Source organism: Fringilla coelebs, assembly GCF_963513975.1.
Source record: "Fringilla coelebs genome assembly, chromosome: 28".
Lineage (NCBI taxonomy): Eukaryota > Metazoa > Chordata > Aves > Passeriformes > Fringillidae > Fringilla > Fringilla coelebs.
Genome location: NC_140054.1, coordinates 2266499 through 2408417, shown reverse-complemented (window position 1 = coordinate 2408417; position 141919 = coordinate 2266499). Strand labels below are relative to the sequence as shown.

The window sequence follows — 141919 nt, the reverse complement described above, 5'->3', positions numbered from 1 at the left end:
ATGAAGCAGAGGAGCATCAGACCCCACAAAGTCTGACCTGAACAGTGGCTGTGTGGAGCTTGGGTTTAGGATGGAAACCTGGAGAGGCTCCAGCAGGTAACCAAGCAATAACCAGTCAGGATGATCCCAGTGTGTGCCATGTGCTCTGGGAGGTAGGACCACATGACCCTCTGTGGTCCCTTCCAACCTGAACCAGTCTGGGATTCTTTATGCTGTCACCTACTGCTGGTTTCTGGGCATGAGGATGGAGGATTTCAGACCCCAGGTATATTTTTGGATGTACTTTTTTTTTTTGGTGGTTTTTAGAGAAGGCAGTGGAAGGTGTGAGTGGACCAAGGACATGTGTACAGGTAACCTTCAAGCCTTGCACCCATATTGGCCATCTCCAGGTGAAAGCCCATCCCTAATCTTAGTGGATTGTTTTTTATTCCAGTACTGGAGGAGAAAAGAAGAAGGTCAGGAATTACATCTGCAGTCCTGCCAAGTCTTCAGAGCTGGATTTCAGCTACAGGCACATATTTAGACCCAAGATATTAAAAGTTTTCCCCTGCAATCAGATAATGCCCAGGTGAATCACAGATGGAGGCAGAGATGATGTGATGTGCAGCGATGATGAGATTAGGTTGTGCAAGTGTAATGTAGAAGCCAAAGGGGCAAATGAAGCTTGAACAACTTTTCAGTCAGCATCTCTACACTTTGCCTGCTTGACTCTGCAGCCTTGTTGTTCTCAGCACAAACTTAATTTCTTAATTTGGACTCCCCAGTGTAGACATAAGGTGCGTAGGTCCCAAGGAAAGATTCAGCATGTGAAGGTGAGAATTTGTAAAGGTGCTCACAAGAACAATCCTGCCATGGGAGGTGTTCCAGTTACTGCATCCCCAGATTTCTCTTGGTGAGTGCTTCTTGGAAATGCTACCATTGAAGTGACTCCTGACTTGCAAGGTGACTTATTAAAGGCATCAGTAAACTCCTTAGAGAGCCTTGGGGGAAATCACAAGCAGCAGTTCACTTTCTCACACCTGGAAATACCTCCAGAGCTCAGCAAACCTGCAGTTCAGCAGGACTGGATTTGATGTTGGTTTTGGGAGCGGCAGCCCGGGGGCACCTCTGCACGATGGAAGCTTGTAGCTCTCTCTTTAATTGGAGGTGAATTTAATTTCGGTAATGAGCCTGGCACATTCCAGTTCCTGATTAGATTTGCACAGTGATTAACCCAGCAGATATTCACTTGGCAAACTGCCCAGTCCATTCCAGTTGCAGTGGACTGAAACCACTTCTGCTGCTCCTCTCACACTGGGAAGGAAGGTCATCTGAAGGTCATTGTGGCAAAAGAGATATGGCAGGGCTCAGACCTATGGTTTTCTAACATTCTCCTTGGGAAGGGCCTGTCCAGCTCCTCCTGTTGGATCCCACTTGGGCTGTGATCTACAGTGGGCAATTTCTGGTACTCCATGGGATGGGAGTAGCTCCTTGGAGAAGGTTCCCAAAGAGATAGTTGAGTTTGCCTGAGCTCCTGGGGATGCTGAGCACCTCTCAGAAAGTGCTGCCAGGTGCTCTTCCAGCTCGGTGTCCTTAGGGTGTGCAAGAAGATTCCTCTTGTTTTCTGTCCTCACCAAAGAAGAGATGGAGCTGTGGATACCTCCGAGGACATTCACACCCCTGTGCTGACCGGGCTCCCGGCCCTGGAGCAGAGCTGGATGGAGAAAAGGGATGAGTTGTCCAACATGTTTTGCATGCAAAGAATCACACCCCCAGGACTTCCAGGAAAATGTTCTTTACCTTCACTAATTGACTCTCAGAAGGAGAATAAACCAGAAGCTACTTTAAGATGTAAAAGTCACCTGTTAGTTGATCAGATCTTCCAAGGAATTTTCACATTCTCCTGAAGAGCTCCCACCACTGCCCTGGGACCAGGTGATGGTCAGTGCCCTCTCTGTGGTCACTGCCCTGTCCCTCTTGGACAGCAGGTCCAGCTCTGGGCAGGTGGGACCATGTCATAGAGCAAACTGAGAAGCACACACAAAACATCAAAGGCTTTCCTCTGTTTGGTTTAATTTACTGGTTATCGGGTGTCTTCACTATGACTATTACCAGAGCAGAGAGTGAAAATGGCCAAACCTACTAAATTTATTGCAAAAATCCATAGTTGGCTAGGAGAAACACTGGGTGATGGCTCCACCCTCCCTCACACGTGGTTTATAATTTTATTTTGCTGACAAAAGACATTTTTTTCCTTCTTCCATGGACTGCCTGAAAGGGAAATAAGCCAGAATCAAGAGATTAGCATGTATGGTTCATGTTTATAATTTGGCACTGATAGGATATTATAATATAGTCCAGATGCCTGGGAAGATGTTTAATGTAAGCCAGAATGATTGACATCTCTCCATACAGGATCTGAAGGCTGTCAGATCTGAGGTTATTGAGTGCCCCACTTACTGACAAATATATACATCAGCTAAGTAGGGCACAGAGCACCAGTTCACCCTGCTGAGCTCAGGCCCTTCTCCTGGAGCTGCTCTCCGAGGAGCTGTGAGGTGCTGATGGCATTAGCACAGGATTTTGGCAATTCCTAAAAGCATTAACAGCCCCAAACTTACAACTTCCTGTTGTGCAAAGGAGGTTTGCTTTGGAAAGGGCATCCAGTCAGGTAAATTCAGTAACTCCCATTAATCCCTGATCTTGGGCTGCAGGAGATATTTTTGCCCCTGACGAAGGGGAGAGAATGATGAGGACTCCATCTTATCAGAAGGCTAATTAATTACTTAATTATACTATATTATTCTATACTATATTACACAATATTACCTTAAATCTAAACTGAATCTGCCAAACACTCAATTCTGCATGCACTGCACAGAATCTCGTGATTTCTTATGATGTCAGCCAGAAATCCCAACACACACAAACACACTTGGCCCTGACAGCCCAAGGAAACAGAATCACAGAATAATGAGGTTGGAAGAGACCTCTAAGATCATTAAGTCCAACCTATGCCCTAAAACCTCAACTAGACTATAGCACCAATGCCATGTCCAGTCTTTTTTGAAACACATCCAGAGATGGTGATTCCACCACCTCCCTGGGAAGAGCATTCCAGTACAAAACACCATCACTGTGGGTAAACAATCTCCATACTGCATTCTGGTTTTGCACAAACACAGGCACAGCAAGTGAGATAAGAACAGTTTTTCCTTTTTCTGAGGTTCAGAGTATGTGAAACCCAGAAATATTCTTGGGGAAGTTGTGCCTTGCTTTTCTCTGTGAAGAGAAATGTGGCTGCACACAAGGACTTTGCCTCTCTGGCAGAGGTCTTGGCACAGCAGCCAAGCTCCTTGGGAAGGGGCAGCAGGGGTGACAGCAGGCACAGGTCATGCCAGGCTGCTTCCATCTCCCCTGGCCTGCAGGCAGGTTATGTTGGCCAGGTTCTGCTCACATTGTGGGAGGCCCCTGGAGTGCAGTGCCTGTGATTTCTGCCGTGGGGAGCTGCTCAGGTGGCTCAGGAGAGCAGTGGAGCTGGCACACAGGGAGGGGAGCTGCAGCAGCCACTGACCCTTGAATGGTGGGGAGGACCAGGAGGGGACAAGAGCTTTTCAAGTGCACCAAGACTGTGATGCTTTGGGAATATTTCTGCACCAGGAGAATGTGCTGCACCTGGGCATCAAAACATCTCTGTTAGCGATGTCTTATGAAGCTATATAGAACAGAGGCTAGACAGTGTTAAAGGAATAATTTATTAAAAGGCATACAAAGAATACACCTTGGGCAGTACGAGAGCCCAGCCATGGCTACACCTGAGATGCAGCACAGGTCATGAGTTTTCACACTTTTATAAGTGTTGGTCCATTTACATATTGGGGTTAATTGTCCAATTACAGCTTCAGGTTATGATCTCCCATTTTCCCAGTTTGCTCTCCTCAATTTGCTGTTGTTTCCACTTTTTGGGCCTGAAGCTGTGGTGGTGTCCTTGGCTGGAAAAGGATTGTTTTGTCTGACTAAACTGTGAGGAGAACTTGCTAACAACACTTTATATGAAGTTCAGAGTTACACACTAATGCAGTACAGAATCTGGAAAATACGAAAGCTAAAACTTAAGGAATCATTAGCATTCACTCACTTTTCCTTGCACAATAAGGGCCAAACTCTGGGAGTTGCATTGCCATAGGGATGCTTTTGCCTGCATCAGCAAAGCTTTTCCAGGCCCATCTGAGCAGCTGCATAGCAGGAGCAGTGAAGGGCCAGGTTGGGCCTTTGAATCCAACCAGATATTTGGGCAAGAGACACCAAAACAGATTCGAGAGCCATGTCCTGAGGTCAAGCTCAGGCTTGATGAACTGACCAGGACTTGGTGGCTTTAACAATTATTTCCAGGTTGACTTTGCCTTGCTGCAGCTTGCACTTAGTGGGTTTGCCTTGAGCAGCATCCTTGCTGTCAGACTGCTGGGTTTGCAAGACACACAACAGCACCCTGTCCTTTGGATCCAACTTAATGGGCTCAGGCAGCATTAACTGGGAATGGCATCCTGGGGATAATGAACAGGTGTCAGCCCAGACTCAGGGTCTCGTGTTGAGGGAGGATTATTTTATTATAATTAATATTCTTATTTCTTATATTGTTAATTACTGGCAGAAGCTCAGTGCTTTGGGGAACCTGCAGTAATGCCTCCATCCGTGCTCCAGATGATCCTGCAGGCTTGGAGAGGCCTTGTCAGAGCTCATCAGGTTTTGCAGATGACTGGCTACTACATAGCAACCAGAGGTGAGTGGAAATATTACAGACACACAGGGAAATCTTCTTTCAGACTAATCCCCATGAATCATTTTGTTTGCATTCATGACCTCTTTTATATATGAGTATTTGGTAGGAAAACACTTCCTTCTAAAAAAGGACTCTTGAAAAACAAACATGTCCTAATTACTCGTGCAAATATTCTCATTTGAGTATTTATGCAAATATACTTGCCCATGTGAGCTGGTATATCAAACTACTATGAATATTTATTTTCTTGAGAAAACACATAAGCTGAAAAAACCTTTTTGTCCAACTTCCCTAAAATTCACTTCTTCAATATGACAGCACTTTTGTGGTGAGCATTCAACAATGACTGAATTTGGTATTGATAAAACACAGGGTAAATTATAATTATGTGAGTTTATATCTGTTTAAATGATTGTGCAGCTGCAAAGGGTTAACAGGAACATGACAGGGAAAGATTACAGTGCACTTTAGCCAGAATTTGGTCCAGATTGTGCAGCTAGAAACCTCTGCTGAAGAAAGAATTCTTTTTCTTGTGCAGGCCTGTTGGCATAGCTGAAATGCACTGTACCATGCTGATCCCAGCCCAATGACCCTGTCTGCCCTGGAAATGAGATTTTGCCCTGGGTTGGCTTAAAGAGTTTCCTGACCCACTTCACATGAAACCTCTCCAGACCCAGTGGGCTTTATTGAATCATTCAGGTTGGAAAAGACTGTTAAGATCACCAAGTTCAACCCTGAACTTAAGACTGCCAAGTCCCACAAAACCACATCCCTGGGTTACACATCTACACATCTTCTCAACCCCTCCAGGAATGGTGGCTCCACCTGTGGCAGCCTGTGCCAGGGCTTGACCACCTTTTCCATGGATAAATTTTCTTTAATATACAATCTAAACATCCCCTGGTACAACTTTGGCTCATTTCTTCTTATTTTATTCTTTTTCATCTGTGAGACCAACCCCCACCTGGGTGGAACCTCTTTTCAGGGAATTGTAGGGAGAGAGAAGGTTCCTCCTTCCATCTCCCTCTGTAGATGGGTGCCACATTTGAAAATCTAAAGTCAGCTGGGACCTCCTTAATGAGTCAGGAGAATAATAATATAATAGCCATTTTTCAACTTCAGGATGAATTTTCCTACTGGAACACAGTAGAAAACTGGCAACTAATTGTTGTTTCAGTAATTTAAAGTGTTAATGAATGTCTGTTTGATCTGAGGAACAGTGGTGGATACTCACCTCCCGCAGATACAAATTCTATGGAGGAATTTCACATGTTTTGGACTTCGACTTCTCTGTGTAGTGGGATCCATGTTAGCCAGATGTGTTTTGCTTTTGAAGAGCTGAGTTTTGGGTCTGAGTCAATGCAGCTGAGACATCACCAGCAACTCTCTCTCCCCTCTTTTCCCCTCCCCTTTGAGGCACAAGGCTGGCCCATGGACAGTGTGTAGCCCTGCCTTGTCTGCCTGCAGGAGTCTGACCAAGGGGAATTTGGAGCTGAGGGATGATGTTAATCAGCCTTGGAGGGCCAGGTTATCCTGCACAGAACATCCCTGCCATGGATGCAGCTGAGGCACACCAAGCCCCTGAGGTGCTGTGGGAGCCCACAGGGCCAGCACAGCCCGCTCTGCAGCCCCCCACCATGGGACACTTTGTCTCCTGCTGCACTTGGCACTGACCATGGGCCACACCTGGCACTGACCTGTGCAAGGGGGAGAGTCTGGTACAGGCTCAGACATCAGCCTTGCTAAGCCAAGCTCCTCTCCCCCAGTTGCTCCCTCCCCCACGAGTCTCTGAGAGCTCTCCCTCCTCTCCTCTCTCGGAGTGCGTTCCTGCAGATTGCTTTGTGGTAATTAGCACATCGGTGGGGCTGGGAAGTGGAACAGGAGGAGAAGCTAACGAGGTCAGAAGACAGCATGTGGCATCCCCGTGAGGAGAGGGAAGAGGATTCAAAACCTGCTGCAATCAAAGATGCACCTGCCTGGGATGAATCCCCGGGGCCAGGAGAGCAAAAGGAGAGGGAGAGGATTTCATTCTGCAACATAAGGCAGCAAGTCTTTCTCTCCCGTTTGTTTCAGAGACTAATTAGGTCAATGTTGCCCTTGTAGATTCAGCCTGGAAACCTGAGGTCTGCCTGCTCTGCAGATTGCAGGTCCTGGCAGGCAGGAAGGGATGGGCTGGACCACAGGATGGGGACAGCTGGTTCTGGGTGTGGATGGGATTCTTGGCCCCTTTGTACTTGGTTGGTTTCAGATGCTTTCCACCCCCAGTAACATCCTCAGCCTCACACAGGGAGATTTACTGAGAGGTAAAGCAGATCTGGCTTCAAACCCACATTGCCATTCACAGGGGTACCTAAGGCTGCTGTTCCCACCTTGCTGCCAGCCCTGAGGGAGCTCACAGCCAGCTTTAGCCACAGCCTCGTTCACCTATTCCATGTTTCTTTCATACCACAGACATTCTGGGAAAGTTCTTAGGGATCATCTCCAGAAACCTGAATTTTGGGAGCATTTTGCTTCTGGGTTTGCTCTTAGTGGTGGAATGCTGAGCTGCACGGCACAACAGTGGGTCAAGGAATGCAGCAAAACCAGGACAAGCCAGAAAGGATCAGCATGGAAGAGAGAGCAAAAAGATCCATCACCTCTCACCTCACTAGGATTTCTGAAGAAAGAAAAAGATAAAATCAAGATGTTCCATGTCCTGAACATGTTTCATAATTTTATCTGACAGCAATATACAAATATAAACCCTAAATCTCTGGGTATGAAGGTATGAAGCAGCTTCAGAGGAAAGAAAAGAGGAAATTCCTTCTTACAGGGGTTATTATTGCCCAGAGAAGTTGCTGATGCCCCATCCCTGGAAGTGTGTCCAAGGCCAGTTGGATGGGGCTTGGAGCAACTTGGTCCAGTGGAAGATGTCCCTACCCATGGCAGGGGAGTGGAAGAGAACTCGTCCACAACTGTTGCCCTCTGCCAGGGCAGCTGAGGTGGGATTTCCAGGGATAGTTTGTATCTCCAGGTGAACAGACACACATGGCAGGGGCAAACCACAGCAGCTGTTGAAATGAAGCTCTCACCAAGCTCCCTGGAGCACTGCCTGGCACAGTGAGCCTGAGGGAGGGGGAGACTCTTTCCCATCCCTGGTGGGTTCAAGCTCATGTGCTCGTATGGGGCCCATCTCATGTACACCCTCCTGCCCAGTCCAGGACTCAGGCTGAGCTCCAAGCCTCCCAACCAACCACCTCTCCATTTCACAAGCCCTGAAACCCCTCCAGGGCACAGACTCAGGACTCCAATACAGTTGTTTCAAATCTCATCCACTCAGCCATGCAGCTTTTCTTCTGGTGATGGTTTGTTTAGCCTGTCCCTAGCAAGTGACCCATGAGGAGCCTGGCAGTGTTTATGCTACTGCTGATTAGCAAACAGCCCTGGGACCCGCTGGGAAAATCCCAGCCAAGTCCTTGTCTGGCTGCTGACCCATGTAAACACCAAGAATTACTCCTGTGGCTGCAGTGCTGCAGGTCTGGGGTCAGGGGATTAAGCTACAGGGAGCGAGTGCTGCTTTGCTGCTCAGTGACAGCATCTGCACAGAGGTTTGGTGCCTCACACTGACAGGCACCACCTTCCCTGCTCTGCCTAACTCAGCTCTCCCAACGCTTGGGAGACAAGCCCAGAGCACCCATCTGTTTGATCTGCTCTCCTCATGGGTCTGGGAAAGCAGCAAGGGGTGCAAAGAAAACAAAAAGAGGTCAGAGAAGAAGCAGAGAGAGAGAAAAATGCACACAAAGCAGTGAGGGTCTCTAGATGCCAGGTGTGGGACATCACTGCTTTGGGCATTTCCCACCCTCAGTGGCTGTGCTGCAGCCGCTCTAGTCACTAGGGCAGGGTGAGCATGGTGGGGTCACTGGGGCAGAGAGACAGTGCAAAAGCAGCACGAGCTGGTGTGATGGACTCTGTGTGACAATCTGCCATCCCTGCATAGCTGAGGTCACAAATGCTGACTCCACTCAGGGTTTCTGCTCAGGTCTCTTGAACACTTACTTCCTACAAGTTTCCAGCCGTGCCTCTGGCTGTGCCTTCCATCCTTTGCATGCTTGGAAGCAATTATTCCAGCCAAGTGGCATTTGTGGTTATTCACAGAGCCCAGGCAAAAAACAGAGCTGCACATGTGAACTGACAGCTCTCAGAGGGGATGCTGCACCAGGGACAGAAAAAGAAACAGTCTCTGCTCCTCCTGTGCCTGCCCCAGTTATTCCACATGAGAGGCACAGGAGGAAGGAGAGCAGCTCCTCTGATGTTTGCCACCCAGAAGGGTGAATGGGCACGTGAAGGGCCAGGGTGACCCAAACTCTGTGAATACAGACCAGGAGGAAAGGGACACCAGGTAAAGCCCTGGGCCATGTCTGGTGGTAGGGGTACCCTCTCTAGGATCCATTGGATCTTTGTTGGATCCAGTGAGGCTGTGGTGTCCTTGCTGGGCTCCATCCCTTTGTCCTGAGGGTGATGGTGTTTGTGCCTCGCCCAGAGACAATTTGGTAACGCTGAACTTTAACCTACCCAGGAGAGGTGACAGCGTGGTTTATGCTCATCTGGATTTCTGTGGTTACATCAAATGGGAGAAAGAAACACAAACCATGGGCTTATCAGCTGAAATTCATGTTTGCTGGAGAAATTTCCGCACTCCCACATGATGGTACCAGGGGGAACCAGCTGCTGTGACACAGCTGCTCCTGGCATGGTGCCTCAGACAAAGAGGATGGATTACTGGGACCTGGGGGACATTAATTAAAGATAGTTGTCCTGAAAGAGTTTTGTCTATCTCCAGGCTCCATACAAAGAGAATTCTCCCTTCCCAGGCAGTGTGTAACCACATGTGCCTGTAACAGGGCTGGGAACAGCACACACAGTCCTGTGCACCAGCCCCAGGCCCTGCTTGTGGTGGCTCTGTTCTGCCCTGGGTCCTTTTCCTTCTCACTTTAACTTCTAACCCCTCCCCATATCCAGGGGATAATTAATAAGACATGTTTTCCTTCATCTTCACTGTAAACTGATAATCCACCAGTGTCTCTTACAGTGGAAACCCATCCTTCATCTGCCCCAAGGGCTTATCTGATACCTGCTGCTCACCTTGGCTCAGCACAGGACCTGCCAGCAGGACTATTCAAGGACATGGTTTCCTGGTTTTTGCTGATCTGGGTCACTCATAAATTTGAGTTAAAGGCTGTCAGCTGCTTTGCCTGATAAATACATGCACATGGGATTTGCTTCAGTTCAAGAAAAAGTAGCAATTTCTTTGACTAAAAGTTGCTTGGAAAAACTGTGGCTTACAGAAATTAGTCTTGCAACCCTCCCAGCTCGGAGACCTGCTTTCTGCCCCGGTATCGCATCGCTTTGTTATTCACCTCAGCACTCCGGAGTTAATTGCAGAGCTCACACTTTCTCTTGGCTCGTTCGCTTCCTGCTGTTTCATGATTCATTACTTGTAAATGAGTCCCTGCGGTTCCCACAAAGCTGATTCCCAGCCTCACAAAACCCTCAGATCTGTCCTTTGGCTGAGCTTTCTCTGCTCACGCCTGTGCCTGCTACTGGGGAAACTGTCGCTGAGTTACAGGTACTAGCTGCCATTTGAAGAATAGTTTCATCTTCTTGAAAAAAAGACTTTTTTTTTTTTGGAGGTCCCAAAGTTTCTGTTGACTTCAGGGCTGTGAAGTGAGCTCCCCACTGGGCAACAGCTCCAGGGCAGAGCCTCGAGTCAGCTCCAGACAGGGAGATGGGAATAAGAAATAAAGAGTGCAATTGCACTTCACCACGATCCCCGTATCATTCCACTGGTGTCCACGGTGGATCCTGGTCCACAACTGTTCCCCCTAACCAAAACAGCACCAGTGCCCAGACACAACCCAATCCTGTCTCTGGGAAGAGGAATTTAAGCATCACCTCTGAACTAGATTGTTGTCACCTGAGATGGACAGACAATAACCAACCCAGACCAGAAAAATGGGTTTTGTTGCAGATTGCAACAAAACCCATTTTTTCTCTGTTTCTCCTGGAACAGATGAAGCACCTGCTCCAGTGCATATGGTGAGTTCCTGTCACCCAGGGCAGCAGAACAGGCTGGGATGGGCAGGACATTAAGAACTGGCTTTTTCTGGCCAATCACTGTGCTCTGAGTGGGAAAAGCATCACCAGGATTTGTGTGACTTATCCACAGCAGGACAGGCACAGCCTCCTCCATGTGCCCCAAAGTGAACTCCTGTCTTGGAGACCCCTGTGGGTGTGGGCAGGTCTCTGAACACTGCAGCTCCTGGTCTGTAGGGCTCAATCCATCCCTTGATCCAGCCCAGGACAGCAGTGCAGGGCAGGAGTGACCTCAGTTTCCCAGCTGAGGGGTTAGGACTGCTCCTGACTAATCACCAGCAAAGGGTGAAGGTTAAGGATCAGTCAGAAGCTTGCAATGCAACCTGGCAGTCATTTGGGGCATCTTCCCTCTTCCTGGGGGGATATTTTAAAACAACCTGCCTAGCAGAGGGGTATGCACAGCTTGGATCACTGAATCCCTTCTCCTGGGCTGATGGTGGGTGATGCAGCCCTTTGCACTCACAGCCATGTCCTGTTCATGGACAACTGCTTCCCCCTCTGGAATGAGTCCCCAGCAGCAGGCTGGCATGACAGGAATCTTCATCTCTGGACCCCTTCTCCTTTGTAGTCAGACAATGACAATGATTTCATTTTTGTTTCACTTTTTTCCTTGTCACCAACATTTCTTTTGTCCCTTTCTTTCTTTACAAATGTTAATTTCCATCTTTGTCTCCGCTGTAGCTGTTTCAGGGCATTGTCTTCTGCCAACTGAAATGAAATCCTCCTCGATAGACAGATCTGAGAAAATTAACATCATGCTGCAATTTGGAACAAGCACAGCTGCAGCAGCTGCTCAGCTGAAGTGAAAGAGGCACAAGAACAACAGGAGTGAAAAGCACCTCCAGCCCAGAAGAGCTTTGTGGCCATACTCTGCCTGTGTTCATCAGAGTGGCATTCCTTTATGATTTGAAATCAGTAAAAATGCCTAGGGACAATGTCAGGCAGGGTTTTACATTCCTGCTGAATTTGCATCAGCTGGGGCAAGAAGAGGACTGGGAACTCTGGGCCAGTCACCTGTCTATGCAAAGGTAGGTCATGGAACACATCCTCTTGGAGTCTGTATCCAAATGTGTGCAGGATGGGGAAGTGACCACAAAGAGCTGGACCAGGTTTACTGAGGGCAAATTGGGGCTTACAGAAAGGCTGGAGAGAGACAAGGGCCTGGAGGGACAGGACAAGGGGAAGTGGCTTCCCACTGCCAGAGGGCAGGGTTAGATGGGATATTGGGAAGGAATTGTTCCCTGTGATGGTTATGAGGCCCTGGCACAGGCTGCCCAGAGAAGCTGTGGCTGCCCCATGCCTGGGAGTGTCCAAGACCAGGCTGGACAGGGCTTGGAGCAACCTGGGACAGTGGAAGGTGTCCATGGAATGAGATAAGCTATAAGATCCCTTTCAACCCAAGCTGTTCTATGATTCTGTTATTCTATGAAAATGCAGAGCTTCCTCCTTGTCCCATGACATTCCCATTAGCTTATTCCCATTCACACCAATTTGAATAAGACCAGAATGAGCCCTAAAGGGTTAGAGATGACCATGTCAAGTTTTTGGTTTAAAATGTTATAGTTCAGGAACTCAAATTTAACAGAAGTGCTGTTATCCCCTTCCAGATGCATTACATTTTCCATCTCCAATGTGCACAAATGCACTGAACAGAGGTGAAAGTCTCTCTGGGTATGATTTTGAGAACAAAAGCTGAACATCTTCCTAGACCACCAAGACAAATGCCAGAATCAGAGCTAATGAACAGCACAACCAGCTGCAGCTGCAGAACCAGGACATGAAGGAAAAAAGACTTTTCAGCACTTCTGCTTCCAAAGTGAACTTTCTTCTTTGAGCTGAGCAAAACAGCACTCAAAGAAAGGCTGGCAAAAAGGACACTGATCCCTCAAGTTTCCAGCAGCCACCACTCCAGGGATTTTGGAGGAGGTTAATGCTATTTAGTTATTTACAGGACTGAGTCCAAATGAACTGGAAAGCTCCAACTCTGGGAAGCTGACTGATAATGTTGTGGTAACCAGCAGAATGCCTCAATTAATTCCTCAATTAAATCCTCAATTAACTTATCAGATGCAGGACAGGCTGAGCTGGACAAGGCAGTTGATGCCTCAGCAGAATCCTTTGCCAGGATGGAAGGAATGTGGAAATCATTCAGGATTAAAATTCCTCTGGCCCATCCAGTTGCCTCCGTGCAAGCACAGCAGGACCGCAGCCCCAGGGTGATGGCAGGGACAAAAGCTTCCTTGATCTGCCCTCATGGCACATCCCCTCCTCACTGCTGGACTCTTGAGGACATGCTCAGCCTTATGCTAGAGAGATCAAGAGGGAGAGAACAAATAAAAATGGCAAGTGCTTCCCCGTGGGTGGGTATTGCTGATTTTACACTCCCAGGGCCGTTCATGCTCCCTCTCTCAAACACAGGCAATGGATGGCACTTGTTACACCTGCAAACAACCCAGGTGTGCTTGTGCAGAGCTTCACTCTCTTCCTGACCCAGCTCCTCCCACTCCTGACTGAAGGAAATAAATCCTGTTGTGCCCCACACTCAGCTCTGTCAGGGTTCTGTAATTTGCACTGCCTCTGCCTGGTGTGGGAGCCCAGCACGCAGGGACTGCCTCCCTCTTCACACCTTCAGCCCCTTTGAGCTCTTCATGCTTTTGTGCCTTTCACAATGTTGGCCTCTTCTCGGCAAGGATTTGGGTTTACAACCTGCTCACACCTCACAAGGTCCCGTCTGCGTGTGCAGGAATGTTCAACAAAAGGAGCTGGAAGCTTTAGTTTGGCTGCAGCACAGCAGGAGAGAGCACTCAACCCCTTTGACTTGAGGGTTTCATGTACTTGAGGGTTTCTTCTGTAATGACTCTCTTTGTGCAAGGAAATGTTATAAATTGAGGCAGGAATTTGTAGCACAAGTGTGTGAGTATTTCTTTATTGTCAGTTAAGCAAATCCAGTATAAAAATTAGCTGTGAAGTGGTCTCTAAGTGAAAACCTCATCACATCTCCATCAGCCCAGCAGAAGTAGAGTGCAAATGGGTTTGTGTCAAGAATACAAATGGTTTTATTTCAGGAGTTTTGATTGAATTAAATAGAAGTTGAAATTATCCTGCAATTGAATTAACTGAATGTCACTGTATTTCTCACACATTTCATAAAGATTTTAAAGAGCACTTAGAGCAGGGTTTTGTGTCCTTAGGGCTGCATGAACAATGAGTGATTTGTCCTTTTCCATGAAGTGCCTTTTGAGACATCTCACACCGGTGGTGTGACACTCTCACTACCAACTGACTAAGCATGTATGCATTCAAAAAAGGGTTGAAATCCCTCAAGTTTTTGCCCCTTCAAAATTAGAAACTAAATGACACAGTTGGAGGAAGAGGCCATCTGCAGAATCAGGTTCAAAGTGCAGGAGTCCAAGAAAATCAGGGAGTAAAAGACCTTTAGGACTGTTGTGAATCCCAGTGCACGTCCCTGCACCGTGGAGCTGCTGTGTCCCTTTGGGTGGATACAGGGATGTCACTGGTGGTGACAGGCTGTTCTCAGGGGCTGTGCTGCTCAGTCATACCATGTGTTGTGCTACACCTGCAGTACACACACCCAAATGTTTTACTCAGGGTTTTATGTGTTTGATCTGGTGGCTCAAAGCCCATCCAGCTCCTGAAACAACCACCCCAGTTCTGCTGGTACCCTGTTCCTGTCACCTGCTGTTAGAGGCAAAGCTTTTTGTTGGATTCCTTTGACTGTGGACACTGACAAAAACCCCCCACTGGATGCCCATGGAACTGCCATCTCACCTGTGGCACAGCAGACCTGCACGTGGTTGGGGCAGAGCATGAGCTCAGCTGCCCTGTGAGGTTTCCTTCCTTTTATTCACCTCTGTAGGAGTCCATCCAGGAACCCCCCAGGGCATTCCTCCTCTCTCAGGGCTTTGTGTCAACCTGCATTTCCTTCATCCTCTCTCTGGAGCCTTTGTGTCTTTCCTCCTCTCACCCAGCTTGCCAGGCAGAGACTCACAGCAGTGACACTGTGGGACCTCATCTTTCTCAGCCAGCAATGCTGGCCTGGAAACTCTTCTGCCTGCATATTCTCCATACTTCTCCAACTCTCTGCTCATGCTGCTTTCCTCACCCCAGATCCTCTGTTTGCTCAGCACATTGTCAGTGGAGCTCCTTCTGCCTGTGCTGAGCTGTACTTTGCTGCTCTCAGGCCAAGGCCAGGTCCCACAGCTCCCACACATCACTGTGCTGGTGGCACACTCTCTCCTGCTGCTGATCACATATGCTCTGCTCCTAAAATGGAAGGATTCCACCTTTTTTACAGAAAAAAAAAGCCCCAAAATTGAGGGAAAGGGACATTGGGTGTGAGTCTGTGTCAGCTGTTCTGTGCATGAGAGTGATCTTGTCAGATTTGTGTTGCAGAGTGAAACATGGAGATCTGTTCTTACCCCTTAATTCTGTCAGAAATCCTATGGGACCTCCAGCAAAACACTGAGTGCCTTCATTCCTAGATGACAGAATTACAGAGCCATGGAATAGGTTGGATAGAAAGGGACCTGAAAGTCATCCTGCTCCACCCCCTGCCATGGGCAGGGACACCTTCTACTGTCCCAGGGTGCTCCAAGCTCCATCCAACCTGGTCTTGGACACTTCTAGAGATGGAGCAGCCACAGCTTTTCTTGGTACCATGTGCTGGGGTCTCACCACCCTCACAGGGAAGAGTTTATTCCTGATATCTCATCTAACCTTTCCCTCTGTCAATTTAAAACCATCTCCCCTTTTCCTGTCACTACCTGCCAGAATAAAAAATCCTTGTCCCTCTTTTTTCAGAGGCATCTACAAACTTTTGGTAGGACCTGAAATTTTCTGAGAGCTTCCTGGCTGATCCTAGTCCCTAAAATCTACTCCTTGCACCCTGGTACCTGTTTGCAGCTCCAAACCTTCCTGTGTAGCCTTTGGAAAAAGCAGTTCCCTTATGCCTTGAATAGAGCTGAGTCCCACACTGAGGTGAGGCTACTCCCAGAAGAATGGGAAGACTCAGATGTTCTCTGGTTATGCAGAATTCACCTTTGCTACCAAGCAAATGTTGAGGTGAAAGCAGAGTTCAATCATTACAATGCAAATATTGTTGGTACAGATTTAAAGACAGAAAAATGAAGCATTTGAGCAGAGCTTTAAATGAACTGCAGCTGGGCTGTTTTGTGTGGTCAGTGAGCTGGTGGGACACTCACAGTAGTGGCAGAAAAACAGTGTTTTAAAAAATTCCAGTCTTTGACGCATCCACAAAAGCATCCTGGATTAGGGACAGGTATAATTTCACATCCCCAAAGCTCCTCTGGGATTCTGGTGCTCCCTCACAGTGGTTTGCTGTGACACACAGGTCTCCTATGGATGGTCCCACCTGATTTTCTAGCCGTGGTGGCCTCTGTGTGTGATAACCTGGACCTGACCACAGTCAGTCCCTGTGTGGGGAGAGGGCTCAGCTCTGTCCTGGACTTTGTCCTATGGTACCAGAAAATGTCCCTCATGGATTAAGATGTGCTGATAGCCAAAAAGGTGCTGGGGGAACAATGGCCCTGGTGTGTGGCTGCATTGCTCTTCACAGAGAAAAGCAAGGTACAACTTCCCAAGGATTTTCTGGTATTCACATTCTCTGAACCTCAGAGAAAGAAAAAACATTTTTTATCTCATTTACTGCTCCTCTGTTTTAGAACAAGTAGAATACATTGTAAAAAATTGTTTACCCAAAAGAAATCAGTAATTAAATTCTACTGTAAGTGTTTTAATTCATTAACCAATTAAATCCATGTATGTGTGTCAGGACTGTCAGCTGACAGTCACAAAATTCTGTACAGTAAAGTACTTAACAAATTCAGTGTAATACAGTGTAATATAGTATAATAAAGTAATTAATTAACCTTCTGATAGCAGTGGAGTCAGATGCATAATTTCTCCCTTCGTCAGGGTAGTCCTGCTTTTATGATACTGGTGTGTATTTTAATTCAAGGAAAAATGCTATAGAGAATCACATTTATTCTTTTCCCTGACTTTTCTGTTGAGGATATGAACTCTGGGAGAGATGAGACCCCTCTCTGTGTGTCTGTGCAGTGCCTCACCTCCTGCCCTGGGCCTGGCACACCTGGCATTAATGTAAACCTTGGCCACACTGTTTATGTATGGTACCTGGCAAATAGTGAGGCCAAAACCTGTTTTGCCTCTTGGCACCTCAGTGCTTTGCTGAGTGCTCCTGCCCTGCAGAGCTCTTCAGGTTTGCTGAACCTGAGACTCCCTGGGTGATTGCATTATTTTTCTAAGCACTGAGACCTTGTTCTGTGCCTGGCAGTGACACTCCTGCCCCCATGCAGGTCCCACCACAGCACTTCTGCCCATTTACCAAATGCCCAGACAGGCAACCTGTCCTGCACTTTATCCCAACAGCAAAACACGTATGACTGACAAGGTCACAAGTATCAGGGATGGCTTGGGTTTGTTTGTGAACCTACAGGCACACCCTGGCATCCCAGGGTGAGGTCATCTCAACAAATCTTCCTGCAGATCTCTCACCCCATCCTTTCAGCTCTCTGGACCAAGCCTTTTCTTAAACACTTGGTTCATTGCCACAACCATGATGAAGAGCAGCTCTGTGAGATAATTTTATGATGGCTCCTTGTTGCTGCTAGAAAGACAGGAAACAATTAGTCTCCTTGGCCAATAAGAACAGAAGGTGTTACTTGACAGCAGATAAAATTTAAGACTTGAAAATACAAACTTAAGACTTGAAAATACTTGAAAATACAAACACAAGACTTGAAAATACTTGAAAATACAAACACAACAGTCAGTGAATGAAGATTCGGGCACCAGCAAAAACCCACAGACAGTCAAGCTCACAGCATCAAAGAGGCAGATGAAAATGGACCTATGGAAATATGACAGACTAAAAACATTAAAGGCAGATGATTGAATGGAAAAGCCAACTAGCATGCTTCCTGTGGGTAGCAGGTCTCTTTTCTCTACACCATTCTTTTTAATGGATGACTCACTACAGAGTCCTTGTCCCAGCTTTCCCTGGTCGCTACTAGAGGCACCCTACAGGCTGCAGGGCTCACAGACCTGTCACAGCACTGTAAACTGTTAGAAACCTAAATCTCATGGTTCATGTACAAGGGCCAGGCAGCTCTCCTGAGAGCAGAGGTAATTAAATTTTGCTCAGTCATGCAGGTAGAGAGAAGCAGCTCTTGATAATCCTGCCTCTTGTCCTTGCATGCCTTTGTAACACACTCTGTGGCAGCTGGCTTGGCCTCTCCAGAATGCACGAGCTGGAAATGCACTCCTGCAAAGCGCTGGGGGAGCTGAGGACACTCCTCAGGCTTCAGATGGTCTGTGTGGTTTCTGTCCTCAGAAAAAAGGTGTCACACAATCACAGAATCACAGGATGGTTTGGGTAGGAAGGAACTTTAAAGGACATCTCGTTCCAAGCCTTCTGGGCAGGGACGCTTCCCCCTGGACCAGGTTATCTCCTGGCAAAATCACCACCAGCACAGTCCCCCGAGGGAAGGAAACTTCATTTGTTAAAGGAAAACATCTCATTCTATTTCTACAGCTTCTCCATTCATCAAATCTGCATGAGTCTTTCTGCAGACATGAGGGCCTGCAGCCTGCACCAGGCTGGCCAAACAGTGACAGCAGCTCAAGCAGCACCCATCACCCCTTCAGCAGCAGCTGGCTCTGGCAGATCTCCCTTTGCTGTGTGCAGGACATGCAGCTCCAGCTGAAATGAGGGAACCAGGCTCAGTGCAGGCTCAGCCCCCTGCTGTGGACAGTGCCATGAGTGGAGCTAAAGCCTCACCTCCCTGTGACTCCAGCTACAGAGGGCACAATCCCACCAGTAACCAGCAGAGTCAGTAATGAAAACAGAGAGCTCTGATGCCCAGGTCATTGTAGATAACAAAAGACTGTCCCCAAAAGGCCAGAATCCTTGACTCCACCTTACACAGGAGAAACTGAGGCACAGAACTATGACATGACCTATCAGGGCTGAGGGCTGAGAGCTGGTTTCAGTTCAGCACTCTGTCCAAGGCCAGCACTGGCTCCATCACATGCACTTGAGAGCTTTAATCCCCATCATATACACCCTCTGCACCTGCAGAACTTTTCCTCCCCAACCCCCCATCTTTGGTGGCATGCTGTCTCATTCTCATTCCCAGTCCTACAGCCAAAACATTCCCTTCCTAGCTTGGATGAGCTCTGCAGGACATCAGAGGGTTCACTCTTTGCCCCCTAGGAAAAAGGCAACTCTTCTCCATGGAGAAGAAGAACGTGAAAGCCCCCTGCCTGAAAGAATCAAGACCTGTGGAAGGATCACAGTTCTTCAGTCCCAGCGGGTTTGGGATGGCACCGCAGAGACTGATGGAGAGGGGGGCTGCCAAATGCCCCCAACATGCAGGGCATGTGTGGTGCTCCAGGATCTGGTCCTGAGAGCAGCTCTGAGATCCCCACGGGTGTCACCACAGCCTGATCGTGTCCCTTTGTTACTGCACAAATTCTTTTACTGGTACATTCCACCATCTAGTGGAGATCTCGGAGAGGACAGAGTGCACCAGGGCAAGAGCTGCCGCAAGACACAAAACCATAGGACAACTAAAAATGGAAACGACCTCCAAGACCAAAAGGTGGAACCTCTGCCTGAATCCCACCCTGTTCACAAACCATATAATGAAGTGGCACAGTTACTCATTTTTTGAACACTTCCAGGGGATGGTGTCTCCACTACTGCCCTGGGCACCCTGCGCCAATGCCTGACCACTCTTTCAGTAAGAAATTTTCCCTAATATTCAACCTGAACTTCCTCTGGCATAACTTGAGGCCATTTCCCCTTGTTCTGTCACCCATCTTTTCAGCTGCTCCTCATCAGATTTGTGCTTCAGAGCAGTGTACATGTAGTAACAGCTCTTGTTCCTACATAATTTTATCTTATTCAAGATCTGCCGAGATCCTTTGGTTGCTCAGGGTAACAGATGTGTTTACTTTGCACTTAGATGAAAACTTGATCAAGTTCAGAGCACAAGTGTAGACTAGTAAAAGGATTTGAACATTTTATACAAACCCTGATTAATCCTGCAAATGGAGACCTCAAGGAGCCATATAGAAGGCTCACAGCGAGCATCCTGCTGTGTGGAAGAGGGACTGGACAGTGTTTGACACTTGTCAGCGACTCCATACCACCCCTGTGAAGTTTATATTAATCATGAGATGAAACCCAGTGATCAGCACAGTGGAAGCCAAACACAGAACAGCTTCTCCAGTGTGTTCAAGCACTGGATTCTGGCTTTGAACTATGTGCTAACGGGAAATGGGGATTTTTACAGTCACCTCTATAGAAGGAAGTCTAGCATCCTACCTCAGATAGTACACACCTGCATTGCTAAGAAAGAACTTCCACCCTAAACCACTAAAGAAGCCTTTCAGAAGACATTTGGGTCATAGCAGGAACTATTTCATCACCACTTCAGCAATCACAGATATGACAATCACCCTCATGCCTTGATTTTCAGCTGTCTGCAATATTCTGTACTTAAAAATCAGCCAAGATTTTGCAGCTTTTCACAGGTACTCAGATTCAGAAATGCACAGGGCAGTTCAGCAGCACATGAGATGCTCTACCTGGAGGTGTTCAAGACCAGATGGGACAGAGCTTGGATCAACATGGGATAGTGGAAGATGTCCCTGCCCATGGCAGGGGGTGGAACAAGAGGACCTTTGAGGCTTCTTCCCACCCAAACCATCCTGGGATTCTGTAATTCCAAGTGTCCTCTCTGTCCTTGGTGATACCAGATTTCTCCAGCAAATCCCTCTACTGCTAACAAGGGATGGGGTCAGCATGGATGGGGATGGTGACAGGGATGTCCTCACCCACACTGCTGCCACCTGGGGCATGTGCAGGGCATTTGGGGTAGGCATCAGTCAGAAGAGCATGAGCTGACACCCACCCAACATGATATGTCGGTGCTAAATGGACATATCAGACACCTGTGGTGATAAGCAGCACTGGTAACAATAAAGACAAAGTGTTTTCTCTGCAGCCAGCTCACACTGCAGATCTCACAGGGGTCTGCAGGCTCCTGGATATTCTGTCAGGAACACCCCAGTGCAGGAGGGCCACTTCTTTCACAGGTCACAGAGAAAAGAGTCACTGTCTGAAAATGGTATCTCAGACTCAAAATCTTGTTGCAACAGGTCATCCTGTCACCTTCATGTAAGAGGAGGCTGTGACTGTCCTGGCTGGAATAACTGCATGTATATATCATACATATGACATGTACTATTATCACTGTCATTAATACTATATGCATATAACATCACAATCAGCCTTTCCCTGTACAAATAGGCCCCTAAACTGCAAGGAAGTTCAAGTGAGTGTTTGAGGATTCCAGTCTATTCATTCCTTGCATAATCCCAGTAACACATTAACATTCCCCAGAGCTGTACTAGTCCTCCCAGCAATGTTTTCCAGTTAAACTGTTTTGTTGCGAATCAAATCCGGTTAAATAAACAGAGCAGATCCATTTCATCTCATTTCACATTTCTGAAAGGGAAATATTCAGTCTGTATTTTGCTGAGAGCTGAGAACAAGGCACTGCGAGGGCAAAACTTACTGAGGGCAAAATTAAGGGTGAAACACACATATCCACATACGCTTTCACCCACTTCTGCAAAAAGCAGATGTAATTTTGCACAACTTGAGATATTTGTGATCTGACTTTTCTGGGTCACTGTTATTCCACACCATTTAATGTTCACAATAGCTCCCACTGAGTGCAGTTCTCCCCTGAGCACCACGGGATGTCCAACCCCTGAGGCCTTTAATGAGGCACTGAGAAAAGGATTTGTGTGTGCCGAAGTTAATGCTCACATCGAGGTTACACATATCTCCACAAGAATGGACTTCCCTTCAGCTACAAGACACGTGTCTTGTGCCCCACTCATGAGATGGGAAAAGCTGGGATGTCTAAAGGGAGAGCTCAGCCTCCCTGTGCCTTATCAGGATGTGCCACCAGGCAGTGACAGTGACAGCCCGAGCACACACAGCCCTTGCCTGCTCTCACCCATCTCACTGCCACCAGACCCATTGCCACCATTCTGCAGAAAAGGTGCTGGAAATAGTGGTTTTTTAATTTTCCACTTAGGAGCTACTCATAGGACAGCAGAAAACAGGAAGAGTCATTTGTAGAGGAGCAAATCAGCATGGCCAGGTAATTCTGAAAGCAAATGCTTCCTCCAAGGGGGCAGCAGGCACTGCACTCCTGTGTGGGGCCACTAAGTGCCAGCAGCGAGGGGACAGCCCCAGAAAGCAGAGAGACATCTCTGCCCACAGAGCTATGAATACCTAGGGGACGTCCATGGTAAATGTGCTGGCAGGACACACAGACAGTGGAAAACGAGACCAACAGTGACAGAATCCACCTCAGGCACAGCTGAGGGAGCTGGGCAGGGGCTCAGCCTGGAGCAAAGGAGGCTCAGGGGGCCCTTGTGGCTCTGCACAGCTCCTGGCAGGAGGGGACAGCCGGGGGGTCGGGCTGTGCTCCAGGGAACAGGGACAGGAGCAGAGGGAACGGCCTCAGGCTGGGCCAGGGCAGGCTCAGGGTGTATATTGGGAATTTCTTCACTGAAAGATTGTCCTGGCCTACACTGCTCAGGGCAGCGGTGGAGCCCCCATCCCTGGAAGCGTTCAAGAAAGATGTGGATGTGGCACTTGGGGACATGATGAGGAGGTGTTAACTCATAGGTTGGCCTAGAAGATAGTAAAGGTTTTTTCCACCCCAGTTCATCCCGCCATCCATAGCCGCTCCCGCCCTCTACGAGGCGCTGAGGGGACTGGGGCGGGGTAGAGGGCGGGGCTATCCCGGCTCCGGCCACACCCCCGCCCTCAGGCTCTGGGCCCGCCCCCTGCCCGCCCCGCCCCGCGCAGGCGCAGAGGCGCAGCTGGGCCTCATGCGGTTCCCAGCCGAGCCGGCCGGGAGCGGCGCCGCGCGCGCTCCGCACCTCCCGCCCTCTCCCCCCGCGCGCGCGCTGTCCGCGCGCCCGGCGGCCCCAGGTGAGAGCGGCGGGCGAGACCATCCGGGCAGCGCTGGGGGGGGGGGGGGGGGGGAGGAGGGGGCGGGCGGCAGAGCGGGACCACGCGGACCCCGCGGGCCTGGCGGGGCCACGCGGGCGGCGCGCGGCGGAGGCGGGAATTTGTGGCGGGAGGAGCGGGCAGGGCACCGGCCCTCAGCGGCGGGCGGGACACGGCCCGGGGGTCGTTGTCAGGAATGTCAGCGGGCAGGGCACCGGCCCTCAGCGGCGGGCGGGACACGGCCCGGGGGTCGCTGTCAGGAATGTCAGCGGGCAGGGCACCGGCCCTCAGCGGCGGGCGAGCCCGGGGGTCGCTGTCAGGAATGTCAGCGGGCAGGGCACCGGCCCTCAGCGGCGGGCGGGACGCGGCCCGGGGGTCGCTGTCAGGAATGTCATTGCCTGGAGCGCGCTCCCCTGGCAGAGCCCGCGCTGAGGCGGTGCCGGTGTCTGTCGCGTCCAGGCGCGGGGCAGATGAAGTACATCCTGGTCACGGGCGGCGTGATCTCGGGCATCGGCAAGGGCATCATCGCCAGCAGCATCGGCACCATCCTCAAGTCCTGCGGGCTGCATGTCACCTCCATCAAGATCGACCCCTACATCAACATCGACGCCGGCACCTTCTCCCCGTACGAGCACGGTGGGTGCCCCGCGGGCTCGGTGTCGGGGTCTGCCGGCTGGCGCCGGGGCTGCCTTGGCTTGCCGTGAATCGTCTCCTTTGTGCGAGCCTTTGTGCCTGCTCCTGAGCCTGCCAGCACTGCGGGCCGGCTGCTGTGCCCACAGCACAGATGTGCTCTGCCTGTTCTTGCTGCTGCCTGAAGGGGTCCGGTCCCCGGTGCGCTGCTCCTCTCGGTTTTAAAGGCTTTTAGTTCTGTTCGCCACTCCTGAACTTGCTGTGGCAATCAGGGAAGGAGTTTCTTTATGTTGAATTGTTCCATATGCCTGACACGTGTGCCCGTGCCTGTTTCTGTGCCTGCAGGAGAGGTGTTTGTGCTGGATGATGGAGGGGAAGTGGACCTGGACCTCGGGAACTACGAGCGCTTCCTCGATATCCGACTCACCAAAGACAACAACCTGACCACGGGGAAGATCTACCAGTATGTTATTAACAAGGAGAGGAAGGGAGATTATCTTGGCAAAACGGTCCAAGGTGATGCAAAACTTCTTTCCTGGATATTGGGAATTTCTTCACTGAGAGATTGTCCCGGCCTAGGCTGCTAGAAGTGCATTCTGTATTTCAGTCCTGGCTGGATACTTTTGCCTTTCATTTTTGCTTGAGGCTCTGCACCATCCTGCTTGTGTTTGGACTGTGCTGGACTTGGTTCCAGCTGTCTAATGTACCCAGTGATAAATGTGAACAGACTTCAGACCAATACACTTTGGGGTTGTTTGTTAGCTGGTTAAAATGGTAAACGCTTTTGTTAACTCATGTCATTAGAAAACCCAAAGGATTTGTGAGTATCAGATAAGTCTCTTCCCTTTTTAACCACTCTCCACAGCTGGTTGACATTAGGACTTTCACAGCCAGTTAAAAACTGAATAACTTTCTCTATTTAGAGCAAAGAACAGTTTGTGCTTGAATCTTTCAGCTTAAAGGAAATGTTGCTTACATGTGTTTAAATTAAGGCAGGGTTCAATTTCCTGCCAAGGCACTTGAAAATCACAGCCAAGAATAATCACTTCAAAAATGCATAGTTCTTTAAAGACAAAATATCCTGCTCAAGCCCTATGGGGAGCACTGGCTAGTGATTGTCAGTAATTTGCTCTCTGATGAGTTAAGAGGGAGAAACATGTCTGGGGGCTTTAACCCTTGCCTGGGTTTCTTTTCCAGTTGTTCCCCACATCACAGATGCCATACAGGAATGGGTAATGAGGCAGGCACGGATTCCTGTGGATGAAGATGGTATTGAACCCCAAGTTTGTGTGATTGAGGTTTGTAACTTTTTAAAAGTAGGTCTTTTTTTTTTTCTTGCATGCAGTAAACTGATCTATATGCATATTTTGCATTTTTCTTTACAGAATCGTTCAACTTTGTGTGTTATGGAACGGGTTAAAAATTCCCCTTGTTAGTTTCACTTACTCCATAATCTTTTGAACTGCAGCTTGCAGCTGCCTCATGAAGGGCAGCCCCACAGGACCCCAGGGAACAGCTGGAGCTGTGTCAGGGGAGATTTAGGCTGGAGATCAGGGAAGGGTTCTTCCCCCAGAGGGTGCTGGGCACTGCCCAGGCTCCCCAGGGAATGGGCACTGCCACAGCTCCAGGAGAGTTGCCCAGGGTGGGGTTGTTGGGGGATCTATGCAGGGTTTGGGGCTGGACTCAGTGGGTCCCTTCCAGCTCAGGATATTCTATGAATTAACCTACAGAATGAATTTTTTTTGCTCTTTTAACTCAATATGCCAGTCTGAGTTAATTGTACTGTGCCTCTTGTCCCTTGGTGGATGGAGGCAGGGGAGGTAAATCCCCCTCTGGATACAGTTGTCTTTCCTCCTCCAAGTGACCAGTTCAAGCACAGACATGCAGCAGGAAATGGCACAAGTTAGTGGTGGCACTTCTCAGGGTGTTTATGGAACATTCTGCTGCCAGAAGGAGACAGAGAAGGGTGAAGGCTCTGACACTGCTGAGCTGGCTGCTGGGATGTGCTAACACAGGAGAGGGAGCTTGTCACAGAGCCCAGGTCAGGGTGACTTGGACTCTGCCTGCAGCTTGGGTGCCAATTTCTGTGCCAGGGTCACAAGCCCAGATCTAAAGTACCAAGGAGGCACTGTCTGACAACCTGGGAGGCTCCAACTATAGTCTTGTCCACTCTATATAGTTCCTAAAACTTAACAGAAATTTTGCTTCTCAGTGCCACCTAATGTTCATAAATCATAATTTTCACATTGAAGTTTTTCTCTGACTAGAAAATAGGGGTCAAGCTGATGTCTCTGAGGTGCTGCCCATAGGGGAAGCTGTTTTTCTTGTGGCTTTTTGATTTGTGGGGAAATGATGACAGTAGAATGGCACCTGGAGTAGATTGTTCTGTGTATTTTCATGTCTTTAGTGTACACCTTCAGCAGGTTTTGGCAGTAACTAACTCCCAGTGTGTGTGTGTGTTGCCAGCTCGGGGGCACGGTGGGTGACATCGAGAGCATGCCTTTCATCGAGGCCTTCCGCCAGTTCCAGTTCAAGGCCAAAAGAGAGAATTTCTGTAACATTCATGTCAGCCTGGTTCCCCAGGTAAGGACCCAAAACTTTTTGATGGGCAGAGGCTTCCTCAGTCCAAAATTTCCTAAATAGGTGTTTCTGAAATGCTGTATCTCTAAGTGCTGTAACTTTTGTATTTCTGTGTATATATAAACTTCTGGCAGAAATGCAGAGATTATATGCTTATGTATTTAAAAAGTCTCACAGGAATTGAAAAAGAACTTTTCAAAGGGTGTAAATGTGTAATAAAAGCTTGGGAATCGTAGAAATGCAGCATGAGCATTCCTTGTGTCAGACTGAACTGGATTGGACAGAGCAAATTGATAATTATGGAGTGCAGATCAATGTTGGTTCTCTTCTCCCTTTTTCCCATTCTGTCCAGGCCAGGTGATTTACAGAGAAAAATCAGAAATATGAAATATGAGGTATTTGGAGGAAGTAGTGGATAAACCTTAGGTTCTCTGTCCCTCTCCTTCCTGCACTCCAGTGGGCAGATTGGAACTTGGGTTCCTGCTGCTGCTCTCAGTCCTGGGGATTTAAATGGGCTACAGAAGGTTCATGTGAATTGTCCAAGAACTGAGTGAAAGTTTTTGTGAGATGTCTCAGAGTGCTGATTAACCTGCTGAATCATTGCTGCTTATCACAACCTGATGCACCCACTGCTCTTCTCTGACCAGCCAAGCTCGACAGGGGAGCAGAAGACCAAACCCACCCAGAACAGTGTTCGTGAGCTCAGAGGTCTCGGGCTCTCTCCAGATCTGGTAAGGTTTGTGTAGCCTGTCTTTGAATGTAAAAATCTGGCATGTTGCAGCAGCAGTCATGCTGAATTTGAGAACTCTTGTATAGTGGTGATAAATAAGGAAAAGAAACTGAATTGTGTTTTTTTTTTCTCAAATCAGAGACTGCACAAAGACAGCTCTTTTTAGAGGTTTGTTTTATGAATGCCTGAGTGTTTCTGTTTGCGTCACAGCCCTGATGTTGCTGCTCTGTTAGATTGTTTGCAGGTGCTCCACTCCACTGGATACCTCAGTAAAAGAAAAGATTTCCATGTTCTGTCATGTTGAACCAGAACAGGTGAGGATTGCTGTCTGTGCTTCCTTGCAGTAAATACTGGAGCTGTTTGTCAGATGCTGAGGGGAGTTCTGTCTAGTGCAGCAGTTCTAGCTCTGTGTTTTGGTAGCTGCATAATTCATTTGCTGCTTTGTCTTACCTCCCTTCGTGACACATGGACCTGTTGCTAAACCAATTCTTTTTGTGCCAGCACCCAGATTTTATTGTGAGGTGATTGGTGTAAGCTTAGAGAATTCTGTGGTATCCAAGGTGATTTCTGAATCACTGTTTTGACCTTAATTACAGTTCCACATTCCTCCTGTGAACATAAAATCAGATTTTCCAGTATTTAGAGGTGAAAAGATTGCCCAAAATTAGTTTTAAAGGATATATTACTGTATTTCTGCTCTTTTCTTGTTCTGCCCAAGAATTCTTGAGGAGAGATTTCACAGAGAGATTGAAATGATGTTTAGGAGAAGCAGTGCTTCACTTGAAGGTTGTGATATGCACAAATTGCATGTTTGCACAATCCTTTCTATTCTGAGACTTGTAACACATTCTAAGTTTGACCTTGGAAAATAGTCAAAAGTATGTAGGCTGAGTTTTAGCACTTTCCAATCCAGCTGGAGCTCGAGAAATGTTGCCTTTTTGTGAAAGTCTTAGTGTAACTTCACAATCCCAGGTTCTGTCAAGTAATTTTTATTAATCTGCTCTACAGCAAGACCAAACTTGAGTCCTGCAATTTCAAGCACTGTACTGCTGGCAATAATGTTGATGTGTCATCAGTAAAATATCTACCTCTTGTTGGCCAGGAATTCAAAATAAGTTGGCTCTTGTCCCTTTCCAGGAAGTTTAATGCAGTTCTATGTAGTTGTTGCTCTGACTGCTGTTGCACTTGGATTGAGAAGTGAGCAGCATTGAGGGTAGAAGAGGAAAATGTTCAGCCAAGGAGGTTTGGTGCAGAACTGAACTCTGCTTTTATTTGAGTCAGTAGAAATGAGGATTTAAAGAAGTTTTGCCAGTGTGTCTTGGATCCTTAAAGTACAGGTCCATTATTAATGGACAGATGAGAGTTGTCCTGAGCCATCTTTTCCCATTTCAGTGAACTAAAACTGTTGATGTAGATTTTCCTAAGAATTCTTTGCTCATGATTGTGTAATCCCAAATTTGATGAGGGGCACTCTGTAAATTGTATTGCTGTACTGGGGTCACAGATTGCTCTGGGTTTCACTCAGACTGGGAGCCCTGGTTACGAAGGACAGAGGTGGGAAGGGGGAAGCTGTGCCTGTGGCAGTTTGTAGCTTCACTTCAAGAGATTCTGTATCACAGGAGGCTCTCTGGAGTGTTCTTTGAACTTTGCTGAGTGCTGCTCACATGAAGTGCTGGGCAGCTGACTCTCCTGCTGTTGGGTTACTGTGTTCTAGCCCTTCCTAAGGGGCTCCAGGGAGCAGTAATGGCTTGGAAGTGCTGAAGAATGGCTTTTTCAAGCATAAGGAAACCAGTACTAAGCTTCTGACATCTTATGTTATTCAAAATGTGACTGCCTGGAGGTTTAGGTGGTCATATGGTTTTCTGCTAGAGACAGGAACACTCTGAATATCTGAGTAAAAATGGTTGTAGAGGCACTGGATGGCTGTGTTTTAGTGACACCCTTATTTTATGAACAGGTCATTTGTGTCCATGATGTCTCCTCCATCTACCGGGTTCCTCTGCTGCTGGAGGAGCAGGGAGTTGTGGATTACTTCAGGCACAGGCTGGACCTTCCCATCGAGAGGCAGCCCAGGAGGATGCTCATGAAGTGGAAGGAGATGGCTGACAGGTGAGCTGCACTGCTGGGCACACTGCAGCACACTTCAGCATTGGTTTCTGTTCTTGGTTGTTGATTAATGTTTGAGATAATTAGTGTTACTTCCTGTTCCTCAAGTGTGTTCTTACATGCTCACATTGTTTTTTTTCTTTTGCTCAGAGCCCCATCCAAACTTTGAATGTTTCCAGGGTGGGGAGTCCACAGCTGCTGTAGGAGGTTCTTCCCAAAGCATTCATGTTGAACTAACAAATTTTTATTAATGCTTTCAAATGGAGATGAAAGTTGTGTTATCTCAGTGATGTCAGGCTTGATGAAACCAAAAATCCTACAGCTACAACTTCTGTTCCTCCTGCTTTGTTTAGCTGAGCCTTAATGCAGTGATGATCCTGCAGTCCCCTTGGAGGTGAAGACAGAAACCCTGACTGGATTAGCATCTGGAACATATTCCAACTGGGTTTCTTTTGCTTGCAAGAGCTGCTCTGAACTTCATTCATCAACGTGCTGCTAAAACAACGGAATGGCTTTCAGACATCCTGTGCCAGTGCTTCACCACTCTCATTGTACAACACTTCATCCTTATATCTAGCCTAAATCCCACTCCTTTTGGATCAAAACCATCACCATTTGTCCAGGCACAACAGACCCTACTGTTGTCTGTCCCCATGTTTCTCATAAATCCTCTTACTGGAAGGCTGCCATGAAGTCTCCCTGGAGCTTTTTCTTCTCATGCTGAACCACCCCAGTTCCCTCAGCCTTTCTCCATAAAATCCTGTGAGATAAACTTAGTGAGATCCTTATCTTATGTTGGAAGTGTACTGCCTGAGTCAAACCCAGCTTGAAGTTATTAAAAGCTGGACACTCTACCCTCTCTTTTTATAAAAATTTCCCTCTCAGTAACATTACAAAGTGTTGAAATCCTTTTGTATAGCTGTATGGAGATGTCAGGAGTGTCAAAGAGTACCTTTGAGAGTGCTTTCAGGCAAGTGAGACAAGTGTTTGGTACCTGTTCTGAGACTCCTTGGACACTGGGGTTTTTCTTGTGAGGAATATACTCAGTGTTCTTGGGGGAATAGTGAATAGAGACTTTTCAGAAAGGGTTTGAATGTCAGCTGGAGCCTTAAATATGCTTGTTCTTATAAGAAATTAATTTTCAAGATCTAGGTGCTTTCCTTGATTTCTGTGCCTGACATAAGCCAGCCCTGTCAATAACATTTCCTTTTGATGGGGAAGGCCCTTGTCACCAGCTGGGCTGGAGGTGTTTAGCAATTCTGAGAGAAACTTTAAACAAACTCTGGGCTGTGGCCAGGAATGCTGTGTGAATCCTGTGCTGCCAGGTGCTGGGGATTGAAAGTGGAGGCAGCACAGCCTTAGGACTGCAGAAATGCTTTCTGTGTTTGTAGCTGCTGATATGAGCTCAGCAGCAGCGTGGGAAGATGCTGTGCAGTACAAACATACACCAAGCTCTGCTTTGATCCTCTCCTAGGAGTTCACTGCAGCCTTTGAATCTAATACAGCTTCCTGAAAAGGCAGTTTGGATCTGCTCAGAGTGGTTTTTCATCACTAGCAGAGATGAGTTAATTTATATGTGGCTTTCTGCAACTGTTTTTCTCATTGTTCTGGTTTTGATCTCGCTTTGATGTTTCTAAATCATAATTATTGTAAAAGGTCACTCTTGCAAGGATGTCAGCTCTGTTGGACACACTTAGGAGAACAGGAAAAGTTTGTTTGTTCCTTGGAAAGCTGAACAGAGTGGAAGATTCCATCCCTCTCCCGTTACTGCTGGAATAAGCTGTGTGCTCTGGTGTTCTGTAGGTACGACCGTCTGCTTGAAACATGTTCCATTGCACTGGTGGGCAAATACACCAAATTTTCTGACTCCTATGCATCTGTCATCAAAGCCCTGGAGCACTCTGCCCTGGCCATCAACCACAAACTTGACATTAAGGTAGGGGTGGGTCTGTGTGTGGGGGAAAAAACTCCACCCATCCTGCTTCCACCTACAGTGCTGCCCATCCTAATTCAGATTTTCACAAACCCATAGACAGAAAGGGAGAAGTGATTCAGCCAATGAACATCCAAATTATCCTTGCATCAAAACAGCTGTTTTGATTTTAACAGCATTAAACCAGCTGTTATCAGGCCTAAACCAGCTTCAGAGCAACCCAGCCTCTCCTCCTGAGAGCTGGAGTGGGTGGAAACTCCTCAGTGCTCAGTGTTGTGTGCTGAGCTGTGACAGTGGTGGATGGATTGGAGGGGGCCCTCTCTGCTTTCATTGCTCTGACACTTGTTGCAAGTGGTTCTTTTTGTTGTTTTATCTTTTTTGTTGCTGTTAACCTTGTACTCAAGTTTTATGACGCTTCTGCCTCAGGTGTTATTAAGGTTTTCATGCTGGTTTGGATGCACAGATGCTTTCAGGGGTCTTGGTCATAGCTGGATGCTCTGAAGAGGTGAAATATGTACCTGGTGCTAGAAATTTAATTTTCATTTCAATAGATTTCTAAATGCCCAGCAGTTCCATGATGTCAGTGAGTCATGGAAATAGGTGATTGCTTTTTAGCAGTACTGATCTAGGTCAGGGTTTCTTTTCAACTTCCAAAGTCAGCAGAGGTGAAAATAAGAAAAACAAGACTGGTAAAGTGCAAACCCTTCATGAGCATCTGTGGGTGTTTCCTGGCACAGCTGTGTCTGAGTGGCTCAGGAGTGAAGTGAGCTCTGTGCAGGGAGATCTTGTGCTGAAGAACTGAGTAGCTGTAGTTAGTTAAAGAACTGATTGGTAGTTTTGCAGCTTCCAAAAAACAAACAAAAAAAAGAAGGACAAAATGCTTCTTTTAAAGGGTTAGCAGCCTGCCAGAACATCCAGGAGTTCAGAGGTAATGGAATGCTGGAGATGAGAAAATGGAAAAAATTGCAGGGTTTTTTTTCCGTTGTCATAACACCCTTTAATTACAGCAGCCTGTGTTTCACCATAGCCTATTTCTTCTGCAATGCCTCTTGAAAGAGATGTTTATTTGATGAGAGAGGGATAGGCTTTTTCCTCTCTGTGTGGTGGTTTGTGTCTGCACAGCCCCATGTTCCCACCTTGCTGTGCTGCATTCACACCTCACATTGAACATTCCAGGCTGGGGCTCAGGGACTTGGTGTAAGTCACAGCAGGGCTGCAGAGAGGGGAGGACACAGAAATCATGGGTTCTGTTTGTGCACCAAGAGCAGGGGGGTGAGGAAAGGAGTTTTATTGGCTAACAGATGGGAAATCAGCCCAGAAAAAACTAAAGGATCCATTAGGAAACAAATCCAGAGCTGTCCAGGAGGAATTATGCTGTCTTAATTTAATGAGAATTCAGGAAGTCCTGTACACTCTGGTGGCAATATCTCATCATCCTTTTTTTGGATTTCTTCCCAGTACATTGACTCTGCTGACTTGGAGCCAGACACTCTGCAGGAGGAGCCTGTCAGGTACCACGAGGCATGGCAGAAGCTCTGTGGTGCTGAGTAAGTTCTGCTGTGGCCCTTTCCTTGGAGAATGTCTGATAAACCTGTTTTCAGCACACTGACAAGGCCCCAGACACCTCTCAGGGGCGTTTAGGAGAAGGTGTTAAATGGAGAATTGTTAGATAAGTGAGGGAGGTGGGGGAAATTATTCTGCTGGTGAGGATATGCACACCTGCATGATCAGGTAGAAACAGAGGAAATCAGGAGAAAGGAAAGGAACTGGTGAAGGCAGAGTGAAAATGGAAGGTGTAAACAGGGTACCAAGTTCTTCAGAAATAAAGTGTGAGAGGGGGAAAAGCATTAGTATGCAGAGGAGTGCCAAGAATTAGCACAAAAACAAGAACAAGTGGGGTCTTTTACCCTTCAGGGCAGCAGGATTTGAGTGAGAGCAGAAGAAAGAACCTCCTGCAGAGTTTGGTGTTGGGACAACCTGACACTGTAGCCAGGGGTTTCCTCAGCGTGGGCCTGGCTGGGTGATGTGTTTGCAAACATGTTTGGGGCAGGCTGTGTGAGTCCCACAGCAGGAACCACTTCAGCATGGTAACCTGTGAGATATTTGGGATCTCTCTTTGGGAAGGTAAAATTGGCATTTATAAAATATTTCCCCCTCTTTATGTGACAGCTCATGTGAAGTCAGATGGAAACTGACTGCAGCCAGGCCTTGCCACGTGGCTACCTCAGAGCCCTTTTCAGGGGAGGGGTCTTGCAAGGCTAAGATTTTATGGGAGGGGGGTGATTTGTGGGTGTGTGGTTTGGGGCAGCCATGCTGAATGGAATCTTTTCATCCTCCTGCAGTGGAGTTCTGGTTCCGGGTGGATTTGGTGTTCGAGGGACAGAAGGCAAAATTCAAGCTATTTCCTGGGCAAGGAAACAGAAAAAACCCTTTTTAGGTGAGAATCATATTTCATCCATAAGAAGAAATAAAGAAAGGTGAAGGAGAGTCTTACTGGTCTGCAGCAGGAGCTGCTCTGATCTTCACTGGTGTCTGGGATGAGCAGTGTCTGTGGAAGGCAGTGATCTGTGCTCAGCTGAGCAGGGAGTGCAGCCTCACCCCTGGTTAGCTCTGAAGTGGTCACAGTTGGCTGGGATGTGCTGACAGGGAGTCTGTAATGAGGGGATTGCAGTCTGGGGATGTTTCAGATCAGGCTGTGGTGATCTTGGCACCAAGAAATACAAGACTGCATTTCAGTGAAGTGTCTGTGGTGAGACTCAACTGGAGTATGAGCAGAGGGGGTGGGAAAGGGAGGGAAGCAGAGCTTGCCAGGACTCCAGAGCCCTAAATTCCAGTCAAAGATCTGCCTCTGACTCAGGATCCTCTGTGAGGGTGTGTGTGCTTTGCAGCATGGGCTCAGAGGTCCTTGTCCTGACCTGATCCATGTCCTGCCTGTCCTTCCACAGGAGTCTGTCTGGGAATGCAGTTGGCAGTGGTGGAGTTTGCTCGCAGTGTCCTTGGTTGGCAAGGTAATGGCACAAAACCCTTCCTGCCTTTGGTCATTTCTTGTGTTCCTTGAGCAATAGCTGTGATTTTTTTAGATACCTGTGGTTTTAAGTTTTTCATAGGTCAGTTTAATTTTTTACCTAGACCTGTAAAGATCCCTATCTCTTTTGCTAATTCAAAGTAAAAAGAGCAATTTCCTTTCCTTATTTAAATAAAAATCAAAATCAATAGAGTAAGTGATGCTTATCATGACAGAAAGCTTCCTGTTGTTCAGCATGAGGTTCTTAGCTCCTGAATGAAACACCTTGGTGGCCTTCATGTGCCATATTCCCACTGCAGCCAGTGGGAATTGCCCAAAAAGCAATTCAGCCAGCCAACAGTTGCAGCTCCTTCAGTGAGTGGAGTTACCTTCTGAGCCCTCTGCTTGGATTGAGCAGGTCCCTGTTAACAGAACTCCCTTCAGAGCCTGCTAAATTGAGTTCTCAGCCTGGCTCTGATTCTCTCCAGTCATGAGGGTGAGGAAAGAGGAGTTCCTCAGACCATTCTGCTCCTTTCCCCCTCCCTGCCTTTATTTCTATATTTGAAGGTGTGTTTTTCCTGAATGAGGATGGGTTATCCTCTGACTGCAGATTGACACTGAACAGTGCTGGCAGCCCTGTTCCTGCTGCCTGGGGTGTTCTGTGCCTGAGGGGGGGCTCAGCACAGCTGGGATGAGGAGCAGCTGTCCCTGGGGCAGGTCCTGGAGGTGATGCCATGGTGTGAGCCACTCTGTGCTCCTGACTGCTCAATGTTACATTGCAGATGCCAACTCAACAGAGTTCGACCCCAAAACTTCTCATCCAGTGGTGAGTTTATGGTGATGTACTTGTGATATCCTTACCTGACTTTCCTGCACATCCCTGGGCATGATTGCCAGGAGAAGCTGTGGCTGCCCCTGGATCCCTCAGAGTGTCCAAGGCCAGGTTGGACAGGGCTTGGAGCAGCCTGGGACAGTGGGAGGTGTCCCTGCCATGGCAGAGGTGGCACTGGATGAGCTTTAAGGTCCCTTTTATCTCAAACTGTTGTATGATAGCTCCAGACAGACCTGAATTCCTGGGTACAGTTGTGAAAGGCTCTGTGTTTCTCCCAGGGTCTGCCATGATTGGCTTCTGCTGTAATTTAAAATGCTACTCAAAGTGAGGAAGTTACCAAAAAACAGCTTATAATGATTTATCAAATAGTGAGCAGTTCTGATTTGATTCTTTCCCCCATAAATTTGCATGTTTGTTTAACATGCAGTTCAATAAACAGCACAGTATTGGTGTGTGCAATCTGTGTAAACTCTGACTGAGGCCATTTCCTCTGTGAAAGTGCCCTGAATATCCACAAACCTCCCATATGGACTGTGCAGCCTGTACTGAACAGCTCAGCCAGCCAGCCTAGTTCTGCTGGTCTGCCTTGTCAAGACAGTGTTCTGGGCTGGTTTCCTTGGTTTTTTGCATGAATGTTGGTGGGATTTTTTTTTTCCTTTTATGTGTCAGAGTCTGCCTGTTATTGTTATTCCTCCCTGATTCTCACCTCCCTCTGAATTCTTTCCACAGGTCATAGACATGCCAGAACATAATCCTGGGCAAATGGGTGGGACAATGAGGCTTGGCAAGAGGAGGACACTCTTCCAAACCAAGAATTCAATCATGAGTAAGGCCCTTCTTGCCTCTTTTGGAAATGTTTCCTGGGAATGGGTTGGGGAAGTGAGGCCTGGGGATGTTGAAGCATCCCTGAATGGCAGCTGTTCAGACTGTTCTGGTGGGGAATGGGGATCAGGGAATTTAATTCCCTCCAGAAGTGCAGATTCTGAAGGATGCTGATCAAGTGAATGTGTTAAAAGCTGTGATCACTGCTCTAAGGAACATGTTACTTCTGCTGCAGGGAAGCTCTATGGAGATCATGATTTCTTGGAAGAGAGACACAGACACAGATTTGAGGTAAAAAAGCTCATGTAGGTATTGAGCTTTCCTGTGTAATCCAGACACAAGAGATCATGGCTTGTCTTGCTCCTGATTTTCTAGGTCAATCCAGAACTGAAAAAGTGTTTTGAAGAGCAAGGTCTGAAGTTTGTGGGGCAGGATGAGGAGGGAGAGAGGATGGAAGTGGTTGAGCTGGAAGGTGAGTCCTTAAGCAGTTGGTTTGGGGGTGTGGGATGGACAAGGGAAAGTGTTTGGAGGGTAATGGAGCAGCTTTTCATGTGGGACCCATTCAGACTGTCTTGATTCCATCCTTAAAAAGATGGGCTTCAACATAATCAGGATTTGACCTGCAGCTCAGCCACAAGCTTGAGAGATTTGACATGAATGTTTTGTTTGTTCCTCTCAGAGCATCCTTTCTTCGTTGGTGTTCAGTATCACCCCGAGTTCCTCTCCAGGCCCATCAAGCCATCACCTCCATACTTTGGGCTCCTCCTGGCATCTGCAGGGAGACTCACCCACTACCTGCAGAAGGGCTGCAGGCTCTCCCCCAGGTGGGTTCCAGACAGACTCCAGTCAGAGCTGTCACAGGACAGTGCTGCTTCCTGCAGGATAACCCAGAGCATCCTCTTGGCACAGAGCTCCTGGTATTGCAGCCCTTTTCTTTCCACTCTTCTTTTGAAAGCTCGTGTCTGGTGTGTGGAGGCTGATTGACCCTGGCTTCAGGGAGAGATCTGGAGATCTGTAGCCTTGTGCTGTCAGTCAGGCTCTTTGGGGAAACTGAGGTTGGGCCTGCTCTTTTACATGACTGGAGATCTCATGGGCTTTCCCCTGCGTTCTCAGACAAATCCCATGTACAGGCTGCTCCATGAGAAACTTGTTCCTGTTGCTGGTTTAAAGAATAGACCCTGGTGGTTGCAGCCTCTTATTTTTTCCTGCTGACTTCAGCTTTCCTTGTTTCAGTTTGGAAAGCAAGTTGTGTTTTGGGTGGATTTAATGGTGCAGTTACTTGGTGCTGCTGTTCCCCAGTGCCTGCAGTTCCCTTTGGCACTTGGGACTGTGCAACAAATAACAACCATTTGGTACTGACCTGTTCTCCTCCTCACAGAGAACACTGAGGGGTTGCTGACAGGCACTAAACAAAAGCCAGACCAAATGCTGAGGAGATTTAGCAGTGTCTGTATCAAACCCAGGCAAATGCAGTGCCAAAAAGAAAGTGTTGGCTTTGTGGGCTGAGCTGCAGTGCAGCTGCACCACGGGATTCCTGTGTTGGTGTCAACATCACAGTGGTCAGGTGTGATCCAGAGGAGTTTCATGTGTGAGGCACTCTCATTTCAGTGCCTCATTTGAGTTTGAAATGGCTCCTTGCAGCAGAAGAGCTGTGCTGCAGCATGCCACATTAATTATCTGTCCTTAAAGCACTTGTGCTCCCTAACCCCAAATCTTTTACTCCTGCAGGGACACCTACAGTGACCGGAGTGGCAGCAGCTCTCCTGACCTGGAGATAACAGAGCTGAAGTTTCCTTCAGCAAACCATGACTGATTCCTGGTAATGTTTCATGACCTCAACCTCTTCCTTTTGAAAAAGTTTCTTGGCCAATCTTTGCCTCTGGCAACTGAGTCCCACATTATTTGGTAGGAAGCTGGGGCACCATGAGATGTGCTGGTGCTCACACATGTGTCCCAGCTGTGCTGAGGGCTGGGTGCTGCCTCTGTCTGTGTGACAGCTGGGGATGGGTGTCCCCTAGCAAAGACACACAATAAAATACAAATACACACAGAGGAATTTGGGGTTAGATTTGGGTAAAAGCACCAGTGGTGCACACTCTCCTGGAAATGGGGGCAGAGCTGCATAAGGGGTTCCTGAGTTTAGGAAATTCAATATTTTGCAGTCCCTCACCATAGTAAAAGAACATCTTGGAAGTATCCACTGTGTCCATCTCCTGGGACAGCAGATCTTGTCAGACCTAGGGCTCAAGCTCTGCTCTGTAAGGGCTGCAGGTGTTACAGGGGTGTGAAAACTGGATGTAAACAGTCCTGGGAAGGAGAAGACACTAAAACCTGGTACTCAGACTGCACCAGCAAAACAGGCAGAGTTTACATTTGCATTCTCCCTCTGTGCAGTGGGTGATCATGGATGTGAGACCTGCCCCTGCTCTGGCTGGTTTGTGGGGGTTTTGCAGGAGCTGAGCAGCATCTGCACACCCCTGTGGGGTGACAGCAGGGCTCCACTGCTGAGTGCCAGGGCACTGAAGAGGTCCAGCCCCTCCCTCCTCTCCCTTCCAGAGTGACCTGGGGGGGAAGCAGGGTCAGCCCCAGTCTGTCACAGGAGTGCTCCCCATCCCTGGGCACAGCACTGGGACCAGATGTGATTGCTGGGTGTTGGGCTGTTCCACAACACCAACAGCTGAAGAATTCTCCCTGTAAATTTTGATCCTAAAGATACTCTGAACCTTTGTCTCACTGACAGTATTCCCTGTGTTCCCTGGTGTGGCAGCTCTGGTGGCTTGGAGGCTGTCCCCACATGGGGAGGGTGGCAGTGTCCCTGGGACTTGTGTCAGCCCAGCTCTCTTAGGGCTGCAGCACAGTGAAAATGATGCTTTGGTGCTTGCTGTGGGCAGAGGTTCAGTCCTGGCTGAGCTGTGCTCACTCCCTGTGCTCTGTGTGGAAGGAGCCAAGGCCAGGGGAGCAGCTCAGTGCCTTTGGAGGTGCCCCAGTGCCCCTTGGAGCTGAGACACCCCTGAGCTGGGCACAGAGCTCTGGCCAGGGCCCATGTGTGAGACTGCAGTTCCAGTCTGTGGTTCTTCCCTGTCAGTAATTCCTGCTCCTTTTCTCTCTCCAGGTGTGTCCTTGCTGCAGAGAGGAGTCTCCATTAGGTTTTCCAGGTGTTCTTACAGCAGTAGCTTCAACACCCTCAGCTCTGGGCTTTCCTAACTTATGGGCTTATCATTTTTGTTCTGAGATCCTGTCCCTTTTTATTTCAGCTCTTCTGTCCTTGCTTTATTTTCTCTATAGCTCTTGGTTATTTGTGGGGGAGAGTTCACAGAGGCTCCTCCAGACTTCCTTCAGTTCCTTCAGCTGCACCAGCCTGGAGGTCAAAGCCAGCTGGGTGTGGGATTTGCTGTGTTGAGGGGAATCCCATGGCACAGGTCCTTCCCAGAGCAGGCAGTGCTTGGCACCAGGGTGCCTTGCACACTGACAGTGGAGCTGCTTTCCCCAGTCTTTCTGCTCCCTCCTCAGTCTTTACTTACTGGTGAAATTATGGATGGCACAAGATTTTTGGGGGCTGGCTTAGTGTCTGAGCTTGGCTGTGCTGCAGAGAGGGCTGTGGGCAGCTTCATGCAGCCTTTTTGGTTTGTTTTTTCTTTTCTTTTTTTTTTTGGGAAAGGGGGAAGAGGATGATTTTTGGTTTGTTCTTATTTTTTTTCAGTAGCATTTGCAAACCTTTGGCACTGGTGCTCTTGGTGCATTAATTGTCACAATGAATTTGTAACCAGGATGATCTTCCTGGAATAGTGTTACTCTGGAACACGCTCAGCTCTGGCTGAGGTGTCACTGCAGGGATGTGATTAACTGGGATCGGGTTGGGGGGCCAGGAGAACAAAGCTGCCAGGGAAACCCCACCCCAGGGGTCCCTGTGAGCCCTCCCTGTGCTCCTGGAGCTGCTCCTGGTGCTGGGAAACTCCGACCCCTTGCATCAAGGGGAAGGTGAGCACAGAGTGAACCACTGAACCACTTCCACTGCTGCCTTGAACTGTGTCCCTGGCCTGGGACACAGCAGCTCCTGGTGCTTTTTCATGGATTTGAAGTGGAGCCTTTTTGTTGCCTTTTTGTCCCCATTGGAGTCCTGTCCTGGGCTCCTGCACTTCCCAGGGGCTGCTCCTGAGGGAGGGGCTCACCACCCCTGCCTTGGGGGGTGGGTGTTGCTGTCCAGCTGTGTGGGGCTGAGGGGCTGAACTGCCTCGGTTCCCTGCCCTGTGTGGCCCTTGACTGAGGAGAAAGGAAGGAAAGTGTCTCCCTTGTCTGATGTGGCACACTCGGACTGCAGCAGCTCTGTGGAGTTTGGGAGAGCTGCACAGTCAGACCTGGCTGAGCCACAGACCCCAGCCCTGCCCTGTCCCTCCTCAGGGATCTCCTCCCCAGCCCCCCTGCTTTAGTCCTCAGTTGTTTTAAGTATTCCCTGTAAAGCTGCTGTGAGCCTGGAGAGCTTGGAGCATTCCTCGTGTGCCACTTCCAGCTGTTGGGCAGCAATTCTCGAGTGCAGTGCTCAGCTCCTGCCCAGTCCTGCCCTGGCCTGGCTGTCCTGGGGCAGGGTGAGATCCTCCCTCAGCTGCAGCACAACTGTGGTTTTTTCCTCCTGAAATGTTTGTTTTGGCCAAAACCGTGCAACTGACTCGGTCATTAAATGCTCATTTGTAACAAACTGAGTAAGGAGCCCTGAGCCTGCTCTGTTCTGCCTGCTCGGAGGGAGGGAAGGACTGAAGCACAAAACTGCCCAATCTTGAATTAATCCCCTCTAACCTAGCAAGAACTTGTGAGCTGTATTCACACTGGGTTTAGACATGGAGCTCCAAAGTCTGAAGTTACTGAGCTTCCTTCCAGCCCTGGAGAAACCTGGGGACCATGGGCTGAGCCTGCAGGTTTTGCAGGGCAGAAAAAGGTTTCCAGTAGCTCTGAGCTGCCCCAGGAGGGTTTGTCCCACCCCCTCCTCCACAGCTGGGAGTGTTTCTTGCCTGGTGCAGGGCGTGCAGGACTGCCCAGCCCAGAGCTGTGTCCCCAGGCCATGGGGTGACCTGGGGCTGTCACTGCCACCACTCTGCTGTCCCCAGAGCAGCCTCAGCCCTGGCTCTGGGTTCAGGAACAGCTCTTGCCGGGACAAGTGCTGGGAGCACCCTCACCCAAGGGCACCCTGCCGTTCAGGGAGGACACGATGTGCTTCCCTGGCCTCAGGAATCACCCCCAGCGTTCATGGAGGACACGATGTGCTTCCCTGGCCTCAGGAATCACCCCCAGCGTTCAGGGAGGACACGATGTGCTTCTCTGGCCTCAGGAATCACCCCCAGCGGTTCAGGGAGGACACGATGTGCTTCCCTGGCCTCAGGAATCACCCCCAGCCCCACCCTGGCCCTGCTCTCCCTCCCCGCCCGGGGCAGCTGCGGCTCAGTCCCAGGGCTCAGTCCCAGGGCTCAGCCCAGCGCTGCCATCAGTGCACAAAGCGCGGGGAGGAACTTGGTATCCTTTTATTTATAAACAAATCAACGTAAAATAAGTGCAGAGGAAAGCACGGGCTGCCCCGCCGGGCCTGGCCGGGTCACAGCGAGGGCCCCGTGAGCAGCCCCGGGCACAGCGCAGGCTGCGCTGCAGGACAAAAGCCTTTTTGCCTTTTTATTACTTTGGGGGTTGGGGTATTCTTTTTTTTTTTTTTTTTTTTTGTAACTTTGCCCCTTAGGGGTAAACCTGACTCAGTGCAAGAGCCTGGAGGGTCGGTCACCACAGGGGCCCGTCCTGCTGCTGGCCAGGCCCTCGAGGCGGCAGGGGAGGGTGAGAGCTGCGGCTCCGGGCGCAGAGGCTGAGCTGGGGACAGGAGAGGGAAGTGCTTGGAGTGGAGATTCTGTCCCAGCCCTTTGCTCGCTGCAGAGGAAACGTGCTGAGGTGTGTGTGGGCACACACTGGGGACAGCCTGTGCTGGCCCCATCAGCCCTGTCCCTGCTCAGGCCAGGCTGGTGCCAGTGATGCTCCGGGGTCTGGGCAGCCCCGAGCTGGCAGCTGCTGTCCAGGGGACACTGCGGTGGCACAGCTGCTGGCTCCACTCTGATTCCCCTCATGCAGCTGCAGAAACCTGTCTGGGACCGTGGGAAGCACTCAAGTGCCATCAAAAATAAATACATTAAACTGCCTGAGACCAACAGGTGCCTCTGGAAGGGCAATGCCCTCAGAGCCCTCACAAAGCCCTCACAGGAAGAGCGATGCCAGGACAGGTCACCACCCTGGGATGCTCTGGCCAGACCCAAAACCCTCACACACGCTGAGCTGGGACAGACCAAAACTCTAGAGGAGCAGCAGTGCCCCTGGGAAGACAAACCTTAGCAGCTCTGGCTAAAAACCACCAAGAGCTGCGAGTTCAACACAGGTAGAAAAATCATCTCATCGTTTGAAACAGACAACTCCTTATAAAAAAAAAATCCAAATTAAGAAAAAAATTAAAAAAAAAGGCGAGAAGGATCAGCCGAGTCCTGCAGCATCCAGGCAGCCTCCAACACCAGCCCAGGCCCATCTGTGCCAGGGGCACGCCAGGCCCAGCCCTGCTCCTCAGCTCTCCCAGCTCTCTCCATGCTCCCACACGGCCTCCCCAGTCTGGAATAAATATGAAGGCCTGCACCCCCAGCCCAGTGTGGAGCTGGGGGCAGGCAGAGCAGGGCTGGGTGGGCTCCCCCAGTTTGGAGACAGGGCTGGGTGGTCCTGGCTCTGAGCTTGCTGTGGTGCCACAGGGCTGATGGCAGGCTGGGGGCACCGAGCCCCTTGAGGCTGGGCAGGCTCAGTGCCCAGGGGCTGCCCCAGCAGGCCCAGGGAGGAGCTGAAGCAAACAGCCGGTCCCCAGGGGCGGTGCTGGAGCTGCTCCATCCCAGGGAAGCAGGACTGGGAGCTCATGGAGAAGTGCTGGCCGGGCAGCAGGGAAGAGACCCTCCGCTTCCAACGCCCACAGCTCGAGTCTGGTGCAGAGCCCAGCTGTGCCGGGCTCCTCCTGAGCGCTGTCGGGGTGGGAGGGGCCCCGAGGGCCCGGCCGGCGTCGGGAGTGTCCGTCTGTCTGTCTGCTGCGGCGGAGGGGGTGTGTGCATGCGAACCTGCGGCAGGTGAGCGCGGGTGGGGCGGCCGGGAGCGGAGCTTCCAGGATCCGTCCTGCCAGGAGTCCTCTCAGAACTTGCCTTGCTTTAGCTTGTCGATGTGGTAAGTGAGCTTCAGGGCGGGCCCCAGCTTCAGCCCCATGTACTTCATCATCATGTCGCTCCGCAGCAAGAGCAGGGCTTTCCCATCGATCTCCTGCAAGGATCAACCACAGAGCTTGAGACGGTGCCTGGGAGCCCAGCCCTGCCTGAGCCAGGCCAAAAGGCAACAGCAGGGCTGGGTGGGAGAGCCCTGCTCAGCAGCATCCCAGCAGGGACGTCCCAGTATGGACCTGCCAGCAGGGACATCCCAGTAGGGACATACCAGCATGGACGTCCCAGTAAGGACATCCTAGTGAGGACGTCCCAGCAGGGACACTCCAGTATGGACATCCCAGTGAGGATGTCCCAGCATGGACAACCCCAATATGGACATCCCAGTATGGACAGCACAGCCCCACATCCCCCCTGCTGCAGCCCCGGACCCCTGTGTGTGATGGGAATTCTGCTGGGTGATCAACATCCAGGAGCTGTCTCCAGAGGGCCAGCACATCCTGAAGGGAGGGGGAGGAAGGAAAAGGGAGGTCTCCTGACAGGAGAATGACAGAGGCAGTGGCAATGCTGGGAGCAATGGCTCATTCCAGGGCATTGTCATCCCAGCACAGGAGAAATCTGGGAGAGGATGTGTTGATGGTGACAGCCCTGCTGTGACACACACAGCCCTGAGGTCACGGCTGAAGATGGAGGTGAGGGAACAGATCCTGGAGCCCAAAGAGCCTGTGCTCTGTGACTGGACATTAGGAAAACTTTCTTCCCTGAAAGGGTGGTCAGGCACTGGCACGGGCTGAAATCACCATCCCTGAAGTGTTCAAAAAAACATGTGCATGTGGCACTGGGACTCACTGCAGAGGCTCTGTGTGCACCCAGGCTGCCCCCGAGGGCTTCTGAGGAGGATCCAAGCCCGGACAGGGCATGAGCAGGATTTATCAGGATCTTTTTATTTAGCACAAAACTCCATCTGTGTGGAAACCCAGAGCACTGGGAATATTTCCCTGTCTGCTCTGGGGTGCCCTGACCCCCAGGGCAGCTCTGACTCTGACCCTCATTCATGGAGAAAGTTTCCTAAACTCCAGAATAGACTGGAATCCACAAAAGTGTGAAATAGATTATAGAGAGCAGTGCAGGTGTGTCACTGGGTGAGAAATTGAGGGTTTGGGATTTTTAGTGTGTTGTGGATGGCAGCAAGATGGAGGGCACAGGGTGTGGTCCTGGGTTTCTTCTTCATGCTTCTTCTTCCTCCTCCATGGGTTTGGGTGGCATTTTGTAATTGGGCAGAAAAGTCTGCACTGGGGGCTCTGTGGGATCAGTTATTGGGTTAAAAGGGGAAACAATCCAGGTGTCAGTTCTCAATTGGACAGTTTAGCTTTAAAAGCCCTTGTACCAAGAGATTGTTGGCCATTCTGTGCCTTCTAATGAAAACCTGCTGAACTCACAGCAGTGAGACTGTTTTACCGATAAGAAATAATAAACACCTGAGTGTGAACATGAACTGCTGTCTCAAGTGCCTTCAGTCCAGACCCAGAGAAACCCACAGCTGGTGCCACCACATATCTGGTGTGAAGTGCTGCCATGTTCTGCCTCTCATGGATTTTATTTGTGTGATTTGCCCCCTCCCAGATGCAGCACAGCCCCAAACACACACAGAGCTCTGTACATGAACTCCAAGCACACACACAGAGCTCTGTACATGAACCCCAAGCACACACACAGAGCTCTGTACATGAACCCCAAACACACACACAGAGCTCTGTACATGAACCCCAAACACACACACAGAGCTCTGTACATGAACCCCAAGCACACACACAGAGCTCTGTACATGAACCCCAAACACACACACAGAGCTCTGTACATGAACCCCAAACACACACACAGAGCTCTGTACATGAACCCCAAACACACACACAGAGCTCTGTACATGAACCCCAAGCACACACACATCTCTGCACACTCACGTGTTTTCGGAAGAGGTCAGCGTGGGGGCCCAGCTGCGGGTCTGACTCGCGGATGAACTGCATCACCTCCTCCACCGTCCAGGCCGAGGGGTCGCGGCTGCTGAGCCGGGAGCTGTCCCGGGAGCCCAGGTACCTGTCAGAGCCTGGGGAAGCCACAGCTCCGTTACTGGGGCTCCCTGGCACCGCCCCAGCCACTCCCCTTCAGTCCACCACTCAGCTCCTCTCCCACAGCAGGGCAGAGACACGGCAAGGGGCACGTCCCAGGCATACCCCAGATTCCTGTGACGCTGGTCTGGCACCCAGGCCTTATTCCCTCTCCTTAGGTCTGACTTTTCAGGGCAGCCTTCTATACTGAGCCCTTGTCCCCTCTCTCCAGCCCCACTCCCTTTGTTTGGCCCCAGCTCCCACTCCTCCCTGCCCATGGGCAGACACTTCCCACCTCCGCAGAACATCCCCTGCCATTCCCACATCTCTCCCCATGCACGGCTCCTCCTCCCCTCCCAACACCTTTAGCACATTTAACACAGCAAAGCTGGTTTATGTTTTCACTGGCTGCATCTTCTGATGGACTGAAGCCACAGGTGACCTCCTGTTGTCAGCACAGCCTGAGCTGGCACAAGTCCTGCTCCCAGCGTGCACAGCCCCTTGTCTCAGCTCTGCTGAAAAGGGCAGCAGCAGCCTGAGCTTTTCAGAGGCTTTTACTGACACCATGCACCTAAAATGACATTATTTGCAACCCCACATGCTGCAATGAGCAGTTCAGCCCTCCTGCCCCTCTTTCCCCATACAGACAAGTGCCACTCATGCATCTGCCCATCCTCCCAGCCCCACCAGGCAACTTTTGACTCCCCAGACATTCCCAATCCATTCCTGTGGACTCAGACACCCATTTACCACTTGGACACAGCTCAGCTCTTGCCTGTTCCTTTCTCCCCACTGACCTCCAAGTCCACCCAGTCACCAGCCAAAGGAGAAACGTCACCTGTCCACACTGCCACCTGCCAGGTGCCATCACACCTAACAGACTTGGCTGGCTGTGCAGAGCCCAGCCTCTGGCACTTGCTGAGGTCAGAAAGCTGTGACTGGAGTTAGACTAGCCCTTCACTGCCCAAGGTACAGCTGCAGGGCTGTTCTGAGCTCTTACCCCCAGAGCTAAGCCTGCGCAGGGCAGAGCTGCTGCCCTGGCTGAGGCTAGAGGGCTGCTGCAGGTGCCTGTATCCTGGCAGGCGAAAGTCTCTGGAGCTCCTGCTGTGGCTGGATGAATTGACAGAGTTCAAGGCAGAGTCCATGGGGTCCAGGCGAGGCTCTAAGGGCCCTGGGAGGCCATCTCCCAGGACAAAGGTTTCACCTGGAATGCACCAAGCTGCAGTTAGTGCACCCGAACGTCACGGCCACGCTCCGTGCGCTCGCTGGCTCCGACCCCTGGCTGGGCTCACCCCAGCACAGGGACCAAACCAGGCCCTGCCACAGCCCTGGGATTCACCAGCTGCAAATGGTGTCACCATCTGCCAGTGCCAGTCCAACCAGTGTGGTGACAATGGTCCCAGACTGGAGCAGGCCTGACTGCCCTGGGCCCCTCTGGCCAAGGGGCACCGTGGGGTAGGGCAGGGCTGTCCCCTCTGGATGCCAATGGACACAGGACTCACAGGCAGGCCTGAACAGAAGGGGAGGAGATGCTCCCCGAGGGGTCACACTGCACCTCACCAAGGGCACAGCCCTGCTGCTGGGCATTGGGGTGGCAGAGCAGGAGGGAGCTGTGCCATCAGGGCCAGGCAATGCTCCCACACCCTGCTGCTCCTCTGGCCCCAAGGCAACATGCTGGTGGTGAGCTGCTCATCCCTCCTGGGCTCCTGCTGGGCCCTTTTCCAGCCTAACCACATCAGAGGCCAACTCCCTGTACTGGAACATGCACAGGAGGGCCTGGGCCTCTAACACCCTCCCCAGGCAGCGTATCAGAGCAATGGTGGCTTCCTCATCTTTGCCAGAAATGCCCTGAATTTGCAGCATCCCTGTTGGGATGGAGGGGCTGAGGAGGCTGTCCAGAGTGACAAGTTGCATTGCTGAGGCAGCAAGATCTGCCTCTGCTGTTACACTGTGACAGCTCCACTGCAGGGCCACCTTTGCAGGTTTTACTGTGGCAGAGCTGAGTCTCAGCCCAGGTGGCCCTTGTGCCTCATGAGCCACCCTCAAATACCTGAGCTCTTCATGATGGAACACCTGCCAGGGAGGGAAGGAGCTCCACAGCGAGGGGCATTGCCTGAGCACTGCCAGCACACAGGGCTGGGAGCTGCAGCTCCTCCACCCCAATCTGAGGGGTGCTGAGGGCAGCTCACAGCCCTGAGCTGCTGCCACTCCAACACCACAGCAGCTGACAAGGCTGAGGAAGCCTGAGCACTGGCCAGGCTTCTTCCCTGGCACTCCCAGACTTGGGGAGCAGCAGTGAAAGCCAGCACAGGCCTGGGATCATGGTGAGGGTGCAGGATCTGCAGCCTGGGAGACCCAGAAGCTGCTGAGATTTTCCCCAGTTCCCTGCTGAGCTGATGCTGATGCTCCAGTGAAGGGAAGTGCAGCTTGCCAGAGCCTGAAGTGGTTCCCAAGTGCTGCAGGGGTTGGGTACCACTGACTGGGGCAGCCCCTCCTGGCTGGCTACACTTCCTTTGCTCTGCTTTCTGTGAACTGTGGCACTGTTCTGACAGCTGGAATCTTCTGGCCTCATGTCCTGCTGCCTGTGTTTGAGCAGAGATCAGAGGCCAGTTCAGCAGGTCCAGCCCTGACCTGCCAGGGCTTCATTCACACTGTAAGGCCCTGAAGTGGGAACACCCTTGTGTGGCTGCTGGCCAGCCTGGTGTGGAGCCATCACTGGGAAATTGCTGTTCCCACCCCAGGGCTTTGCCACTCTGCACTTGAGGCACTGCTGCCTTTGTTTGCTTTTAGGTCTCTGGGATGTGCCCAGCAACAGCAGCACAGCCTTGAAATCTCCTGTACAAACTGCTGGTGTGGACTGTTACCCTGTGACCTGTCCTGTGCTGGCCCTCTTGTCACTCTCTTCCTGCATGGACATGTGTGTTCTCACCTGCTCTGCATGCAGAAAAAATGGTTTGCTGACTCATGGCTGTTCCTGAATAACTTCAAACCCCTCCTGCACTCCCACCCCTGCCTTTCAGCCCCAGACTGGATGCAAAGCAGAGCTCCTGCCCTGGCCTGGACTGCTGGAGATCCCCTGCCCAGGCAGATTCATTTGTGGGTGTCACTTACACCAGTGGGTTTCCACTGCAGCTGCTTCCAAGCAACTACATTTGGTCTCCTCCTCAACAGGACAGTTCTGTTTAAACCCCAAAACACTTCCCAGGAAACATCTGGGGAAGGGTGCTGACTGCCAGGGAAGGACAGGGCAGGAGAGGGTCAGTGGGCACAGCCCTCTGAACTACCACAGGACAGTGGCTGTGGGCATGGGAACAGGTCCAGGCTGTGTATCTCAGCCCTCCAAGGAATCCCAGCACCTTCTGAGGTGACAGAGAGCTTCAGCTTGCCAGGAAGTCCTGGGACAGTCACCCAGATGTGCTGGGTCACACAAACACGTGTCTGAGTGCTCCAAAAACCTCAGAGCTCTCAGCAGGGATTGGTGCCAGCAGAAGGAATTTCAGGGCCCAGTCTGGGAGAGCACATGCACAGGCTCCTGTCAGGGCAAAGCTGAGGATCCAGAACTCACCCTCAGGAATGACTTCACTCAACACTGAACACAGTGTCATGACAGGAATGTGCTGTGATGCATTCTGCACATACAGATCTGTGATCCTGGTCTCACAGCTGGTGATCACACACCCAGGGCACGGTGAAGCCCTGGGGGCACGATGTGGTTTTGCCCAGGAGCTAAAACTGAAGGCGCACAGTGATCCCCAGGTTCCCTATCCCTGCACAGGGCAGTGCCTGCCTGGGCTCTAACTCTGCAGCAGAGCTGGGGGCTTTGTGGCAGGCTCAGGGCATGAAGGAGTGAGGGTTTTCCTAAAAATACAACTACACAGGGAACTGCTCAATGAGTGATACCTCCAGGAAAGGGAGAAGGACACGAGGCAAGAGGGGAATCATCTGTAGATGAGATACTCCTACAAGTGGCAGGGCACAACTGCACTCAGGCAAGACCCAGGATCCTTCACCCTTGATAACCAGAGTGGGAGGAGGAGGAGGAGGTGGCTGATCCTTAGGCAGAGCTCCTTACACACACTGTTAGATTTAACTAAAGGCTGGCAGTTGGCACATTGTAGGGAAACATGCCACAATTAGTGGCAGAGAGGCAGGGAGCAGATAATTAAAGTTTAATTAACCAAATAGTGCTATAGACTCAACAGTGTCATTTTACTGCTAAAACATGGGAGTTTGGCCACAAGCACAAATGTGATTTGCACTACTCCTGAACACCCACTGCTTCCAGCAAGTGATGGGCTGTGAAGGCAGGACCCCACTGTGCTGGGACTGCAGTGTTTCAGCAAAAAGCCACACAAACTCCACTGGATGTAAGAGGAAAAACAATGTAATATGTGAGATCCCTTCTTCATGTCTCTGCTTCTTGCCAAATGCAGGGTGAATGGAGATGTCCCACTGCTGCTCACAGCTTTCCATATGGCAAACTGGGATGTGCTCAGGAGCTGCTGTCTGAGACAGAGTTCATTCCCATGAGAAGATGTACCTTGCTCAAGAAATACTCGATAGCTGAGTATTTCAGGTGCATATTCTTAAAATATATCCTCTGAAATGCAAATATTCCTGCCTGTACCTCAATTTCATGGTGGAGGAGGATGTATCCACTACAATTTTTAGCTGTGGGATAAGAATGATTTTCTAGATGGAATTTGAAACTGCACCTCATTGCTCCCTGCTTGGATGAAGACCAGAACCAGACCAAGCTGCTGCAGGAAGGATCACCCCTCACATGCAGACACACTTCCTGCCCACTTGTCTGTGTTTTCCTGGAAGAGGCTGGAGAATTCTGGCATCCAGATGGCACAGACCATTCAAAGGCCAAGGGATAACTGAACAGACTTTGAAGCAGACTAAGAATCAATCTTGTAGGAACCTAATGAAGGCTCCTCCTTGGAATTACCCATTATGGAAGCTTTCTCTCTTCACTGACAATACAGAGTGGGCAATAATCACCACCCAACCAAGGCATCTGAACCTCTGGAGCAATCCAGCTCTTCAAGAACAGGCTGAACACTGCATGTCCCACCTGCTGGGGGAGGAGGAGGGGCTGGGCTGTGCCAGCAGTCACCCAAATGCAGTGGCTGATGCATCAGAGGGAAATCAAGGAGAACAGCACCCATTTGGAGGTGAGGAACAGAAGGGGTCCCTGGGAACAGTTTTTGACCTGTCAAGATGCTGGAATAGATGAGGCACTGCCACACACCAGCTCTGTAACAAATGTGCAGTTTCAATCACTGCAGAGGCCAGTAGAAACTGTCGACCAGAGAACCATGAATGGTTTGGGTTGGGAAGGACCTTAAAGTGCATCCAGTGCCACCCCTGCCATGGCAGGGACACCTCCCACTGTCCCAGGCTGCTCCAAGCCTTGGAAACTTCCAGAGATGGGGCAGCCACAGCTGCTGTGGGCAAGTTCAGAGCAGCTGTGTTAGAGACAGGGTCAGTGATCCTGCAGAGCACAGGACACAGGGATGGACACAGAGCAAAGCCACCCACAGTGGTGCCAGGCTGGCACTCAAACCTGGCATCAGCAACCCCAGCAAAACCAGGGAAATGGGCATTCTAAAGGGACAGCAACAGAGCACAAAGCCACTGAACTGGGAGCCTGCCCAGGAGTCTCCAGCAATTTTTCAGGGATTTCAGTCACAAAGAATTGTGACTAACATGTTGGCAGATTTCACCACCCATTAATTAAAAGCCCCAGTAAGATTAAATCTTCAGTCTGCATTAGGAAGGGTTTGCAGTTCAGTACAAAGTGGGAGTGTATTTATTGAAGATTACTCCTTTCAGGGAGTCCTCCAGCTACCTGGATCTTCTGGAAATCTCCCACCTGTGCATGCAAGAGTCACCTGGGATCCCACAGCTAAAATAACTGAGTTCATTATAAAGTGAACTGGGCAAACTTTGCCTCTTCCTGGGAAGATGAATTCTGCTGCTGACTTGCATCCCAGCTGTGAAGGGTTTTAAGTGTCCCTGTGCTTAGTAAGGAATAAAAGTGGCAATTCCTGCTTCTGCACCAGTGGCATCCCAAGGGACTTGGGAAGGAGCAGCAGTGTGGGATGGGAATGGTGTGGCTGAGCTGGTGGAGCCAGTGACACCCCCCAGCTGTTTTAGGGAGGCCTATGAGGAACAAGATGAGATCCTGGGAAAGAGCAGCAAGTTCCTGGCTGCACAGCTGCACATCAGCATCTGTACAACAGGCTGCAGCAAACCCTCAGGGAAAAATCCCCAAATCCAGGGGCAGATTGACTGAGGCAGCTGGGCAGCTTGAGCACTGTCAATCCCATGCCCAGTGAGGGAAACTAAACCAGATTACACAGTGTGAGATGAAGCCTGTCAGGCTTAGAAGGAATTCCTGCTGCATTCCACATGCCTGACACATCTGTGTGGGGAACCTGGCTCACCACAGAGCAGCTCATCCACTCCCCTCTGGAATACCAAGCACAACCCACGGCAGGGCCGAGCAAAGCAGCTCCCTGAAGGTTTGGCAGGGCAGATCTGAGCCTGCAGCAGCCAGGCCAGGGCTCTGGGAACAGGCAGCTTTGGGAAGAGACACGCTGTGCTCACCTTCCAAAGGGTGACGGTCATTCTTTGGTAACTTGGGGGACAGAGGAGCACTGTATGGAGGGGGATCTTGGGAAAAGCGCTTTGTACCCCGGCCTGGTCCCTGCAGAGAGCCGTCTAAGGAACTGCTTCTGTCTAGGAAAAGAGAACAAGCCCTCTTTAGTCACACCTCTGACTGTGGTTCATTTTTCTTTAAGTGCTGCAAACACTCTGAATCAGAGTTCAGGATGGGCAGGTCTCAGCATCGTGTCAGATCTGGTGCTCTGCCTGAGTTTCCCTGAATTCTGATTTCTACTTTTCCACTCTGCCCAGCAGAGCCCAACCCTTGGCACTGACCTCTCCTGGAGGCTGGACACTCTGTGTGTGAGCTGATCCATGCCCAGAGCTGGGTGCTTTCCCTCCCACTCAGGTTTTGCTCTCTCTTATGATGACAGGGTACTGAAACATGGGGATTTCTTTAGGAATGGAGATGTCCTGGGAAATGCAGTCTTGACAGAGTCCCCTGAGCCCTGTGTGCATTGCCAGCCTGGGCACCCACCACCTGCTCAAGCTGCAATCCAGCACATCTGGCAGGGCTCAACAGAGCAGAGTTTGCAGGTTTTATCAGAGAAAAAGGGTGCTGAGAAAACTAACAAAGAATCTTAGCCATGTTTTGCCATATTTCACTTAAATAGCACCTCTAATTGAGTTAATTCCCCTTCTCCTCATGGCTCATCCCACACAATTCCTGCTGATCCCACTGTCACCTTTCAGTTGGACAACTGGCAAACAAACCTTGGATGATTTGCAACCCCTCTGTGCCATACCCAGTGCTGGATTAAACCCTACTCCCATTTTCAATCTCACCCCTCCATGCAGCCCCCAGGCACTGTCACTGCTGCTCCTCCCCAAAGTCACCCCAAGGATGGGACTCTGCACATCCTGCACAGCAGACAGGTCACTGCCACGGGCTGGGACATCTCTGCACACACAGGGTCAGTGGGTGGATGGACAAGGAATGGAAGCACTGACACCGATGGGGACAGCAGCCAGCTAAGTGACACAGGGGTGGCAGACCCTGTCCCAGCTGAGGTCACCCTCCTGCTGCCCCCTGCTCACACAGATGCCAGAGGGGCCCTCCAGCCACCCTGAGCACGGGTGACACATGAGGGCTCTGGGGTGGCACCAGCAGCCCAGAGCAGCCCTGAGAGCTGGCACAGGGCAGGAGCAGGGGCAGGAGGGACAACAGGCACGGCGGGGAGCGACACCAAGGGAGATGCAGAATGCCCAACAAAGGGAGGTACAGGTGGGGGAAGCACCAGATGGGCACGGCTGAGTTGATTAAGGAGAAACACAGAGGTAGAGAAGGTACTTGTTCAGTCAATATCCTTCAGGGAAATGAAAGAGCTGCTTGTGCTGAGGCCCTGGGACTCCATCTCACCAAAAATCACTGTGACATTGCCAGAAAAACAAATTCCATCCTCAGGACAAATCCCTGTAAGGAACACTCACAACCCAGAGGGGAACACATACTCTTGGTAATGTCTCTGCATAGCCCTGTGTCAAACTGCACAACCTTCTTCACCCAACAGCCACAGAACCACAACACAAGGTGATGCTTTACAAAGGTTTTTTCATCAGGTTTTGGTTTGACCTTTTTTTTTTTTTAAAGTGGTTGAGGTTAAAAGTAATTCCAACACAACAGGTCAGGTTATAGAAGTTAATTCTAGGAATCAGAAGTGAGGTTGGTGTAAATTAATGAGAGGATAAACCAATAAGAGAATAATTTTTAAAAAACAAGTTTTAAGAAAATAAAGAAATGGAGAAACAGACAGAGCTGTACTCAGATTATCAGGAATAAAAGGAAAAATCTTCAGTCCAAAACTGACATAAACCTCATGAATGTGTATCCTCAAAGAGGAAATAATCTGACAGGGAAGGACCCCAAATCCCAGTATCTAAATGCTCACTTTGGGAAGGATGCTGAGAACAAGCAGATCACCTCCTTGGATAAAAAGGCCCTGCTCAGCATGGAGCTGTGCACCTCAGGATGGGGAGTGCAGGGATGAGAGGAGGTTTTTAACTCATTCTGTGTTTTGAGACAGTGCAAAGGCAAAGATGGGCTTGTGTTTCAGCTACAGAAGGAACAGAGCAAGGGAACACTGTGCAGAAAGGTGAGGACTGAGAGAAAAGGAAGAAGGGTTGTGTCCAAATAACAGGACAGCTGGGAGGGATATTTCACCTCCCCTGCCTTGGGGGATGAGCAGCTCACCTGCTGTGCCTGGATGGTGCTGTGGGCCACCCTAGGGCCATCAGCATGGACACCTTTATGAGCAGTGACACAAACTCACCTCATCTTGTCAGCCCACTCCTAATTAGGGCCTCTAATTTAGCACAATGCACCTTGCACTGACTGCACTGGCTGCAGAGCACACCCACACCTGGCTCAGCTGCTGATGCATCTGTGACATCCACCTGCACTCAGTGCACTTGCATGCTGAGAGATGTGGATTTAGACTGGAGTTATGGAAAAAAAGTCTTCCCTGAGGGTGCCCAGAGCAGCTGTGGCTGCCCCTGGATCCCTGGCAGTGTCCAAGGCCAGGTTGGATGGGACTGGGAGCCACCTGGGAGAGTGGAAGGTGTCCTTGCCATGGCAGGGGTGAAATGAGAAGAAATGAGAAGAAATTTAAGATCTCTTTCAACCCAGACTATTCTGGGATTCCCTTCCAGCTGCAGCCACGCTGAGCACGGGGGGCAAGGCTCTAAGGATAAAAGAAACAGGACAGGAACCAAAGTCAGACAACTGAATGTCCTCAAACTGGAGACTTAAAGTTTCAGAGGAAGCCAAGAATGACAGTGCACCTGAAACTCTGGGTGTGCTGCAGTAAATTCTAACAGAACTCAGCACTGCATTACTGAGAGTCACTTGAGATGTGGTGCCAATATTTGAAAAAAAAAGGTGGAAAAAATGATTTTTACAATAAAATGCCTATGTCTGGCCTCAGCAGCACCACAAGGCTTGTGGCAGGCTCTGAAGGAAAGGGCAGGAAATACACATGGCACATTCTATGTTCATCAGAGGAGGCCAACCCAACAGCCTCCCTGTGATGGGAAATCCTGATCTATCACATGAGGGAAGAGAAATCAACCTCATATAGCTGGAATTCAGCAAGATGTTACACACAGAGCCAGGTGAGACAGAACATGAATGACCAGGAGTCTTTTTCTATGCACAGAAATCTGATTTGAGAGGTAAAGCTGCTGGCAGCACACTGAGAAGGAACACGAGACTGGGAGCAGCTGCCAGTGAATCTGCCTGAGATCACCCTTGAGCCCAGGGTCATTTAATAACTGCAGTAACTTTGGCAGAAATTTTAGAGATTTTAGAGATTTACCAATGAAATCTGCTGAAGTCTTCCCATGCCAGGTCAGACAAAGCAGCATTTAAAATCAGACAGGAAGGATATATATATTTATATATATATACAGAACCAAGAACCAACAAGGAGGAAAATCCAGCAGCTAAATGCAGATGTGCACTTGAAGCACTGTCCCATGTGAGCTGCAGGTGACAAGAGTGGATGAGAAGAACAGTGTATGTGACCAGGACAGGCTGATAACCACCGGGTACAAGGACACAGTGACTCAAAGTGACTGCACAGACATTTCCTGGGACCGTGGTGGTGCCAGGGCTGTGGCACCAGGACCCCATCAGCTCCTCTCCAGAGTGCTGGGTGGCACTCTGGCCACCCCATGAACTTTAGGTCAAACCAACACTGTCTGAGGAGAGCAAACAGCAGTGAAAAGATGAACTCCTCTGAGGGCTACAACTGCTCTGCAACTACTTCCAGAAAAATGAGAACAAAGTTAAGCTAAAAGACAATATTAAGACCAAGAGACACAGACACCAAGTTGCCCAAGAATAAATTAGGGCTGGAAATTACAACATAGTTTCTAAAATCTCAGCATAGAACCCTGGAGCAGTCTCCAGTGGAAAAGCAAAATGCACAGCTCCAGAGTTAATCCAAGAAACTCCATGTGCTCTGGGGCTGTAGCAGCAGGAGCCAGGGTTCTGTGGCCCAGAAGGTCCCTCCAGTCCTGTGCTTTCAGACAGCTCCAGGTCACATCATGTTCCTGGTGCTGTGAACAGCAATCAGCTGCCCAGCTCCCTGCAAAGGGCTGGTCCTGATGCACAACTCAGTCTGCTCCTCCTTATTTCCATTTCCTCAGTCAGGCAGAATGGCAGGACACTGCTGACCTAAGGGACACTGCAGACCTTCCCTCTGCCCCAAGCACACACCCCAATCCTCCATGGCACCCACAGGGTGCTCCTGCAAAGCCACTTTGTCCTGGGAACTCAGACCAGCTCCCAGTCCAAACCAGTGGCTGTTTACTGGAAGAACCAGCGCCATAAAACACATTCCTGTCCTGGAGAGGAAACAAGGCAGGACATGCAGAGCTCAAGGTGAGACCACAGCAGCCTTGACATCCAGTGTGACTGAAGGAAGTACAATTCCACCCTCATTCCTCCATGACCAGCTCAAACTTCCCAAAATCACTGGCACTGCTTCCCTGCCCTCACCAGAAGCACTATAGATGAGATTACCACCTTCTTTCAGGTGCCTGAGAAAGGTGTTACATGAGCAGATGCCCATGAAGCTCAGACATCAGGATGAACTGCAGGACTAGGTGCTGTCACACCTCTGACTGTGGTTCATTTTTCTTTAAGTGCTGCAAACACTCTGAATCAGAGTTCAGGATGGGCAGGTCTCAGCATCGTGTCAGATCTGGTGCTCTGCCTGAGTTTCCCTGAATTCTGATTTCTACTTTTCCACTCTGCCCAGCAGAGCCCAACCCTTGGCACTGACCTCTCCTGGAGGCTGGAAACTCTGTGTGTGAGCTGATCCATGCCCAGAGCTGGGTGCTTTCCCTCCCACTCAGGTTTTGCTCTCTCTTATGATGACAGGGTACTGAAACATGGGGATTTCTTCTGTTTGAGGGTTCCTCAGGGGAAAGCCTCCAGTCCCAGTAACTAGTGATGCTGCTCTGTCCTTGCATATCCTACAGCTCCTCTGATCCTGGCCCTGCTGGCCCCAGGCAGGAGGAAGCAGAGGATGGGAAGATCCTCTTGCTCTCTAGACTCTGCCTAAGGGGCTTTGTGAGATGCAATGAATGGAAGCACTGTGGCATTTGGCTGTTGCTCCTGCACCTCATGCTCAGCAATTTCTCTTTAAACAGTTCTTCCTAAACGTCCATCCTTTTACATTCATACAACTTTTGCTTTTCTTGCCAGAACCATAATTATGCAAAGGATTAACTTTGGAAAGACCTCAAACAACACAACAGCTACTTGCTGACTAGAGGGGAAAGCAAGCAAGACAGGAGAGGAGATCAACACTTGTCAACCACCTAAGAGGGTGCAGACAACTTTGATCCTCTCCACAACTGATGTTCCTGGAGCAGGAGCTCCTCCAGAACCCCCAGACAGCCTGAGGGGCAGCCATCACCCCAGGCCTGCTGCCACTGCCCAGCACTGTGGGGGAACTACCGGGCTTGTTTTCCACTGCTTTTACTTCAGAGCAGTTTTGCAGCCTGACAATCTGCACTGTGGCATGAGCTGTCTTGCTGGGGTGAGCTGGAGCTGCTTCAATGCCATGCCAAGGAAAACAAAACCACCTCTGCCTCAGATTGCTGCATGAGCATCACCCCTGAACAGGAACCCCACGTTGTTACCAGGGCTGGATGCCCTGGCTGCTCCCAGCAGATCCACAGCCAGCGTGGAAACCACTCTGCTTTAATTCATTTCTAATTACAGTTTACTTGCTGCATGTTATCACTCTCCCTTCTCCTGCAGTCTTTCACCTGAATTCCTAGCTGGATGAAGTCACCATAATCAGATCACAGGAAGTGGGAAGGACTGGGGGATGAGGGGAGGAGGGAAGACAAGGAGACAGCACGGATGAACCTACAGCGGAGATGGAAACCAAACTGACAGGCAGAAAATGCAACTGGAACCCTACACAACAAGAGCCCTGGGGGCACGTGCACGACACTGGGTGTGATGTAATGAACCCTGGGAGAGGGCTCTGGAACAGGAGCCTGCCTTCAGAGATAGAGATAAAACCTGAGTTAAGACACAGAGCACCTGGGTCCCTACAGTGCCGCCCCCCCCAGCTCCTACCTGGTAGATACCTGTCGTGGTCGTGTGAGCGCTGCATGTGGCTGTTCTGAGTGAAAGGCTGGTTCCCAAAGAGGTTGTCACTGCGCAGATTGTGGCACAGCTTCTCCAGGAAGCGGAGGACGTAGGTGATACTGTTTACTGCTGGCAGGTTCAGAGTGTGCTGTTCCCGATCAAACACAGCTGGAGACAGAAACAAACAGAGCCCAACACGTGAACCCCCCGCCAGGGCGGGAGGCTACGCCCAGGGCCGCACAGGCAGCTCCTGGATCTCAGCATCCTGGGCTCTCAGAGCCAACAAAGCCACTGCCTTCCTCTGCCGGGGCAGGCCAGGACCAGCCTGCTGCACCCAGCACGGGGCCGGCGGCGCCGCGGGAGCCGCGTCCGAGGGAACGGAAAAGATTCCAGGAGGGGCCTGCGCTCGCAGATCCAGCTACGCACGGGCTTAAAGGAGAAATAAAACCCGGGGTATTTCTTGTCTTTCCATGAGGAGCTGAGGAATCCCCCCTGTTGTGGCTCTTCCCAGGGCTGGGGCAGGATTGCTGCCCAGGCTGGTGCCAGCGCTGAGTGCTGCCTGCTCCAGCAGCTGTGCCCGCGGGCCATGGGAACTGCTCCGCTCTGAGTCAGCTGCCAGCTGTTGCTTCACTGACACACGTGTGTGGCAAGAAAGAGAAGACAGAACTCTTCTGTCTGCCCCTGGCCTGTGGCTGCAGCGAGCTTCAGGACAGACATCTTCCAACGAGAGAATTCTTGCAACAACCTCTCTGGAGGCCAAGTGCTGCGGGCCCGTTCTCACCTGAGATGACCTCTCCCCCGTGGCCTTGTTTTAAGAAGGAGAAGACTGTTTTCTGATGATAAGCACAATCAATGCAGGCCTGTACTGCTTGCTGCAGGACAACAGAAGCTCGAGCTGGTCCAAAATGGTCTGGCAGCTGCTGAACTTTCTTCTTGTCTAGGTGGGGCCCAGTGCTGCCGTTCTTGTTCAAGTAAATGCAAACTGCCAAGATGAGAAATGTGTTTGCTGTTAACCCACTCAAGAAAGCAAGAAACAGATGCCTAAAATCCAACCTGAGAGATGCTGAGTTTTTAAGACTGTCCAATCACTCACAAAGTGGAATCCACCATGACTGCCTGACTGCATCCTCACAGTGGAGCCGCTTCTAGAGGGGAATCCCCTCCAAAATCTTCCTGCCTCATGCTCACCTTCCAAACTGCTGCTGTTTCTCCCACGCTCTCCCCTGCAGTCAGGCTGTAAAGTGGTTTCCATGCCAGCCAGGTAAGGTGGCTGCGATGTTCAGAGGGGAAGAAGGAATGCAGCCCCCACTTTCTAGGGGTTCCCACAGCTTTTCCTTTTTAGGGAAACTGGCTTCTTTAGGTTCCTCTGAAAACTGGCCAATTACATTCTGGGGAAACAGAGGGCTCAGCCCATATCCAGTGCTTGACTCAACTTGTCAAAAGCAGCTTTGCATTAGACTTCCCTGACCAGATTCATCCTGTAGCAGTGCATACTGCTGCTCCTCCTCCTCCCCTATTCCCTCCTGTCCCTGTGTGCCTTGATATCCTGGCTGGAGCTGAGCAGATCACAGTCCTTCAGCACCTCCTCTGCCCCCTGTGCAGTTCCAACAGCTGTGCCTTGCATGGTGTGGGAGAGCTCACACTTAGGACTCGCAAGGGGTGCTGCACACCCGACTGCCCCGGGGCACAATGGACCACAAATGTATCTGCAGAGCTGTGGAGTCACCAGCATGCAGGGGAAAGGGTTCCTTGCACTCACAGGTGGGCTTGCAATCTTCCTACTTCATTATTTCCAACAGAAAGATAAATGAACAGCTGCTCTGGACTCACGTGCCTCTCTCAGGCCAGCCTTTCTGGAGTGGTAAGGATTGCTGGTTTACAGGCTTAGGAAGAAATGGGACTCACTCAGGGTGTTGCTGCCTGCCTGCTGCAGCTCCTAACTGTGCAATCCTGTCAAGAACGTGGTCCAAGACCCTCCTTACCTGTGGGAGCCTGCATGGCAGAGCTGGGGATTGTAGCAGCGTCCTGGGGCACAGTGCTTGTGTCTGGCTCTGGGGTACTGGTTGTTGGAGAGGTGGGTGCTGGGTTCAGCAATGTCCTAGGTTTCCTCTGCAGAAAAAGAGGAGATATTTCTCCTTTTACCCCTGCTCTCCTTTACCACCCATGATCACTACACTCTCTCCTCTGCATCCAACAGACAAGGCACTGTGGAACATGACACATTTCTGATGGTGATGACGGGGTGTCTCAAGAACCTAGTAATCAACATGTGTATTTTACAAACCACAACCCTGAAGAATAACGAGCCTGGGATCTGCCACCTCTGTTTGACTCAGACTAGCCACACACAAAGGACAGGAGAGCTTACTCTACCCTTTGGCCATCCTGTCATGCTCCCAGCATCTGCCATGCTACTCCACAGCCAATGCACTTCCAAAGACACGGATTCTTGATGGAAATGATCTTTAGGACACAGACATTCTCTACAGCTCTGGGGCTGGGCTCTGAGCACACTCCCAGCCCACACACCCCTCTGGTCTCCTACTTGCTGCAGTCACCCAGCCAGAGGCTGAGACAAAGGTGCACAAACACACGCATGCACCAACCCATGGCAGGACCTGCAGCACCTGCTGTTCACCCGCCTGCATCAGCATCAGCTTTTACCTTACTGCCAGGCTTGGGGCCTCTCTTTCTGGGGAATTTCAAAGGCTCCACTGACTTGGAGGGTGTAGGCATGGGGTGGTGGATTAGTGTTTTGGTCGTTCGACCACGCTTCTTCCCTGTTTTGCGACGCCTTTGCCCTTGTTGATGCCCCAAACCAGTCTTTGTGCTACTGTGCATGCTAGGTTTCTCCGAGTTTACTTCGGAGGCAGGTAAAGGGCTCTTTGGAATCACAACTGAAATAAAAAGAGAAAAAGCAAATGTAATTAAATCAGGTGAGAATCAAAACAAGAGCAGCCTCCATCTTTATACAGTGTCACATGGAAAAATCTGGAGAGCTCCCAGACCCCTGAGCGGGGGACTGCTCTCCATGGCAGAGTAAAAACCAAACACACGGATCCCCAGCTCAGAACTCGAGCTGGGGGACACTGGGGCTTAACCTGGATGGGCTGAACTCCAGAAGGATCATGCTTGCAGCCATACCTTCCTTCCTGAAAATAACTGGCACCTACAGCTCTTCCTCCTGCAAGCAGTGACCTGCCAATGGCCATGGAAAAGGCTGAGAGCATTCCTAGGGAGGGATCAGCCAAGACCTGTCTGACAGTCACAGAGCCAGTGCTGCAAACACTGGAAATCCCCTCTCTCAAGGCTGATGTCAAATCTGTCCCTAAATTCCCAGCAAACTGCAGTGGAAGGAACCAGCTCCATCCTCACTGCCTGCAGGGATTACTGCTCCTGGTCCTGAGCAACAGCTCATCTCTGCTGGACCAGCTGCCCTGCCCCTCCACACACTGCCAGAGGCAGGTCTGTTCCTTCTTATCTTACTCTTTCCATCACAAAATCAGGTTTCTGCTATACTTGCCCACACATACCCTAAATTTGGTCAGTCATCTTTCCCAAGCCTGCTAAAGGCCAGAGGGATGCTGGCCCAGCCTAGCAGAGCAGTATTTCCTTCTGTTTTAAATTTCTGCTAAAGAGAAAACCAAAATCCTGTTGCTTTTGAAAACTGCAGAGTGATCTTTAGGATGTCTTGTTTCTCACATCTGGAAACCTCAACATAGGGGCAAGGAATTAGGAAAAAACACAGGCAAACACTTTTGAAATCAGAGGCTTTGTAGTTAAGGAAAAAAGTCTTAGCCAGGAAAACAGAGACAATAAAAGATTGATACCAGGATGGCACAACTGTGGGCATATACAGAGATTTTTAAGGTTTCTGTAATGAGGTTTTAGGAGCAGTTACTGTGAGCAAGGATTCATTCCCCTGGCACAATGAAGCTGTGGCTGCCCCTGGATCCCTGGAAGTGCCCAAGGCCAGGTTGGACAGGGCTTGGAGCAGCCTGGGACAGTGGAAAGTGTCCATGCCACATGGCAGGGGGTTGGAATGAGATGAGCTTTAAGGTGCCTTCCAACCCAAATCACAGAGTGCATCCAGGATCCAGCCCCATTCTGTTTGTCATGTGGGCATGTTTAGTTTCAATTTTATTGCCTTGCTTTTGTGCATTAGCAATCTGTATCAGAAGCTGGGAAGCAGCACAGTCCTCAGGATTTATCTGACTTCCTGAATAAAGACTTTTTTGTGTCAGGCAGACACAGGGAATTTGCCAGAAACAGGGTTTTACTACTTTATGGCTGAGCTGTTAGTGTTAAAAGCAAGACTATTTTGCTGTTAAGAAAATGAGTGTGATAGCTCAGGTGCTTCTTAGAGCTGATGGTACTCCAAAGTGTCACCTGCTCCAGGTGACAGCTGGCACTGAGCTGCAGGGAGGAATGGCACAGGTAAGGCAGGCTGATCATGGAATTGTGGGGGCTCTGGCTTCAGGTGTGCAATGACTGATCTCAGCAGAGAAATGTTTGTATCAAACCATTTATTAGAATCCCACAAGTTGACAGAACAAGGATAAAGGCTGAATGGAACAGGTTGTTCAGAGCAGCTGTGGCTGCCCCTGGATCCCTGGCAGTGCCCAAGGCCAGGCTGGACAGGGCTTGGAGCACCTGGGACAGTGGAAGGTGTCCCTGCCATGGCAGGGGTGGAATGGGATGGGCTTTAAGGTCCCTTCCAGCCTTCACCAATCCATGATTCTAAAACTCTCCATGCTTCACAGAAACTGTTAAATCTCAAAGGGATGTGGAAGGCAGGGCAGGGAGCATTTCATTTGAGATCTGCACAACACTCAGTGTCTAAACCAAGCTGTGCCACAATGAGGTTTCTCTAATGTGGAGGAAAAATTGAGAATTCTACAGCAAGCTGTGAGGCAAACATGTTTTCTCAGTTTTATTAGTAACAAACCCAGAGAAATGGTGCATTTGGGAAGTTGGCATGCAGTAGGCAGAGCAGCTGGACTGCACCCTTTGCTCCCAGGCTGGGACCACATCACTGGGAACTCATTGCCAGGAAAAAGGAGACTGCTGTCAGATGAAGTCCTGGTGAAAGCTCTCACTGTATAATCTTATGTTAATAAGTGATTTCATCTTTTGGTGAAATAAATGAGAGAAAAATCTGTTGCCCAATTCAGCTGTAAAGACAGTACACATAACAGTAATTTGCCAGGCTTGAAGAATTGGGTTTGGGATTTGGACAATAAAAGCCCATAACTGGGTGCATGCAGATCCCCTGATGGGACACCTTATGTCACTCAGCCACCCAGAGGAGCTCCCACTGTGCCTGTGCCCCTGGCAGCACATCCCTGGTCCCTCTACAGCCACGGCTCCTGCAGGGATGGAGGAGCTGCCACAGCAAGGAGGCTGTTCACTGAAACAGGCTAAATTACATCTAAATGTGCAGCCAGCTCAGGCCAGAGAGACACAGACTGTGACCTAGATTGGTGCTGTGTGCCCAGCAGTGCTCTGAGCACAGCCCTGAGCACAGCCCTGGACAGGCACTGATGTTTTCCCTGAGGCTGATTCCATCAGACTGATGCAATGCACAGACATTTTTCTGACCTGCAGTGATTTAATGAAATGAGGTCTTATCCTCCCACGATCCAGCAGACTTGCCTGGCTTTTTGTTGGATTTGAACCAGAATCTGAGCAAAGCCCATGCTAATACATTTCTCCTGCCCTACCAGATGCACTGAGCAGATTCCTCCCACCAGCTGTACCTGCACATCAATGGTGCAGCCCCCAGAACACAGGGTTACAGCTGGCCACACTCTGCCTCATCCCCAAGTCACCACTTCCAGTGACTGGATGCTCCCTAAAGGAGCCGGAAGTTTCTTTTCAGGTGCCTGTTATTTTCCTGTAGGATTTCAGCCCCTGCTGTCATGCAGATGTGGTTCAGAAACAAGGGATTGCTATGCAGGGATCAGTGCCCAGCACTCAGCCCTGCCTGCACCCACCCCAGCACCCACAGAGCTCCAGAGGTGTAAACAGCTGTGCCCAGCAGGCAGGATTACTTCACAGCTCCAAGCACTGCCTGAAGTCTCCTTTAACTGCCAAAAGCTTAAATTTACTGCATCTCATTCTTACTATTATTACATCTTAATTATTAAGGATCTAAAGCTATCCAAGAGTGTCCAAAGAGGGGCCACAAAGAGGGTGAAGGGTCAGGAGGGGCCACAGGAGGAGCAGCTGAGGGCTCTTGGTGTGTGCAGAGCTCAGGGATCTGCAGCTCCTCCCGAGGGGCAGCTCCCATCTCTGCTCTGGGACAGGGACAGCAGCCAGGGCACGGCTGGAGCTGGGCCAGGGCAGCTCAGGCTGGAGATCAGGGCAAGGTTCTTCCCCCAGAGGCTGCTGGCACTGCCCAGGCTGCCCAGGGAATGGGCACGGCCCCGAGGCTGCCAGAGCTCCAGGGATGCCCAGGCTGGGCTTGGGGGGGCTCTGGGCAGGCTTTGGATTTGGGATTGATCATCCCTGTGGGTCCCTTCCAGCTCAGCTCATTCCATGATTCTGGGAGAGTGAGGGATGGGGGAGATGAAGGATGGGGGAGAAATTTGGGCAGCGCTGCAGGGATGGCCAGGCTGGGGGTGCTGGGGGGTCTGGGCAGGGCCTGGGGCTGGGCTGGATGATCCTTGGGACCCTTCCAGCTCAGGATATTCTGTCATTCTATGATTCAGCTGGTGACAGAGCCAACCCAACAATGAGCAGCTGCCAGAGACATCCTCACTTTCTTCTTCCTTGTGCAAGCCACTGAGAGGAGCCACATTTTCAGAAAATCAAGTAGGGCTCTCTGACTTAAAAAATCCACTCTTCCTGAGTAAAGCAGCATCTCTGTGTCACAGCTTTGTTGCTCACCTGAGCTCTGAGCAATGTAACCATCCAAAACTGGCCTTGCTTTGCAGGAGTTGAGCCATGCAAACCCTGAGATCCTTTCTGACCTGAATCTGAACTCATGGTTATTTCAGCTCATTAAAGGGACAGCAAACTAATCACTGGGAATTTTCTGCTGGCTGAACTGTCTTGTTTTGGGTCACACAGGCATCCAGGACAATGGCAGACATGGAGGAGGAGGAGGCTGGCTGGCACTGGATCCATTTGGCCCAGTGAGAAACACACCCTGAAAATGCAGCTCAAACATGGCTGAACTCAGAGCCAAAGAGAAGCTGGGCACCACTGATGATTTATTCACCACTGAAGGATTAGTTTAAACAAGAGTTTTGAGCTTTCTGCAGAAACAAAGAGACTTAACAGAGAATTCCTGATTTTAGGCTCTACTTCCTAATGCCAAAATATTCCATCAGCTGATACAAGGCACCTGCAGCTGCCCACCACTCTGTGACTCAAACTGTTGCTTACAGGAGACTGCACAGTTGCCATCCACACTCTGAGGGTTAGTCAATGCTAGGAAGCAACATCTGTCACCCATCAGCTTATGTGAAACTTGTCACAGCTTGAAGAAGACAAAATTATGTCCCTGGGACAAGAATTACAAAGTCAAAACATGTAGAAAAATACGGAACAGGAAAGTTTGAAGCTGCAGAAAGGTTTCTTGCCTTTCTCTCCTATTTACAAGGTTCATTTACCAAGAGCTGCAGGAGCACAAATCCCAAATTCCCATTTTCTGTGCCAAGGGCTCTGTACTCTCAGATGCAGCTGTAGTTCACATGCTTCTGCCTGGAGATCTCCACAATGGCCCCTGCAGTGTCCTGAAGTGCAGGGGGAGATTTCTGAGCCCAACACTCATGCCCACTCCAAAGCCCCTGTGACAGATGTCCTGCAGACCACCCCTCCAGTGTCCTTTGGTGCTCACTGCCCCTTGTCCATCTTCAGCACTTCCTGGGCAGAAGCAGCACTCAGAGAGGGGGGTTAAACAGACCCATTTAAGATAAGCAAATTTTCCAGAGAGCAGAAATCTTGTTGAGATCTGGCTGAATCCTTCCCTGCGTGAGGCATTTCAATCCCAGACATCCTGAAGGTTGGAGCTGGACAGAAACCAGAGCTCAGTGCCTGTCCCAGAGTAAAATGTGAAAGCTTCCAAGCCCTGTGATTCTTCCCAAAGCAGAGAGCATCATCACTGGTCACCATGAGCACACCTGGGACAGAAATAGAGGCCCTGGGAAGGCTCCAGACTTGGATTGTCCTGTGCTCTCAGCAGATATGGCAGACACAACACAGGACCAAGGGTGAGAGACACAGGCTCCTTGCAAAGACAGGGATTAAGAACAAGACTCCAAATCCTGGAATTTAAAGGGTGACCAAGGCTGGAATATGGTGACAAGCAGAAACAAGGTGTGGAGTGTGAAATCCTTGAAGTGTTTTGCAAAACTGAGTGTTTAAACCCTTCCATCCTGATGGGAAATCCTGCTCTCCCTGTGGTTGTCCTACACAAACTCTCACCCTGGGCACACTTCAGGCTGACTTCACTCTGCTGCCAAACCTCCCAGCAGAGGATGGTTGGGCAGAGCCAGCAGCCCTGCCTGCAATCAGCTGCTCAGTCAGGCACTTTCAGACCCCTATAAATAACAGCCATGGAACACTCTTCTTCCTTGAGTTGTCCAGTTCCATCCTGAAAGCACTCAGACCTGCACCATGTCCCAGTGAACAGGAGTGTTGTTACTGCTCAGAGATCCTGCAGAAACAAACTGATGACCCCAGTGCTGTACAACCAAAGAGAGGGAGGTTCCAACACCAGGAAACCTCCTGCCAAGACTCAGTAACACCCTGAGATATTGAAACACTCTTTTGGGCCAGGAAGCACGGTGAAAAAGGGAGGGAAATATCCTACACAAAACCCAGATTCTCTGGGATATGAAATATTTCAAAATAAAACATGAGGAAAAGCCAAGTTGAGAGGAGGACACTGAGAGTAAGGACAGGCTGAAGAACAGAGGAAACTGCTTCTCCCAGGTCAGTTCCTCTTCTCAGAGGCTCCTGCCAGCCCCAAGACATCACTCAGTGCCCTCAGGTCTCTGACATGCCATGGTTCCCCCTGAGCCACAGGCACTGTCAGCACCCCAGAGCCTCTTGCAGTGCTGGGTCCCTTACCAAGCCCCCAAACCTCCAAAGCCCAAATGTGCTCCAGGACACACAGCCAAGCCAAGCCAGGGTCACTGCTAAGAGCTTTGGCTCTGTGCTCCAAATAGTTCAAGAGATTTTTCTTGGGATCTTCCCACAGTAGCCTCAGAGGCAGCACACCCAGGCTCCAGGGCTGCTTGTGTGTTACACTCATGGATAAACACCTGAACCCCTCTGTGTACCCTCCTTCCTCCTGTGTGGTCCCCAAACCAGCCATGCCAGTGCAAAGCAAGGTCACCCAGCTTACTGTGTGAGCTCCAAATCCCAGCTCAGTCCTGAACAGACAGTAATTAATATTTTCCCATCTCCTCCAAGCAGGAATGCACAGGAGCTCACCTGAGCTGTAACCCTGCCAACTACTCCTGATGAGGCTCCTCTTCCCACCACTATGTTCTCACCCTAAGAAGGAAGAGAAACCAGGCAATGTCCAAAATAAAATAATAAAATGCACATTACCTTTGCCCCTGGGCAGGAAACCTAGCAGCTGATCATCATCTTCCTTTGAGGAGACAAAGCAGTTAAACAACAAGTCACATGGCAGCAGTGGTGGTGAGAAATAAAGAACTTCATGAACTTTCTGTCCAGGATCAGCATCTTGCAAACCCCTGGAGTCACTGCAGGAGCCACAGCAGGCAGCTCTGGTGCCAGGGTAACACAGAGCTGTGAGCCCAGGCTGGATGGAGCTCCCCTTCAGCCTATCCCCATGGTAACTACCTAAAACTACTCACATTTGCTTGCTCTGCAAGCAGAGGAAGCAGCAGCTGAGCTCAGTCAGAGGGAGCAGGTCTGAGGGCACACACAGACCTGTGCAGGCACTGACCAGTGCCCCCAGTGCCCTCACCCAGCTCCCAGCAGCCCTGGCACAGCAGCAGAGGATGAGCTCTGTGTTGGCTCTGCCCTGCCTGGCTGGGCTTGGGGCTCTCTGCCAGCTGGGCTGCTGCCAAGGCAGCAATTCCAGTCCTCCCAATTCCAGAACTGGAGCAGCTTCCAGCTCTGCCCGCCCAGCCTTAACGCTTTCACCACTGCCCCTCTCCCACAGCACAGTCACCCCTGTCTCTGTCCCAGAGCATCCAGAAGGGTGGAACAGGGGTAGCAAACCCATCAGCAACTCCAGAGCAACTTGGAATCTGCCAGGGGGGAGGAATAGCACAGGCACCTTCTGAGATACAGACAGTGAGGGCTTTACCTGTGTCCCTGGGCAGGTGTGTCCCTGCTTCCCTGGGTTCAAGGTGACAGTACTCCCCTGCCCTCCAGCAGCACCACATGAAACATGGGAGCAGACTCAAGGGACACTGCTGTGTGTGTGTGTGGGGGCAAGGTCCTTTCAGGCTGTCCTGTGCTGGGCCAGGAGCTGGGCTTGATGATCCTTGTGGATCCCTTCCAGCCCAGGATGTTCTCTGACTCTAGACCCTCTGAGCAGAGCTCCCAGCCAGCACTCAGCTGAACAGAAAGTCTACTTCACTTTATGTTCCTAAGATATGTATTTAAGGGTAAAAAAGTACATGTGTAAGAGGTGTGAAAAGATGTGTAAGGTGCTGTACACCATGTATGAGGAGTGGAGTAGGGACTCCTGGCCAGTGGACATCCCTGGGAGCACTGGTGTGGGTGGGATGCTGAGGGCAGTTTGCTGCACACACACAGAACTCCCCCTCCTTTGGGACAGCCCCTGGGACCTGCCTCCCCCAGCAGCTGCCAGGCTGAGGAGGAGAAGCTGTGGGTGCACAGGATGAATTCTTCCACATTCTGCCTTGCTCTGTAGCCCAGCAGAGCCAACATCCATCCCTGGCCCGTGGCCAATGTGGAGAGAGGACCAGGACCCACCACAGGCACAGGCACTCCCAGAGCTACATTTCCCCCACGTGCTGTGTTGGTTTGGATTCCCCAGCTCCAAGGTGTGCAGCATCCAGACAGCAGCACCAGGAGATGCCCAGGAGATGCCCACAGCCATCTGGCCAAAGCACAGAGGTCTCCCAGCAGGCTGCTGCACAGCCAGCAGGCAGCAGTGGAATTACCAAGCAGGCATGCAGGCTGCTCCTCCTTGCTGTTTGACCTCCCTTTCCTCCTTTAACACACACACATGTCCTAATGAAAGCTCCATGGAGTGCTGGCTGTGCCCCAGCTGCCCCAGCTCCCTGCCCAGCCACTCCAGCTAAGCAAACACTGCTGGGAGTGGGAGGCCCTGGAGATGGAGAAGGACCATGGCTGGGAGAAGCCCTGCACTCCTCCACCTCTGCTGGCAGCCAGCAGCAGAGACAGATTAGAGCTGACTGGAGTTACCAGCATTAAATAAACATGCCTGCCCTCTTTGAAGTTCTGTTTCCCTTGAACATGAGCTCATTCCACGAGGCCTCTTTTTGCTCAGCCCCAGGAAGCCACGGGGTTACTCATTCTCCATGGAGTTAACTCTTCACAGGATTCCCATCCTTCCACAAGGGCCTCACACAGTCAGTCCAGTAAATGAGCACAGACCAGTTTACCACAGCAGCACTTGACTGCCTGCATGTCTCTCCAGTTTTCTTTAAGAGGAATTCCCACCAGGAAAGGGGAACTGCCTGACTCCACCACATGGTCCTGCAGGCTGGCACATGGAGAAGGTTTACTGCAGCTCAAGGAAAAGGCAATTCTTCTGTGGTGATGCATCCTCCCACCCTGCCAAGAGCAGCACTCGGGTCTGTGCTCAACCCTCCACCACAGCAGGGCTGAGGAAACACGGGAGGAATTTCATTAGAGAAAGCTCCCAGTACTCTGTTCTTTGGTTTAATCCCACAAAGTGCAAGTCAGAAATTCTTGGTCAGGAGAGGGAGCAGACAGTCACAGAGGGAGAAGTAAAAGCACAAAGACAAGGCTGATCTCAACTCCCTGGCATTTTTGCATGGCTCATGCAACCCCTGCCAACCCCTGCTCTTGTCCCAGGAGTTGAAAAAAAATAACAAAGAGAGCAGAAATCTGCCTGAGGGTGAGGACTGCCTCTGCCTGTGAGTGGGGAGATGTGACTTTTTGGGGGTCACTATTTTTGTACAGGAGCAGGAAGTGCAGAGTCACTGCACATGGAGCCATCCCAGCCACCCACCAAGGGAGAAGCACAAGCTTCCCAGGATGGCACAACGGGGTCTTGTTTCTGGATAACTGACTGGGCTCTGCTCCCTCACAGCTTCAGCCCCTGGCAAGAGGAGGCTGGGGAGGAACAGAGCTGCCTGTGCTGGGGCTGAGGGTCAGACAGGTTCCCACTTCTCCTGAGAAGGCAGCTTCCACCGTGCTCCTGAAACCTTCCACCCCCAGGTTACTGCCAGGAAAGCTCCTACCAAACACAAACATGTCTTGAGCCACTCGTGCAGCACCTGAGAGGCACCCTGGAGATGAGGTGAGAACACCAGGGCACCACTGGAGGAGTCAGCCACTGCCTGAGTGGGCCCCAGTGCTCTGCAGAGCCTGCAGGGCAGCAGCAGCTGGGACACAACAACCAGCAAGAAGAGAGGGAGAGGCTGGGAACAGCAAGGCAAAATGTAGAAATCTAAGATCAAGAGGAATCATCTTCAGCCAAAGGGAGCTCACAGCTTGGCTTGCACACAGATCACCTCAGGCAATCCACTGAGACCAGCTCTGCAGCCCTGAGCACAGACCTGGCCCATGCCAGGGACACAGGGCAGCATGAGCTGACTCAGGACTTCCAAGAGGAACAGTCTTGTCAGAGAAATGCCTTTCCTAAGCAGCCCTTCAGCTCTGGCACAGAGGTTGTTCTCCTGCCCTTCATTTCACTGACAAGCCATGTGCAGGGGTTGCCAGCCAGCAAATGCCAGAGGGATGTGCTTGGGGACAATGACAGCCCCCCTGAGCCCAAACACAACTGTGATGTGAGAAAGCTTGAGACATGTCTTGGGAATCAAACCAGCCCTTGCTCAGGCCTTTGCAAGGCAGCAAGTTGCCCAGCACTGCTCCTACCCAACAATCACAGCCCTAGGAACAAGGCAGGTACAACCTGCTCCACACCTGCTTTGTCCACGTTCACAGCAAAGGCACACCAAGAAAACTGCCCCCAGTACAGAGAGACGCAGTCCTGCAGCTTCACACTTCTCATTATTCCAGGCCCCTTGAGAAAAACAGCACAAGAAAATGTGGTTCAAAGGCGCAGGAAAAACTTCAAGGAAATTCCTGGAGAGGAGCAGACCTCAGCAATGCTGTACAGCACCATCCCTCCCCAGAGCCATCATCCTGCCCATCTTTATGGACAGCCACTCCTCAGCACCTTGGTGCCAGGCTGTTCCAGTGCTATAGGTCTGATCACCTGTGCCTTTACCACGCATGAAGCACCACAAAAGCCAGACAGGGCACCCAGGTGTCCTTGCTGCCAGTCTCTGCCTGCTTTGCTGCTCTTTGAGAGCTGAGTGGAGGAGCAAGACAGCTAAAAAACAACGTGGGCCTTACCTTTTGTACCAGGGGGCTGCAGATTATCTCCAGTCAGCGAACACCAGCCTACGGGAAAGATGTCCCGGGAATCATATCGGCACCAGTAATCGAAGGCACCTCTCCAGCCATCAAATGTTATCAGGACCTCAGAACCTCTCACCTCCCCAATGGTGGCCGGGCAGATGAAGTGAGGGTTCTTCCTGTCCACTGCCTCCAGCTTCATACCTGTCTTGAAGAAGTTTTGGGAAGGAGATGGTGGTTCCTACAAGAAGAAGTGGAATATATGCTCAAAGGGGATATGGCAGTGCCTCCTGACACTAGGGCTGTGCCCTCACCTGCAAACCCACCTCCACAATGAAGGGAGTTAGTGGGCTGGATTTGAACCCCAAGAGGTGTGCACACACAGACACTGCCCTTTAATTAAGAGGCAGCAAAGTCCACTACTCGCTGCTGGACTGAACCCAGGGAGTGGGACATTCCACAGAGGTGCTGATTTTCCCACCTTGCATTCCCTACTTTGAGCAGCACCTGCAGCCCCAGTGAAAAACCAGCTCCTGCCTCAAGCCCCAGCCCTGAAGCCCAAACACTTCCTTGGCAGACCTCTGGCTACATCCTGCCACTGCTGGAGAGGACACAGGTCTGTCCTAGAGCTGCCCTGGGGCAGAGCTGTGCAGTGTCACCTCCTACAGGACCAGCACACCTCTCATGAGACACCAGCACCAGTCTGCTGCTCTGCAGCCAGGGGGGCATTGCCAGAAGGATCTGCACAAACAGGGAAATACCTTGTGAAAAATCCGGACAGGAGCCATCTCTGCTCCATTCAGAGTCTTCAGAAGGAACATGGGCCAGGAGGAGGCATTGAGGCGGAAGCCTGAGGGGAGGGAAGAGCAGATGGACACTTTTAGATTGTGGGGGTTGATGGACCTGGCAGCACATGCCTGCTCTGATGGGAACTCACACAACTGTGATCCCATACCCACCCTCCTCCCATGCTGGAGTCAGGTGGGACTTTAGCCAGATATTCTGAATGCAAAGCATTTGTGTTATTGACAAGAAACATCTGGAAACAGCTGTCTGACTGCAATATTCACTTATCATAACAATCCCATTGACCATCCAGACAGAGCACTTTGTGCAGCATCAGTGCTGCCAGCTCCAGTGATCCTGCTGCAGGGGAGACATGAATCAGCAAGTGCACACTCAGGCTATGGAATTCTTCCTCAACAGGGAATCACAGCTTCTGGGTGGCCTCCTCTACCTCTAGTGTGAGCTGCAGGCAAGCTAATCTGAAGAAATAGAGGCTGTGATTTGGCTGGAACACATTATAAAGAAGGATGTCAGGTTTTGGCTTGACACCTGCTGTGAAAAAAGTGGAGAAATAACAAGAGAGGGCTTATGGGAAGAAAAAAGCAATTTCCCATGCTCTGAAGTATGTGGCACTGACTATGACTACACAAGCAACAGAAGGCTCTGGATATCACAGAATAACTTTGCTAAACAGGCATCTTCCTGCACAGGCAATTTCTGCTGCTCAGCTGTGTTTGGTCTGTGTTTGGGGGGTTTTGAAGGTAATCCTGGCACTGGACCTGGACCAAGAACATGGCAAAACTTTGCCAAGGTTGCAGTGCTCAGCACAGGTCACACTGCCAGCCCTGAGCTCTGTCAGATCAGCTTGGAAACCAACCCAAGTAGCCACAACCACAGGGGATGGGAGAGCTCAGCTCTCTCAGTGGCAAAGAAAACATTTTATGTGAATCACAGAATATCCTGGGCAGGAGGGGACCCCAAGGATCATCCAGTCCAACCCCTGCCCTGCCCAGAGCCCCCCCAAGCCCAGCCTGGGCATCCCTGGAGCTCTGGCAGCCTCGGGGCCGTGCCCATTCCCTGGGCAGCCTGGGCAGTGCCAGCAGCCTCTGGGGGAAGAACCTTGCCCTGATCTCCAGCCTGAGCTGCCCAGGCCCAGCTCCAGCCGTGCCCTGGCTGCTGTCACTGGAATTATCTGTGTTAAGAAAGAGCAGCAGCAGATGTGTGCACATGGAAAATACTACAGGAAAGAGAAAAACCTTAATGGATTTTCTGGGCCCTTGAACTCAGCAGGCAGGAAGGACAACTGCAGCAGCTGTCCTCAGTTACCTGTCTTCATGCTGGGTGCAAAATCATCCAGTTCCACTCCCCAGCTATGGACAGGGACACCTTCCCTGATCCCACTATGCCAGAGCCTCACAGGGAAGATTTTTTTCCCTAACATCTCACCTAGCCGTGCCCTCTGCCCTGGCACAAGGCTGAGCAGGTGACACAGGGCAGAGCCGGGCACACGGGGCAGCCCTCCCGGACCCGCTCCCGAGCACAGCCAGGGCTGCTCCACCTGCGCTTCGTGCCCTCTGCTGGCCACACCCGGCACGGGAGGGACCCACCGGCCCCAGGGCAGCAGAATCACTGAAAGGTTTGGCTGGGAAAGGACCTTAAGGCTCATCTCATCCCACCCCCTGCCATGGGCAGGGACATCTGCCACCAGACCAGGCTGTTCAAGTCCTGTCCAGCCTGGCCTTGAAGATATTATTTGGGGATATGCTCATTGAGAGAGAGATTTATGAAGACACTAAAGCTGCTGGGCAGCAGAATGCAAAAGCATTAGGTTAATTTTGCAGGAAAGAATCAGTGAATCAGCTTGTCACTGGGCTAGCATCAAAGAAAAAGGAAAGTGTTGTGTGTTTAACAGAAGACTGGAAGAAGTGTTAGACTGTCCAGGCTATTTATAATGTTGTAGCCAAGCAAAATTAAATAAATATAATTATGAACTATTCCAAGTGTCCCTTCACATGAGACAGGGTCACTGTGAACCTTTTCAGACATTATGTTCCCTGTCCAAGTAACTTGGTATTGAATCCTAGAATCACAGGGTAGGTTGGGCTTGAAGGGACCCTAAAGGTAAACCAGTTCCACCCCTCTGCCATGGGCAGGGACACCTTCCACTATCCCAGGTTATTCCAAGCCCCATCCAACCTGGCCTTGAATACTTCCAGGGATGGGGCAGCCACAGCTTCTCTGGACAAAAGAGAGCTTGAGCTGCAACCAGGGCAAGCAGCTCACCTTGGTGCAGAGACCTCTTCCATCTACACTCAAAAGGATCTCCCTGGCCATGTGTCTGTGTGGAAATACAGACCTGCTGTGCTTTATACACCTTGTGTGAATCCCAGAGCAGGCAGGGGCAGGCCATGGGCCTCTGTCCCAAGCACAGATCTATAAAACCCCCCAGTGTGCAAACCCAGAGCACTGGGAGTATTTCACTGTCTGCTCTGGGGTGCAGCACTGACTCTGACCCTCATTCATGGAGAAAGTTTCCCAGACTTCAAGACAGACTGGAATCCACAAAAGTGTGAAATAGATTATAGAGAGCAGTGCAGGTGTGTCACTGGGTGAGAAATTGAGGGTTTGGGATTTTTAGTGTGCTGTGGATGGCAGCAGGATGGAGGGCACAGGGTTTGTCCTGGGTTTCTTCTTCATGCTTCTTCTTCCTCCTTCTCCATGGGTTTGGGTGGCATTTTGTAATTGGGCAGAAAAGTCTGCACTGGGGGCTCTGTGGGATCAGTTATTGGGTTAAAAGGGAAAATAATCCAGGTGTCAGTTCTTAATTGGATAGTTTAGTCTTCAAAGCTCTTGTACCAAGAGACTGTTGGCCATTTTGTGCCTTCTAATGAAAAGTTGCTGAACTCACAGCAGTGAGACTGTTTTACTGATAAGAAATAATAAACACCTGAGTGTGAACATGAACTGCTGTCTGCAGTGCCTTCAATCCAGACCCAGAGAAACCCCCAACTGGTAACCCCATGTTGCAGACATATTTTATGAAAAATCCTTTTGCCAGGATCTTTTCTCCTGAGAAGCTGAGAAGCTTCAGCTTCTCCATGTTTTGCTGCTTTGGAATGTGATTTGGAGAATTGCTTATCCAGCATGTGAAATTGTTTTTACTTGATGACCAATGACAGCCACATGTGTCAGGGCTGTGAGCAGTCACAAGATTTTATCATCACTCCTTCCTTTCCTGGCTAGCCTTGTGATGAAATCCTTTCTTTTATTCTTTTAGTATAGTTTTGAAATATCATTTTAATATAATATATATCATAAAATAATAAATCAGCCTTCTGAAACATGGAGTCAAGATTCTCATCCCTTCCCTCATCCTGGGAGCCCTGTGAACACCACCACATTTGATGAGCCCCGAGTGAGGAACATCCCCACACCCCAAACCTTCCCCACCATCAACTCCACCCTCGCTGGACAGCTGAACTCCAGCTCACCCAGTGGAGGCTGCAGCATCCCTCCATTCTTCTCACAGTTGCCAATGGGCTGGATCTCAGCAGAGTCCACCAGCCTCCAGAAGTCGTTCTTGTTGTCGCTGCCGTCGAGGCGCAGGCGCAGGCGGGCGCCCGTCAGCCCCACCACGGTGGCGATGCACGTGGACGTGGTGTTCCGGGGATCCTGGGCCTCCAGCTTCATGCTGATCTTGAACTCGTTTGCAGGTGGAGTGTAGGACTGAAAAGGAGTGTAACAGGGGCTGTGGTGTTACGTTTTAGTTCAATGGTTTGCTCTGTCTCGCCCCTGGAAAATGTAGGGTTTATTCCAAGCCTGCGATCCTCCCCTGCACTATCACGGGTCTGTAATCTCATTGGTCCAAGTCTTATTCTGCAGCCACTTTGAATCTCCCTGTTAAGCTGTGGGGGGAGACCACAGAATCTCTCTTGGCCCTTTGGCTCTCCCTCTCCCTCCCCCTTTCCCCCTTCTCCCTCAGAAACCATGCTGCTCCTGGGGCTGGGACCCCCAATAAACCCTCATCTAATTAGCACCCTCCTTGCCTGCCTGCTGCTACCAGCAAACACACAGCTCAGGGAGCCCCCCAGGGACCCTCCAAACCAACAGCAACAAGGGGCCAGTCAGGGCCAGGACTGCCAATAGCTCAGGCACAAAGCTTCCAGCAGTAGCAGCATGCATGGGGGTCTGCTGAAGGCTGACAGCCCCTCCAGGCACAGCACAGAGACACCACAGAGAACTCAGCAAGCCCTGGCATGTCTGTATCAGACCCTCATCTTTCCATCCTGGCAACTAAAGCCTGTTCTCTTGGAATCACAGAATCATTACTGCTGCACAACACCTCTAAGATAATCAACCTCAGCTGTTCCCACAGTACTGCCAAGCCCACCACTAACCCATCACCCCTAGGTACCACAGGCTTTTGAACACTTCCAGGGATGGGGACTCCACCAGTGCCCTGGACAGACATTTCCTTGGCCTGATCACTCTTTCAGTGAATAAATTTTCATGATATACAACCCCACCCTCCCCTGGCACATGCTGAAGCTGTTTCCTCTAATCCTGTCTCTTTGTTCCTTGGGAGCAGAGCCTGACCCCACCTGGCTCCATCTTCTTGTCAGGGAGTTGTGCAGAGCCACAAGGTCCCCCCTGAGCCTCCTTTTTCTCCAGGCTGAGCTCCTTTCCAGCTCCCTCAGCCTCTCCTGGGGCTCCAGCCCCTTCCCAGCTCCCTTCCCTTCTCTGGACATGCTCCAGCCCCCTTGTTGTGAGGGGTCCAAAAGTGATCCCAGGATCTGAGGTGCAGCCCCACCAGTGCCCAGTGTAGGGGATTAACCCTCTCCTGGGAAGACTCACCCAGCCAACCCCAGACCTACAGAGACACTGATGCTCCCCTCTGCCCAGACCCAGGTGAGCCACACTGACTCACTCCTGCACCCCCTGTACTCAGGGCTCAGTACCTGCTGCTCAGGGGCTGCTATTCTGTCACAACAATTGGATGAATTCTGCTGAAAATCTCCTGATTGAGCAGGATCCACCAAAAGCTGGACCCCAGCTTACTCAGGACACTTTCTCCAAAGGCCCATGCTGGACAGAGTTAATAGCATACTCATGTTCCCAACATGCACATCTGAGAGGAAAATCTTCTGTGCTACTCTAAATGCATCTTTTTAATCTCTGCTTCAGCACTTGGATTTCTGTTAAGTCTCCAATCTCTTCCTTTCCATGCCAGGGGCCTATCCCAGGCACAGAATTCCATGGCCCCCAGTGGACCATCACCCTTGACCTTTTTGGTTTTCACCCTCTTACCTGCTTGAAACAATGGGCAGGAGCTGGGATGGCACATGTCTCTTTCAGGTACTTCTCCCAGGTGAAGTGACCTGAGAAGTAAAAATAAAAGGATTCAAATAGGAACAGATGAGCAAAATTCTCAGCAAAAGAACTGGCCAGACTCCTAAGCTGGCAGTTCTGCACTTCTCACAGAGGAGGTGCTCACAGGCAACACGTTTTCAGCAAGGACCTCTGATGTTTGTGAGCACAGAAGATTTACAACTGCAACTGACAGGCAGAACAAAGCACAGCGCTGCCTTTGGCATCCTCCTGCCTCGGTGCTGCTGAGAAGGGGCTGCACAGGGCCAGGATAACAACCTGCAACTTAATGGAAAACACCCAGCACAGATGGGAATCTGCTGAGTCCTCCAGACAACTGTCCCTTAAAAACCATTCATTAAACACATCACTCAGTCTGGGGATTGCAAACAGTCACTGTGGGCTATGAGCAGCACAGCTTGGGGGCTGGAATGAGATTGTCTTTAAGGTTATTTCCAAGCCAAGCCATTCTGTGATCCCATGATTGTAAATCGTGGATTTAGAACAGGAACATGTTTTGTGGTGACTGGATGGTCGCCCTGGTCAAGCATAGACACAGCTCACCCCATGGGCCAGGGATCAGCCCAACCCCAGCAATAAGTGGACAGGTCAGCAATTAACTTCCTGAAGTGCCATGAAGTTCACAGGATGGGCAGGATGGGAGCAGGAATCCTCCAAACAGGGATTTACTGAGCTCAATACCTCACACCCAACCTCAAGCCCCCTTCCACTGAGCGCTGCTGCCAGGGGAAGTGCATTTCATCCTCGCCTGCACCTTCCTCATGTACAGCAGGAAGGGTAAAAGCAATATGCCACCCAGGGAAACCTGTTATTAAATGAGGAATTAAAAGCTCCTGTGATCTGAGCAAATCATGACTTTTGCCATTTAAACTGAGCAGCTGGGAGAAGAACCTTCCAGCATGACATTCGCTTGTATTCATCCAAACAGCTCCCGGGAGACCACTGTTTTCAAGGCATTTCAAGAGCAGTGGTGGCAGCACAATTAAAGTCAGCCACTGCTTCCCCGAGTCAGGCAAGTTCTTAATCAGTCTATTTTCAAAACAAAAGCTACATTAAGAGCCATTTTAGCTACTGCAGCACACACCACACCTCTGAAAATTGAGGCAGTAAGGTCAGCACACATTGCTTCAGTGCTGCCTCGTGCACAGAGGAGCCTTCATAATCTACAAGCTTCAAATAAATACAAGGAATGCTGTTTTCTCACCACCTCCCATGCAGATGACTAGTACACTGTTAAAAATGGGGAAAATAAACAGAAAAAAATACAGTTTCATTGCCACATTGACAGAATATTGCTGTTTCCTGACTGACAGCACTCTCCGTGCCACAGAGTACTCAGCTCCATCCACTGGCACATATTTTCCTTTCAGCCACAGTCTCACACTGGGTGAATGAAGAAATTCAGTGAGTTACTGCAATGATGCTCTCAAAAAAGCAAAATTCTTTTGCTTTAATTGAAGATACAATTTTATACTTGGCTCTGTCAATGAAACTCTTTGTATGAATAATGTGGAGTAAACACCCAGGCAAAGCAAAGCTGGGCACTCCTGGCCTGGAAATGCCTAATGCATGCCACCCCTTAACCCTGATGGCTGATCTGGGCTCATCTCAGACTGGGGTGGCCCTTCAGAGGCCACTGTCCCCAGAGGACACCCAGGTGACAGTACTGGGTGAGCAGTGCCAGTGTCAGCAGCCTGAACAGGATCAGCTGTGCTTGACAATTTTATTAAAAAAAACCCCAAACAAACTCCCCTCAGCTGGTTTCAATCCATCACTATTAAAAGTTGTCATGGTTTAAATCTTCCCACTTTTCACTGCCTCCATACCAAGCCAGGCTGTCCTGCTCCCTGCAGCAGCTCACCCCACAGCCCATCCACGCTGCACAACCCCAGTGGGAACAGAGAATTTCTGACACAGCTGCAGGCCTCTAAAAATAGTGTTTGGACATGGAACTTATTTGAGATTAATTCTAAAGCCTGCTGGGATTCAACCACTGTATGAAGACACACATAGCACTAGAACTGCAGCTTCTCTAGGACCTGAGGGAACAGCATGAAGCTGGGCCAGAGCAGCTCAGGCTGGAGATCAGGGCAAGGTTCTTCCCCCAGAGGCTGCTGGCACTGCCCAGGCTGCCCAGGGAATGGGCACGGCCCCGAGGCTGCCAGAGCTCCAGGGATGCCCAGGCTGGGCTTGGGGGGGCTCTGGGCAGGCTTTGGATTTGGGATTGATCATCCCTGTGGGTCCCTTCCAGCTCAGCTCATTCCATGATTCTGGGAGAGTGAGGGATGGGGGAGATGAAGGATGGGGGAGAAATTTGGGCAGCGCTGCAGGGATGGCCAGGGTGGGGGTGTTGGGGGCACTGGGCAGGGCCTGGGGCTGGGCTGGATGATCCTTGTGGTGCCCTCCAGCTCAGGATATTCTGTGACTCTCTTATTCCTATCACTAATGGTTCTGGTGATTTATTTTGCAAAGAAAAGCAGGAGTAGCAGAAAGACTTCTAAGAAAAGACTGATACAGCAGTGTTCACTACCAGCCATGCCCTTACACACAGAGGGCAGGGCAAGCACAGGTAGAACCTGCACTTCTTTTTCAAGACTACCCTCAGACCAAAGTAAAAACTACAGGCTGCAGTTGGGAGCTGCCACTACACCCTTAGCATGAGAGGAAACCCTGCATTTCAGGCCCTTGTGCCAGGTCCCTCTCTGCCTCTTTCCAGTACACTGGATCTTCTTCACAAAAAGAAATGAGAGAAAGACACTTAAATGAGAAACACCCTGTCTTTGCAACTCCATCTGTGAGCCAAACAAAAGCCAAGGATTGGGAACCTGTGTGAGTCCCTGTGACTTGGCTGTGGAAATGCCACTGGGGTGACTGTCTGTCACCTGTGCTTGCCTTGGGAAAGCTCCTTGTCGTGTGCTCATGCCAAAGGCAGATATTACTTCCAGGCAGAGAGTCAGATTTGGGCTCTGATGTCTTAACCTCCAAAAATATTTACTCCAAACAAAACACTCCACAAACCCAAGGGGTCAAACTGCAGTAGTTGTGAACAATGCAGCTCTGCACCCTTATGTTTTGATTTTCTTCATGTTGCATTTAACATTGATCCTTTGCCCAGAATTTAAATGAAGATGGAGTTTCTGTTTATATCTTTAACTGAAGTCTGGTTTGGGCTCCATTTGCATTTTGGCTCCCGAGGGGTCATCAATCCAACTGAAACAATACATGTGTGTTTCAGGTCACATCTGTGAAGGAGAATGTGCCCTATCCAGATCAAGGCATCCCATTAAAGTCTGCAGCCCATATGTGTGGCTGCTAAGGAGCACCAAGGCAGCACATGAAAGCAGCTCTGTATGAAAATGAGCAGAGCATCCTCTGGGCTGGCAGATCCCAGGTGACAATGGCTGTCCCTGATGTCTGAGCATGGCCTCCTGAGGGGTCAGCTCTCCCACGGGCACAGCTCCTGCCTGTCCCACCCTTTTGTTGACAGAGTGACAATGTCACTATCCTTTGTCACCTCAAAAAGGAAAGCAGCCCAGAAGTTTCTCTTCTCCTTTATTAGGTGAAAAAGCCACCTCATAGGACCTGGGGGAGCTTCCCCTCAAACTTAAGGATGGCCAATTGGACAGAAGCCAAAAAGTCCCACCTGGGCTATTTACTAGAAAAAGAAGTGAATAAAGAAACTAATTGTTTTTGTGAGGTGTTTTACCAGGAGCAAGGACCTCCTGCACCTAGCTCAGTTTTTCTCTGTTATTTTGCCTTTTATGAAACCTTTTTGTTTCCAACACTGCAACAGAAGCCACCCTGCTGATTTTTATGCCTCCAAAGGGACCTGAGTTATCTTGAATGTGTTATAGGCCTCTGAGAGCTTATGAGACCTGCTGGAGGAGGCTCCTATAACATGACCCAGCCCCATCCCAGGCACTTTGCTCAGCCATCAATCCAGCTGCAAGTGCTCCACTGGTAACATGAGCCCCATTGCTCTGTCCTGCTCAGTAAAATGTGACAATGTGTGAGTCAAAACCAACAGCTCTGAAACACCATGTGCTGTCTGCTCTGTCCTGCTCTCCTCAGAGGTGTCCCAATGCAGCTTTGACCCAAAATCCTTCCAGCCTAATTACAGGGTGCTCTGTGCCAGATGCTGCAGTTTTACCCCCTCACTGTGCAGAATCACAGAATGGTTTGGGTTGGAAGGGACATTAAAGCCCATTCCTTTCCATCTGTCATGGACAGGGACACCTTCCACTGTTGCTCCAAACCCTGTCCAACCTGGCCTTGGACACTTCTAGGGATGGCACAGCCACAGCTTCTCTGGGCAGCCTGTGCCTGGGCATTCCCAGCCTAACAAGGAAGAATTTCTTCTCCATATCCCATCTAACCCTGCTCTCTGACAGTATGATGCCATTCCCGTTGTCCTGTCACTTCAGACCCTTGTCCAAAGCCCCTCTTCAGCTCTCCTGGAGCCCCTTGAGGCACTGGAAGGAGCTCTATAGTCTCCTCAGACCTTTCTCTTCTCCAGGCCCAAACCCTACAAGGGTGTGCCCAACTTTGGACAGTGATGAGCTGCTCAGAGCTTCTTGCAGGTGATCACCAATATTCACTGCTGCACCATGCAGCAAAAATCCAAAAAATCTTCAGAAATCACAAAAGGGAGAAGGGAGGGCAAAAGGAAGCAGGGAGGAAGAAGGGAGCTCTCTTACCTTGGTACTGGGAGGGAGACTCTGACGGGCGGCTGTACTTGTGCTTTTTACCATCTTTCCAGTCTATGGCTGAGACAAGAAACAGAGCATTTGTGTCAGGGAAAGGAGCCAGGCAATGCACCCTTCTGCACTATCTGTGCTCCAGGCACTTCAGAGGAGAGCAGTGACCCCCCTGCCATGACCCCAGAGATATGGATGATTCTCCTCTCTCTCTGGGGTGTGCTCCCTTCCTCTCCACAGCTCAGGCAGGTACCTGACAGGAGGTATCTACATCTGCACCTCAATCCCTGCTTAGTTCCCACTGTTCTCCTTCAGTGACAAGCAATAACAACAGCAAACTGCTAGAGCTCCATCATTTTAGCTATGAGAAGAAGGGCTTGAAAGGAACAAACATACAAGCCACTAAAAATGGATCTTTGGTGCAGAATGGCTCCTTGTGTAGCTACTCCAGGTTATTCCACACAAGCAACCTCAGCCCTTTGTGGTGACAGGGAGAGGACTTCTCTGAAAATCTGCACAAGTGCCCTCTCCACACAAAACACCAGGTTTCCTTGTGCCCCTTGCAGCTCAGAAGAGAGCACCAGCTCTGCAGAGCAGCTCACCTGAGCTGTCTTTGCTCATGACAGCTTTGGGTCTCAGAGCTCCAAAAAAACTGAAGTTCTCAAGACAGCTCTGGAAAGTGATAGAGCAAAAAGTGGGGAATGCTCATGCTGGCCTCCAGCCCTGTGCCATGACAGAATTCACCCTGAGCCAGCTCCTCAGCCAGGCTGGCACCCTGGGAGTGCTGCTGCACTCCAGCTCCTTTATTTTACAGACTATTTTTAGGGCTATTGTAGACAGCAGCTTGGTAGTGCCCTATGAAATGTGCCTTGTCCCTATGAAAAACAGCTCCTTCTAAAAGGAAAAGGTTTGAAATCTGACCAGTAACTGGAAGAGGCAGGCTAAGAGCTGCTTCAAAAGTGGGCTGGGGTGTCTTGACGTGTCTGGAATTGCTTTGGAACTTTTTTTTTTACAATCTTCTCTTCTTGACATGTTTTTTTTTTTTTCAGCACAATGGACAGGACAGCATGTAGATTTTATTGCTCTGGAAGGTGATAGAGCAAGAGTGGGGGATGCCCACCCTGCCTCCAACAGCCTCCAGCCCAACAGAGGGATGCCAGATCAGCATCCCTTAAATGAACACGAGGGACATATGGAGTGTGGCCACAGTGTCCCCAGCCATGGGCCAGACAAAGAGCCTCCTTGGAGAGACATAAATGAATGAAAAGGATTGAAGGACACCCTTCCTAATAAATGCATTACCACGAGGCACAGTATTGTGCCATGTCCCTAAGAAAGCAAGAATAAAGGACATAAAGTATTTAAGTCAGAAGCAAAAGAGCCCCCTGGGTGGGTAAGGCTCCCCTCAGTGCTGCAGGACAGCCCTAACAGCATCCATGCACTCAAAGGAGCTTCTCACCATACTCTGCAGGTGAAGGTACATTTTGTTCTTAACCTTTAACATGCAAAAATCCTCATTAAGCAGGATACAAAAGCAGCAGAAAGAGAGCGAAACAAGAATTTCTGCAGACAAATAAAGAAACGGTGCAAGTTCAATGCATTATTAAAAAAGCAGGTAAGTAGGACAGAAAGCCACGTGTGCACAGTGCAGGTGCTGCCTCTGCAACCTCCAGCCTGGCATTGTGAGCTCAGGTCACAGAGGCAGGCTGGGCTGGAGGCTCCAGGAGCACAGAGAACAAGCTGTGAGCGAGGCTGAATCCAGCCAGCCCGGGCCTGGGCCACGCTGCTGACTAATCAACCAGCCTCCTTTATTGCCAAGCCCTCCAGCTGCCTCACAGCAGGGTCCCCCCATTCCCTGCTTTCCTTCATTTATTTTCACTTCATTAAAGGACAAGCAGTGTTAGGAAGAGGATAATGCCTCTGTAAGATGAACCACGACAGAAGCAAAGGAGACATTTAAAAAAAATAAAGGGAGGAGAGAAATCGAGCATAGAAATCTCCTGCAATAAACCTTGGGAGTGTGGAGCAGATGTGAACAAAGAGCTGTGGAGGATGCTCCATCCTCTCCCTTCTCCCTTCCCCCCTCCTCCCTGATGAGATCACTCCAGTCAGACGCACATGCATGGCACAGCACTAAAGGAAATCAATATTTCTGTTAAGCACAAGAAGCCAGAGCAGCTCAGCTGCAGGCAGCCTGCTTGGCTTCACCCTTTTTGTTGGGGATGCAGGACCCAGGAAGCACGTGCTGAGTGAGGGGCTGAGGGGCTGGGTGGCAGGGTAACCTCCTGACAGGTTTCCTCTCCACAAGGCAGCCTGGTTTCTGCTTTCATGCCTCATTAGAGGGGGGATGCCTGTGCCAGCTCAGGCAGTTTGCCTCATGCTGGGAGCTCTGCCAGATGGTGCCCTGGGTTCTGCAGGGCACCCTCACTGCTGCCACTGTGCTCTATGAGCTGCAGGGATGCCCCAAAAAAGGACTCTCCTCTTCCTGTCACAGAGGGGGATTGATGAACTGCTCTCTGCAGTGATTGAGAAACACACAACAACTCTGTTTTGGGCTTCCAGCCACATCCCCTCAGCTCCCAGCCCACTGCCAGCCCCCTGAGGCAGTGCAGGCCATGCCAGCTCCCTGCAGGGCCCTTGGCTGTGCCAAGCATCACTGCTCACCTTTCTGAGGGCCTGGTTTCCGCATTCTACCACCTGCTGCTGTCCTTATCCTGGGACTGGGCTGCTCTTACAGAACTGAAGATGTCTAGGACAAAAGAAATAAAGATGAGAAAATTCCCCATTCTGGAACACACAGTCATCTGCAGCATTAACTCATCACACAGCGGGGGGAAAAACACCCTCTGTCACCTGGGGTGGCACAGAACACACACAACTCATTTCACCCCCTGAAACTACAAGACTTTCTCCAATTTGTGGACAACACCAAATTCGTGGCAGCAGGAGCAGCATGAATAAGCACAAGGAGCACATGCCTGGATCTGTGCTAACCCTACAGCGGGTCCAGAGCGTGTGTGTGGAAGGAGGGGCTGCTCCCACTCACTAACAAAGGGAGGCAGAGCTGGAATTTATGAAAGAAAACACATGGAAACATAACATTAACTCTGGCAAAGCAGCACAGCAATCCCCAGCTTGCCACTTACAATTCAAATTGCTCACAGCAGTTCTGGGGAATAAGGATGAGAAATTGGACAATGACCCAGGAAATACTTTTGCTGTTAGCACTGCCACGAGTGTCCAAGTTGTGCTGCATTTTTTGTTTTCCTGGTTAGAGGAAAACTGACTGGACTGTGCCCAACAAGCAAAAGCATTTGCATTCTTGTTATAAAGAAATATTCCTGAAAAATCAGAGCTCCTGGGAGATGTGTGGTGATCATGTACAGGGACCCAGTGCTCCAGCAAAAGCACTCTCACAGGGCAGGGCGTGCCACACCCATAAAGCCCTGCCAAGCCCTGCCACAAAACATCCAAATGAATGGCTGAGCCACAAACCAGCCCTTGGGAAAGCCACGAATAGCATGTTTTGACACTCCACTAACTAATGAAAGATTAATTGTATCAATATAATTCCATTTTGTTCACAGTGGGGCAGTCAGGAGAAGGAGGAAGCTGTCTCAGGACACAGCACTGAGTAGCTGCTTAAAGGGTTATTTACAGATCCAGCTTGGCAAGAATTTGGGGTTTTGAAAACCAGGCTTTTTCTAAATGTAAGAGGAATAGAGTTTAATTTTCTGTAACAGCTCTGCAAACTACAGCCTCTTTACATGCAACACTGAGCAATACTCTGAGAAGAAAAATACTGAAGGAATATTAAATACTAAAGGAAAAAAAAATCCTGGTTGTTTTTTAATCCAAATCAAAAGGTGCACAGTAGTCACTTATTGCTTCTCTCCTAAATAAAGTGTGTGTCTGTACACACTTGTGAAAGGAGTAAGGCTGGTTTCCCTGTCAATAGCAGAAGGTAACCTACATGTGAAGGGTTAGTTACAACTTTTAAAGCTTCTTTTCATAATTTTCTTCAGTCATTTTTATTAAAGACTAGCAGTCCTGGCAGGAAAGGATCCCCTAGACATAAAAACCCAGGCTGAAAGGTGTTTATGTATAAAGGCACCAGACAAGCATTCTCCATCTCTGGCTCTGCACCTCTGCTGTCTGTGGGACTTTCTTAAGTACCCACACATAAATCTCATGTGTTTGGCACAGGAGTTCCTGTGCCCCTCTGAGGGCTTCTGAAAAGCTGCTTCAGCCTGAGCACCTCAGAGCCCTGCTGGCAGGGATGTGTGACCCCCTCCCTTCTGAAATATTGGAAGAAAAAACATTGTGACTGTGTTTGAGCTGCTCAGAAAGGGTTTGGGAAAGGTTATGGCCAAACAACCCTAATGAGGCTCAGGGAGACCTTGTCACCCTCCACAACTCCCTGACAGGAGGGGCAGACAGGTGAGGGTCAGTCTCTTCTTCAAAGGAACAAGGGACAGTTCAAGAGGAAACAGCCTCAAGATGTGCCAGGGGAGGTTCAGGTTGGACATGAGAAAGGATCTCTTCACAGAAAGGGTTGTCAAGCATGGGAATGGGCTGCCCAGAGAGGTGGTGGTGTACAGAAGAAGTGTCTGGATGTGGCACTAGTGCTCTGGTGTAGTGGCCATGGTGGTGTTCAGTCTTGATGATCTTGGAGGTATTTTCCAACCTTAATGATTCTATAATTCTGTGATCCTGACAAAGCACAGAGCTGACTGCTGGTATCCCTCAGCCAACACTGCAGCAGGCTCTCAGCAAGATCTCGTGTCATGGAAGAGAATCAGATGTTGTAAATGTCCAATTTAAATAAATAAATAAATAAACAAATGGTGACTCTTCCCCAGAGGAGGAGACTTAAGCTGCATGGGGAATCCCACTCTGCTGAGAGCCACATGAGTGCCAGCTCAAGGACACTAAAATCTAAAATATGCTTCCAAGAAACTGCCCAAATGTGACAGCCCCAGCCTGACTCCTGCCAGCCCTCATGAGCCTCTGACACACCCAGCTCCCCCGACATCTCACATCACAGGACAGCAACATGGGGGTTAATCCTGCAAAATCATAACTCAAGGAAAAAAAAGCAAAATAATTGGAGTGCTCAGAGTCATGTAATGCCTAGAGAAGAGGCAGAGCCAAACTCCACGATGCACAGCTTCAGGCTGCCTGCCCCAGGGGCAGCTGGACTTACACAGGCAGATGGGAGCCACCAGCCTGACTGCATCCCAGGGACAGGGACAGGGACAGGGACAGGGACAGGGACAGCTCCTGCCCCAGGATGCAGGGATGCCCTTCTTCAGCCATGGAGACAGACGCTGTACAATCACAACTGGGAGGGATCCACAAGGATCACCAAATCCAACTCCTGACCTGTCACAGAAGCCTCAACAGTCCCACCCTGGGGGTATCTGAGAGTCCAAATGCTCCTGGAGCTCTGGCAGGCTTAGGGTCATGACCATTTCCTTATATCCTTATATCCAGCCTGACCTCCCCTGACACAGGTCCAGCCCCTCCCTTGGGTCCTGTCCCTGGTCACAGGGAGCACAGACAGGAGCTGCCCCTCTGCTGCCCCTGAGCTTTACTAACACAGGGCTTGGGAATTGATGATTTCCACTGACTGTAATTTATAGTTGCCCAGAGGAGCTGTAAAATCTCCACCCTTGGAGATACTCCAAACATCAGCAGCTCCCTCCCCTGCCAGCCTGATCTCACCTTGTAGCTGACTCTGACTTCAAAGTCAGCCCATGTCTGCATGCAGCATTGGACCAGACAACCTCCAAAAGCTCCTTCCAGCCTGAAACACCCAGGGACTTTATCTCACTGACAACGGACTGGATGGCAAGAGGAATCACTCTACAGGTTTTGACAAGGCTGAAATGCCCCAGTGAGGAGAATTCAGTGTAGAGAGAAGAAAGTTAAAGGCAGAACAGACAAGCCCACAGGCACCTGTGGACAGGAGCACCATGGTACCAATGGATGCGACCTTTACTCCATTCAGAGACTGAAGACTGAAAAAATGTGAAAGTAATAAATAGCAGAATGTACAGACTGGTATCCAAGGGGAAAAACCAGGCTACCCACAGAGACAGATCTTCCAGAATCACCTCAAGCACAAACGTGCCCCGGATGAGGACCTGCTGGCTGAATCCATGGCACAAAGGACACAATCTTACTGTTGCATCAAATAAAGCCTTTGAGATTTCCACAGCCCAGCACACGCTGCAATGCTCTATCTCCAGAGCCTGACACTTGCACAGAGCTGCACACCAGAGTTCAAACTCCCCTTGTTTTCAAAAGCTGTCTTTCTCCTGCTTGTGGAGATCAAGATAATCTCCCAAGCATGAACTACAGCATTACGGAGTGCTGGTTTCCAGAATTTTTAACCTGAAAGGACAGATCAATGTGCAAATTCATTTCAGCAGGATGCTACCTCAAAAACGTAAAAAGACCAACTAATTTGCTGCCTTTAGTAGCAGATGAAGTGCCTCTGCCAGAGTTTCAAACAACTTTCACTCACCGAGATATCAAAAGTGCCAAGGGCTCCACTGAACTGTCATGGGCTCTAGTTCCCCATCACTCCTACAAGACAGCAGAGTCAGTACAAACACTGCGGCATAGCAAAACCTGAAAGCAGAGAGACAAAATGAAAAAGTTTGCATTTAATTGCAGAAAGGCTAAGTTACCAGCTGCATTATTCATGTTCATATTTAATTCATTTAAAACATCCAAATTTAAATTTAAAGACAGCTGTAACAAACATTCCCACTTGCACTCACAAAGCAGCACAGAACTTGACACAATTTAAGTTCAGCTTGCAGTGAGTACACGGGACTGCGGCTGTTAAACACCTTTGATATGAGTATGATCACATCAACTGAGCTGATAGAAACTAGTTCAGCTTTTGTAAAATGAAACTATCACACAAAGGAGGATTGAAAAGACTAGACCTGATTAGTAATGAAAAGGAGAGAGACCACAGGAGAGGCATATAAAATAATGAGTAGCATGAAGAGAGAGAACTGGGGACTCCAAATTATCCCTTCCCAGTGCAGCAGAGCAAACCTACAAAAGTAAAAAACTCCCAAGTATATACCAGGGAGAAGGAACAGTTCATTGGAAATTAATAGACATGCAACTTCCTTATGGAGGAAGTTATCAAGAGAAGTAAACGAGTAACCTTAGAAATGACACAGACATTGAAAAGCAAACCAGCATTTGTAAGGGTATCAAAGCATGAGACCCATGGGCCATCAAGAGCTGAACCAAGGCTGGGTGCCCAGCCAAACCCTGCCCACCACATCACTGCCTCAGCTGCTGTGCTGGGGCAAGGAAAAGCTGAGCCCTTGCCCTCCTGCCAGGCTGCTGATCCCAGCTCACAGCCAGGGGCAGGACACCAGCTCAGGACATGGCTTGTTCACAGCCTGGTGGGCCCTGGGCTGGGTTACACTGAGATTCACACTTTTGATGCATTTTCCTTTTTCTCAGGCAGGCAGGGCTGGAAGAGCATCCCAGGGCATCCCCAGCTCCTCCAGCCCTGCACAGCCCGCAGCAACACTGCGGAAATGCATCTTAATCCAATTAAGTTCTCCCCCCGCTGCTCTTGCCAACAGGCTCTTCCAAAAGCTCATCCCTAAGGGTAGTCAGATTCAATTTACCTGTGCCAGATTGGAAGGCAAATGCAGGGTTAGAGGGGAGCCTACTCTGCAATATTCCTCCACAAAATGTGGCAATGGCAATATCAGTAAAACAAAAATGAGAAAATGTGGGTGGAAGATGCTGTCCCATCTTTCCAGACCTCATGAGATGCATGTAATCCCTTTATCCCCAAAGCCTCTGCTCCTTCAGAGTGCATAATTATCAAAAGAGTTAGAGCTGAGGCTCTTAATGTCTCTTCTAGGCACTTCTTTGTTCCACTCAAGGCACCAGTCACATCTGAATTATTTCCTGGGGTTGTTTGGACTTCCTATTATACAAGGATGATTATGGTGAACCTTGGGATGGAGTCCAAGTCGGATCTCAGCACTCCCATGTTTGATTGAAAGGGAACCTGAAGGTTTGCTGACAGCGTGCCAAGCTTCAAACCTCGCTGGACAATGCCTCTGCCAGCAGGCCAGAGGCTTTCAGAGACAAGAGGAAGAAAACCACCAACAGTGAAGCTGGAAAATGGTTTTATTAGGTCAGATACATACCCACAGATTAGGATTGGGGGGAAAAAAAAGAAACTTTGCATATTGACAGAGGACTGTGAGAATGAGGCTTCTTGGAAATCCCATGGGGGCTGCCACAAGAGAATCCTGACAGTTTCTCATGATGCAAAGTGCCTGCAGTCATTGATTTGTTTCCCACAAAAGCACAGGTCTGGAGCACCATGACCACTGCAGCCACTAAAAATCCCTTCCATGTAACCTTTGCTTCAGCTGAGGTTTTCTTCACAGTGATGTTTCCATCAAACACCATCAATGTTTCCAGCAGTAAAGAGCTGTCCCTTACAAATTCCCTCAGGAAATGTGAGGGCAGCCCTGTAAGCTCCTGCCTGTCAGAGGTGATGGCAGTTCTGCCATTCCAGCCTCTCTGCTGGGATGTTTCAGCTCCATTCTGGAAGCCCCTATGTGACTACACAGGCACATCCAGTGCCATCCCAACCCAAGCAGAAAATCAGGCACATGATGAGCAGATAATGCGAATTACAGAATATCCTGAGTTGGGAGGGATCCATAAGGATCATCAATTCCAACTCTGATCCCACACAGGATGCCCCAACAATCCCACCCTGTCCCTGAGAGCATTTTCCAGATGTTCCTTGAGCTTTGCCAGCCTTGGAACCATGACCATTCCCTGGAAGCCTGTTCAGTGCCCCACGACCCTCTAGGGGAAACACCTTTTCCAAACTCAGCCTGCTTGCTCATTTAACACCTTTTCTGCCATTTTTAATTTCTGTGGTACAGAAAGAAAAGCACTTTCAGCTTACCTGATGAAATCAGAGGACTGTCAGTGCAAAATCTGACTCTTTCAGTTTTCCCACTGGACTTGGCTCCTCTGATTTCTGCCTGACCTGTGAATACCAGAACTTTTGCTGGTCTAAACCACAGTTCTTGCCCTCAAGGCACTCTCTGATGAGCCAGCTAACTGACCCCTTTCCTGGGCAGAATCCAAAGAGCAGCTCCCAGCACTGAGCCTTCTTGGAGCCAGACATGCAGGCAAGGAGTCCTAAACCAAAATGCCAAATGAATGCTTATGTGGGACCTGGAGTAAACTGGAGTAAAAAGAAAAGGAGTGATCAGCTTCCCAGTTTGAAAAGGTGTGTCAAAATTTATCTTAAACAATGATTGGAGTTCCTTCCACCTCCCTTTACCATCCTCCAGAGCAAGACTGGAGTTTTATCTCTCCTTGTCTGTGCAAAGTCATGTTTTTGGCAGCTCCAAACAAAGGCTGATAAAGATACAGCACCCCTGGAAGCATCTCCCCTCATCAGGTCAGGAGAGCCCTTACATTCATACCAGGGAATATTTCTAAGTAACACTGTACAATGAATGCTGGTATTTCCATCTGCAGTGCTGATCCCCTCGTGTGATCTGAAATACCTGATGGCTGTAAACCATTACTCCTCTTTCTGCCAGAAGGATTTTCTGTCATTTCCAACATCTCTCATTCTCTGGAATTAATTTTATCCTTCTATCATGTAAGAAGTGGACTGATGAACTCCAGACCTCATGACAGGCTCCTCACAAACACATTCTTGTGTTAACACACTGAGGTGTCTCGAAGATGTGATCACAAGGAACACACTTCCTCAGCCCCCGAGCCAAGTCTCACGGGATTACATATTTTAAAAGACAAAAACACAGGAAAAACTTGGATAGACCATGTTTCTACAATGAAAATATTGATTTTATGACTTCCTTTTGAACACCTTCAGGTTGGTGGGGAGAGGAGAAAAGTCAGCCTCCCAGGAAATGGCAGCTGGACCACCAGACACTGCAGAGTCAAGCTCAAGAGATCACCATCAGGGTGATCTCTTGAAAAACAAGGGACCAGTGGGAGGAACCACCACTGTGAGCAAAGCTACAACAGTTACCACTGCTCATAACTGTGGAAGAAATGAAATAAAACCTTGCAGGATTTCAATAATGATTTCCTTCCCTGTGCAAAAATAACCCCAAAAAACCAACCCCCATAAAAAAAAAAACCAAAAACAAACAAACCAAAACCAAAAAACAAAACCCAGAAAAACCCAACAAAACCAGCATGGGCCTTGGATCAAACCAAAAACATCCTGACATGTATCACTGTGAGCAGACCTTGCTCTCCACAAAGAATGAAGAGGCTGCAATAAAGACAACATATTTGGCACACTCCAGGAACAGGATACCCAGGCTGAGAGAAAGGGAGAGATGAAAGGGCTTCAAATAAAAGACAAATAAGATAATCTGACTGGAGTCTGCTAAAGGAAGCCCCTTAACAGGATGAATTTTCTCACTACAGACATGTTTACTGATGAGCTGGGAGTTACAGCTCCGTGGCTGCCATTTCTTTAGTGAGGGGGGTGAGCACTCCAGCCCCCCAAATCCTCCCTGGAAAGATGGGGCTCAACTGCTCTGAGAAGTCCACACACTGCTGAAAAATCAGAGCTGCTTTTAAGACTGGTATTGGTTTCCTACCCACTCCAATAAAAAGAGAACAGTGCAAAACCTACAAACTTCCCATGCAGGGAACATGGAATCATGGAGTGGTTTGGATCAGAAGGGAGCTCAAGCATCCTCCTGTTCCAACCCCCTGGACATGGACTCACAGCACTCACAGGATCCTGTGCTGCTCCTCTCCAGACAGGATCATGTCCAAGGCTTGGAGCCAAAGCTGGGCTGCCTCCCACTGGAGTGGCCCACCTTAAACTCATGCTGATGTGGCACAGACCTTATCTAATCATACAAATCCCCTGTGGTAACAGCTGGGGCTGAGGAAGCTTCACCGTGCTCCAGAATTGTATCAGCAAATCCTTCATGGCTGGTCCTACTGCTGAAGTCACTTTGAGGTTCTCCCTCTGAGCTGAGCAATGCCCATGTCCCACATCCCACTGTGAAAGATGCCACCAACACTCTCCATAACTCTTCTGGAGGGGTTTTGGGAAAAGCTGCAGATCTGTTTCTGGCTGTTAAGCAGAGACACTTCTGACTGTACCTCCATGGAGCTCTCCCAAGTGCACTGTTACAAAACCCAACACAGAGATCTGCTTTTTGGGCAGGTAAGGTGCCTGTAACATACAGAAAAGCAAAGCACTGATGGGCTTCAGTGCCATATGGGAAGAACATGCCAAAGCAAGGAACTGAACCTGTGTGCCCAAGGCTGCTGCTCCTAACACTGAACCATCTGTGTTACAGCTATTTTGTGTCAGCAGGACTCCCATAGCTAAAAGTTAAAGTCTCCTGACTTTAGAAGAGGAATGGCTGGGTTATAGACTGGCACAGCAGTGTACCCAATCCACTGAGGACAACTGGAAGTAGAGAAGATTTATCACACATGGGGCTCTACAGCCTGATCCTGGCACCCTGGTGACTGGGAAGGAGACCACAGGCCAGGTTTGCAGGTACCTGAGTTTGCTTTCATGGCAATTCCAGAACATGGAGAGGTGCAGGACATGGTGCACCCCACACTCCTGTGCTGGGTCATGCCCCCCTTGCCTGGAGGGTGAACCTGGAGGACAGGGTTGATGCAGGGCACCCTGAGGGTGCACCAGCCCGTGCAGGCATAGTGGGAAGCCCAAACTGATGCAGGCAGTACAGAAAGTTTTGCAGCAATGTGGTTATTTCAGCCTGCACTGAGCCACATGGCAAAGCTAAGAGCTATTACTGAAAGCAGATGGCTTACAGGAGACCTTGAAATGGGATTCTGCCCAGGGCACTTACAAAGTCACCCCTCACAAAAGCACACAACAGGATGCTTCAAAGTCTTTAAATAAGAATTTAAACAGGAGTACATTAAAAACCAGTGCATGGTTTCCATATCACCCCCAGACAGGCCAGTACAGCCCCCCTTGCACAGTCAGCTGTGGCTGCTTTCCCAGACAGCAGTTACAGGGGTGATGGATGTGACCCCAGAAAGGGCCATGGGTCTCTGGTTGACACCCAGCAGATATATGTATGTATAACATGTTTAATCAACCTTATCCTTAATTCTCTACTGGACTCTATTAAAAAATAAACTCTTTATGGCATGGAAGATATGGGGGGACAATGTATTCCTATGGAAGGAGAAACAGGAGGCAATCCAGAAGGAAAGGACTGATTTCCAGTTGTGTCTTTATTGGAAATGTCAAGACAGACTGTGCAGTGATGCTGCAAGCAGGATGTGAGAATTCCTCAAAGAAAATTTTGCATTAACTATTTCTAGTAATGTAAGTTTGATAAAGTTACAGCAGAACATCCTCAGGAGACCATAAACAGGGAAAGGCAGCTTGAGGGGGAATAAAAAACCAAAGGGATGGTAATTAGGGGACACAACAGAAATGTAAATGAGGAAAACCTTGCAAAGAGAGGGGAAGGAGATGACCCAATCCCTTAAAACACCCTGTATCTCACAAGCACGAAGGAGGAGGGTGATCCTCAGGGAGAGACACACGGGGCAAGGGTTTCCACTGAAATGGCAGGGAGGGAGAAGAGAGCTCAGGGAGCAGAGGAGAACAAACCAGCCCTGAAGAAAAGGTGAGGGACAAAATCACCACTCTCTAATGAGATAAATACTGAGACATGGGGGATGATGATGGTTACATACACCTACTATTGCATTTTCCTTCTCCTTTCCTTCTATAACCAACCCCAACAATTAAATGGAATGCTTAGCAATATCCCTTGGGAAAATACAGGGATGAAAACTCATCCTCAAGCCTCACAAGGCATCAAAGCAATCACTGAGCATGTTACTGGAGTGCCTGAAGTGCTCTTTTTCCTCATCCAGCACAAAGGAATGACCTTCCAAGGAGTTAAGCATTTCCTACCTTCCTGAGGTCCAGCACCAACACAAACATCTCCCTGCTGACAAAGGGGAGGAGGGAGGGGGGTACGACTCCGGTCACACTCAAGGCTGAATCCTTCACAGATCCACATACACATCCCTGTCCCTGACTCAACATCCATACAGCCAACCATCCCAAACCTTCCAAATGCAACTCCCTCTGCCCTCCTGAACAAACTCAGGGTCTCCCTGACAGGAAGCACAGCCAGACTCCCCTCCAACCCTTCCAGCAGCTGATTCTTCTTATGCAAACAAAGGACAGATGAGAAATAGTTCCTACTGATCTGCCCCATCTGCTAAAGAAATGAGAAAGATAAAATCTCCAAACCCTCAGGGTATGGAGCAGAGCCACAAAACCTGGATTTACCCTTGTTGGAGGGGAAGAGGGATGTCTGGGGAGGGAAGGATGTGAAAGGATCATTCCTCCTGGTGCCTGGTCTGCTCCAGCCCAATCAAGGCAAAGGGATGCCCAGGAGAAGAGCTCCTCAAACTCATTGTACCCCAAGGGAATGGTGTGCCAGGGCAGGAAACAAGCATCTTTGTTTTATTTTCTCACTCATGTAGAGAGATATTAATTCATCTATTTCTTAGGAAAAAGAAAGGAAATTGCTACAGTGCAACATGTCAAGAGAAACCAGAAGAGCCAGGCTCACTGGGGATGGGTATTAATTACTGCTTGCTATTTTTACCCTGTGTATAACTCTGGTCTCATCTGTGACTTAAGAAGATAAAATCCCAGGATTCAAAACCATGTATCTACTCAAATAGAAATATCCTCTACTGGGTGCAAAGTCTGGATATAGAAAAAGTATAACATGCCCATCAAAATTACACTCGATTTTAATAACAAAAGAAAGAACAATCTAGACGTAGACAGAAATTTTAGCTCAGGAGAATTACTCCCAGAGAGGAAAAATCACTAGCCAGTTCCTGCAGGAAACCCTGAACAGATTGCTGTTAATTATGTAAAGAAGTAGTTGTTAGGCTGCTTTACATTCCTGAAGGGCCAAGAGTTTGGACAACTAAAAAATATCCTGTGAGGCTCTGCACTATTTTCTGTGCAGCACACCGTAGATGCCAGTAAAAAACCCAAACCATGACCACAAGCAACCAAAAGTCCATCCTGCAGCTCTGCAAGTATGTTCAGTGTCTGCCAAGGAGCTAATGAAAACAAGGCACTCTTACAGACTGTATCTGCTCGACATTCAAGTACCTGCTGGACATTTTGTACAGCTTATAAAGCCATAAAATATCACAGGGCATTTACAGATTTTCCAGCTGACAACAATATGAAATAACTGAGCAGCCCCAGAACACACTGAGTCCTCTGGTCAGGCACAAGATAATGCTGAACAGATACTACCATACACACACACACACACATACATACATAACTGGAGACTCTGCCAGCAGTGTGCAAGATGTGACCTAAACTCATGGTGATGGAAAAGGAGCCAAGATTCAAAAGCCATCCCTCAACTCCACCATAATGCAGGAACAACAGTGGCACTGCCCAGATCTATAGTGCAGGGCTTGGATAATGCCCAAGGGAAACAAGCCCTTCCTGCCCTCTCCAGGCACAGCAATTCACCCTCAAGTGAGCTGCTACCTCCTGCCATGCTGGAGGAGATGTGGCACTGTACAGCCAGGTAAAAACCTCCAGTGTGGGGCTGTGGCAATGATAAATGACCTCAAGAGTCAAGTGACAAGACAGGTCAGCCAGCTGCCACAGTTTACCCCACTTGTGGTAAGAGTTAAGGGCTTCAGGTGAGCCCTTAGGTGGTGGAACTGATACCTGCTGCCCATCAGTGGCCAATATCCTCTGGATAATGTCAGCTTTATATAACAAATGGTACAGCATTTTTCTTCTCTTGGTAGCTTGCCAGAAGAGAAGGTGAAATATCAAAATGATGGGGTTAAAGTACAGCAATACCAGCCTGAAATCAAGCAAAGCTCCTTAAATCTCAGAATAGTCAGGCAGTGGAGTGAATTGCTGAGGAAAGTAGGAATCACCATCACTGGAAATCTTAGAACACCCTAGAGAAACTTCCAGGAAACATTATGTATGGGTGATCCTTCAAGGTCACTTCTAGAAACACTGAAACCACAAGACTTTCTGCATAGGTACCTCCCTGATCACACAGCCACTGCACAATTTTAATGGACTGCAGCATCTAAGATTTGCTGTAAAAAGACAAAAAAAAAAAAGAAACCAACCACAGTAGTCAGCGTACAGAGAGCAGCAGTCTCTGGGCTGTGAGAACAGCCACTCGATTTATTTTTAGAAAGCAGAATTGGTACAACTTCCTCCTCGGTCCACATCAGACTCCATCAGCTCTTCTGCCTGCTCTCCTTTCCTTCACTCAACTAACAAGTATAGAGCAGAAATTTCTCCTACCTTATGTGTTGCAGCTGGGCAGGAAAGGCACAAGTGGGGAGCGAGGGGCCCTGCAGCAGCGAGTGCAGGGAGGGAGCACTGCTGGGAGATGCCCAGCACGCTGCAGAGTTCCCCCAGAGCATTCAGCCTGAGCTCTGGTAGCCACCCTCACCTTGAGCCATCACCTCTGCAGACCAGCTGGTATCAGGGACATTCAACTGCACTGTGGGGACATTTTGTGCCACCCAGAGCCAGAGCTAAGCCGGGGTTCTTGCCCCAAAGTCCATCCCCTCTGAGAAGAGCTATGGAGTAACCATCCACTCCTGATTGTCTATGAAGAAGACAACTCCAGAAGTTAATTCCTTCTAACTACTATAGGAATGGCTGGAAGTGAAATGCAAGTCCAGCATAACTCAGTAGAAATCCTGGCTTTTACTAAGGAGACAAAATACTAGCTGGGGACAGGTCAGAATTCAGTGATTGTATGTGGGTTGCTTTTGAAAATTCTCTGAATATTTAAGATGGATATACACATATAATGTTGTCAATGACAATGAGCCATCCTAAAGTTGCTGCTCCTCCGTGTCCCCCACGGTGTGTGCAGCCCAGCCTGGCCCCTGGCCTGGCCTGGCTGGCTTGGCTTGGCTTCCCCACAGCTGCAGGGACACAGGGAGGGCAGGCAGGCCCTGGCAGCAACCCAGGGAGGCTCCCACAGCCAGGAGGGAGCAAGGAGGAACAGGGAACACAGGCTGCCTTCCTGCTCACCGCAGACACAGCGAGACACGAATCCCCCTGCTGAGAGCTCAGCATGGGGGGAGGAGGCAGGGGCTGCTCCAAATGGGAAGGGAGGGAGGCCAGGAGCAGGGACACCCTGCAGCAGTGGCACAGGGGAGGGCAGAGCAGATGGAAGCTGGTCAGGCACTGCCAGCTGGTGTTCCAGCACAAGGTGACTGCAAGCAGCAGCGGATGGGACTGTGGCTTACTCAGTGGAGCACAGATGGGCTTCACCCTGTGCAGCCTCTGCCAACACTGAACTCAAACACTGTAAGTGTCCCCCAGCTCCCCCCAGGCACAAAACCCATTTTTCCTGGCAGGACCTTTTCCTGTGGTCAAACATCCCAAGCAAACCGCAGCAGATGTCACTCCAGAAATGGGTGAACCAAACTTGTTCCCTTGTCACGATATCTAGGAGAAAGGACCTGGACCAGTGTCCAGTGAAACCTGGAAGGGCCAGGAGAGGGGAGGAATTGCAGGAAACTCAATGGGCAGACTGAACTTCACAAATTTCCAAGGCATCGACTCCTACAGTTTCCGTTGTTGAAAACAAACCCGAGCCACAGGGAGGCTTCTGGGCTGCTCCCACTGTGGCAGTCTGGAAAATGTACAAGTTAATTGGAACTGGGTAACTCCGAGCACATTGGCTGGGAGGAGGCACATCCAGCAGGAGTTTCTTTTCTGACTGGTGATAACATCATTCAATTTCTAATACAAACAGAAAAAAACTTCTGAGCAAGAAATGGAGAGCGGCAGAAGCACAAGCTTGTGCCAGGGAAAAACAGTCCTGCCCGAATTCCCACGTCAGCTCCCTTGTGCTGGCAATGACCACACTGACTGTGCTCTGTTTCCTCATCTCCAGTGACATATTACAACCAGGCTGTGGAGCTGCAGGGGCCACTTCCCTCTGCTGATCAAGGCAGCTCTCAGGAAGCCAAGTGCTTTAGATTCCCCAGACATCACCTGTCCATCTGGCCTGTTAGATGAGGCTGCCACGCAAACAGCAGAGGCAGCAAAACAGACATTCATCTTTTCCTTCAGTTCTCAGCCAAATTCTTGATTTTTTGCTCAGGATGAGTCTGCATAAAAGTGTGAGATTCAGCCCAGTAAGAGCAGAGGCACACACAAACTCTGCTTAAATCCCTGCTACAGAGGCAGAAACATTTAGTAGGTGCCTGAGTGAAGACTGCAAACTGCTTATCACAGTGTCTAAATCTGCTAGAGGTGCTCTGTGTAAGAAAACTCGATAAAAGAGTGAAGCGTTACTCTGTTTTTTAAGGGACTTGAATGAAAATAGAGCTCTATGGGAAGTGTTTTCAGCAGCAGCCAGGCTGCAGTGATGTCCCTGTACTGATCTCTCCTTCTGCTCACAATTGAAATCACCTCTGAAATGTCCTGCTAAGGGAGATTGCCACCCAGGACAGAGCACAGCTTTGCAAAGAGGAGGAGGTGCTGATCTCCAGTGCTCAGGTGTCCCCACCAGACACTATTCTGACAGCACTACTTCAAGTCACTGGATTTGTTCACTCCAAACCCATTGAGACCTGGTGATAGACAGGGAAGAGCTCTTGTGCTTCCTGCTGCTCTCAGACTCCCACTATCAGGTTAAACATAGTGCAAATGTTTTATAACGGCTTCCACTGGTAGATATTTAAGCTGGCTAAGAAAGGGATTTTTTACAACTGTATTAAAGCCAGAAAAAGCATTTCCTTTAGGATTAGGCTGTGCTATCCTGCAAATGAAGTGGGATGAAGCATTTATGCCCCAGCTTGGAGGGCAGGTGCTACACCCGGATGTAGTGCTGGGGTGAAGGAGGGGTCAGAGTTACAGTTCTGCTACACTGAGAGTTCAATTGTGGAGATGATTTTTACCTTGGCATGTCTCTGAATTATATATATGCAGGAGATTAACCACCTCACAAGAGAAGGTGGCAGCCAGAATTGCTGCTCTGTCCTTAACGCATCTTCCCTCACTTCTCAGGGACCCCTCCTTGTCAGGAAGCTTCTCGAACTTAAATGGATGCATAAACTACTCAAAATCTTTTTGTCTCATTGCAAAAACTGAATTGCAGTAGCAGACAAGGAAAGAAAAGGAGAAAAGGGTCCTAGATGCAAACATTACAGCTCAAACGAGAACTCCAAACATGCCAAGGTTTAACTCAGCACAGCTCTGAGCTCACGTTGCTAGCACGCTACTCCAGATTTGCAAACAGGAGCTCACCGAGCACGCCAAGTCCTGTCACAAACACACAGTTAAAAGCACAAACAGGCAAACATGTGATCTGCATTCCTTGTCACAAAACAGTGCTGAGACATACCCAAAATGGGGTCATTTGGGCCCAGCTTATTACAACTCTCTGCAGAGTCCTGTTCTGACTGACCACAGCACTTTACGTGAAGTGTGAATGGGAGCAGCACCCAAGTCAGAGGCAGAGGACAGCCAGGCTGACATGCCCACGTGAGAAGAACAGAGAAACTGATCTTGCTCAGCTCAGGGAGAGGAAAAAGAAGTCTTCAAATGCTTCTAACTTAGCTGCAGACATGTAGGAAGTGGAGTGAGGTGGGGAGTAAGGTGTTCTCCATGAGCTCTGGACATCAGAAAAAGAACAGGTTTAAAGTACAAGACAAAGATTTAGATTAAACACCCTGAAAAATCTCTCTAATGATGGGGAGGCCTAAGGGTTGGCATACATCACCTGCACAGGATATGGAACTGCAAGCATGAAGAGCTTAAAAGGGTTTAGAAATTTAACTGACCTTACCCAGGGCTGGGAAACAACCAGCACATCTCTGGAGGTACCTGATGTCTGAGACTATGAAACAAAGTTTCAGCCATTCCTTTAAATCAAATGTAGGACAGGGACACAGCTGTCTAGACTGAAGCACAGTCAGTTGATGAATAAGATCATCATTTAATACCCTAACAGCATCTTTTACTTATAGACACTATATTGTCCTGCAAAATTCATCAGGTTTCCACTGAAGTGCCCCAAGAAAAGCAGATAATCAAGGTGCAGAATTGTCGCATGCTAAGATGTAAATACTAAATCAGGAGGACCAAGACTCAGCATATCTCTTACAAACAGAACAGATTCAAACTTTTAATTAAATAAATACTTTAAATAGCACAGAAATGCCTGTATTTCCTTCGTGCCCATTGTAAAGGACTCCCTGATTTCCATCTGCATTTTCATACCATCTACTGGGCAGATCCTGAACTACCCACCAGCACATGCAGGGCAGCATACCACGGCAGCTTGTCCCAAGCTGAGACCCCCATGAGCCGAGGTTTGTTCCCCATATTAACACCAAGCCACACGCCAGTGCCTGAGATGAAGCACAAGGAATGACACCACCATCCCATGCTCCCAATATTCCCAGCAAACACATATGGACAGCACAGTCTGGCCAGCAGAAGCTGAGAGTAAGAGAGGAAGGTGACGGGAGGAGGCCCAGCCCGCAGCCGGCGCTCAGGCGTTCATCCGAGGTGGGAGAACATTTTCCCCCAATATTACTGGCTGCGAACTGCAGCGACCACATGGCTGTTCCCAGCCACTCAGTGCACGCTGTTTACTATAAACAACAACAGTAAACACAAACTCAGCCCAAAAATCCAAGCCGGGGACCCCAGAGCTGGGTATCCACATTCCGATGCTCCCCATGGAAATAGTTTCATGTTCAGCTGCTGAACCTAAACAATTCGAGGCTCAAGGGAGCCAAGCTGCTCAGTGCATCCCAAACTCAGGCCGCCTGCTCGGATTTGCCAGCTCTACCTTCAGTCATCCAGACTCCAAAGTGCTGCCACAGTTTAACACGGGAGCTTCAAAGAGCTTGCGGATTAAACCTGCGCGGCAGGAGCCAGCCGTCAGCGGGGTTATTTTTAAACCTCTCACTGTGCACGAAACGCTCAAATCTTGTCTCGCTCCCAGCTCTATCCCAGCACTCGGCTCGGGGCGGCTGCGAAGGAGGCGCAGCTTTCCCCCAGGCATGGTGGTGATGGGATTTCTCCGGCTGCTCCCCGGGGTCACCCCGGCTACCTCCAGCGGCAGCATCTGCTCGGAGCACCGGGCAACAGCTCCACACACACACTGGGGTGACAGGACGGTGTCACCGAGCCCCGAAGGGCTCGTGGGGGAGGAAGAGCACAAACCCCGCGGGCACAGCCCGTGGCCGGGGCCACCCCCTGCAGCTCGGTCCCGCTTCCCCCTTCCTACCGGGAGCGCCCGGCCGGTACCGAAACGCGCCGGGGAGGGGGCAGCTCCGGCCGCCCCAGAACCGCTCCGAGGCCTCGGGGCGAGGCGGTACAGCGGCTGCCCGAGGCCCTGCCCGGGGACACCCGGCAGAACAACAAAGCCGTGGAAGAGGCTTCCCCGGGAGGCACAGCCCGGCCGGGTAGCCGCGGGGCCGGGGAGCCCCGGGGCGCTGCCGGGCCGCCGGGAGGGCCGGTCCCGGACGGGCACCAGCAGGTGCGGGCGGTGACAGCCGCCCCCGGCCCGGGCACCGCGCTGAAGCGGCGGCCGGGCCGCGCTGACAGGAGGGATGAGATCCGGGCCGGGCTGCGGGCCCGACCCCCGGCCGAGCCCCGCCGCGCCTCCCCGGCCGGGCCGGACCGAGCCCGGCCGAGCTGCCCGCCCCGGGCCGCCCGCTCACCTGCGCGGCCGCCGAGCGCTGGCGCTGCTCAGTCCCTCGCCGCCGCCGCCGCCGCCATGTTCGCGCTGCGCAGGGAGGCGGGGAGGGAACGGGAGGGAACGGGAAGGAGCGAAGGGGGAGCGGCGGGGGATCGGGGAGGAGGGACCGGCGGCCCGGCCCGGCCCGGCCCGGCCCCGCGCCGCCCCCGCCGCCGGGACGGCTCCGGCCAGCGCCAGCGCTTCGGCAGCTGATCGCCCGAGGCTCGGGGAGGCTTCGCTGGATCGGTGCGCTCCACTCGGCTCGGCTCGGTTGGGTTCGGCTCGGCTCGGCTCGGCTCGGCACGGCTCCTCTCTGGTTCGGCACAGCTCGGCTCGGGCTCCAGCAAGGCTCGGCTCCGCTCCGCTCAGTTTCGGCTGGGTTCGGCCCGGCCCGGCTCGACTCCAGTCGGCTCGGCTCGGCTCCGCTCCGCTCCGCTCGGCTCGGCTCGGCCCGGCCCTCACAAACCCCCACCGTCGCTGCGCCCCGCGGGCCGCCCCGGCCATGCCCGCTCGGGACCGTCCTCAGGCAGGGACAGACCCCCGTGCCCACCCGCACTCTGGGCACCGTGCCTGGGGAGGAACCCCTGTGCCCGCAAGGGACCCCCAGGCACAGGACAGACCCCCACTGTGAGCCCCAGCCTGGGGACAGACCCCCTGTGCCATCCCTGGCCCCTTTGGGCATGGGGACAGACCTCCACTGTGAGCCCCAGCCTGGGGACAGACCCCCTGTGCCATCCCTGGACCCTTTGGGCACAGGGACAGACTCCACTGTGAGCCCCAGCCTGGGGACAGACCCCCTGTGCCATCCCTGGACCCTTTGGGCACAGGGACAGACCCCACTGTGAGCCTCAGCCTGGGGACAGACCCCCTGTGCCATCCCTGTACCCTTTGGGCACAGGGACAGACCCCACTGTGAGCCCCAGCCTGGGGACAGACCCCCTGTGCCATCCCTGGACCCTTTGGGCACAGGGACAGACCCCACTGTGAGCCCCAGCCCAGGGACAGACCTCCCCTGCCCACCCAGGACACATGGGCACAGGGCAGACCCCTACCACGATCTCCACTCCTGGGAGTGCCCCAGTGCCCAGCCAGGACCCTCTGGGCAGAGCAGAACCCCACTGTGAGCTGCTGGACCCCTGTTCCCACCAGAGACCCCCTGGGTACTGCAGAGTGACATCCCTCCTTGGCTGGCTCCCCACTGGGGACAGCCAGGACTGACTGGGGTGGGCTCCATGCAGCGCAGCAGGTGCTGGGGACAGGCAATCCCCAGATATTCCCTTTCCTGCCAGCCCGGCAGGACCTGTCCCTGCAGTGCCATCCCAGCCAGACGCACGGCAGATGTACAGATCTGATGTACAGATGTGTTTGGGGGCTCAGTGTCCCCAAATTCCCCCCAGACTAAGGCTCCTGTGACTCCCTAAAGGAGTCCTAAACCTGAAAGGATCCCTTGTGCTACTGTTGTACCTCATTACCTTCACATACCATCTCCATGTTCCATCTGGAGAGAACCCTGTGTGAGCTGACCCCATGAGCATCCTCGGTGCTGTCCCCTGACCAGAGATGGACCTCACTGGGGACCTTCTCTGTCTTGTAGAGCCACCAAAGCCTACACATGGTACCCCAAAACCATGCTCTGCCACCCCTTATCTTGGGAACTCCCAGGTAACAAGTGACAGTACAAGAAGAAACAGCCTCAAGTTGTGCCAGGGGAGGTTTAGATTGGATATTGAGAAAAATTTATCCATGGAAAGGGTTGTCCAGCCCTGGCACAGGCTGCCCAGGGCAGTGGTGGAGTCACTGGAGGGATTAAAGACACATAGATGTGACAGTTGGGGACATGGGTTAGTAGTGGCCTTGGCAGTGCCAGGGTAATTGTTGGATTTGATCTTAGGGGGTTTTTCCAACCCAAGCAATCAGTGATTTTTGTTGTCTGGAGATTCAGTTCACATCTTTTAAGATCCTCAAGTGAATGGTCAGTGAGTCTCTGGGGGTAGACCTGGGTCTCATGACTCAGGTATTCCAGTGGGGCGGTGGATACACCATAGAATCTCAGAATGGTTTGGGTTGGAAGAGTAAAAAATGTCCCAGTGCCACCTCTTTGCCATTGCAGCGACACCTTCCACTGTCCCAGATTGCTCCAAACTCTGTCCAACCTGGCCTTGGACACTGCCAGGGGATTGCCCTCTCTGCTGGGCAACCTGTGTTATGGCCTCACCACCCTCACAGGGAAGAGTTTTTTCCTAATATATTTTCCTATATATTTCCCTACATCCCTTTGGAGTGACGCAGACATGTGTGACACGTCTCCTCAGGGAGAAAGCACCTGAACAATTTCCAAAGCACTTGTAGTGACAGGGCTGATGTAGGAGTCTCCCTTGAATGATTTCTTGTTCTGGGAGATTCCATGGAGGCTTGAGTGCTTTAGGTCAAAAGAAGATGAGAAGAAAAACACCCCTGGTGTGGACAGGGCTTGGAGGAGTCTGGAAAGGTTGTTCTTGGAAAGCTCTGTGATATTGTGTGGCTTCCTGCAGTGAGTGGCTTTGTTATCTGTGACAGAGAGAAGGCCAAGCTGTGATTGATCTGCTCACTGCCCACTGCCAAGCCTGGTGCCAGCCAGGGAGGCACAGGGTGGGCAAGGGCTCTGGGGTGGGACCTTCCCAGCAGTACCCAGCCTTTCAGGAAGGGCTGGAACCACTCAGCCCATTCCTGTGTTCCTCCCTTTTCCCCTGGGGAAGTGAATGGCATGGATCTGATGGGCTGAAGGCTGCAGTGCTCCCCCGGGACCAGAGCTGCACGGAAGGCAAGGGACACCCTGTAGGTGCTCACACTGTCCTAGTTCAGAGGCTGGACTTGGTTCAGCCTGTGCAAGGCTGAAAGAACTACCCAAGGCCAAAGGAGCTTCTGCCTGATCAGCAGCTAACTTCTATGGTCCAGCAATTTGTCCACAGCTCTTTGACTCCCTTCTCAAAGGGAAAAAAGAGGGATCAGTACTCTCAGAGCAAACTAAACCTGTATTTGCCTGTGTCTCACCACAAAAAAATTATAAATAAAGACATATAGTTCATCAAACAGGGGGGGATTTCTAACAGTGGGGGAGAAAACTTTGAAACTGTTCCAAAGCTGCTATTTAGAGGTTTCTCATGTTTTCTTCTGAGTGGTGACACTGACCACTGCTGAGGCCAGCACTGGCCTGGAAAACCTCTTGCTCTGAAATACATATTGAGGGATGGACAGTTTGAAATGCTGGTGAGGGCTTCTATTTTAAGATGTGGACTACTTGGTTAAGGTAGGACATGGAAATGTGTTTGCTTCAACCTTGCACCTGAACACCTTCCCCATAAATTCACAACTATTACCAATGCTTCTCATTGGTGTCATCAACTCTGGTATTCCCTCATGTCCACAGTAATCAGGATTTCATGAATGGAATAAATGCACAAGAGTTCAGAGCTGCAGGATGGAGACAGGAGCGAAATGTCTCCATTGGCTTTAATTTGGAATGAGGAGTGGGATTTACATATGACATCCATATGAGCACCACAGGAATTCAGTTTGATTAATGCTACAATGGAAACGAGCTGCAGAAATGGTTTGCCATTTATTCTGAAGCGTTGCCAGAAAAGCTCAGCACATTTGCAGCCTGGTTTGGGCCGGCTCCTGGGGATGAACAGCCAGGAGTGAACCCCTCAGAGGGGCACTGATGGACAGGGTGTTGGACACACTGGAGCAGGACTGCAGGAGCAGAGGGTGCAGTGGGGTATAAGGCAATGTGACTGGGAAGAAAACCTCCTGCCGTCTTCCCTTCTCCCCTCCCTCTTCCTCCCTCATTAGTGCCTTGCAGCAATCTGGCATTGAATGTCCTCCTAGGCTGGTTCCCACTATTTGCAGTGCTCCCAATAATGAACTTTGTTTTCTGCCACAAATTGATCCTCAGTCTAGCATGGATGAAAATATAGAGCATGTTCTGCTTGAAAGAAAAAGCCTAATGTCCCCTGGTCCATGACCTTTTTATCCCGAATCTGATACTTCATAAAAAGGTGAATAAGAGGGCACAGGGATGGATGTAGAGGAGGAAGATCTGAAGGAACATGTGCACCCAGTATTCCTGCTTCTCTCATAGACATGTTCTTTGACCTGACATCTTTATTGGAGAGGGGTGATGGGAATCTTCTCCCCATTCCTCAAAAAGGCAGAGGAAAAGGTTATTTACAGAGATTAAAGCCCCAACAATCAGCAGATCACTTTGCAGGGCCTGCCATAAGTTTCCTTTCCCAAAGCAATCTCATATTGAGACCAGCTGTTGAATTCGCCGGGGTCTGTCTGCCCAAAAGAGTCCATTTTTGTTCTGAAGTCTTCATGGTCTGGAAAATCACCTTTGTGAATGGGAGTGGGAAATCTCTTGGCCTCATGTCCCCGATATTTGCAGGCAGCTCTGCCTTTCCCTGTCCAATGGCACAGAGACCCTCTGACAAAGGCTGCCCTCTGAAAACCCCTCTGAGCCCCCAATATCCTCCTGAGGCAAAAGAACACATTTTCTCATCACAACACTATTTATTTCTCCCATTTCTCGTGGCTCTTTGCAACTATTTCTATCTTTTCCACGTGCCAGGTGGATGCCAAGCCTGAATCCAAAGTGCCAGGGTGTCACTGTGCCATGCCCAAGGCTTGCACCCCTATCCTGGTTAAATGTGCCCATTTCTGTCAGTACATACACCCCAATTTAAGCTAGAACCCCTCTGTTACAGAGGCACTCCTTGCAGTTCAGGTCTGCTTTGCTCACCCTGAATTTCTTCCCAGACTTGCTGCTTTCTTGATCCTGCCCCACCTTTGCTGCTTAACACCTCACCAAGCTTAAGTATATATTTATAATCCTGCTGTTATTCTAATATGAAATTATAATCTAATTATTACTTAATATCAATATACAACCCATAATTATCTGATTTCAGGCTGTCACAATAGCTCAGTCCTAGCTCAGCTGTTGTCTGGTATTTCCAAAGCCTGCTATACACCTCTGTCAACACTTCAAGGATGATAATGTTTGGGTTATCTGGGTGTAGGTGTAAAATATCAGCTTATTTTTAGGTATGTTGTTTAAATTTCTTTCCTAATAGCAGTCTCACAAGTCCTTCATCAGCTTTATGAAAAGAGATCTATTTTTTCTGCAAAAGCAGAATTTAGGAAGTTATTGAACACTTGATTTGTTGCCGCTGTTAATAAATTTCCTGTGTCTATTAATAGACTCATATGGGTTTGAATTCCCTTTGTTCCCAGCGCCTTCTAAACATTTCCTACTGGTGCTCTTTGATCCTGCCAGCCACGAATCCTTCCCCTAATAGCTCATTTCTTCTGTTCCTACCCTTCACAAATTACTGCACGTCTTAATCCCAGCCGACCTCTCATCCTCCCGCAGGGATTCACGGCTCCAGAGCCCTCTTTGATCCCCATATCAGAGAGAGAAGCCATTCCCAGGACACCACGAGCTGCTCTGCTGGGTCATTAGCAGGGGGCTGCTGGTGGGCTCCCAGGGAAGGGGCAGGGGCACAGGGACAGGGCAGCAGGGACATGGGGCACTCACTGCTCTGTGCCTGGTGTCTGTGCCTTGCTGGTGCCAGGAGAGAACAGGGAACCTTCCCAAGGGATGTGGGAGAGTGCAAATCACTCCCCAAATCCTGCCCTTTGACACCCAGCAAGGCTGAGCTGGGTGAAAATTTTCATCAGTTTTTGACCTTGCCACACCCACCCAAACTATGAAACTGTTTGAGGTATTAAATGAAATGAAATGAAATTAAATTTAATTTAATTTAATTGAGGAGTTCTTGTGTTCAATCCCCCTCGTGCACTTTCTCCCCTCTTTCCTTTTTGCCGTTTTCCCCAACACAGCACCTGCTCAGCTTCTCGAATTGCTGTAAAAAATTTCAAGCAAGGGATTTTTCAGAATCATAATAAACTATTGGACAAAGGAAGCAGCTCAAGGTATTGATTCAATTTGAGTCATCTTTTCTCAAACCTCCCATTGAATTTCTGGCATTGCTTGGATTCAGGGTCATCTTGTACTCACTGATCAATAGAAAATGTTATTATTTATGTTGCTATTTGTTTGCCCTTACTGCTCTTTGACACATACATATCAATTTGGGATCATCAATTTACTATTTCTTCCCCTCCTTTTCCAGTGAAATAGGATGGATTCCAGCTGTTTTTCTCCTTGCAATGATGTGACTATTTTGAGTATCTGAAAACAAAGTTTCACTGGGAAGTCTCCATCTTCATTTCATTTGTCTGGCTAAATTTTTCTCCCTAATAAATACAGCCAATAGTTTGCAACTCCTTCCTTGACTGCTGGCTGGGCTCACCCTCCAGCAGGTGTGGCACCTTTCTAGTCCCTTCAGAACAGAATATCCCTTTAGAATGGAAATTAATATTAATTATTTTAGCTTATTGAAGGAATACATAATCAACAAACCTGGATTTGTAGAGTCTACCTGTGAGTGAAGATTGGATTTGTCTTTCTGTGACAGGACAAGGGAGAATGGTTTCCCACTGCCAGAGGGCAGGGCTGGATGGCATATTGGGATGGATGGGATCTTGGGAATTGGGAATTGTTCCCTGGCAGGGTGGGCAGGGGCTGGGCTGGAATTGCCAGAGCAGCTGTGGCTGCCCCTGGATCCCTGGCAGTGCCCAAGGCCAGGCTGGACATTGGGACTGGAGCATCTGGGACAGGGGGAGATGTCCCTGCCAGGGCAGGGGGTGCAATCAGAGGATGTTTAAAATCTCTTCTAACCCAACTGATCGGTGGTTCTGTGATTCTATGAAATATTGCTGTAGCTCAGCTGGTTTTCCTTGGTGAATCTGGCATGTTGCACTAAGGAGGGTGCAAGCCCAGTGACGTCCAACGTTTTCAGGTTGATGCTGTGGGAAGTCTAAACCTGGGATACACGAAGGTGTCAGCTGGGAAGTTTGAGTTGTGAACCAAGAGGTCTTGAAAACTTGGAAAATCCCAAGGCTCTGGGGATTTACAAAATTATGATGGTTTGAGAAAGGAAGCCATGAACCCCAGGAGGGGTAATTGAGTTCCTGCAGCTACACACTGGCAAAATGAATGGCTTTTGGTATGGAAAGTAGCTCTGGCTGGAGAGACCCGTGGTGAAAACATCCATGCTGGTCCAGGCCATGTCCCAGCAGTTCTAACTGACCCCTGGCAGCACTGTGGGGTAGGGAGGCTGGACACAAATCCCTGAGGAACCAGCACCAGCAAGGACATCATTTATGCTGTAAACTGGGCATGTTAAATGTCAGCTGTGCCCGGCTTTGTGACAGAGCCTCTGCCCAATGCCAGTGCCCTGAGATGAAGGAGAGGTGCTGCTCCTCCTGGGACTGGAAATTAAAAGGACAGAGCTGTGAAGTAATTTTAGTAAAGATGATAACAATCATAAAATCGACAGTAAGGTTTGCAGGTGACAAATATCCTGAGCAGGGCAGGTTATGGCTGCCAAACCCTCAGGACCATTAAATAGCCCCAGTCCAGCTGCTGAATTTGAAGAACCATCCACAAATCCACCCCTGTGAGCCTGGAAAATGCATTCTCCAAGATGAGAGACTCAGTCTCACAAAGCATCATTCAGGGCAGCTTCAGAGTCGTTCTGTGTATCTGCCTGACACTGGGTTTATAAAAAGGGGAATAGCAAAGAGTCAGGAGTGACCTAAATCCTTCACACGGCGTTGGAAAAGCTATTCCAGGAACAACACAGCAGCTCTGCTGTCAGCCTCTGACAGGGCCTGCAGGAGCACAAAGAGGGCTGGAAGAAAAGCTACAAAAGTCTTCTGGGGGCCAGAAAACCTCCTTGACTTGAGGTCAAGGAGCTCTTCATGCTTGGCACAGGAAGCTGAAGGATCTTTGCCATGGATGTGTGCCCTGCTGGTGTGGAAGTAGCTGCAAGATGCAATAAGATGGAGGGGCTGGGAGTGAAAATGGGGGTGATGCAGAGATGTCAGTGCCAGGGGTGGCCTGGCCAGGGCCAGGGAAGCTGAGGATCTCACTCTGGGACTCTACCCATCCTGTCTGAAAAGAGAAATTCCTGCCCCAGAGCAGGGATTGCATTTAAATAGCACATACTGAGCTTCTGTTTGGATCTGCAGAAACACTTGTCCTGCCTTTCTGGGTTTTCCTTTCTCCAAATTATTTCAGGCCTGTTTCAGCTGGAGGTGGAGTATGGTGGACAATGCTTTCACCTCTCCACTGGCCCTGAATTGTCTATCATATCTTTTAATGGAGCATGAACATAGGGAGGGACCTGCTCCTCAGGCTGACAGACACCTGGGGGTTTCCATCTCCCTCAAATGTGGTTTACCATGTTCATCTTGGGGGGGTCATGGTGGATCCCACCCCTTCAGAGGTCCCTTTTATTTCTGGCAGCTGAGTTTTACAGGATTGAAATCTTCATCTTCCCTACAGTCTTTGGGCTCAGCAGAGAGCATTTGGGTGAGACTTGTGCCACATAAAAGTTGCAGTAAGTGTCTCTAGCAGTTGCTTTTGGCTTTAATTTTTGCAGTCCTTCTGTGGTTTTTTTACAGAAATAGCCATACAGCCCATTCGTATCTTTCAAAGTAAATAGAATTATTTCCCATTTGCATGTGATGAGCCTCTCCCAGGTCAAGAGACATCAGCCATTTTCTCTGGGGGGTTAAATCCTACACCCAGTGATGGTGGGAAGGCAGGGCCAGCCCTTGGTCATTCCTGTGGGGCTGGAAGTGCTTGGATTCCCCTGCAGGCTCCTTGCTCCAGCAGCACCACCGTGGTGCCACAGGGATGCTCCACCAAGCTTGCCCACCCCCTGGATCAACAGCTGGAACCATTTCCACCTTGTCTTTACCTTTTCCTCATCACCACTTGCAGCAGATCCTTGACTGCGTGCTCAGCTCGAAGCCTGTCACAACAGGACACAAAATAAAATGATGCAGACACTGGAACTCCAAGGTTAAAAGAAAAAGAAGAAGAAGGGAAGTTTAATTTCTGACTCCAACATTTCTAGACTTTCAAAAGTGGCCCTGGGTTGGAGGATGAAGGTGCCACCTCTCCAATGACACTGGACAAGACAACAGTCCATCAAATTTCTCCTCCTCCAGAAAAGAACGTAAAACAATAATTATTTACATAAAAGTGCGTGAGAAACTCCATTACAAGAATGAAACATCAGAAGGCTTAGAAGAAATTAGAAGAACAGGGGGACAGGAGCCAGTTGGAAAATCATTTTGGTGAATTAATTTATTGTTCATTAGGATTATTCACGGGTGGCCGGGCTCTGTGGGGACACAGCTCCCACACACAGGGGCCACGGGCAGATCCTGGCTTGGAGCGTTTTCCAGGGCATCCTGTGTTTTCCTGCAGATGTGTCCTGGGTTATTCATTGCCCATCAATACAGATAAAACCACAGAGGCTGTGTTGGAGAAAGAGGGAGGTTCCTGTGCAGTCCTGCTGGGAAATGGCTCCTGGGGCTATTTCAGGACATGAACTCGGATGGGGCTGTTCAGTATGGAAGTGGAGCTGTTTGCTTTCACAAGTTCTTTTCCTAAGGAATGTCTCTGCTCTCCCCAGGATGCTGCCAGCATGCTGAGGACACTTACATGAGGAGTTTTTTTAATTTCCAGGGCTTTGCCTCTGCCCAAAGCCCTGCCTGCAGTGGGTTGTGCTGGGCAGGGATTTGGAAGGGAAGTGGGGTTGTCTATTCCCAACACTTTGGCCTGTGGCACTGCCAGGGCTGCTGCTTGAACACGTCCCAGGTGCCACATCCACACATTTTTTGAACACTGACTCCACCAGTGCCCTGGGCAGCCTGTTCTAAAGCCCAGCCACCCTTTCACTCTTTTTCCTGTTATCCAATTTAAACCTCCCCTAGCACAACTTGAGGCAGTGTCCTCAGAAGGCTCAGAACGGGCCCTGATTATTTTTTAAGACCAGCTCCCCTGTTCCACTTAAATTAAAATTGCAGCATCCTGCTGCTTCTATGAGCATAAAATCCACCAGATGCACACACAGCTGAGTGACATCAACTGATCTGATTCATGGTTTAAAATCTGTGGAGTTCAAACTTGATGCACTTATTAGCAGGCAGATTTACAGGTGAAGTGCCATGCACCACTCTACCAATTTCAGGAGGGGTTAAGTGCTGCTTTATGACACAAAAGGTATTTCAGGGCATGTCTGAAGCCACCCCCCTGGTTATTTAGGGGATCTCTGTGTGTTTGTGGTCTTGCCCTGATCAACTTTGAGCCCCTGAGAGAGGCTGTGCCAGACTTGTCTCTCCATGGGAACTTGCTTTTCTGAGACAGGAGGGACCTGGGGATGCTAATTTGCCTCTCCCAGAACATTAATTGAATTGCAGATATAAATTGATATTAGGGTAGTCTGGAAATAAGATATAAAAAAATTTCCTGGCACGTTGCTGCAGATTTTTCTCTATTAACATTTTGCAGAGAACAAAACATGGCTCACAAATACCTGCTATTAGTTTCAGTGTTTATTGCAGTGTCACCAACTGTGCCAGAGACACGAGATCTGCAGGATGCTGAATGTGGAGCCTGTGCTGGCCTATGGGAGGCAGGAGAATGGGCACTGCCAGTGCCTGGAGTTCCTGCTCCTGCTTGCCAAAAATTAGGGAAATAAGCTAGATGAGCAGGAGGTGAGGGGTGCTCCTGATGTGAAGGAAGCAAAAACTTCCCTGGTCCTGTTTGATCCAAATTTTGTGGTGGAGAAGACACTGGAGCAGTGTTCATGCAGTGGCTGAAAATAAAAAAAAGGCTCTTTTTAAAAGAGTTCTGTCTCCTCCTTAAGGAGCAGCTCTTATTTTAGGGGCAAAGTAGTGCTGAGCTGTGCTTGTGTGTGCATTGTGGAGTGTTCCCAGCAGTGATTCCCAGTGATAATCCACAAGAATGTGATGTGGCTGTGCAGGAAGGGCAGAATGGGACGAGCTCCAGGAGGGGCTCAGAGATCAGACACTTTCCAAGGGACTGTCTGGAAGCAGCTGTGGCAGCTTAAGCACGGGAAGAGAAACACTGTGAGCAGTGTGGAGCTAAAAACCTGGGGGAATTTTGGTAAGGCAGTAGCAACAAGCCCATTAAAAAGAAAATAAATCCTAGACAAAATGATCTGCTGATGTGTCAGTTCAGTCAGGATATGAGAAAAATGGAAGAGCCAAAATAAGGCAAAACATGGGGCAAATCCAGTGGGACTTGTGAGTGTGAAAGGGGGAATAAACACATGATGCTCATGGAAAAGAGAGAGAACAGATAGGAGATGAAAGCCTCACAGGTGCCATGGGCCTCCATCTGCTCCCATAGATGGGAGACACTCTGAGCAGCCTGGAAGCACAGCTGCTCAGAGGGATGTTCCCCTGCCACAGAGCCTTCAGTTAAATGAGGGGGAAAAATGCCTGGAGAAGCTTATTTTTTACATTTCCAATTTGACAAAATTAGACTGAAGAAAAGGCAGTTTTGGGGTCTTGCTTTCATCCTTTTCAGAGTACAGCATTTCACAGGATGGTGAAATGGGGGGAAAACTTAGAAAAGGAAAACAAAAATTCCAACCTGTTCCAGCTTATTTTTTGGAACTGGTGGAATTGTGATATCAGGATTTTAAAATGAAGGGCTGCTTTCCCTTCTGGGCTGGCCAGGAGGGGTGGGTGAAGCTGAGGCTGATTTTTGAAAAGCCTTGGGCCTGACCATATTAGAGAAAAGGAAAAGATGGGTTGGAGAGCTTGGTCTGAGATGGGGTATGGATGCTTGTTAGGAAATTGTTTGAGTCTTTGGGGCTGGACTATTGTTAGTGTCCAAGGAGGGAAACTGAGGCAGCAACTGAACCAGGCTCTCCACATGCACTCCAGGCTCTGTGTGGTCCTGTCATTTTCTTCCTGATGCACCTTTTTATTGCAGAAAAGCCTGCTGGGGACACCCAGAACAGACAGACCCAAGGCAAAGCCTTCAGTTCCTCTGTGTGACTGAGCTGACAGTTCTGCCCTACAATCCCCACAGGTGTGGGCTGGGTGGTGTCACTTTTAACACAAGTGGTTCCTTTATTGCAATCCTTCACCTGCAAAGCAGAGAAGAGGTCCAGGACTGGGTTGTGCTGCTGCAGCTCTTCCCAGCCTTGAGCTCCTGGCCTGCTGTGAGGTCCTGTGTGCCTTCCAGGAGGATGGGCAGGCTGGAACAGAAGGGCTCAGGTGTCCCAGGGGGTTTGGCTGTGTGGTCCCACCTGGTCAGCTCACATCCCCCGTGGTGCTGTGCACTCCCTGAGAGGAGGGGGTGAGGCTGTGTGAGCCCAAACCCAGCTCTGCCCTCCCCATGAGGCTCCAGCAAGAAGAGGCAGCAGCAATCTGCACAGAGGGTAAAAGCTGCAGGCTGCTGAGGGAGAGAAATCCAGCCCATAATAACAGCAAATATCCAACTCCTGCCCCTTTACAGAGGCCATAAATCCTGACAGACCTTCTCCAGGTGACTCCTGCTTGGTGTAAGGGCAGAGCTGAGCTCTGGCTGCCCAGTCCAGCACATTCAGGAGGTGAAATATCTCCAAATTGCACAGCTGATCGTGGCAGGAATTATCAGCAACTGCTGTTGGGAAGTGTGGCTCAGGCATGGCTCAGATGGTCTTCCCTCTCCTCATTACAGGCATCCTTGCAGCAGCTGAAGCCACCAGAAGCATGGGCAGGGATTCAGGCTGTTGGAGGTGGAAAGAGACACAGTTCCCAAGAATTGATCAAAAAAAAAGCTCAAACAAATAGCTCACAGTGTGTGTTGTTTCAAACCCCAGTTGGAAGCAAAGGGATGGTTATGCACCATGCCAGGGGTGTCCTTCACTGCTCAGCATGACTTTCCTGCTGGAAGACCTTAAATCTGATCCCCTGGCCCCAAGGTCTGAGGGGGTTTCACCTCCCAGGGAGCCCTGAGGGGTTTAGGGCAGGCAGCATTGTCTCTGGGGCAGAGGCACAGGGCTGGGGAAAGGCTGAATCCCTCTGAGGAGTGGGGCTCAGCTCTCCCCAGTGCACACAGGGCTCCTGCTGTGCCCTGGGACACTCTGCTCACTCAGGAGTGGGGTTTTGAGTAAACTGGGGACAGGGACAGCTGAGTTATGGCAGCTGGGAGGGCTTGAGCCACAAGTTCCCAGCCCCAGTCCTGCCAATCTCCTGTGGTGTTTCTGAAAGGCTCCTCTGAAGGAGAGCAGCAGAACCAGGGCTGGTTTGAGCCTAGGAAAGGAAGTGACAGTGACACCAGCACTGCCAGACCTGCTGGCTCAGGCTCCACCTTCAGCTGCAAGAACTGCCCAGAGGTAGCTGTGCACCCTGCCAGAGCTCTGCTCCCAAAGGAGCACAGCACAACCTCAGGTTAATCACTTGTGCTACGTCTGCAGGGTCTGGGCTGTGACTGCTGCCATCCTGGTGAGGGTTTGTGAGCCATCAGAAGGTTAAAACACAGCAGAGACCACTTAGAGCCTTTTTGTAGATGCTGACACCTGTCTGAAACACCCAGAGCTCCTCACATGCTGTTTGTGCTGTTTTGGAGAGACAATGGAAAATGACCATGATATTCCTGAGGATATGAGGAGACAGATATTATTTCCCCATTGTTTATTAACAACTTGTGCCTTCAGAAAGCTCAGCTCTGCAGCTGTAGGAGCCCACAGGAGGTGCTGGGTCCCCATCAAAGGTGTGCTGGCAGGGACATTGGAGTGGTGGCCTTGGGGCCAGCCAGGGGCAGGGTGTGACCAGTGCCCAGGGGTGTGGAAGGTGTGGGCAGTGCCAGCAGTGCAACAGCTCCCAGAGCCTCAGGAGATGCTGTACAGCAGAGCTGAGGTGAGGCTGGAGAGGTCCTTCCAGGATAACCTTGGAATTACAGCCTGCAGAATTGTAATTTCCTGATGGGCAAGGGAGCTCCCTCCCTACACTGATTTCCTGAAATATGAGAGTGACTAAGAGTGGTGGGGGCTCTCCAGCCCCTGCCAAGCTTGCTGAGGCTCCTGGCAGTGGCCTGCAGGATGCTCTCCTGCCTCCCAGCTCCGCCCTGCTGGTGCTGGGAGCTGGGGCTCCTCCACTGCCTGCCACTTGCCAGGCTGGCAGATGGGCACCGGCGCCTTCCAGGCTCGCTGAGTCCCCAGCAGCTTGCCACGCAGGTTGCTGCAGAGTGGGGATTGCCAGCCTGCTCCACAGCGTGCCAGATGGACCACGGGCCTGGCAGGGATCCCCTGCTCCCTGCTGGCTCCCTGCAGGCTCCCTGCAGGCTCTCAGCATCCCCGGGCTGGCCTGCTCCCTGGGGCTCCTGGCGCAGCGCTGTGGCTGCCTGGGAGTGTGCTCAGCACCTGCAGGTGCTGCCTGGCCAGGTGTGGTGCAGCAGGGAAGCTGTGAGCTGGAGGAACCCCAAACTAAATCCCATCTTCTCAGGATTTCAGCTGGACCCTGAGATTGGTACAAGTCTCTTTTCCCAGCCCGGCAGCTGAAGAAGGAGCCAGGATTCTTCTGTTCTGGTTTTCAAGGTTATTATTATTATTATTATTTCTTATCTGTAAGGTTCTTTCTCTGGCCTGCTGAGGTCTGTCTGGCAGGTTGGGTTGTGGCACACTGGTGTTAGCTTTTATACTAAAAACCACCTGTACATTATTTACAATATCTTCCCAATAACCATCACCTATGTCAGACAGTGAGCTTCTACTCTAAACCAATCCAAAAGTGCCACCATCACGCAGAACATGGAGGCTAGAAAGAAGAAAGAAGAAGGACAGGGGACACCCAAATTCTTCCATCTTGGGACCCCAAGCCCCCATTCTAAAACTCAAAAATTTTACTTTTCACCCTGTGACAAACTGACTATCATTCTACTTAAACTCTCTTGACTTGTAATTCTTCATCTAAAGGTGGTGATTTGCTCCATGGGTCAGAATCAAAGTCCCAGGGGTCTGGGGCTACAAGGTCTCTGAGCCCCCTGGCAGGGGCTGGAGCCCTCCAGGACAGACAGAGGGATGTCCTGGCTTCTGACACCATCTCTGGCAGCACAGCACTGTGGGCTCTGCTGCTGCACCTACCGGGCTGCCAGCAGGGCAGGGACACTGGTGTCCCCTTGGTAGTAGAGGGATCAAATGTTTCTAAAATCAAGGCAAGTTCAGGGGAGTTAGGAGGAAAGTCAGGCTTAGTAGGCCCTGGGAAAATGCTCAGGGTTAGGCCTTGGGTTTGCCAGATCATGTGAAATTGCACCTGTGTAACCAGTATATGAGAAATATATAGTATTTATCAATTTATCAATAGATCATGTAATGATTGTTTCATCATTAGATATAATTATTATTTAATTGTAAGTAGAATCATGAGAAACTATGTTCAAGGGTTTGAGGGGGATCACGAGAAACCCATGCTTGGATGAAATCAAAGTATACCATAGAACAATGTAAGTCTAAGAATTAATATGTAGTTATATAACGATAGAATATAAAAACATGTTCATCCTGAACCTATGGCGGAGTCAGATTTGGGTCTGTGCCCCTGACACCCAGAGCTCTCTGATAATATAATAAATATACTATACTATACTATACTATACTATACTATAATATAATATAATATAATCAAAATAGAATACAATGTAATGTAATGTAATATGATATGATATAATGTAATATGATATGATATAATGTGATGTGATATGATAGAATATGATATATAATATAATATCATATCATATCATATCATGTCATATAACAATATATAACATAACATAATATGATGTAATATAATATATCATATCATATCATATCATATATCACATAACATAATATATCACATAACATAATATATGATATAACATAATATGATATGATATGATATGATATGATATGATATAACATAACATAACATAACATAACATAACATAACATAACATAACATAATATAATATAATATAATATGATGTAATATGATGCAATATAATGCAATATAATGTAATATAATATAATATAATATAATATAATATAATATAATATAATATAATATAATATAATATAATATAATATAATATAATATAATATAATATAATATAATATAATATAATATAATATAATATAATATAATATAATATAATATAATATAATATAATATAATATAATATAATATAATATAATATAATATAATATATAATAATTCTGTGATTTTGTGTTCCTGAACACTAACACCCTCACCCACTGTCGGGCTGGGAGGCAGCTCAAGCCTCCTGGAGAGCTTCTGGAAGGATCTGGGCCTTCTGGGGATGTGTCAGGTGCTGAGCAGGGGGTGCTGGTTCCTGCAGAGCTCAGGGAGGATCCCCTGGGTGCCCTGCCGAGGGTGACCCTGCCTCTGCTCCCTCTGTGCCCTCCCTGCCCTGGCTCTGATGGTGCAGCCAGCATGGTCTGGGGGCTGCTGGGGGGGATTCTTGGGGCTCTCTGCACACTCCTCTCCCCCCCAGCACAGTCTGCAGGCACTTCCATCCAGGAACATAAGTGAGTTATTGAAAGCCTTGCTGGCAGAAACATCGGGATCTAATTTCAGCGTGTGAGTGAAAATATTATTCTCCAGTGTGAGGGGAGAAGTGATGAAAGAACAAGAGGCTTTTTGAGATGAGTCGGGAACACCAAGTTACACCAGGACAAAAACTGAGCAGCGATTTCCCAAACCCCAGACTTCCTGCAGAAAGGATTTGGTTGTGATTAAGCCATTGTTAGGAGCTTCCCTTTGCTCCAGGGTGTGATTTCTGCTCCTGGGGAAATGCAGAGGAGTCTGGCCAGGGCTGTAGCAGGAGCTGCAGGGGAATTGTTGGTTCAGGGCTGGGTCATGCATGGCCTGGGGCAGTCCTGGGGAGCTGGCCTTGGCTGCTGTGGGTGCCCAGCACAGGAGGGTGCCCTGTGCCGTGGCACTGCTGGAGCATGGCAGAGCTGAGGTTGGGTTAGTGGCTCCCTCAGAGCCTCAGGGTGGGACTTGCACAGCCCCTGCCCTCATCTGCCTGGCATGGCAGAGGGTGTCCTGCTTCTCTCTGGGGTACAGCTAATTTCCTTCCCAGCAGCTGCTACAGTTCTGGGGTTTGGAATGAGAATAAGGGTGATGAAGTGATGGTTTAGCTGCTGCTGAGTGCCTCAAGGACTTTTCAGTGCCCCATTCTCTGCCAGTGATGGCCAGGGGAGCTGGCCCAAACTGGCCAGAGGACATTCCACACCACAGAAATATTCCACACCACAGAAATATTCCACAGCACAGAAACTGGGGGGAGCCACCTGGGGGCTGTTGGTAGAAGCTGGGGGCCAGGCTGGGCATTGGGTGGTGAGCAATTGTGTTGGGCATCACTTGTTCCTCTCTCTCCTCTTGTTATCTCCCTTTTCATTTTCATTACTCCTATTGTTATTACTATTATTATGATGTGTTACTTCATTTCAGTTATTAACCTGTTCTTACCTCCCCCCATGGGTGGTTCCTTCGCTGCAGGCTGGGCTTGAATCCCATCAGAGGGACGGGACCAGCTGTCCTGCCCCGGGCAGGGAGCACAGGAGGAGCTGCTGTTTCCAGCTGCTGGTCCCTGTGAAGATCAGGACAGTGCTGGAGTGTTGGGACAATGCTGGAGGATCCCCTCTGGCCAGTGGAGATGTCACTGGCTTGTACCCTGGTGCATGGAAGCACCAGCCCAGTCTGGGAGCATGACATGGGACATCCATGGGGTGTCTACAGCGTGGCAAGAACAAGGATCAGCTCAGTGCCCCTTGCTGCTGGAGGAAGGGGATTTTTGGCAGCAGGAAAAACACAGCACTGCCTTGGCAGCGACTGGAGGAGCCCTGGGGCTGGCCCCTGGCTGCCACCAGGACCATCCAAAGGCTGTGCATGCATGGGTGTTCCCAAACAAACAGGAACAGCTGAGGAGGACTGATGTCCTGAGGATCAGAGCTTTTCCCCCAAACTGAAGAGGCAAAAGTGCCCAGAGTTTGCCCAGAGCAGCTGTGGCTGCCCCTGGATCCCTGGCAGTGCCCAAGGCCAGGCTGGACAGGGCTTGGAGCAGCCTGGGACAGTGGGAGGTGTCCGTGCCATGGCAGGGGTGGCACTGGAAGAGCTTTGAGGTCCCTCCCAAGCCAATCCAAGCCCATTTCTGAGGCTGTGCCTCCGTGGAGTGGGGGTTCATGGTGGGAAGAGCAGCCGCGCCCTCCGGCTCGGGAGCAGCCTCGCACCGTGCCGGGAGGAGCCGGGTGTGCCCCCGGGCCCCTCCGGCCCCTCGCTGTCCCCGCGGGGCTCGGGGTGGCAGTGATGGAGCCAACATCCCGTTTCCATGGCAACCGCGGGGCCGCGGGTCCCCACCAGGGGGCAGTGCCCGCGCGCGGATCGGGGCTGCCCGGGAGGGGCCGGGACGGGGACGGGGACAGGGACAGGGGACAGGGACAGGGACACCGGGACAGGGGACAGGGACACCGGGAAAAGGGGACAGGGACAGGGACACAGGGACAGGGACAGGGACACCGGGAAAGGGGATGGGGACAGGGGATAGGGACAGGGGATAGGGACAGGGACGCCGGGACAGGGGATAGGGACAGGGGACAGCGACACTGGGAAAGGGGATAGGGACAGGGGATAGGGACACAGGGACAGGGATAGGGACACTGGGAAAGGGGATGGGGACAGGGGATAGGGACAGGGACAGGGGACAGGGACAGGCACACCGGGAAAGGGGATAGGGACAGGGGATAGGGACACAGGTACAGGGGATAGAGACACTGGGACAGGGGACAGGGACAAGGGATAGGGACACTGGGAAAGGGACACCGGGAAAGGGGATAGGGACAGGGACAGGGGATAGGGACAGGGGATGGGGACAGGGGATGGGGACAGGGACAAGGGATAGGGACAGGGATACCAGGACAGGGACACTGGGACAGGGGACATGGGACAGGGGACAGGGGATGGGGACAGGGGATGGGGACAGGGGACATGGGACAGGAACAGGGACAGGGACAGCAGGAAAGGGGATGTCACTGCAGCCAGCCCAGGACAGAAGGACCGGCCCCACAGCCATCCCAGACAAGGAGCCCGGCCCTACAGCCAGTCTGGCAGAGACCCCGAGGCCAGCCCAGCACAGGGGGACCTGGCCCTGTGCACTCGGGGACAGGGATCTGGGCCCAGTGCCCTGGGGATGGGGAGCTGTCCCTGCTCATCCTCAGGGCACCCAGAGCCATCCCCCACAGTGACACGGAGCTGCTGGGGGTGACCAACCTCCAGTTCAGTCAGCAGAAGGTCCTGCTGGTGCCACCTCTGGGGCTGAGCACCACCTTCACCCACCCTCTGTGCCATCGGATCTCCCTTGGGCTCCTGCTGCTGCTCTGAGCCCCACTGCCTCCCCTGGGCCGTCCCTGGAGCCTCCTGATATCCAAGGTTATCAAACTGCTCTTTCAAGTGATACCAAAGCAGGTCAGAGTCTGGGCAGAGCCATGGAATTTTTCAGGTTGGGAGAGACCTTTGAGATCAGCTGTTCTCCAGCACTGCCACGTCCCATCACTAACCCAGGTCAGCCGCCACATCCAGACTTTTAAATTCCTCCAGGGATGGGGACTCCCCCACTGCCCTGGGCTGCTGTGCCTGGGCTGGATCATCCTTTCAGTGAAGGAATCTTTTGGAATATTCAGTCTCACCCTCACCCAGTAGAACTTGAGGCCGTTCCCTCTGCTCCCGTCCCTGTTCCCTGGAGCACAGCCCGACCCCCCCGGCTGTCCCCTCCTGCCAGGAGCTGTGTAGAGCCACAAGGGCCACCTGAGCCTCCTTTGCTCCAGGCTGAGCCCCTGCCCAGCTTCCTCAGGAATTCTCCAGCCCCTTCCCAGCTCCCTCAGGAATTCTCCAGCCCCTGCCCAGCTCCCTCAGGGATTCTCCAGCCCCTTCCCAGCTCCCTCAGGAATTCTCCAGCCCCTGCCCAGCTCCCTCAGGGATTCTCCAGCCCCTTCCCAGCTCCTCAGGAATTCTCCAGCCCCTGCCCAGCTCCCTCAGGAATTCTCCAGCCCCTGCCCAGCTCCCTCAGCCTCTCCTGGGGCTCCAGCCCCTTCCCAGCTCCCTTCCCTGCCCTGGACTCGCTCCAGCCCCTCCAGGTCCTTCTTGTCAAGGGGAGCCCAGACTGACCCCAGGACTGGAGAGACCCCAGCAGTGCCAGCACAGGGGGATGGGCACTGCCCTGGCCCTGCTGTCACTGGCCTTCCTGGCCACCTGGGCACACCTGGGCTCACATTCACCCACTGCCAGCACCAGCAGATCTCAGCTCTCAGCTCTCAGCTCTCCCTCCCTCCCTTCGCAGCCCCCCAGCCCCGAGCCCGGAGCGCTGCTGGGGGCTCTTGGTCCCGATGGTCACAAACAGGATGGTGCCTCAAGGGCTGCCCAGGGAGCAGCTCAGGCCATCCCCAGGGAGCCAGGCCATGCTGGGGGAGGGGGCTGATTCCTCCCATGGAGGGACAAGACCCCTGCTCCGTTCCCTGAATGCATCTCTGGCTCCATCCTGCCTCGGCACCGGAGCCAGCTGAACCGGTGCCAGCAGCACATCACCACCATCAGTAACATCGCTAAGACAAGCCTCTATTTGCATATTTTATAGCATTAAACATGCACTGCAGCCCACAGAACACACCACAGGGGCTTTGTGTCCCCTCAACAGCCTCTCCTCAGCCTGGTGAGGACACCAGCTGGCTCTCCCCATGGGTGACCATCCACTCTCAAGGAAAACATCAGCAGGCTCCCCCATCCCAGCTCCTGCAAGGGAGGATGGTGACTCTGGTTCTCAGAGAAAGGCTGTTTTGCTCTGGCAGCAGAGTGAGACCTCAGCCCTGTGCCTTTATAGATGCTCTGCTCAAAATTTCAGCTCCCCACCTGCTTTGCCTGGCCTGGCTGTGCTTCTCCAGTCCCATCAACTCCCAGAGGCTGCACAACTGGGGTGTGGAGAGAAGCTGGGGGTCTCTGCAGCACCTGGTGGCCTTTGGCCAGAGGTGACCTGCATGGACACCCCCTGCCTGCACGGGGGGAGTGAGGAGATGGGTGATTTCACCAGATCTGGGTGGGGTTGAAAGAGTCAGAGGGAAAGTGTGTGTGGATTTCAGCCCTCATTTGGATGCAGCTCGGTGCCACAGCGTTCCCAGGCTGAGAAGAAGTTTTCCCTGGTCTCTTGCATGGCTCCGTAGCCTCAGGCACACAAGCACAACTAGAAACATCTGTCCTTCTTTCATGCAATCAGTTTCAATCACTAATAATTATCTCTCCTCTTCCCTTTTCCTCCTCTGCTGGCTGCTGTCCTAGTGCAGGGTGGCACTACTGGGGACCAGGTACCCACCTGCTCTGTGCCAGGTAGGGCATGGGCACACCAAGCTCTGCTGCTTTGGCTGGCCAGATCTGGCAAGAACTTAGCCTTGCTTGCTAAAAAACCCCCATATTTTACCCCCCTAAAAACCCCATTTTTACCCCCCAAAAAACCCCATTTTCACCCCAAACTCCCCCATTTTTACCCCCCAAAAAAAGGTTTTTCCCCCCTAAAAACCCATTTTTGCCTCCCAAAACCCCCATTTTTACCCTAATAAAACCCCATTTTTACCCCACAAAAACCCCCATTTTCACCCCCAAATGCCCTCATTTTAACTTCCCAAAAATCCCGGTTTTACCCCCAAAAAAACCCATTTCTACCCCCAAAACCCCCCCATTTTTACCACCAAAACCCCCAAACCGTGCATCCCTGGGGATTTTGTTGAAAACCCAGCCCTTGGGCACAGGTGATGGGAGGATCTCAGCTCCCCTTGCTGGGTAAAAGCAATTTGCTGAGAGTGCAGACTGACAAGGCAAAGACACTGAGGTTCCTTTCCCTTTACCAAGAGATTTCTGGGCAGTCTCCTGGATTTTGGGTGCCTGTACCTCATTTATCTTCTCCCTTTGGAGCAGGCAGGAAAGTGAGGATGGTTTCTTGACACTGCAGGAAAACATAGCCCCAAAACCAAAAGGGTTTGGGATGAGCCCTCAGCTGAAGGTATCACCTCACTGGAGGTATCACCCTTTTGCTGGTGGGCAGATTTTGGTGTCAGCTGTGTGGGGAAGCTCTGCACCCTCAGCCTGGGAGCTGGGGGGTCAGGTTAGAGCTGGATTTACAGTCAGTTTATCAAGTTAGCTCTTGTTTTAAACATTGGCAAATGGTGAGCTCCTGGCTCCGAGTACCTGTGAAGATGAGACATATATATATTTACACATCTGTTATTAACCTAAAAATATAACCAAGCAGCAGATCACCTGTCTTGGTTTTCCACAGAAATGATGGGCTTGGAGTCCTTGCAGAGAATAGAAAAGGGCTGATCCACCCTGCAGGTTTCCAGAGCTGCCTCATGCCCAGCCAGGGCACCACGGGATGACCCCGTGGGATGGGCAGTGAGGGGAGACACCCTGGGGGTGCCCAGTCCTCGTGGGGACACACATTCACCATCCTGCCTTCCAGGAGCTGGGATGGGGGATCCTGCTGATGGTTTCCTGCAGAATGGATGGTCACCCATGGGGAGAGCCAGCTGGTGTCCTCCCCAGGCTGAGGAGAGGCTGAGCACTGCCCACAGCTCAGCTCTGCCCCCAGAGAGGACAGGCAGGGTGGGTGTCATGTCAGGGAACCTTCCAGAGCAGGTTCCCCTGCTGTGGACAGGGATTTTCCCTCACATTCAACCCAAACCTCTCCTGGTGTAACTTGAGGACATTCCCTCTGCTCCTGTCCCTGTTCCCTGGAGCACAGCCCGACCCCCCGGCTGTCCCCTCCTGCCAGGAGCTGTGCAGAGCCACAAGGGCCCCCTGAGCCTCCTTTGCTCCAGGCTGAGCCCCTGCCCAGCTCCCTCAGGAATTCTCCAGCCCCTTCCCAGCTCCTCAGGAATTCTCCAGCCCCTTCCCAGCTCCCTCAGCCTCTCCTGGGGCTCCAGCCCCTTCCCAGCTCCATTTCCTTTTCTGGACTCATTCCAGCCCCTCAATGTCCTTCTTATCCTGAGGGGCCCAAAACTGACCCCAAGACTGGAAGTGTCTCATCAGGGACAGTCCCTGCCCTGGTCCTGCTGTCACACTGTGGCTGCTGCAGGACAGATGCCCCTGGCCTCCCTTATCTAGGGAGGAGTTTTATGGACAACAATGGGACTTGAAGAGGAGTCAGTGCTTGCCTCAGTGACTCTGCATTGGGGATAAAAGCAGCACATCCTGTCCCTGACAGCTTTGGCCTGGTGGGCAGAAGCTCCCCAGGTGCTGTGAGCTCTGTGGGGGCAGTGGGTCCTGGGCACTGAGCTCAGGGACTGCTGCTCCTCCAGCACCCAGTGCTCCCATCAGCTCACACACATCACCAGGATTGCTGCAGCTGTGGCACCAACTGGGGAGCCTGCTCTGTCAGCTGGAAACTCAGCAGAGCATGAACTGCAGAGGGGGCTGAACGTGAAAGCTGCGCAGGGACCTCGGGGTTGTTCACATGCTGTAGGTTTTTCTGTCTGGGATTTTGCACTCACATCCTGAGGGAAGGCCCTGACTCACACAGCATCCCTGCCCTCCCCACCTGGATGAGCTGCTGGCCCTGCTGCTGCCATGGGGGCTGGTGAGCATCGATGCATGGGGGGTCCCTCAGCTCTTCAAACATCTTCAGGGCACGGCAGCCTTTAGGAGAAGAATGAAGGGATCTACTGAACCCTCAGAGCAAGACCTGCTCCAAACCTACTCATGCTTGCCCCTTGTGCAATGCAGCCTGTCCTGCTCAGAGCCAAGCTGTGCCAAACTGGGCTCATTCCCCCCATCAGCACCCCAATGTGGTCCGTGCAGTGGGAGGGAAAAAGCCACCCCTGAAGTTCCAGTGGCCTATTTCACCTCAGGCACTGTCCTGGCCCTCTCAGACACCCTGGGGATGGTGCTGCCCCTCCACTGGGCTGAAATATCTCTGATTTTAGGAGACCACGACGAGATGAATCCCATCCCAACGCACACGCCGAGAATGTCCAGATGGAGAATTAGCGTAGAATATCAGATGCTCCTCACGTCTTTCCAGAGAAACCTTTGAGTCATTTGCTCTGAGGCTGTGTGGGTGGGTGGGTATTTGTGCTCGTGCACGTGGGCTTGCACCTGGCTACTTGTGCAGACAGATCCTTCCTGTGCCCGTGGGAGCACCCTGGGCAGACCCTGAGCTGTGCCCTGCACACTGAACTGGCATTATCTGCAGGGAGGGGTTTTGGAGCTCCCTATGCACACCCCAAGCTGTGCCCTCCACACTGGGCTGGCAGTGCCCTCAGGGAGGGGTTTTGGAGCCCCCCATGCACACCCCAAGCTGTGCCCTGCACCCTGGGGCACTGGCAATGTCCTCGGGGAGGGGTTTTGGAGCTCCCCATGCACACACTGAGTTGTGCCCTGCACACTGGGGCAAGCTGGCAGTGCCCTCGGGGAGGGGTTTCTGCAGACCCTGAGTTGTGCCCTACACACTGAATTGGCAGTGCCCTCAGGGAGGGGTTTGGGAGCCCCCCATGCACACCCCAAGCTGTGCCCTGCACCCTGGGGCACTGGCAATGTCCTCGGGGAGGGGTTTTGGAGCCCCCCATGCAGACCCTGAGCTGTGCCCTGCACACTGGGGCACTGGCAGTGCCCTCGGGGAAGGGTTTCTGCAGACCCTGAGCTGTGCCCTGCACCCTGAATTGGCAGTGCCCTCAGGGAAGGGTTTTGGAGCCCCCCATGCAGACCCTGAGCTGTGTCCTGCACACTGGGCTGGCAGTGCCCTCAGGGAGAGGTTTCTGCAGACCCTGAGCTGTGTCCTGCGCACTGAACTGGCATTACCTGCAGGGAGGGGTTTTGGAGCTCCCCATGCAGACCCTGAGCTGTGTCCTGCACCCTGGGGCACTGGCAGTGCCCTCGGGCAGGGTTTTGCAGCCCCCTGTGCAGAGGGATCTCCTGCAGGCAGCAGCAGGCGAGGGGAGGCTCCGGCGTGGCCGGCACGGCTCGGTGCTCTCCAAGCAGCGCTGGCTGAGCAGAGCAGGCTGGCAGAGACAAGATAACATGCCATGGGGAGCAAAGCTGCTTGGATCACCTCTAAAATGCCTTATGCCATCAGACACTTATCACCTCCAATCCCTGGCTTGTCCCAGGTCACGTACCACAACCGCTCTATTACTAATATCATTAAGATCCCTTTGCTGGCTTCTAAATAATAAGCATAGGCGGGGACACTGTGATTAATGGAGGGCTGATGGATGAAACCCCCTGTCACCATTTAATACCTGTAACAATAGATTCATTAACTAGGATTAGTTTCAGACATAAGCTTTCTATACCCATGGCTATTACTCACTCAGTTCATTAACAGGACAGCATTAGTTCTGGTACCTTTGAGCTGCAACACATCCTGCATACAAATGATGCCCGGTGCCGTAACTTTCAGGAAATCCGAAGACTGTTTATAAAAAACTGGAATCTCTTAATTCCAACCTGTCAGCCAAGGCATTTCTGCTCTCATTTTCTGCACGCTTCATTTCTGAAGGCAAAGGATGGAGGTGATGCCAGAACACAGCTCCCCACTGCCCCAGATCCTGTCCTCAGTAGGGGCTGTCCAGGGCCACTTATTTTAAATGTTTAAAAAATAAACACTCTGAGCTCACCTGGTGAGCTCTGTACCACCAGGCTCATCATGGCACAGCACTGTCATTTCCCAGGAATTAGCTCCAGAGAGTTTGACACGGTGGTTATTTCCCTGTGCCACCAAATGTGCTTCAAGGGACAGGCTGGCCAGCTGGCAGTGGGCTGCTGCATCCTCAGGATTTGTCCCCACGCAGCATCCTCCCAGGTTTGGCCAATCTGTGTGAAGAGGAAAACACTTTTATTCCCTGTCTGGTGGGTTTGTCAGCTTATTTCTGTCCGTGGCCCCTGGAGATGGGTGGTTGGACACTGCTGGGTGGGGATGTGATGGATGCAGGTGTTGGTGGAGCTCTGGTGTCAGGAGAAATGTGTAACCAGGTGTCTGCAAAGGTAAGGGGGGGAGGTCAAAAGTGGGGAGTGTTTGCTGTCCCCACGGATTGTCCCACAGGGAAATGCTCCAGCTGTAGTTGCCAGATGTTTGCTTAGCTCAGGATTTTGCTGTGGTGGAGGAGTGGGTGAACAGGACTTCTTGTCTCATCTTGCTTTGCAAGAGAGCAGAGCCACAGGGATCCATGCCTGGTTTCATTTTCCAGAGGCTCTCCCTGCTTCTGGAAAACCCAGGGACACTGCCCAAGAGGGGGATGACTTCTTCCCTGCTCTTCAGTGGCTCCTCTAGGTCGGGTGGGCCATCCTAGAAGCCCCTGTGCTTTGGGTGGTCACAGTGTTGGGATGGACTTACCGTGGAGAGGCAAAATAAATATTTTCCAGTATGTCCAGATGAGTCCAAGGCAGGGAAAGCAATGCCCTGTCACTTCCCAGGGAGCAAGGACACAGCAGCACGAGATCCCATTGCCTGGAGATCAGCTGTGCTCACACGAGGACTGACTGCAGTGATGATATTCCCCTTATTGGAAAACCCATGGAAAAATGTGAGTGTATCCAAAAATAATTGAGAGTTGAAGTCAATCTGCAGGATTTTTGTCTACTGTGGGAAGTGCCTTCTCAGTTTATCGTAATAAGTGTGATAAGTTCATTGTTACAGAAAATGCACAATATGTTTGGCCCAAAAAACAAAATAAGGCTTTGGAGGATGCAAAAGGAAAGCTGAGTTCTTGCATTTTGATACATTTAAATCTCAGCCTCCTCTCCATTAATATGCAGTGACAAGCCGGGGGGTAGGAGCTGCGATTCTGCACATATGGAAAGATAGGAGAGATAACTCATTTCCTCCAGGAGCAGAAACAAGGGCTGGAAGAAACCACTTTGGGGCTGAGAGAGAGGAACTGGGGCAGGAGAGGGAAGGAGAAGAGGTAGCTACATTTCATAGATAACGATGTAGATGGTGTGAACAGAATGTGAGCCCTGGCAGGAGGGTGCAGGGATGTCCCCTGGAGCAGTCAGCTGTGGGGAGTGCTCCTGCTCCAGCTGTGAGTGCCAGGGAGTGCTCAGATCCTGGGCAATGCCTTGATTTGAATGCCACGTGCTGATATCCCAGCTTGGGCACAGCAGCCAGGCAAGCACCACGTCCCTGGTCTGAACCTGCTGTGAGCCTTCAGCACAGCTCAGTGATGCTCCTGCTCCCTCTGGCTCGGGGTAAATGAGCCCCTGCTCCATCCCATGTGAGGCAACCCCTCAGATAAACAAGGGATTTTTCTCTATGGAAGATTTCAATAAAAATGGAGAGGAAGGATGGGAAAGGATGGAGGGAAATACATTTTTTTTTTTTCACTGCAGATTTCAGCTTTTAATCAAAACCCAGGAACAGCCTTCGACAATTTTGGCTCCTTCTGATGAAAGACTTTTAATGAAAACTGAAACCGTCCATAGGGAATAGGAGCTTAAAAAAGTAAACAATGAAGTCAATCAACCGTCCAACCAAATATGAGCCACAAACAAATTTAATAAAGCAGAGGGAAGAAGTGGTGTGAGAGCCTTGGGAAGGGTGTTGGGATCCACAGCCACTGGAGAGAGGCGTGGCTGAGTCGTGGTCAGCAGGTTTGTATTGAATTCACAGGCAACCCCTGACGAGGGGAGAGAGAAGGATGCATCTGACTCCATCTTATCAGAAGGCTAATTAATTACTTTATTACACTATATTACATTACATCTAAACTGAATCTGCCAAGCACTCAACCCTGCACACAACTGAGCAGCTTTCCAGCCCCTCTGCCCCAGTCCAGAGCATTGCCTGGAGCTCTTGTGGCCCAGGTTCAGAACCTGGCATGTCAGCCTGTTGAACATCACAGACTTGGTCCCCCAAGGCATGGAGACAGTGAAGGAACTTCTCCCATCCTACCCCAGCAGTGCCCAGCACACACACTCCATGGAATGAACTGAACCCTTACTTTTGAGACTTTGCATGAAAAATTCTCAGTCTCGAGTCCTGCCTGGCTCAAGCACAGGTTCAGTTGGAAATGACAGAGGAAGAAAAGCCCTGACCCTGGTCCCAGTCCAAGAAGAGCTGAGGCAAGTCAGAAAGCAGGTCCCACCCTGGTAAGTGGCAGGTACCCTGTGTTTATGGTAATAACAATAATTTACCCTTCACTATCACCTTCCAGCTGAAGAGCATAAAGCCCTTTGCAGGCATTAATTATCATTAGCCTAATGACATGGTTGATGAAACGGAGGCTGTGAAAGCTGCAGTGATCCACCCAAGGTCCCCAGGCCCCTGTGGTGGCAGAGCCAGGAGTCACAGGCAGGGCTGCAGGGCAGGCTCTGGGCTCAGGGTGGGCACGGGGAGCTTTGCCCTGTCTTGGGGCAGCTGGGGGTCAGCTGGGTGGCTCTGTGTGTCCCACACTCCTGGGAATCCCTTCTGGCCAGGAAGGCTCCAGGGTGGTGCAGGCAGGGCAGTGTGGGCTGCTCCCTGGGCTGGAGGATCCCCGCATTGTTGGGGTCACAGTGCTGGGGCAGCTGGGGGTCAGCTGGGTGGCTCTGTGTGTCCCACACTCCTGGGACATCCCTGCTGGCTGGGATTGCTCCAGGGTGGTGCAGTGGGTGGCTGCAGGGAGTGCAGGCAGGGCAGTGTGGGTTGCTCCCTGGGCTGGAGGAGCCCCACAGTATTGGGGTCACAGCTCTGGGACCCTGCTGGCTGTGCCCAGGGCTGGCCACAATGACAGCACAGACAGTTGAGGAGCTGGGGAGCTTTTCCTGGGCACTGCAGAGGGGTGGGCAGAGCTGCTGGAGCCCCCCTGGCTGCAGAGGCAGCAGGGCTGGGGCAGAGCATCCACCCCGGCACGCAGAGCCCAGCTGGGCACGGGGCTGGCAGCCAGGGCAGGGGCACAGGAGCCTGTTAACACCGTGCAGAAATTTTCTTTGAAGGTGTGGAATGATTTATGGGTTATTACCGGCTGTGACAGGGTCAGCTGCCAGGCCCGGGTGATTTGGGGTTGGGGGCTCCGGGAGGATAATGGGGACAAATTGGGGCCCGGAGGAATGTGCGCTGGCGGAGCGGGAGGCGGCGGGGGGCAGGGGAGGGGCCGCCTTCTCCTCCATTCCCAGACACAACCTGCTCTCATTATCCGGAGCCACCACAGGCGCTAACGCACACAAATATATTCTAATTTATTAGAGCTGGCAAAGATCTCTTTGCAGAGAGCGAGCGTTTTATTTTTGAGGCTCAGTGGTTCAAGTGTTTGAAAGGGCAGCATTCTCTGTGCCTCCAATGTGGGGCTAATGATAATCTAAATTAGTTATTGGAAATAATTACCAAGGCTTTATTGTGCCAAACATAGCAGAGCCCTGGAGAGCAGTCGCGCTCAGACACGGCCATGCAGCTAAAAGCTTTGATGCTTCATTAATATTCAAGGGGAGTCTTTGGCTGTTTTCCCTCCTCCCCTCGCGCTGCCGCAGCTCTCTGAATGAACCCGAGGCCTCCGGTGACACCAGCGAGGGGCCTGCCGATTGAAATTAGCCCTGGTACCATATCAAAGTTCACTGCTCTCCTAATCTCCAATGGAAAAGGTGGCTCGGGGAAGACGCTATCGCTCGGCGCGGCGGCGAGCGCTCGGTGCCGAGACAGCTCCTCCTGGCTCCAGGCGCCTGGTTCCAGCCTGAGATAATGCTGGAGAGGAGCATCTCCAAGGTTGTCCTACACAGCTGGGTTTTATGATATAATGGACCAAACCGGCTGCATAATTAATCAGCCTATATTTTTTCCCCCTAGTAAATCTTCCTGTGATGGGCAAACAGAAGCCCTGGAGCTGTGTTTGCATGCCAGATCCGTGGTGGTGCATGTGTGTCTTTTTCTTTTTCTTCTCCCCGTCTCTCTTTTGGAATAAGTGCTGTGATTTGAAAGTGACTCCAGCCCTGCTCACGAGGACGGGGGCTCTCAGGGCTGCTGTTATTTTTTGCCTGCGAAGCAGCTGCGCTCTCCTTTCCAAAAACCTTTGGGCTCCGAGCAGGACGGCAGGATGTATTTTTGGATGCGGGCTTGGCCTGGCGGGGCTCCAGGGAGAATTTCCTCTCCTTGCTCGGGATTCTGCACTAATCAACCATTCAGTTCCGGCGCCTGCGGGCAGGGCTGGAGCAGAGGTACCGTCCATCTCGGAGATGATCTCCATGCTCAGCACATCCCCGCAGAGCCCTGCGGGCTCGACCTGCCGCCAGCAGGAGCAGTGGCAGGATTCCTCTGCGAGCCTTGGGTGGAAAGAGCAAATCCTTCTGGCTGGCAAGACAGGGGACAGCTGCTGCGCCTGTTTTCCAGGCAAGCAGCACAGCAAATTGGGACAATCCAGAAATTTCACCCCCCTCTTATAATCCAGATTGTGCAATAGCTAAAAGCACCCTGATCCCCGTACATTTTTGAGCAAATCTGCCACGCTCCGAGGCTTCTGTGCCACGCTGGGGATGGCCCTGGAGGCTGTCCCGGGTCCGTGGGGGCGGTGGGCACGAGGGGAGCTCCGGTGGCACGGCAGGATGCAGGGTGTGGTGAGTCATTCCTGCTTCCATCCCACGCCGTCTCGGTGGGTGAGTTATGGGACTTCTCCTCTGCTGAGCAGGCACAAATCATCGGGGCCTGTCAGGAGTCAGGATGAAGTGGGCTGGCTGGAGAGTCCACACTAGTCCTTTAACAAGATTGATGCTTTGCTGCTTCCCAGGTCTGAGTTCAAGAATCTATATTTTATTCCTTCCCTCCTCTCCCTTCTCCCTGCCCCATTCGCCGCGGCAGAAACGCACTCTTATAATTCCTGGTCAGGTTTGTGTGTGTGAGGTGGTAATGTGTCTCCCTGGGAAGAAAAAAAACTGTTTCTAGGAAAGATTTATGTGGAATGAATTATTTAACCTCTCACTCCTGGCTACCCCCATGCCTGCCCAGACTGCAGGACCAGGGAGCCTTGTCTAGGGAAGCCCAGGTCGGGATGGGGCAGTGACTGGTGGGGCTTGGGGGGCATGGGGGACCCGGCTGGGCAGAGACCAAAACCCCAAGGGTGTGATCTCTGCAGGTGCCCCCTCTCCTCCTGTGTGCCCCTGCCCAGCTGTGACCATCCCTGCCTGCCTGTCCTCCAAAGCTCTGAGAGCAGGGAGAAAACCAGATGTGAACAGCTGGTGAAACATCTGGAGTGGCCTTCTGCCCAGGCAGGACGTCACTGCCCCACCAGGGCAGGACACGCTGGTGGAGCTCAAGCAGCATCACCCTGCTCTTGGCAGAACCCCAGAGCCACGAACACCCCACACTTGGAGCTGCCTGCCAGGACTTTGCCAAATCCACAGGAGCCATGGGGCAGCCCAGGGAGGTGCTGTGCTGTGCTGGCAGAGGGACTGGGACAGGCAGGACTGGTGTGGGAGAACTCTACTGGGTGTTACTGGTCAGGGTCAGCAGCACAAAACCCAGCCCGGGGCTTTGCAGACCTGGGGCAAACCGAAAGGGAAAAAACATGTTTGTTAGATATTTTTCCCTTGCAAATTATGATTTCTGCAGGAAGTGCCTGTCTGCAGAGAATTTCCAGAAAGAGAAAAAACACACACACACACAGAATGAGTTTGTGCAAATTGAAAACAAAAAGCTGCCAGACGTTCCCTGCTCCTCGCTGCCCGCCCCCTCGAAGAAATATTGGCAGAAGATGGGGAAGGGAAGCCAGAAAACTTTTGAAGAAAAATATTAATGAAAACCAAACCCTTTCTGCTTCTTGTTTAATTTCCAAAAGGAAGATGAAGGGCTCCCTGCCCTGCCCTCTGGACTCATTGCTGACCCCAGAGTGAGGACAGGAGTGCTGCTGGCCCAGCCCTGCTGCTGCTTGTGGCAGAGCCAGCCCAGAGCCCTGGACCTGGGCACATCTGGCTCCACAGACCCCTCTCCCTCGGGACTGGGGTCCTGGAGCAGCTTCTGATCCCTGAAAGCTTTTGGGAATGGCTCCTGATGTCTCAGGCTGGAGAGGAGCCCCAGGGTGGTCTGCTCGAGTGAAACCCCCAGAAGGAGTCGCAGGTGTTGGCCTGTCTGGGGACATGGTGACCAGCCTGGGGACAGAGGCACTGCCAGGGTGTCCCACAGCTGCACAGCAGCAGCAGGAGAGATGGGAAGGATTTTCTTTCCAGCCATGAGCTGGGAGGACAGGGAGGAGGTCAGACGTGAACATGGCAGGAGGATTTGATGGGATAACGGAGCTCGCAATGTTCTGCTTCCAAAATGTATTGAAGGACTCAACACCTGCTTTCTGAGGGCTCTGCCTCTGCACCCCAGGGCTGTCACCTCAACCCAGCACTGTGACAGAGGGGAGGCCACCCTGACTGCCAGCACCAGCTCCCAAAATCCCTGACTTTGGGCACGATGTCACCTCCAGGACTGCCAGCTCGGTGAGAGGGATGGGGACAGGAGGGAATGGCAGAGGGAACTGCTGCCACTGCTGCCTGTGGTGTTGGAGCAGGACCTTGCACAGCTCAGAGGGCACTGGGGTCCCACAGGGCAGCAGGTCCTATAGTGCAGGAGGGTGTGGGGGCACCCTGGCATCCCAGCATGGCACAGGGGGCTGTACCCTGGCTGCTGTTGGGTTTGTCTGGAGTGTCCTGGCAGGATGAGTCCCAGTGGGAGACTCCCTGCTTGTGATGAACACAGTGGTGAGGATCTTAAAGGTCTTTTGCAACCTAAAGAATTCTGTGATTCTGTGAGCTCACCAGGTGTCTCTTCCCCTCACTGTCCCTGGAATTCAGCTGTCCTGGCTGGGCTAATCCAATCCTGGGATCCCACTCAAGGCACTGGGGTGGGATCCCCCCCCACACTGAGCACCCCAGAGCCCCAGGAAACACCAGAAGCCCTCTGCAAGTGCTGCTTTGTGGCACCAGCCCCACAGCCCCAGCCCCCAGAGCTCCCTGAGCTGCACAAGGCACTCCAGGAGGATTTCACCCCACGACACAAGCACCCTGTGCAGTCCTGCCTGTGCCTTGTGCATCCACAACAATGCTCAAAGACTCCCACAAAAATGCCTCCAGCTTTCAGTTAAAACTAATTTTAACCGGTGAACACCTGCCAAATTGATTTTACGGGTTTGACACCGGTAAATCACTTGAAATTTCAAGCCTCCACAAAATTTGCATTCTGCTATTTTCATATCTCTTGGAAATTCTCAACTTTGGCTGGTTCCACTGTGGAACTTCTTTACGAAGCAGCCCAGGGGCCAGGAGGCAAGAGGCAGGAAAATGGCAACATGAGCCACTGCTGGGACACCCTGAAAGGTTTGTGCTGCACTTTTGGGATTGATGTCTGGGCCTGGCTGATGCTGAGTTTGAGATATTGCTTTGCCTATAGGTGAACAAATCCTGCACCTGATGGAATCTGGCTTGTGGATGGGGTTCCTTGTGGTTATCTCCCAGAATAAATGACTCTCCTGTGTGACTGGGTGGCTCAGGAGGGCAGCTCTGCTGAGCCCTGTCTGTAATGAGCTCAGAGCTGCACTTCACGAGTTCTGTTTCACTCCAGGGACAAATGAAATCAGATAAAATCCACAGGTGAGTGTGATTGTCCTGACTGACAAAGCCATCTCACCATGGTGGCTTCTGTGGAGATAGAATCACAGAATGGTTTAAACACCATCCAGTGCCATCCCTGCCATGGCAGGGACGCCTTCCACTACCCCAAGCCCCATCCAGCCTGGCCTTGGGCACTGCCAGGGATCCAGGGGCAGCCACAGAGCTCTGAGCACCCTGTGCCAGGGCCTGCCCACCCTCACAGGGAGGAATTTCTTCCCAATATCCCATCCAACCCTGCCCTTGGCACTGGAAAGCCATTCCTCATTGTTCTGTCAGTTACCTACCCTCACAAAAACTCTCTTCCCATTTTTCTTATTGACCTTTTCAGGTGCTAGAAGGTCACAGCTGGGTCACCCCAAAGCCTTTTGGTTACAGGGCTGGAATATCACTGGGATTTTGGTGAATAGCTCAATGGACTGCCACAAACCCAGGTTTTATTCCTTCTGACTGCTGTGTTAAGTAGCTAATGGTGCTTGTGAGCAGAGCTGCTCTTGCTGCTGTTGTATAACAAGGACACAAGAAAAGGAAAATCAAAGCATCTTTAAGGTGTTCCTGGAAATAACAATGCCACTGGAGGAGGATTTTATATCTGAGCTTTTTAATGGAATGGATACCTCACACTCCACATCCCAGCTGTTGTGTGGCTGAACAAGTCCAGCAGTTCCTTTCTTTTGTAAGAGGGATGCTCATGGAGCAGGGTCAGAGTGGTGCAGCCTTTGCCATGCTGGCACACAGGCTGGCTCCCCTCTCCTCACAACCACCAGGAAAGGAGAAACAAAGATGAGGCTGAGAGCAGCTAGGAAAGCATTCCCTGCTCTGATCCCACTTTGTCACCTGCAGGTGAAGTGGGGCTCTGCCAGAGAGCACCAGGAGAGACTCAAAAGCAGAGAAACAGCTGGAGAGTGTGGAGGGGTGAAGTGGGAAATACAGAACAATGTTGGAAAGAAGAAAGGAGGAACCATAAAGAAGCCAAAGAGCTGCTCTGCAAAAGGATCTGAATGAGGACTGACACCCTCAGAAATCTCCATAGAAACCCAGGGGCAAAGGAGGAGGAAGGAAGGACAGGAAATGGAGCAGAGACCTTGGTTTGGTGTCCCAAAGCCCAGGGAGGAGAAACAGAGGGTTGGCCATAAAAGAGCAGACACAGCTGGTCCTAAAGGAGGAAAGACAGAGACAAGAGTGTAAACCAGGAGGTGAAAGGGGACAGGCAGAGCAGGACAGAGCAGGTGAGGAGGGACAGAGACAAGCACAGGGCAGGTTCCTGCTGTCCACACCTGGGCCAGGGTGGGGAAATGAGCAGAGAGAAGGCTCCAAGGAGAGCTCAGAGCCCTGGCAGAGCCTGAAGGGGCTCCAGGAGAGCTGCAGAGGGACTGAGGACAAGGATGGAGGGACAGGAGCCAGGGAATGGCTGCCAGTGCCAGAGGGCAGGGCTGGATGGGATCTTGGGAATTGGGAATTGTTCCCTGGCAGGGTGGGCAGGGGCTGGGCTTCCAGTGACTTCCTCTTCCTAAACTCAGATCATCTCCCCACCTCCACGGTGCTTACCCCTTGCCCTTCACCAAAAGGGACAGAATTCCTCTGAAGGCCACCCAGGTGGGTGATCTGAGAGTTCAATGCACTGAGATTGTGAGGAAGCAGCTCTCCTCTGCCTCAGAGTCCTGGAAGAATTGGTTCAGGAATCCCAGAATGCTGGAATGGTTTTGATTAGAAGGGACCTTAAATCTCATCTTGTTCTACCCCTGCCATGGCAGGGACCCCTCCCACTGTCCCAGGTGCTCCAGCCTGGCCCTGGGCACTGCCAGGGCTCCGGGGGCAGCCCCAGCTGCTCTGGGCACCCTGGCAGAGCCCAAACCTCTCCAACCAGGCCTTGCCAGGCTACAAACCCCCTGTGGGAAATAGCCCTGGGGCACCTGGAACCTTCCAGCAAATCATTATTTCCTTTCCTGGATCCATTTGCTGCAATGGGCTTTGCTCCTGGTTCTCATCCTGGATTCAGGAATCTGAATGCCAGAGTGGTTTGGGTGGGAAGGGATCTTCAATGCCAGCTCATTCCAGCCCAGGGACACCTCCCCCTGTGCCAGGTGCTCCAGCCCCAATGTCCAGCCTGGCCTTGGGCACTGCCAGGGATCCAGGGGCAGCCACAGCTGCTCTGGCAATTCCAGCCCAGCCCCTGCCCACCCTGCCAGGGAACAATTCCCAATTCCCAAGATCCCATCCAGCCCTGCCCTCTGGCACTGGCAGCCATTCCCTGGCTCCTGTCCCTCCATCCTTGTCCCCAGTCCCTCTGCAGCTCTCCTGGAGCCCCTTCAGGCCCTGCCAGGGCTCTGAGCTCTCCCTGGAGCCTTCTCCTCTCCAGGGGAGGCGCCCCAGCTCTCCAGCCTGGCTCCAGAGGGGCTCCAGCCCTGGGAGCAGTGTAGCTGCCTCCTCTGGACTTACAGAAGTTGGACAGCCATGAGCTTGGAGGCAGTTCTTGTGAAGGAGCAGAACTGAAGCAAGAAGTCAGTCCAAGGCAGGGTAAATAGTCTGGCCTGAGTAACACATGAGGGTTTTGAGCTTATATTATACTGGACAGCAGCTGAAGCCAGAGAGATGTATGGAAATATAAAATGCAGCATGGGTTCTGCAAAGGCAGCCTGTCAGGGGCTGAGCAATCCATGGTTTTGTGCACGGTGTTGTGTCTGTCTGCATTTAAGCAAGGATTGGATAAAGCACCCATGGGAAATTATTAGCTAACCCAGAGAAGATGGGATCACAGAATTAAAGTGGATAAAGAACTTGTGAAGGGTGAGTCTGCAGTGGATAATATTTAGAGGAGGTTATCAGGAGGAAGGCAGATAAGCAGTGATGTTCCCTGTGGATGGGTCTCAGGGTTGTCTCTGAGCCTTTCCTTTCTTGGCCTTGCTTGCACCCTGCCTGGAATCCACATCCATGGGGAGGGCGACCATGGCAGCAGGAGCAGGGCGACCAAGAAAGGAAGAGCCGAGAGCAGAGAGGAATGGGAGAGCTCCTCCCTTGCCAAAAACCGACGTCAGGCAGCCCTTGCAGCCAGCAGGGGGACGGCACCTCCTCGGCTGAGAGCACAGATAAGACCAGGCAGAAACAGTTCAAGTATTTCTGTCCCCATGCCAGGAACATGAGCAATTAAATGGAAGAATTAGAAGGCTTCATCCAGGAGGAATGAGTAATCCTGGGAACTGTGGATATGGGAGAACTTATCTTGCAGAGCATAGATGGGAGAACAAGTGTTACAGATCCTGCTGATGGCAGTCAGATTGTTCTACCAGACAGAGGCAGGGGAGGTGAGCTCAGAGTTTGTCTCGCTGGAGAGCTGGAGAAGAGAATTTGGTGCTGACGGCAGCCTGAGCCTGAAGGGCCGTGACCTGCTCTGGTTTCTGTGAAATGGGCTGGGGTGGACACGAGCTGGGCTCTTCCCAAGGCTTGGGTGTTGGCCTGCAGGCTTTGAGAGCCGAGGCAGAGCAGATAATGGTCAGGGGAGCTCAGAGAGTGAGGCAGGCACGTGGTGAGCCCTGCCTGGAGCCACATCCCTGCGGGAGGAACGGGCTGCAGGGACAGGCAAGGCTGGCAGGGGAGGAAAGGTGGCACACCAGCAGGATGGGCTGATGAAAGGCAAAGCTAGATGCAGGAGATCTCTGCTTTCTGTGGGCCAGAGGGATACTCAGGCAGGGCTGCTGGGTGGCACCAGGAATATTTAGTCCTGCTGCACAGTGAGATTGCCAAGGTTGGAAGTGGCCACTCCTGCTCTGGCAGGGCAGGTTCAAGGTTAAGATGTGACAGACATTTGGGCTTTGCTTTCCTCCTCCTGGTCCCTCTGCTGTGCTGTAGCCTCCAGCCTTTCTGTGTTATTAGAGGTGAGCTCTAGGAGGTGAGGGGATGAACAAAGAGCTAACCTGGCCCTCATCTCTGCTCTCCAGTCGCTTGCCAAGGTTAGGAACTGGAAAGGATGAGAGGAAATGGCCTCAAGTTGCACCAGGGAGGTTTAGATTAGATATTTGGGAACATTTCTTCACTGAAAAGGTGTTTAGGAATTAGAACAAGCTGCCCAAGTAAGTGATGCAATCATAACCCCTGGAAATATTCAAAAGCCAGGTGGATGTGGCACCTGGGGACGTGGGCTAGAGAGGGATGCAGTGGTGCTGGGAGATCAGTTAGACTCAGCTGCCTCAGAGGTTTTTCCCAACCTTAATGATGACTCTGTGGTTCTCTGACCCAGCAGCCCCCCTGCTCCCTCAGGCCAGCCCTGCTGCCCCTCCAGGACTGCAGCACTCTGTTGAGGCCATGGCTGCAGAGCCTGCCTTGTTTCCTGGCACATTTCCTGGCCCATTTCCTGGCCCATTTCCCAGAAGCTGTGCCCCAGCCCCTCTGCCCTGAGCTGGGCCAGCTCAGCAGCACCTGCAGCAGCCCCCAGAAGGGCTGCAGAGCACAGGCTGCATGTCCAAAGCCATTAGTGCTTGGCTCCCTGCTCCCAGGCAAATGAGCCACTTAACCTGATCAGCTGAACATGTGGGCACAGCCACGGGCAGCCAGCAGAGCGTTACCTGCCTTGTCCTCCACGTGAGCTCCTGCTGATCCAGCCCTCCCTGATGGTGCTGTGGGGCTGGAGCAGCTGGGCAGGGATGCTCTCACCAGGCTCCATCCCTTGCCTTCCTGCTGGGGAAGGTGAAACAGGAAAGCCTGATCAATATGATTGCCTGGCAAAAGATTTTGAGAATATGGAAACTCTAAGTGAGATTGAAATGAAAGCAGCTCTGAGATCCCTCAGTTACTGAACACCTGGAAAACAATGGCATGGCCAGCTGAAGGTGATCCCCTTTGGATCAGACAATGCCCTCTGCTTGCAGGCAGCTCCAAGGGGCAGAGCAGACCCTGCTGGCTTGGCAGAGGGGCCCAGAGGAGTTTTTAGGGTTTAAAATGGAACACAGCATGGCAATGTAATGATTCTTATAGGCTGAATGTAAATGCTGTAGGATTTGTATCTTGGGCTAGACTGGTTAGTGAGAATTAGAATATTCAGCACAGAAGAAGATTTGTAAGGGGAACCTTGCTCTGTCATCCTCTTTTACTCTCTCATCCTCATTACCATGCTCTTGCCTTCTCTCTCTTTCCCACTCTCTTCTCTCAGGGCTGCTCTGAGCTGTGTCTGGCAGCTCTCAGCAGAGCCCTGCACTTGGCCCTTTGCAATAACCCACAAATTCCAAGCCCTGCCTGCAGAGATCTCTGTTCTCTGCCCATCCCCACTGTCCTACCCCCTGTCACTCCTGCACCTTCCCTTCCAGCCTGGCTGGGGTCACCCCAGTCCCCTCTCAGAGCCCCCAGGGCATGGCCAGCTTTGTGCTGTGCCTGTTCCATCCTTTGC

At 50.9% G+C, this 141919-nt stretch overlaps 2 protein-coding genes across 9 annotated transcripts; one reads left to right on the top strand and one right to left on the bottom strand.

Moving 5' to 3' along the window:
* Positions 1–22886: 22886 nt before the first annotated feature.
* CTPS1 (CTP synthase 1) lies at positions 22887–40304 on the top strand. 3 transcript variants are annotated; one of them, XM_084222542.1, is made up of 19 exons: positions 22890–22976; positions 23454–23630; positions 23970–24140; positions 24822–24922; positions 26091–26207; positions 26852–26935; positions 27168–27248; positions 28892–29043; positions 30844–30976; positions 32432–32520; positions 33316–33410; positions 33919–33981; positions 34760–34803; positions 35539–35635; positions 35867–35922; positions 36007–36103; positions 36311–36455; positions 37360–37450; positions 38744–40304. In XM_084222542.1, exons 2-18 carry the CDS (start codon positions 23465–23467, stop codon positions 37442–37444), a joined length of 1776 nt encoding a protein of 591 aa, XP_084078668.1. In that variant the 5' UTR covers positions 22890–22976; positions 23454–23464; the 3' UTR covers positions 37445–37450; positions 38744–40304. The 3 variants fall into 3 exon arrangements, with proteins under 3 accessions (XP_084078669.1, XP_084078668.1, XP_084078670.1); XM_084222543.1 differs by lacking the exon at positions 23454–23630 and having other exon boundaries at positions 22887–22976; XM_084222544.1 differs by lacking the exons at positions 22890–22976; positions 23454–23630 and having other exon boundaries at positions 24057–24087.
* A 799-nt stretch (positions 40305–41103) lies between these two features.
* On the bottom strand, positions 41104–103039 carry SCMH1 (Scm polycomb group protein homolog 1). Of its 6 annotated transcripts, none has more exons than XM_084222521.1 (16): positions 102956–103039; positions 88668–88774; positions 84800–84884; positions 82136–82204; positions 77358–77428; positions 75542–75776; positions 72026–72114; positions 71262–71505; positions 60393–60625; positions 59711–59837; positions 58510–58710; positions 57717–57896; positions 51560–51691; positions 45942–46145; positions 44798–44940; positions 41104–42939 (listed from the first exon to the last, which is right to left on the bottom strand). In XM_084222521.1, exons 3-16 carry the CDS (start codon positions 84822–84824, stop codon positions 42814–42816), a joined length of 2079 nt encoding a protein of 692 aa, XP_084078647.1. In that variant the 5' UTR covers positions 84825–84884; positions 88668–88774; positions 102956–103039; the 3' UTR covers positions 41104–42813. The 6 variants fall into 6 exon arrangements, with proteins under 6 accessions (XP_084078647.1, XP_084078648.1, XP_084078650.1 ...); XM_084222522.1 differs by having other exon boundaries at positions 88668–88729; positions 102956–103020; XM_084222524.1 differs by lacking the exon at positions 51560–51691.
* Between the last annotated feature and the right edge of the window lie 38880 nt (positions 103040–141919).

Coding starts and splice junctions, on each gene's coding strand:
- CTPS1 (XM_084222542.1), top strand. CDS start 23,465: ATGAAGTACATCCTGGTCACGGGCGGCGTGATCTCGGGCATCGGCAAG. Junction 35,923..36,006: donor GACACAGACACAGATTTGAG/GTAAAAAAGCTC, acceptor CTGATTTTCTAG/GTCAATCCAGAACTGAAAAA. Junction 36,456..37,359: donor GGCTGCAGGCTCTCCCCCAG/GTGGGTTCCAGA, acceptor TTACTCCTGCAG/GGACACCTACAGTGACCGGA.
- SCMH1 (XM_084222521.1), bottom strand. CDS start 84,824: ATGCGGAAACCAGGCCCTCAGAAAG. Junction 72,115..75,541: donor GATGCTGCAGCCTCCACTGG/GTGAGCTGGAGT, acceptor CCCTCCCCTCAG/GCTTCCGCCTCAATGCCTCC. Junction 44,941..45,941: donor GCGCAGGCTTAGCTCTGGGG/GTAAGAGCTCAG, acceptor TGGCTTCCCCAG/GCTCTGACAGGTACCTGGGC.